Source organism: Bubalus kerabau, chromosome 15, assembly GCF_029407905.1.
Source record: "Bubalus kerabau isolate K-KA32 ecotype Philippines breed swamp buffalo chromosome 15, PCC_UOA_SB_1v2, whole genome shotgun sequence".
Classification (NCBI taxonomy): Eukaryota; Metazoa; Chordata; class Mammalia; order Artiodactyla; family Bovidae; genus Bubalus; species Bubalus kerabau.
The window spans coordinates 15,260,264-15,374,084 of record NC_073638.1 but is presented as its reverse complement, the minus strand read 5'-3'; the positions used below and the strand labels follow the sequence as shown (position 1 = coordinate 15,374,084).

Below are 113,821 nucleotides of genomic sequence, written 5' to 3'. Positions count from 1 at the left end.
ATCTGAAAATCTTCTAACTCTCCCCTGCCTTTTCAATGCTGTGTGTCTATTTCACATGGTTAAGTCATGGATACATCCCAGTAAATGAATCCACACATAAATGAACAAGACAATTTCAAGTGGGCATACATTCTGTGCAGCAATGAAAGTCTAGTTCGAGTGGTAAGGAAATAATACTTCCTAGAGCAGGAGACATTTCCCAGTCCCAAATGACAAGAAGGGAGATCCAGAGCTGATTTCCACTTGGAAGAAACAGCGGTGTAACAGACTTACCATAGAGCTTGGTATTGTTTTTGCAGGATAGAAAATTATCAGACACTCCTTTGTATCTGGGGCAGACAAAGGGGGAGGCAGGATCTGGGGTATGTAGGACCTTGTAGCTCATGTCAAGTATTTGAGTTTGTTTAAATTGAAATGAGAAGTCATTGGAAGTTTAAAACAGCACTTGACATGATACCATTTCTCCATTTAAATAATCACCTTCGTTGTTCTGTGGACCATGTTAGGGACAGGAAAATGTAGTTGTGGGTGTATGAATGCTCAGTCATGTCCAACTCTTTGCCACTCTGTGGGTTGGAGTCTTCCAGGATTTTCTGTCCATGGGATTTTCCAAGCAAGAATACTGGAGCAGGTCTCCTGCATTGGCAAGTGGATGCTTTACCACTGAGACACCTGGGAAGTCCAGAATGTAGTTAGAACATCTAAATAGTACAGGTGATAGTTGATGTTTACTCAGTTAGGCCCTAATTATGAAAATGTGCAGAAGTGGTCAGAATCATTCCTGGAAATTTAAAATGATAGTTTGGATGCAGAAGGAAACATTTCAGAGATACAAACCACAGCTCTCTTCCCTCCCACTCTGCCCCAGAGAATTTCAGTAAGACTTTGGAATTTGAAGCACCATGTAAAACTAAAGGCTGGAGTCCTGGAAAAGTAAGGCTTGTTTGAAACTCTGAGGAGTAGCAAAAGCCCATAGGGCTTCCTCAGTAGCTCAGCGGTAAAGAATAAGCCTGCAATGCAGGAGACGCGGGTTTGATTCCCAGAGGAGGGCATGGTGACCCACTCCAATATTCTTGCCTGGAAAATCCCATGGACAGAGAAGCCTGGTGGGCTATAGTCCATGGGGTTGCAAAGAGTTGGGCATGACTGAAGTGACTGAGCACACATGCACAAAAGCCCATGTTTCATTCTTATCAACATGCAGCTAGGCAACTTTGTGGTCGCGTGTTCTGTGGAAAATTGAAGTTGAGAGAGTGAATTCATGGACCCGGGCACAGTGGAGGATGGTAGTAAGATGCTTGGCTGACAAGATGATTAAGGCTTGTTTTGAGATGGTGGAACCACAGGATGGATGAAGACTGGGATTACTTGGAAGACAGCAGTCCTAGAAAGCAGCAGGACCAGAGTAGATCTTTATGAGTAGGGAGTAAACTTTCATGTGATAAGTAACTGCAATATTGAGGGATTTTGGTCCTTTAATGTAGGAAAGTTTTGGCTACAGTACTGCAGAGTAATAAGGGACTCTGAAAAGTCTCTATGAGCCTGGTTCATATTGCTATTTTAAACTTTAGAAGCTGAAATTCTCCTTGCTATATTTCAGGAATATTATGATCTCTTCCCCTGTAGATGCATATCCTGGAAAACCTAAGCTAACAAAATTGGGAGTTTTGAAGGAAAAGAAACAAAAGTGATTTTCAGAAAATATTGCTCCCATTGTACTCCTTATGTTTTTCACTCACTTTCATACTTAAAAGAAAATTTTCCCTGCCCAATGAAGACAAGAAATATAAAAAATACAGTTTAGTTTTACCAATATACTGGTTCCTAAATTGGTCTTCCTGACCTAAGTAGACATTTCTCCAAAGACATACAAATGGCCAACAGGCACAAGAAAAGATGCTCAACATTTCTATTTATTAGAGAAATGCAAATCAAAACTACAACGAGATCACTTCACACCTGTCAGAATGGACATCATCAAAATATCTACAAATAATAAATGCTGGAGAGAGTGTAACCCTCTTACATGTTTGGTGGGCATGTAAAGTGCTTCAGCCACTATGGAGAACAGTATGGAAGTTCCTTAAAAAAACAAGAATAGAACTACCACATGATCCAGCAATCCCACTCTTAAACATACATCCAGAAAAGAGAAAAACTAATTGGAAAAGATGCATGTACCGCAGTGTTTATAGTAGCACTATTTATAATAGCCAAGATAGGGCTTCCCTCATGGCTCAGCTGGTAAAGAATCTGCCTGCAATGCAGGAGACCTGGGTTCGATCCCTAGGCTGGGAAGATCCCCTGGAGGAGGGCATGGCAACCCACTCCAGTATTCTGGCCTGGAAAATTTCCATGGACAGAGGAACCTTTCAGGCTGCAGTCCATGGGGTTGCAAAGAATCTGACACAACTGAGTGACTAAGCACAGAAGACAGGGAAACAATCAAGTTCCCATCAACAGATGAAAGGTTAAAGAAGTGGTGTATGTATAGACATATATATACACATAATGGAATATTACTCAGCCAAGAAAGAATGAAGTACTGTCACTTGCAATAACATGGATGGACCTAGAGAATATCATATTAAGTGAACACACAAAGAAAGGCAAATATATCACATATGTAATATAAAAAACAATACAAGTGAATCTATATACAAAACAGAAACAGACTCAGGGAAAACGAACTTGTGGCTGGTAGAGTGGAAAAGGAGCAGGAGAGGGATGGATTAGGGGTACAGGGTCAAAGATATACACAACTGTACATAAAATAGATAAGCAACAAGGATTTACTGCATGGTACCTGGAACTGTTGGAGAAGGCGATGGCACCCCACTCCAGCACTCTTGCCTGGAAAATCCCATGGACGGAGGAGCCTGGTGGGCTTCAGTCCATGGGGTCGTAGGAGTCGGACACGACTGAGCGACTTCACTTTCACTTTCCACTTTCATGCATTGGAGAAGGAAATGGCCACCCACTCCAGTGTTCTTGCCTGGAGAATCCCAGGGACAGGGGAACCTGGTGGGCTGCTGTCTATGGGGTCGCACAGAGTCGGACACGACTGAATCGACTTAGCAGCAGCAGCAGCAGCACCTGGAACTGTACTGCAGAATCCACCTGCAATGCAGGACACTCAGAGCTGTGGGTTCGATCCCTGGATTGGGAAGATGCCCTGGAGAAGGGCATGGCAACCCCCTCCAGTATTCTTGCCTGGAGAATCCTATGGACAGAGGAGCCTGACAGGCTACAGTCCATAGGGTCACAAAAAGTTGGGCATGACTGATGCAACTGAGCATTCACACACAGGGAACTATATTCAATATCTTGAAATAACATGAAGAAAACCTGAAAAAAACACGTATAACATTCACTTTGCTGTACATGTGAGTCTAACACAACACTGCACATCAGCTATTACATTTAAATTTAAAAAATTAATCTTGAAAGGATCAGGAGCTGGGAGTGGTAATGAATGGGACTCATCAAGTGATTCTATTCAAAATTCTGTTTTACTTCATGTGGATGGACACACTCAATTTGGACACTCTCAATCTGGACTGCTCTTCTCAGGACAAGATGCCCATAGCCAGCTGTTTCTCCATGTCCAAGAGGTTTTTGCTAAACTTAATCTTGGAAAAACAAGACCACTGACAATGAAAATTATATACAAGCAAGAATAGAACCACCTTTGTTCTCATTGCCATGATCTCTTTTAGGCTCCTCTCCACTCCTGGAGAAGGCAATGGCATTCCACTCCAGTACTCTTGCCTGGAAAATCCCATGGACGGAGGAGCCTGGTAGGCTGCAGTCCATGGGGTCGTGAAGAGTCAGACACAACTGAGCGACTTCCCTTTCACTTTTCACTTTCATGCATTGGAGAAGGAAATGGCAACCTGCTCCAGTGCTCTTGCCTGGAGAATCCCAGGGACGGGGGAGCCTGGTGGGCTGGTGTCTATGGGGTCGCATGGAGTCGGACACGACTGGAGTGACTCAGCAGCAGCAGCAGCCACTTCTGAGAAATAACAACCACGAGTTCAGTGTATATTCATCAAATGTTTAACAGACATCTAGGACATCAAAAGCAGTATGTTTCACATGGTTTTGTCAATGTATCCTCACCATCACCTCTTTAAACCGTCAGTGTTGCAGGGACTTCTCCGGTTGTTCAGTGGTTAAGAATCTGCCTTGTAATGCAGGGAACATGGGATCAGTCCCTGGTCTGGAAGGATCCCACATGCCACAAGGCAACTAAGCCCATGCGCCACACTGCTGAAACCTGCCCGATGAGAAGCCTGCACGGGGCAGTGAAGAGTAAAAACTAGAGAAAGCCCATGTGGCAGTGAAGACCCCGTGCAGCCAAAAATACTAAACAAATATTTTTAAAAGTCAATATTACAGTTACAAGGCCCAAATTATTATATATAGATCCTAGTCAGTTCAATAGAGTCAACTAGATTGGTTTAATTTTTTAAATTTTATTCACGGTGCTGCAGATAGACAGGATGATAATTTCTAAAGCTTTGTGAATTCAGACAATGCTTTTTACACAACAGCTTTGTACCTAGGATTACTGGTTTGCATTCATGCTCATTTTGAACTTTCTAGGAAAAGCCAGATTACCCTCCAGTTTCCATCACTGTTGACAGTACAGGAGGGTCCTGGTTTCTCCATCTCTTGACCCACATTCTACACTGTCAGACCTAATCTAAATGGGCAACAGATAGCATTTCATTGCTTTCCCCTGACTACTAGTGATACTGCACACCTCGTGTTGATTGGCCATTTGGATTTCCTCTGTTGTGAATGACCTAAGGCTCTGTCCAATTTTTTCTTGGATTGACTATATTTTGTTGTTGCTATGTAAGACATATGTGATATTTAGGATACTAATTCATTGTCAGTTTCATGTATGATGAAAAACTTCTAGAATGTAATTTCTTTTAATTTTTTTACATCGTTTTGTCAGGGTTCTTCAGATTAGTAAAACTGATATGAGATGCATACAGCTCTTATTAGAGGAATGTGTTTACCCAGTACGAGACATCCCCTGATCTGTCAGATGGATCATCTGCAACAGGCCGTACCAGGAATATGACCTGGGTCTGGGTTCAAAAGCTTGGGGACCAGGAGTGCCCATGTCAAGTGTCCCACAGCAGGCAAATGGATGTGTCTGCTCAGCAGAGAGAGCAAACTTGCCTTTCTTCTGCTCTGTTCTATTCAGGCTCTCTGTGGTTTACATGGTCCCATCTGTTGATGAAGGCAATCTTTACTCAGTCTACTGCTGCAAATGCTAAGCTCATCCTGGGACAGCCAGGTGGACACAGCAGAAGTGATGCTTTACCAGTAATCTGGGCATCTGGGTTGACGTCCTTTAGGATTGACTGGTTTGATCTCTTTGCTGTCCAAAGAGATTCTCAGGAGTCTTCTCCAGCACCATAATTTGAAAGCATCAATTCTTTGGGGCTCAGCCTTGTTTATGGTCCAACTCTGACATCTGTACATGACTACTGGAAAAGTCATAGCTTTGATTATATGGACCTTTGTTCGCAAAGTAATATCTCTGCTTTTTAGTACACTGGCTCTAGCCCCTACCCTGGCACTTCCCTGGTAGCTCAGACAGTAAAGAATCTGCCTGCAATGCGGAAGACCCAGGTTTGATTCCTGGGTAAGGAAGATCCATCCCCTGAAGAAGGGAATGGCTACCCACTCCAGTATTCTTGCCTGGAGAATTCCACAGAGGAGCCTGACAGGCTACAGTCTATGGGGTCACAAAGAGATGGACAAGACTGAGTGACTAACACTTTCACTTTTTTCTTCTAGATTTGTCAAAGCTTTTCTTCCAAGGAGCAAGTATCTTTTAATTTCATGGCTGCAGTCACCATCTGCAGTGATTTTGAAGCCCAAGAAAATTAAATCTGTCACTGCTTCCATTTTTCCCTCATCTATTTGCCATGAAGTGATGGGACAGGATGCCAAGATCTTAGTTTTTAGAATGTTGAGTTTCAAGTCAGCTTTTTCCCTTTCCCTTTTCATCCTCATCAAGGGGCCCTTTTATTCCTCTTTGCTTTCTTGCATTAGAGTAGTATTATCTACACATCTGAGGTTGTTGATATATCTCCCAGCAATCTGGATTCCAGCTTGTGATGAGTCATCAGGTAAGACTAACTATAAGGTACTCTTCAATTGCTGCTAGACAAATTGCTAATTTCTTTTTGGCTATTTCTTAGGATATTTGCTTGGTTTGACTTTTAACCAAGTTTCTTTGTTCCTGGCAAGATTGGTTTAAAAATCAAAAAGGGACAGAAAAAAGTGTTGACCAATCAGAACCCTAATCACATAATTACTGTTGATTGCTGCTGATCAAATTATACTGTTTCCCAGGTATAAAGCTAGAGCCATCAGGACATGGGCCTGCATTTGGAGTCCGGTTCCCAGGAGAACAGTGTCTCTCTGGGTCCTTGTATAGCTGCAGTTGGAATCAGGATTTTGTTGATAGAAGGTAGGTCCCTTTACTTGTGTTATTTGTGCTTCTGAGGGAAGGAGTTATTTTCTTACCACAAGTTTTAAAAAGCAACTTTTGTTATGCACATACACACACATAGACGGAAAGAGAAAATTATACACTGGGATATTGTTTCCTTGAGTTTTATTTTTAAACAATTTTCCAACTTGTGGAGTTTATTTTCTTCTTATATTTTCCTAGTAAATTGCAAAGATTTTCAGGAAAAAAAAACACCTGATTTGTTGATCCAATGGGAATAAGAGGGTTTCTAGAACTGGGAAAGGGGTGAGTCAATTGGAAGAGACTTGAAAAACATGTGGCTTCCCTGGTTCAGATGGTAAAGAATCCTCCTGCACTGAAGGAGACCTGGGTTCGATCCTTGTGTCAGGAAGATCCCCTGGAGAAGGGAATGGCAACCCACTCCAGTATCCTTGCCTGGAGAATTCCTTGGACAGAGGAGCCTGGAAGGCTACTGTCTATGGTTTTGCAAAGAGTCAGACACAACTGAATTGACTAACACTTTCTGAAAAACATGTGTGATCAGATTAGAGATTGGATATAAGGGTATTAGAATTAGGGTGGTGCTGATTGAATTGAAATTGGAGTGAGGCATATAGAACTCAGCATGTTTCATTTAAAGGTTGAATCCTTCAAGGAAAACATTTTCTGCGTTGTAGTGTAACATCATTTGGAATTAAGATTTTAGACTAGACGAAAGCAAGAACTTTTTTGACTATCTTTTTTTCCTTTGAGGAATAAAGATGGAAAAGATGACATTTTATATCAGAAGGCAACTTTTTTCCCGGATAAAATTCGCATCTATTTATGCATTTAAAGTACAAGTATTAAATGCATGTAATTTTTAGATTTCTTCATTAGAATTATGCATTTCTATTATTAAAGGGATTGAAATCTTTTTACTGTTTCACTTTATAATTGATTATTAACTGGTGTATATGATCTATAGATTTTGAATGCTAATCAGTATCTAGAAACTTGGTTGAACTTTTTATTTCTAATAATTTGTCTAACAAAGCGAATTACTGATTAGATTTTAATTAGAATGTTTCAAATGTCTACCCATTAAGGATAATGCTAGTTAAGAATGTATAAACTTGTGTTCTGTACCTTTTTTGCCTGCTTTTGTTTACATAGGCACTCTTTCTATTCATGGTAGATTTTTGCTGCATCCCCTAATTTACCATAATAAGATTTGCGATTTGCTTGTACTTTTCTATTTATTCTTCACCTTCATGGTTTTACACTTTTAATGGTCTATGAATTGCTTTTTGGTTTCAGTCATCTATTTCTATTGGGTGTATGTTTTCTTTTGCAAATGTTTCAGCTTATATCTTTGTTTTCCTTTCCCTAATTTCTTTCAGGTTAAACCATCCCATTTCTTGAATTGAATGTTTAACTCATTTATTTTCAGACTTGCTTAATTTCCTTTTAGTTCAGTTAAATATTTCTCTTTTTCTGTCTTATGATTTGCCCTAATTTATTATTTTTAATTTTCAGCTTTATTACTCTATAATTGACATATAAAATTGTAAAATATCGAGATTTGATTGTGGTGATTTGATATACATTATGAAAGGATTACCCCCGGCATCTAGTTAACACAATTACCTCATATATTTCATTTTTGTTTTTTGGCTGTACCACACAGCCTGTGGGATCTCAGTACTCTGACCCAGGTGTGGATCTCATCAGTGTCCTCGGGAAGAGGGACCCAGGGAAGCGACTGTCCTGGCCCGGGTTAGGAGGAGCCTCTCATCAAACACGGCGCACACATCTCTGGAGCTCGAAGCTCAGTTTCTGTTTGCTGACGCCCCTTCGATGGACAGCCCTGCCCTGCTGAGCCCTCGGCTCCAGCATCCTGCTAAAGCTTCCGGATGCTGCTGTGCTCCTGATCTTCAACCCTTGGGTCCCCCTTTGGATCCTGGAAATCCAATGCACCCCGGCCCGTGCCTGCGATCGCTGGAGGGTATTGCAGCCGGTGACCTTTACGGCGCCCCCTTGATTCCTCCCAACGTCAGTGAGACTCTGACCGCGTTCCCCAGAGACGCTGCTAGGACCTGCAGGGCCCCCATAAACTTGGGTGAGGTGGTAAGGTTGGACCACTCTTATGCCTCTAAGAGTCTGGCACCAGCTGCAGAGACCAGAGTCTCCAGCATCTTTGACTATGATCCCCTGGGGCTAAAGCTAGAGGCACTTGCATCTCTTGAGTCCTGTGACGAGCTCTCCACCAATGGATGGTCTTCAATCTGTGAGCCCATGACTACTGAAGAATTTGCCAAATGTGACTCTCGGGGATTTTTTTTTAACTCTGTGTCTGTCTGCTTAGTCGCTCAGTCCTGTCCATCTCTTTGTGACCTCATGGACTGTAGCCCACCAGGCTCCTCTGTCCATGGAATTCTCCAGGAAAGGATACTGGAGTGGGTTGCTATTCCTTTCTCCAATGGATGTTCCTGACCCAGGAATTGAACCCAGGTCTCCTCCATTACAGACAGATTCTTTACTGTCTGAACCACCAGGGAAGCCCTTTGTAACTGTATTGATATTTGTTAAAGCTGTTATCCCAATGTATATCCACAAAACAAAGAAAGGTAAAATCCTTAAAATATATTTTTAAATCCAGCATTATCTCCTAAAGGAAAGTGACCTTTCAACAACTAGTCCACTCTTTTGCCTAGTATAACTTCTTTATTTACACTCCTTTCTGCCTACATTTTTTATTTTGTACAGCTTCTTGGTGCTTTCTGCTAGACTGAATGCTGCCAAGTTTGAATTGTATTTTGCATAAGTAAACTCTTCAATTTTTTAATATGCCTCAGTTTATCTTTCAACAATCTAAAGCAGAGTAATCCAGAAAAGTTAAAAGTAAATGAATCAACAAAATTATACTAAGAAAAATACAAACAGAAAGCAGAAGTCATGAATCTTAGTGTCAGAGAAAATAGAATTGACTCTCAAAGGTATATGAAAGGGCTCTAAAGGCTACATCTCACCATAAATGTATAACAGTCATGAATGCCCAGGCAACTTTGATAAAGTTTAAATTATAGAAAATCAAACAAGTTGGAAGAAACATTAAAAATAGGAGAATTTAAATTACTTAATGTGATATTTTGATTTATACTATGAAATATATGTTTGGTCCTCATTTCAATTTCTGATTGATAGCTCCTAAAACCCTTGGAATTTCCGAAGTAAATAAAGTTACATTTTATGATTTTGTTACCTTACTGTGGTAGCTATTAAACTGCCCCTAAGTCACTTAAGCATGGTTCCCCTAGCTGTTTGCTAAGGGAACCAACCCTACAATTAGAGGATTGGAATTTTTCAGCCCCACCCTAGACTTTCAAGGAGGAGGAGGGGCTGGAAATTGAGCCAATCACCAATGGCCAATCATTTAATCAATCATGCATATGTAATAAAACCTCCATAACCCCCCACCCCTTCCAAAAAAGGACAAAGTTTGGGGAGCTGCTGGGTCAGTAAACCTTTAGAGAATTGGGGACAGTATTGCACCTAGAGAGGGCCTGGAACCCCGTTTCACCTTATGTTGTGCAAGAGAGGAAAAAATGGACAGACTTAGGTGGCTTAGAAGGTAAAGCATCTGCCTGTTATGCAGGTTCGATCCCTGGGTCGGGAAGATCCCCTGGAGAAGGAAATGACAACCCACTCCAGTATTCTTGCCTGGAAAATCCCATAGACAGAGGAACCTGGCAGGCTACAATCCATGGGGCCTCAAAGAGTCGGACACAACTGAGCGACTTCACTTTAAGGATGTAGAAAACTTCAACAGCATTAACCATAAGGTAGAATTTATGTATCCGATAATAGAGGACTCCTTTTTGTCAATGCAAAAGGGTCAATCACAAAAATTGACAATAAATACATTTAGATGAATCAGATCAGATCAGTCACTCAGTCGTGTCCGACTCTTTGCGACCCCATGAATTGCAGCACGCCAGGCCTCCCTGTCCATCACCAACTCCCGCAGTTCACCCAGACTCACGTCCATCAAGTCAGTGATGCCATCCAGCCATCTCATCCTCTGTTGTCCCCTTCTCATCTTGCCCCCAATCCTTCCCAGCATCAGAGTCTTTTCCAATGAGTCAACTCTTCATATGAGGTGGACAAAGTACTGGAGTTTCAGCTTTAGCATCATTCCTTCCAAAGAAGTCCCAGGGCTGATCTCCTTCAGAATGGACTGGTTGGATCTCCTTGCAGTCCAAGGGACTCTCAAGAGTCTACTCCAACATCACAGTTCAAAAGCATCAATTCTTCCTCGCTCAGCTTTCTTCACAGTCCAATTCTCATATCCATACATGACCACTGGAAAAACCATAGCCTTGACTAGACAGACCTTTGTTGGCAAAGTAATATCTCTGCTTTTGAATATGCCATCTAGGTTGGTCATAACTTTCCTTCCAAGGAGTAAGCGTCTTTTAATTTCATGGCTGCAGTCACCATCTGCAGTGATTTTGGAGCCCAGAAAAGTCTGACACTGTTTCCACTGTTTCCCCATCTATTTGCCATGAAGTGATGGGACCAGATGCCATGATCTTCGTTTTCTGAATGTTGAGCTTTAAGCCAATTTTTTCACTCTCCACTTTCACTTTCATCAAGAGGCTTTTTAGTTCCTCTTCACTTTCTGCCATAAGGGTGGTGTCATCTGCATATCTGAGGTTATTGATATTTCTCCTGGTCCTTAGGTGAATAGAAAACACTAATAAATTCTGAAGTAAGAAAGAAGGTCAAACTCTAATTATCATGCAATAAAACTAGAAATTAACTGTAAAAATCAAGAAATACAGAAGTCTTTCCTGGAAACTAAAAAATTCTCAACTAAAAGAACTGTAGGTTAGAGGGATATAAACCACAATAGTTAATCCCCTGGAGACAAGCACATAGAATAAATATTTGTTAAATGTATAAGTGGGCTTCCCTGGTAGCTCAGCCAGTAAAGAATCTGCCTGCAATGTGGGAGACATGGGTTCAATCTCTGGGTTGGGAAGATTCCTTGCAGGAGGGCATGGCAATCCACTCCAGTATTCTTGCCTGAAGAATCCCCATGGACAGAGGAGCCTGGCAGGCTACAGTCCAGGGGGTTGCAGAGTCACATGGCTGGGCAACTAAGCACAGCTCATAGCAACTAGATAAACTCTGGAACCAGACTGCCTGATTTTGAATCCCAGCTTCCCTCTTACCAGTTTGTTTGACTGACCTTCCTAAATTATTTAACTTCATGCTGAATCAGTTTCCTCACTTGTGAAATGAGATAATAATAGTACTTACCTGATATGATTCTATGAATCAGTATTTGCAAGTTCTACGATGGATGCCTGGGACATAATAAGCATGACTGGAGTGTTTTTAGATATAAAAATGAATGAAATACATAAGAATATATGAGATTCAATGGAAATAGTAATGGGGAAAATTTACAGGCTTAATTTTTTTAATCAATAAAATTAAAAGAATGCAATTCAATTGACTTTGCTCCTGTCTCAAAGTTAGGGAAAAACAGAAAGAAAGTAGCTGGAAGGAATAAATAAATATATATATGCAGAAATAAATGAATTAGAAAAATTGTAATATAATATAACTAAGTCAACAAAAAGCTCAACTGGATACTTTTTAAGGAAAAATTAATTAAAACAGATTTCAGAAGAGGTAGAAAACCTAAGATATAGATTTCCAAGTAAGACATGCAGAAAGATGTTAAAAGGTATGCCTCTTCAAAAATCACTAGCATTAGGTAGTTTCATGGGGGAAGTGTGTGAACCCTTTAACCCACGGATCTTTTCAAATCAATTTAGGCATTCAAAAAGAAAAAAAAAATTCAAAGTTTTAGAGTAAGCATAATATTGATAGAAAAACCTGACAAATTATGTAATGAAAATAATAAACAAAAGTTATTTGTGAATATCGATGTTAAAGTTTTAAATTAAAACTAGCTGTACTGTGCTTAATTGCTTCAGTCATTTCCAACTCTTTGTGGCCCCATGGACCATAGCCCGCCAGGCTCCTCTGTCCATGGGGATTCTCCAGGCAAGAATAATGGAGTGGGTCTCCATGCCGTCCTCCAGGGAATCTTCCTGACCCAGGGATCGAACCAGCCTCTCCTGCCTTGCAGGCAGATTCTTTACCACTGAGCCACCACCAAAGCTCTAAAATTAGATGAAAGTGAAAGTCACTCAGTAGTGTCTGACTCTTTGTGACCCCATAGACTGTAGCCCATCAGGCTCCTCTGTCTGTGGAATTCTCCAGGCCAGAATACTAGGGTGGGTAGCCTTTCCCTTCTCCAAAGGATCTTCCCAACCCAGCGATTGAATTCAGGTCTCCTGCATTGCAGTCGGATTCTTTACCATCTGAGCCACCAGGTTTTAAATTAAAATTTAGCTCAGCTGTGTCCAGCTCTTCGCAACCCAATGGACATTAGCCCAAGTTCCTTTGTTCATGGGATTTTTCAGGTAAGAACACTGGAGTGGGTTGCCATTTCCTCCTCCAGGGGATCTTCCTGACCCCATGTTGAACCCACGTCTCCTGTGAGGCCTGCATTGGCAGGCTCATTCTTTACCACTTCAACACCCGAGCAGCCCCTATTTAGAGAATAACAATGATAAAATGTTTATTGCAGGGAAACAATGACGGTTTAAAATAAGGAAACCTGGTAATATGACTAATAGATCCAAGAGGGAAAGTTATATGATTGCTTTCATAAATTCAAATGGACATACGACAGAATTCAACACTCAGTTCTGTTTAAGACATGGCCCAACTGAATATTTCCTTAAACTGAAAACATTTCCTCTATTTATCTAGTTAAATATTTTATCCCCAAAGCCAGCATTTTGGTTAAGCGGGAAATAATTGAGATGTTTCTGCCGGTAATTAGAATTAGAGGTATTAACCAATGCAAAATAGTAGAGTTATAAGTGATGGAAAGGAAGAAACAATATTTCCTTTTACTAAAATTGGTATGAAAACCTTGGTTCCTGGAAAACTCAAGAAAGCTGCTATTTACACCTATCTTTTTTCCTCCTACTCTTGACCCTAGCAGGGCTCATTGCTGCCTAGATTTTACTTCTTGGGACTTTTTACCAATGGTGAAGGGCACTTCTGCATGGAAGAAGCAGACATTAATCTTCCTAAATCAAGAGGGTGGAGGGATTGAATCAGAACTCAGAACTTTTTTGTCCATCTAAAATGAGTAAAAATAAAAGGAAAGAAGGGCCAGGCATTCAGAAAGTCTCATCTGGGTAAATTGTTGGGCACTGCTGTGTGCAAAAGGGTAGTCAGAGTTAGTTCATGAGGAGGGTTCCTAAAATCAAGATTTCAGAAAAGGTCAGAGGACAAGGGTGACTTAGTTGGGGTGAGGAGGATAATCATTTAAGGAAGGAGAGGAGGTAAAGAAACAGAGGTCACCTTGCTGAACAATGTAAGAAAAGGTCTAGAGAGACCTTTCACATTTTTCTTGCTTATGTCAACGGTCACCCATACATAGTCACTACTTCAAACTTTCTACCTTTCCTGGAACTTCCGTTTTATCACTTCTTTCTCTTTTGGCAGGTGATAATGACTCCTACTGACCGGGCAAGAGTCCCTCAGTGTCCCACACCTCTCTGATCTTGTGTGGCACACTATGGATATTATATTATTACTCCACTGGGCACAGACAATATGCCGGGCACCACACCAAGCCTCAAGATCAGCACAACACACAAACTCACTCTATGAAGCAGAGACTACTAATATTCTCTTTAAAGACATGAAGATATAGAATATAGAAAAATTGAATAAAATATTTAAGGTCTCCATGTAGTAAATGTTGGGCTGAATATTCAAATCCAGATTATTGATTAAGGCTAATTCTGCATTTGAATTATCGTCCCTAGGGAAACAAACCTCTTTTCAGGAAGGTCTAAGTCTTGATTGATTTTTATACTCCCCATTGAGCCTGCTATGTTACCTTAAGCATAGTGGTCACTCGATTCATATTTATTTGAATAAACAATTAAGTTAAATCATCTAGCTAACATTTCTTATCTTTTTCTCTCCTTACTAAACATTTCTCTGAGTCTTCACCTTTCAATCTTTCTGTGGCTTTCAATTTTAGGATTAATTCTATTTTGAATTTTAGTGAGAAGTTATGGAATTGGATTAGGATATGTCTGATTGAATTAAAATATTTTGGCCTATCAGACCATTCTCTTTTACTTTGAGGATAGCTCCAATGTGGCTCAGTGGTAAAGAACTTGCCTGCCAAGCCGGAGACTCAGGTTTGATCCCTGAGTTGAGAAGATCCCTTGGAGAAGGAAATGGCAACCCACTCCAGTAGTCTTGCCTGGGGAATCCCATGCACAGAGGAGCCTGGCAGGCTACAGTCCACAGGGTCACCAAGAGTCAGACACGACTTAGTTACTGAGCATAAACGAAACACCACCAAGAAAGCATTTTACGGGACTGGGAGAAAACATTTTATGGAGCTGGGAGTATCTCATTTGAAATTAGGATTTGAGCTTCGTGGAAGATTTGCTGCCTAATTATATTCTTATTTTCTTGCTAAATGTGTGAAATTGATAGGGAGAAGCTTTTCTGTTAAAAGTTTAAAGCATTTGTTTTTCAGTTGTGGGAATATCTTTTATGATTTCTACATCAGAAGCTGTGATAAATGGAATTCTTATTTCTCCTAGATTGAAAAAAAAGTATATATGTATAAATATACATGAAAACCCAAAATACATATTATTTACACATGAATATACATAAATATGTATGTAATATACAGTTGTCTCATGAGTGAAAGCTAGTTTTGCTATGTTGTCAAGTTAAATGTTTTAAAAACAGATTTGTATCAGGCAAAAATATTTTCTTCTTATGGGAAACTGAAGGAGTGGACCAGAGCTAGAGTTGAATGGTTTTGGAAGATATTGAAGAATTGTAAAGGAATGGTACTGAGAGAATCCAATTGTTGGTGGGACACAGATCCAGACCATCAGTCTATGCTTCTTCATTTTGAGGTTGAGTCCAAAGGGGAAAGCATATTTCTGGCTCTTGAAAAATGTTCATGTGAAGTTAGGATTTCACATTTATTGAACAATTGCCTGTTTAGTCCTCAGAAAGTGAAGAAGAACTAAACAAGAAACTCTTGTGTCTTAGTTAAATAAAAAGTATGTAAAAGAAATTAAGGCAAGAGCTATTTACTTTTGAGATGGAGTTGTTGTTGTTGGGCTTCCCTGGTGTTTCAGACTGTAAAGAATCTGCCTGCAATGCAGAAGACCCAGCAGACATGGGCTCAATCCCTGGGTCGGGAAGATCCCCTGGAAAAGGAAATGGCAACCAACTCCAGTATTCTTGCCTGGAGAATTCCAGGGACAGAGAAGCCTGGCGGGCTACAGTCCATGAGGTCACAAAGAGTTGGACACGACTAACACTTTCATTGTTGTTGTTATTCAGTCACTAAGTCATATCCGACTCTTTGCAACCCTCTGGAGTTTGCTTAAACTCATGTCTATTGAGTCCATGGTGCCATTAAAAATTTTTTTTAAATCTTTACTTTTTATTTTGGTGATTAAATTTTTAAAAGTTTTATCAAGCAATCTTTTCATGTTCCAGTTTCAAAGAAATATTTTCAATCAAAATATTTTCATTTAGTGAAATGATAACAAACTGAGGTTTGCTAGCAGTGGAAAGTGTTCCGCTCAATATGTCAGCAAATTTGGAAAACTCACCAGTGGCCACAGGACTGGAAAAGGTCAGTTTTCATTTCAATCCCAAAGAAAGGCAATGCCAGAGAATGCTCAAACTACCACAAAATTGCACTCATCTCACACACTAGTAAAGTAATGCTCAAAATTCTCCAAGCCAGACTTCAATGGTATGTGAATCATGAACTTCCAGATGTTCAAGCTGGCAGAGGAACCAGAGATCAAATTGTCAATATCCGTTGGATCATGGAAAAAGCACGAGAATTCCAAAATTCTGCTTGATCAACTATGCCAAAGCCTTTCACTGTGTGGACCACAGCAAACTCTGGAAAATTCTTCAAGAGATGGGCATACCAGACCACGTTAGCTGCCTCTTGAGAAATCTGTATGCAGGTCAAGAAGCAATAGTTAGAACTGGACATGGAACAACAGACTGGTTCCAAATAGGGAAAGGAGTATGTCAAGGCTGTATATATTGTTACCCTGCTTATTTAACTTATATGCAGAGTACATCATGAGAAATGCTGGGCTGGATGAAGCACAAGCTGGAATCAAAATTTCTGGGAGAAATATCAACAACCTCAGATATGCAGATGACACCATCCTCATGGCAGAAAGTGAAGAAGAACTAAAGAGCCTCTTGATGAAAGTGAAAGAGGAGAGTGAAAAAGTTGGCTTAAAACTCAACATTCAGAAAACAAAGATCATGGCATCTGGTCCCATCACTTCATGGCAAATAGATGGGGAAACAGTGGAAACAGTGTCAGACTTTATTTTTGGGGGCTCCAAAATCACTGCTGATGGTGACTGAGCCCATGAAATGAAAAGATGTTTGCTCTTTGGAAGAAAAGTTATGACCAACCTAGACAGCATATTCAAAAGCAGAGACATTACTTTGCCAACAAAGGTCCATCTAGTCAAAGCTATGGTTTTTCCAGTGGTCATGTGTGGATGTGAGAGTTGGACTATAAAGAAAGCTGAGCGCAGAAGAATTGATGCTTTTGAACTGTGCTGTTGGAGAAGACTCTTGGGAGTTCCTTGGACTACAAGGAGATACAACCAGTCCATCCTAAAGGAAATCACTTCTGAAGGACTGATGCTGCAGCTGAAACTCCAATATTTGGCTACCTGATGCAAACAGCTGACTCATTTGAAAAGACCCTGATGCTGGGAAAGATTGAAGGCAGGAGAAGAAGGGGATGACAGAGGATGAGATGGGGGGATGGCATCAATGCCATCAAACTCAATGGACATGAGTTTGAGTAAACTCCAGGTGTTGGTGATGGACAGGGAGGCCTGGTGTGCTGCAGTCCATGGGGTCTCAAAGAGTTGGACATAAGTGAGCGACTGAACTGACTAAACTGAAAAGAACAGTTTTGAGTCTGTGATTGCTCTGCTGACAATGGAATTATATCAGAGCTGACTAAATGAAATTATTCCCTCAGTCATATCCATAATATAAAATCTTCACTAATTTTTTTTTTAATTGAAATCCTGTTTCCTTTGTGAGAGAAACTGCTGACTCTAGTATTCAGTTCCTGAATGAACTGGAAAGTTGGGAGATATTTTTATAATTTTAGTTCCTTGGAGTTCAGGTGAGAACTGTTGGTGGTGAGTGACATATGGGGAGGTTTTGCTGTTATTGTAGGGTTTCCCTGGTGGCTCAGCGATAAAGAATCTGCCTGCCAATACAGAAGACAAGGGTTCCATCTCTGGGTTGGGAAGATGCGCTAGAGAAGGAAATGGCAATCCACTCCAGTATTCTCGCCTGGGAAATCCCATGGACGCAGGAACCTGCTGGGCTATAGTCCTTGGAGTCCCCAAAGAGATAGACACGACTTAGCAACTAAGCAAAACAACAACTTGTAGTACTTAATGCTTATGTTTTCTATGATGATTCACAAGGATCTCTAGCAACTTCAGCTATATGCAGAATCAGTTCAGTTCAGTCGCTCAATTGTGTCCGACTCTTTGCAACCCCATGGACTGCAGCACACCAGGCCTCCCTGTCCATCACCAACTCCCAGAGTTTATTCAAACTCACATCCATCAAGTCGGTGATGCCATCCAACCATCTCATCCTCTGTTGTCCCCTTCTCCTCCCACCTTCAATCTTTCCCAGCATCAGGGTCTTTTCAAATGAGTCAGAATATATGCAGAATAGAATTTAGGATTTGGGAGTTTATAAATTCCCAGAGGATGAGATGGGGGGCTAGCATCACTGACTTGATGGACATGAATTTGAATAAACTCCAGGAGTTGGTGATGGACAGGGAGGCCTGGTGTGCTGCAGTCCATGGGGTCGCAAAGAATCAGACACAACTGAACGACTGAACTGAACTGAAAACGCCTGGCCAGGATGGAGGGGGGTTAGGGGGTGTGGTGGGGGGAAGAGTGCCTTCTGTTTTCCAGCAGCAATAAGGGATAAAGACTTTATTTTCTTGGAGCAGCAAGGAAGTAGGGAGATGGGAGAGTTTGTCTTCCTTTCCAGCCAGACCTGGCGGTACAAGCATAAGATGAACGTGTCCATGAAGAGGTGAGAGAGGTGGATGGGGTGTCAGGGACGCAGTGTAGAGAGCAAGGAGACCTGGGGAGGCCTGCCTTGTCACCAGGCTGTGTGGTCACCTCCCCTAGCTCCATACCAGAGCTGCTGAAGCTTTTCTTCCTTCCTCACCAAGGCAGAGAGGGTGACTCCCGGGAGAGCCTGACTCTGTACTTTAGGGATTTTTGTCCTTGGTGTGGGAAATTCCAGAAAAGCTGTTACTCTGGAGAGTAATAATGGTTCTCTATTTATTATTCCTTCCCTATCTCCTCCCCCGCAGCCTCTTCTTTTCTTTTAATGGTGAAGTCAATAAACGCGATGCTGTTGGTGTTGTATGTTCCCTGTATCTTCAGACTCAGTCCGTCGACGACTTGCTCTGTATGCATATGTGCAAAGTTGATTCTGAAACATAACTTATTTAGTAAAGCAAACCTTTCTGTAGTCACTGCTTTGACCTTTCCAGCAGTTCCTTAGAGGGGAGAGCTGGACTCTAGCCAGCAGAAGGGCATTCAGACGGGCACTTTGCCGCTTTGTAGTTGTGGGACCTTCAGCAAGAAATCAGTGATTTTCTCTGAGGCCAAATTACAGTGCAAGAGTTTGCGGAGATACTGGGGCATGTGAATGTGGTGGGCGTGGAGGCTTGTGTATCCTCACGCACTCTCCCGACCTCAAGCAAGCCCGAGGCCAAGGACATATGCTCATATTCTTTCTCTGATGCTCAGTTCTACTGTTGTTTTCCTCACCATCCACACAGGCTGACCTATTGCTTTTCTTTTCATTAATAGACTTCATTTTTCAGAGTCGTTCACAGCAAAATTAGTGGAAACTACAGAGAATTTCCATGTGCTCCTCCCCAGACTCCTCTACCTGCATCCACATTTGTTACAACCGAGAAAGCTGTGCTGACACCTGATTATCACCCAGAGTCGTAGGTTAATTTATGGTTCAACTCTTGGTGTTGTCTATTCTGTGGCTTTGACAATTGTACAATGACATGTTTAGTATCATAGACTTAGAGTACCATACAGAATAGTTTTAGACTTAGAGTATCATACAGAATAGTTTCATTACCTAAAAATCCTCTGTGTTCTGTCTGTTCATCTCGCCCTCCTCTCAAGCCCCTGACAATCTCTGATCTTTTTTTACATCACCATAGTTTGGTTTTTTCCAGAATGTCATTAGCTGGACTCCTACAATTTGTGGCCTTTTCTGAATGACTTCTTTCAGTTAGTCATACGCCTTTAAGTTTCCTCCATGTCTTTGTGGTTTTCTTTTTATTGCTGAATAATATTCCACTGCACAATGTACCACAGTTTACTCTCCTAGTTGCTTCCAAGCTTTTTTTTTTGTCCAGTTATGAATAAAACTGCCACAAACATTTGTGAACAGGTTTTGGTGTGAATATAAGTTTCAACTCATCTGAGTAAATACCAAAGAGGATAATTGCTGGATTGTATGGTAAGACTATCGGAGAAGGCAATGGCACCCCACTCCAGTACTCTTGCCTGGAAAATCCCATGGATGGAGGAGCCGGGAAGGCTGGAGTCCATGGGGTCGCTGAGGGTCGGACACGACTGAGCGACTTCACTTTCACTTTTCACTTTCATGCATTGGAGAAGGAAATGGCAACCCACTCCAGTGTTCTTGCCTGGAGAATCCCAGGGACGGGGGAGCCTGGTGGGCTGCAGTCTATGGGGTTGCACAGAGTCAGACACGACTGAAGCAACTTAGCAGCAGCAGCAGCATGGTAAGACTATATTTAGTTTTGTGAAAGTGAAAGTCACCCAGCTGTGTCTGACTCTTTGCAATCCCATGGACTATACAGTCCATGGAATTCTCCAGGCCAGAATACTGGAGTGGGTAGCCTTTCCCTTCTCCACGGGATCTTCCCAACCCAGGGATCAAACCCAGGTCTCCCGCATTGCAAGTGGATTCTTAACCAGCTGAGCCACAATTACAAATGATTGTTACCGGTAGAAAACTGTTTGTTTTTTTTTTTTCTTTCATGGTCTACCACATATTTGGACAAAAGGTCACACATTCACATTTGCAATTTCCACTCCTTGTCATGTTTGTCTTTGTTGTGGTCCCAAGGCAAGGTCAAGGTTTCACAGTCAGTCAACAGCCAGAGGAGCCAGCCTTTTCTCAGACTCCTACACTGATTTGTTGGGTAGTCTTTCAACAAATCAGGTCTTTTTGCTGGCTCTCCACTTCTCAGTTTAGGCAAAAAGAGCCCTTAACCACACTGCACCTGTGCTAAAGTTTGCATGTAACAGGTTCAGACCAGGGCAAACATAATTTGTGGTAAATAAATATTAGCTAGTATCATTGTTACTTAGAAGCTGAAACTTGTAAGACAGACATTAGAACCTGTACTTAAATGTAACTTACAGAGGCTGGTGTCAGTTCTTGGGACTCTAAGATTTATAAAAAGCTTCAGTCATGGATTTGTCTGACTATCTGGCTATGCTGAATTGTTCATAGAGACTGTTATACCAATACAGTTTCTGTGTGTGTAAGGAATCCTTTCCAGATATTTAGAAATAACTTCACCTTGATATTTATGTCATGAGACTGTGGCCATATGTGGGTTTTGAAGTTGCCATTCACCCCAGGGTTTGTGTTACCTATTGCCACTTTAAATAGGAAACTGCAAACCGTTGCTAGGAATTGGCTTCAGAGATAAGTGGAAAGGATACTGATCTGAACTGAACAGACTTTGGTGAGGACAGCCCTTTCCCATCACTCTCTGCTCACCAGCCTCTCAAAGTGAAATGTCTCACAAGCTCCTTGTCACCGACCTGCAGGGACTACAGGGTGATAGAGAGACCCTTCTCACTGGTCCTCAGTGAGTGGTGGGTGTTATGGGGAGGACAGAGGATGGCAGAACTGAGCTCTGCTAGGCATGGGGAGCATTTTGGAGGTGCCACGCTACTAAAAAGGAGTATTTGTGTGGCTTGGTTTCTGGATTTGGTCCCTGGCATTCAGCATCCTTGAGCCCTAATTGTCAGGCCCCTCTGCCTATTAGAGGGCTTCCCTGGCAGCTCAGCTGGTAAAGAATCCACGTGCAATGCAGGAGAGCCTGGTTTGATTCCTGGGTCAGGAAGATCTTCTGGAGAAGGGATAGGCTACCCACTCCAGTATTCTTGGGCTTCCCTGTTGGTTCAGCTGGTAAAGAATCTGCCTGCAATGCGGGAGACCTGGGTTTGATTCCTGGGTTGGGAAGATCCCCTGGAGAAGGGAAAGGTTACTCACTCCAGTATTCTGGCCCGGAGAATTCTGTGGACTGTATAGTCCATGAGGTTGCAAAGAGTTGGACATGACTGAGCAACTTTCACTTTCATTTTCTGCTTATTAGGGAGAGCTAAAAAAGGCTACATCCAGGCTTGTAGACCTCAGGGAGCGTCTTTTCTCTGTCCAATCTCTCAGTGCCTCTTCTCAAAGGATTTATGTGGAGTCTTTGTATTTCAAGGCCTGTTCACTCATTCATTCATTCAGCATGTGCTTTACTGAGCACTAACCGTGTACCAGGCACTATTCTTGGAGTTTGAAGACACACTGTGAAAAAGGCAACATTCCAGTTCTCCCGGAGCTTCTATTCTCATTATACAGAGAGACATAGCAAGTCAAGTAGTCATAAGAACTATGAGAAAAAAATAAAGCAGAGTTCAAGAGTGACAGGGCAGCTGTCCTGGGGACAGTGGGCTCTTGAAGGTGTGGTTTTAGAGTGTGGCCTGTGGACACGGGAGTGGGGGCATCATTCCAGTCCGAGAGGTGACACGTGCAAACACCCTCGGCAGGGGCACCCTCAGCACCCCCAGGTTAGCAAAGAGGCTGTGGGAGAGGCAGTGGGAGAGGCAGTGGGAGCTGAGACAGGGGTCTGGTTGGTGGGGAAACCAAAGGTCTTAACTCAGTTCATGAAAACTCCTGCCACTGAGTGAGTGGGGCCATTGGTGTTTTAGGTGAGCTGGGGCGGGAGGAGCTTGGGGCCCAGAGCCTTTGAAAGCACTCACCATTTACACCCACCATTTACACGCATCTCTGAACACTGCTCTGTTTTTCCTCCCAGATGTGAATCCCGGAAGCAGGAGGTCTGGATGTCCTGGTTTCCTGCTCTATCAGCTGGCGTGGCACGTGTTGACTCACATAGAACAGGATGGGCCTCGAACAGACCCAGCAGGTCTCTAAGATTCACTAAGTTGACAGCAGCCATTTGGGCTGTTTAGGAGAGACTCCAAGGCAAAGGCATGTGGTCAGTATTTTAGAACTGTGCTGAGGCCCATACATGGATAATATGAAGGTTAGGGCTATGAAAGAAGCTCCTCAGAAGACCTCAGAAGAAATTCTCTGGAAAAACAGCTGTCAGGTGAGAGATCAGGGGTGAGAGTTGAACAGGCAGTAGTAGATTCAGAGTTTGTGGATATGCATGGGAAATCCTGGTTTCAGGAAAGGATCATTTTTAGGAAAGCGCTAGGATTGAGAATGGAGAAGGCAATGGCACCCCACTCCAGTATTCTTGCCTGGAAAATCCCATGGACGGAGGAGCCCGGTGAGCTGTAGTCCATGGGGTCGTGAAGAGTTGGACATGACTTCCCTTTCACTTTTCACTTTCATGCATTGGAGAAGGAAATGGCAACCCCACTCCAGCGTTCTTGCCTGGAGAATCCCAGGGACGGCGGAGCCCAGTGGTCTGCCATCTATGGGGTTGCACAGAGTCAGACGCAACTGAAGAGACTTAGCAGCAGGATTGAACATGTGCAAAGAAAGAGCTCAGAGTCCACTCCCTGTGGATGTCAAGGGTTTACTGCTTAAGTGTCTTTTTCCTGAGAAACTCCTTAGTAACCAGGTGTCCTAATTTCACCTCTCTTGTGATTTATCACCTTGACTACACTTATCACCATGACCTTATGGGACCCTGAGTACTTTGTTGACTTGTGGTTAGCTCAGGGATTGAACCAGATTAGTACACTTGGTAATTATCTCTCTTGGCTTTCTCTGTATAGTGAGGACTCAATGAATATTGTTGATTGAGTGAATGACTTGGAACCACTAATAGAAACAAATAAAAGAATTTTCATCATAAGAAACAGCTAAAATAAATGAATAGTTCCTGTTATAGCATTATTGCCTATATGTTAATTATCTTTTAAAATAAGACATCCAGTTCTAAGCTGTGGGTTGACATAACTTACAGACCCAAAGAATAACCTCTATTTCTCATATTCCATACAAGACCTTCATTCATTGACTCAACATATGTTGTTAAGCTCCCTCACTGTGCCAGGCTAGTACTATGTACTAAAGAAACATAATACAAAGTTTATGATCCGCTTGGAGACAGACTAGCAATTAGGCAGCTTCACCATGCCACAGTTTCTTCCCAGCAACCATAATCATAGCCAGGTTCTTCCCCAAACTGCACGTTTTAGAAGCTCTGAAGAAATGTATCTTTTATTGGAAACAGTCAGCCTCAAGTTCAGGGCCAAAGCCCAGAGAGGCTCTCAGAACTGTTTCAGTCTGTTCTCGGGCTCATGGCAGGTCTTTAGATCACTTTTCTCAATCACATCTGACAAATGGACACAGGTCACCTTTTTGGAAGTATGATGGCTGCTCAGGCATTCCTTTCCTGCCAAGTCTGCAGGAGGTTGGGGCTGGCTTTGAATGTCCTTACTTCCTCCTTCACTCTAGGAAATGCGTGTAGCTTTTGTCAAATTCCTCCCTTCCTCCACCCATGGCATTGACGTTCATTGGCTCCTTTAGGGAGTTGGGTCATTTAAATTCCATTTCCCGTGTTCTATTCTATCTTCCCACTATCTCTCCCCCTTGCTGTGCTATGCTGTGCTTAGTCACTCAGTTGTAACCCTGTAGACTGTAGCCTGCCAGGCTCCTATGTCCATGGATTCTCCAGGCAAGAATACTGGAGTGGGTTGCCATTTTCTTATCCGACGGACTGAATATGTCCTCCTAAAATTCATATGTTGACATCATAATCTCCAATTATGGATTTGCAGGTGGGGCCTTTGGGAAGTAATTAGATCACGAGGGTGGAGCCTTCATGAATGAGATTAATGCCCTTCAAAAAAAAGAGATGATCACTCTCTTCACCACATGAGAATGCGGCAAGAAGGTGGCTGTTTATAAACCAGGAAAAGAGCCCTAACCAAGGACTTGATAGTGCTGACACCCTAGTCTTGAACTTCCTGCTGCCACAGCTATGAAAAAAAGTACTGTTTAAGCCCCCCGGTTTGTAGTATTTTGTGATAGCAGCCCAAATGCACAAAGACACTGCCCTAACAGCTTGTCTATAGTTCACATTGGTTATTCTAGGAGTAAGGAGGAAACAAGGAGGCTAGAGAAAGGAAACATGATTACCATGCCATGAGAGTCTACAACATGCCAGCAATCCTGACTTCAGTTTACATACATCGTTCGTTCACTTTCCTTCCAACGACTCAGTCTGCGGAGTCAGCCAGATGGAGATTGGAAATCCAGCAATGCCTTTTGCTAGGGTGACTGGCAAGTGACTCAGCACACAGAGGCCCCAGCTCCAGGGACAGCCAGCAGGGGCCAGCACACGCCCTCAGTCACACACTAGGCTTGCGCTCATAAACCACGTGACCTCGTGAGCCGCTTCTGGGCATGATAACAGTACTCACAACAGCAGCGTGGTTGTGGAAGCTCAGCTCCATATAAATAAGAAACTCGGAGTAGTAACCAGTGTGAAGCAAAAATAAGCTCTTATTTCACTTGAATATTGGTTGAATATGTTTTTAAAAGTGTGATTTTAGCACAGTGGTGAGAAGCACGTAACAAAATCTAGCTATTATTGATACTATTATTACTTCACATTACTTTAATTACATTATTCATTATAGTATAATGACTTATAGGTATAGGCTTATACCTATAGCTATAGGTATAGGTATAAGCTTATATCTAAGTCTATAGGTATACCTATAGACTTATAGGTATAAGTATACTATAATGACTTATAGTCCTTATAGTATAGGACTTAGAGGTAACAGACCTGGGGTTGTCCCTGCTGAAGTACTTGAAAGGAGAATGATGAATGAAAAGCCTATACTGCCACTTCTTCTTCTTTTAAAGTATTGGTTTATTTATTTGGCTGCACCGGATCCTAGTTGCAGCATGCGGGATCTTTGATCTTAGTTGCAACATGTGAGATCTAGTTTCTTAACCAGGGATTGAACCTGGATCCTCTGCACTGGGAGTGCAGTCTTAGCCATTGGGTCACCAGGGAGGTCCCTTTAAAAAAAAAACTTTTTATTTATATTAGAGTACAGGTGCTTTACAGCACTGTGTTAGTTTCAGGGGTACAGCAAAGCGATTCAGTTATGTGTGTGTATGTGTGTGTGTGTGTGTGTGTGTATATATATATATATATATATATATATATATATATATACAGGTATCTATTCTTTTTTCAAATTCCTTTCCCATTTAGGTTGTTACATAATATTGAGCAGAGTTCTCTGTGATATAAAGTAGGTCTTTGATGGCTATGTATTTTTGATTTTTCTTTTTGCTTTTAAAAAATTTATGTTAGTTATTCATTTTAAATACAGCAGTATGTATGTGTTAATCCCAAACCCTCTCCCCCTCCTGCCCCCTTGGTAACCATAAGTTCATTCTCTAAATCTGTGAGTCTATTTCTGTTTTGTAAATAAGTTCATTTATATCATGTCTTTTTTGATTCCACATATAAGGCTGTAATAAGATGTTTCTTTTTTTCTTTCTGACTTACTTTACTCAGTATGATAATCTCTAGGTCCATCCATGTTGCTGCAAATGGCATTATTTCATTCTTTTTGACTGCTGAGTAATATTCCATTGTGTATATGTACCACATCTTTATCCATTCCTCTGTTGATGGATATTTAGGTTGCTTCCATGTCTTGGCTATTGTAAATGGCACTGCAATGGACATTGGAGTGCATGTGTCATTTTGGACCATGTTTTTTTTCTGGAAATATGCCCAGGAGTGGGACTGCAGGATCATATGGTAACTCTATTTTTGTTTTTTTCAGGAACCTCCATACTGTTCTCCACAGTGGTGGTACCAATTTACATCCCTACCAACAGTGTAGGAGGGTTCCTTTTTCCCTACACCCTCTCCAGCATTTACTGTTTGTGGACTTTTTGATGATAGCTATTCTGACTGGTGTAAGATGATATCTTGTTATAGTTTTGATTTGCCTTTCTCTAGTAATTAATGATGTTGAACATCTTTTCAAGTGCCTCTTGGGAAAGGCTGTAGCTTCTTGGGACTCAAAGAGTGACCAGGATGCTCAGCACAGACATCTCTTTGGACATTGGTGAAGTGCAAGAACTCAGACTTCAGCACAGAACTGCAACTCAGAATCTTCATTTTTAACTAGATCCAGGTGAGACGGGGGCACACACAGTGTGGAGGAGCACTGCTCCCTGGTCCTCCACCCCCGGCATCACATCTGGAACATATGGATGCCTAGATCCTCCTCCCCTCTCCCACCACCCCCAAAATTCCAGTTCCCTTGGCTGAAGCACAAATGTTAAAACTGATGAGCAGTCATGATTGACACCCACCCATCTAGCTTTTGGTCCATGGGGAGTTAGGCTGCAAGGGTGGATGGGACTGTAGTTTCTTCAGCAAGTGCCTGTGAGAGTTCAGCTTTCCTTTCTTTCTTGTCAAGCCCAGTGGAAGGACGGAGGGACACGGGGGACACATTCTTCTCCCCCGCCTCCGCCATTCCCAGTCTTCATTCCAGCTAAGGCCACGTGACAAAGCTCTGAGCAGGCTTCTTGGCCCGTTTTTCTGTTTTTCTGGTTGTGGGTCACAGCCTGTCTGGCAGGGCTGGTTGGCAGTCTCTCCCTCTCTCAGCCCTGTGTGCCTGGGGCTTGCCTTTTTGGTGGTGGGAATTTGCATTTCCTTGAAACAGGGTTCATCTCCTTCCTTGGGCCACTCCTGCCTAGCACCCAGAGGATGCTGATCTTTCCTCTGAGCCCTTGATGCCTGGTGGAAAAGTCGCATTCCCACCAGACTCAGGCTGGTTACCTAACTGACTCTTGCTGTCAGGAGGGTGGCTCATGCCCCACAGTAAGGCCAAGAACTCCGGGGGGCCAGTCTACTATTGTTTTGCGGAAATGAGGGGCACGGGGTTGTCATTTTTGGAATTTTCCAGAGGAGCTAAAAACTTGCAATTTTATGAAAAAAATTTACATTTTGATTTGAAAGTGCTCATGGTCACATAAAACATTTCCAGAGCTCAGAGTTGCCTCCTGTTCCAAGCAGTTCATTTGGGTCATGAAGATTCCACGAGCCCTGGTGACTAATCCAAATGATCTTGCTGTGCCTTTGAAGCTGGTAGAAAAGGGGAGGTGCTTGGGAGTCACCTAGGCCATGTGGCCAAAGGTTTTTAATTTGATGACTTATTAGTTTGGTGGCCCCTCTGCTGAAGCCTGGCTTCCCAAGTGGCTCTGTGGGTAAAGAATCCACCTGCATTGCAGAAGATGTGGGTTGGATCCCTGGGTGGGAAAGCTCTTCTGGAGGAGGGCATGGCAACCCACTCCAGTACTCTTGCCCGGAGAATCGCACGGACAGAGGCACCTTGGCGGGCTACAGTCCATGGAGTCGCAAAGTGTCAGACGCGACTGAACGACTGGGCACGCACGCTGCTGAAGTCACACCTTCCATAGGCCCGAGCGTGGCGGTCTGACACTTAGCCTCTGAGACCTCCATGTGTCCTCGAGGGGCACAAGGGACCTCTCTGCCTGACCTGGGGCCAGATATGGGAGGAGTTGCGCAGGGTCGCTGTATTCCCCTCGGACAGCAGAACAGAAGGAAAGGTTTACGCCCTCCGATCTTTCTCTCGCTGCCCCGCCCTTCCCGAGTGAGAGCCAGCCCCAGTGTGTGACAGGGCCCCTTGTTTGATGCTGCTGTTCCTCTGCCAGTGACCGTTTCTCCCTCAATATTCTCTTTATACAAGATGATGTGACTTGTGTTGGCTGCTAATATTAGATCTGCAACAGACGCCCTCATTGTTGGGCCCTGGGTCCGTGTGGAGCACATTAATAAGGCAAAGACAAAGCCTCAAATGCTCAGTGACTTTAAGAGCAGGATTTGGTACCAGGGATGAGGGGACAGGTCTGTGAGAGTCCCAGGAATTAGGACCACAGTCCAGATACCATGAGAACTGCAGGCAGAGCTGTTTCCCGGGAAACGGGTAGGGAGCATAAAGCACCCAGAGGTGGTATGTTCATGTGGAGACAGACAGTAAGGTGGTTGAAATGACATGTCATCTAGTCACCATTGATGGACAGAATGAAGAGCCAGGGGAAGCAAACATTAATAGCAACTCCAGGGAGACAGTAGATAATTCATTTGAACATGGCCAATGTTTTTCTTCTTGCTTCTTTCCATTGTTCTCAATAACACTTTCTTTTCTCCTCCCTCATCTTTTTATTGAAAGATAATTTGTGTTGTGGGTTTTTCTTTTTAATTTATTTTATTGAAGTATAGTTGGCTTACAATGTTGTGGTAATTTCTGTTGTACAGCAAAGGGATCCAGTTATATACACGTTTCTTTTCGTGTTCTTTTCTATCATGGTTTATCCCAGGATGTTGAATATAGTTCCCTGTGCTATACAGTAGGACCTTGTTGTTGATCCATTCTATATATAAAGTTGCTGCTGCTGCTGCTAAGTCTCTTCAGTCATGTCCGACTCTGTGCGACCCCATAGACGGCAGCCCACCAGGCTCCCCCGTCCCTGGGATCCTCCAGGCAAGAACACTGGAGTGGGTTGCCATTTCCTTCTCCAATGCGTGAAAGTGAAAAGTGAAAGTGAAGTCGCTTGGTCGTGTCTGACCCTCAGCAACCCCATGGACTGTAGCCCACCAGGCTCCTCCGTCCATGGGATTTTCCAGGCAAGAGTATTGGTGTGGGGTGCCATTGCCTTCTCCGATATATAAAGTTAGCATCTGCTAATCCAAAACTCCCAATCCATCTCTCCCTTATCTTGTGTTGTATTTTTTTTAATATTTGCTAAATGTGCTTTTTTCCCCCCAAGATTTTTAGTTAGTTGCCTGAACCCTTAGGGAATCACTGTTGCACAGTGAGGTAGAGATTGCGTGTGACTCTCTTGCCTGCCACATGGACTCACACACTCGCAGGCATTGTCCTAATGAGCCTTTTCTGCCCACAGTGATCCCAGTGCTAATGCTGGGGAAGGCTTCCTGAAACATGGTCAAAGCCAGTTGATCGAGCGTTTTTTGATCTCAGCAGAGTTGTGCTAGAAAGCTCTGTGCTCTAAGGGTGCTATCTTGATTTGGAAAATTGTATTATCAAGTTGAATCCTGCAGTTAAACTGTTTATAATCTGAGTTTAATCTTTCTGTAAAGAAAACCAGTGCCCTAAAAATAACTTGTCTTGTAAATTTCAGATTTTTGTAATTGCATTTTTTCCCCCCTAAATGAAGGACTGGCTACCTACCTATAGTGAAATAATATGGAAGAAATGAACTAGTGTTTGTTGTGTTTTGCTGTAGGTTAAGTGCTTCCCATTGTTTAGTTCCTTTCAATCTCAAGTCAAATATATGAGGTAGGTATCATTATTCCCATTTTACAGATGAGGGATTTAAGGCTCAAAGAGCTCAAGCAGCTTATAAATGGCCGAGCTTAGATTTAAATCAGTCTCCTCATACCCAAACTTCTGCTTTCTCCATTTATCTGCACTTCTGGAGTTCTTTTGCAATTGCTAGATGCTGTTACATTCAAACTAAGACAGACACATATAGACAGAGATAGGACTGAATATTTTTCTTAATATTTTCTGCAGTGAAAAAAATAAACAGCAATTATTTTAGATATATAAGTAGTTACAATGGAATAGATATTTAGACACATAGATTTCTGAAATAAATGCTTAAAGTTCCATGTTAAAAATCGAGATGCCCTGGTAGAAAGCTGAGATTGTGAGCTCCAGGACAGCTGAGACCATGTTTTATACACTCTGTGTTCAGTCATTCAGTTGTGGTGACTCTTAGTGACCTCATGGACTGTGGCCCACCAGGCTCCTCTCCATGAACTTTTCCAGGCAAGAATACTCGAGTGGGTTGTTATTTCCTACTCCAAGGGATCTTCCCAAGCCAGGGATCGAGCCGTCATCTCCTGCACTGGCAGGCGAATTCTTTACCCCTAGTGTCACCTGGGAAGCCCCTTACATGTCGAGTCCCCAGCAATTAGCACTGAGCCTTGCCTATAGTGGGGAGAAAGGCACTCGGTGTTTGTTGAATGAATAAGTAAGTGTTTCCTCTATCACATCAGTATTTGGAAAAAAAGAGACCGTCTACTTAATTTAAATGGACCTCCTTTACACACTGAGCAGACTGTTGCCTTCAGCCATACTGCCATAGACTGAATGTCTGTGTCCCTCCAAAGTTCATGCATTGAAACTTAAGTGATGGTATCTGGACAAGGTGGAACCTTTGGGAGGTGATTAGGTCATAAGAATGGAGTCCTCATGAAACGGATTAGTGCCCTTATCAAAAGACCACATGAGCTTTCTTGTTCCTCCTGCCATGTGGGTAAACAGCAAAAATACAACCATGTGAACCAGGAAGTTGGTTCTCACCAGACTCTGCTGAACCCTGATCTTGGACTTCCTAGCCTCTAGAATAGTGAAAAATAAACGTTTGTTTCTAAACCACAATTATATTTTGTTTATCATCCTGAGAAGACTATGACAAATACTAAATGATATTACAGGGTAGGCAAGAAAGCCAAGCCAAGCAGTTTATCCATATCTGAAAAAGGTGGATTTTGGTCATCTTCCTTCATCAGAACCTCCTTTTCCTGTTTGTATTATGAGGAAGTTCATGGTTCACGTACTGCTGAAGCCTGGCTTGGACAATTTTGAGCATTACTTTGCTAGCATGTGAGGTTAAGTACAATTGTGTGGTAATTTGAGCATTCTTTGGCATTGCCTTTCTTTGGGAAGAAAATAGACCTTTTCCAGTCCTGTGGCCACTGCTGAGTTTTCCAAATTTGCTGACATATTGAGTGCAGGACTTTCACAGCATCATCTTTTAGGATTTGAAATAGCTCAATTGGAAAAGATTGAAGGTGAGAGGAGAAGGGGATGGCAGAGGATGAGATGGCTGGATGGCATCACTGACTCAATGGACATGAGTTTGAGTAAACTCCGGGAGTTGGTGATAGACAGGGAGGCCTGGCGTGCTGCAGTCCACGGGGTCCCAAAGAGTTGAACACAACTGAGCTACTGAACTGACTGATTATGAGGAAGAATGACTCTGTGCCTTGGTGATCTATGAACAACTAATGAAAATGAAATACTCTTGCGAGTTTTTCTAAAATGTACACAGAATAAATCTACAGTGGTTTCCAAATTTCAACTGAATTTAACACCATTTGCTTTAAAGAAGAATTTCAGTTTTTCTCTAGTAAGATAGTTTCTCTGTTTAAAATTTTAAATACACAAAAATAAAATAATTTTATTTACCTCTAACACAAAGGCAATTATTGAGCTTTTCTCAGTCTTTTATGAGCCTTTGCATATGTTCACACAATATGATCATACCATGCATAATATTTTTATTCTACTTTTCTAATTGTTCTTTATATTATAAATATATTAGTAGAACTTAATCTTTCATTTTTCCTGGAAATTAAAAAAGCCTTTCATAATATAAAGGCAATATACATATTTGTTCTAGTTAAATAAAACAGTACAAGTGAAAAATTCTCCATTTTTCCTGGAAATTAAAAAAGCTTTTCATAATACAAAGGCAATATATGTATTTGTTCCAGTTAAATAAGACAGTACAGGTAAAAATACACGGATTATTCAAAATGACGAAAATTTAAAATGTGGAAGTTTAAACCAGAATGTTCTGCTTTCTCCCATTTACACTTGAATACATTTTAAAAAGGAATATGTACTCAGCAAGAAACGAAAATCCAGGGAAGCTCCTTTTGATCCCCTGTCTAAATATATAAAATTCACTCATGTCTGTGTGTCTGTCATCTGAATAAACTCCTTTTGTAGTCCATACATCGAACTGAATTAAGGTTCTGTAAGCAATTTAGGGGACTTCCCTGGTGGCTCAGTGATGAAGGATCTGCCTGCCAATGCAGGAGACGTGGGTTCAATCCCTGGGTTGGGAAATCCCCTGGCAACCCATTACAGTGGCCATTCTTACCTGGGGAATTTCGGGGACAGAGAAACCTGTCAGGTTATAGCCCATGGGGTCACCAAAGAGTCAGACATGGCTTAGTGACTAAACAACAAAAGCAACTTAGGAGACTGGTTGCTTATAGAACCAGTCTCCAGGGTTCATTAGAGCATTACTGGAAATTGGATGATATTTAAAAAAAATGTATAGTGAATCTTCTCTTTGATATAGTGTAGTCTGTGATTGGAAAGCAAGACTCCTGGGGAAGTGTAGCCCAATAGTCACTGTCCTCCTAAGAAGGGTGGCTGGTTAACCTAGGGTGTTAGATTTGCTCCCTGGTGTATGCAGACTCGGGATGATAACTGGATTTCTGAGCTTCATCATCAGAGATCCTATTTCTCTGCTATGTCCAGGGCAGCACTCTCTCTAATAAAGGAGTAGGAGAAGAATATCCATCTAAAGAGGCATCAAATTTTTAGCCTGCCCAAGGTACCCACATCTCAGTGGGTCTCAGTAATATCACCTTTCTGATCTTGGGTAAGATAAAGGGAAGGGTACCAGATGCCTCTTCCAACTCCAAGTCTGGTATTAAGAGCAGCTTCTGTCTTTTCTTGGAAATGGGTCAGTCATGTTACTATTTGCCATTGCTATTTAGACATTTGTTTAAAAATGAGCTTAATGTTGGCATTGATGAGGTCAGAAGAGCTATATATGTATTTTATCTCTATATCATCTAGTAAATATTAATTTAGTACTGTCTATGTGTATGTATTGAAGAAGGAAATGGCAACCCACTCCATTGTTCTTACCTGGAGAATCCCAGGGATGGGGAGCCTGATGGGCTGCCATCCATGGGGTCGCACAGAGTCGGACACGACTGAAGCGACTTAGCAGCAGCAGCAGCAGCACGTGTATGTATATTCCTAGGTTGTTTGTATCCTTCATGTTCATCACATTTAACATGCCACTGACTATAAGATGCACCATTATTTTTCACACGACTGCAGTAATGATACTATGCCACACTATCAACAGTAAATTGCACCTCAATTTCAGAGATGTTAAAATGTGAAAAATGCATGTCTTAGGATCAATGAAATATAGTATATAAACACTTTTCATACTTAAACAACTCTAGGAGGTAGGTTCTATCATTATCTTCATTTTGTAAATGAGGAAACTGAAGCATAGAGAGTTTCCACAATTTGTTCAAGATCACTCTGCCTTGGCCGGCAGACAGTCCAACTCCAGGGTCGAAGTTCATAACCATTACACTTTTCTCCCTGCAGATATAAAAAGTTAAAAAAGAAGAGGAGGTTTCAGAAATGTTATTTTAAATATTTCTCTGCATGAGGTGCTCAAAGTTATTTCTGTCTGGAGTTGTCCCCTAACAATCTATTAGTTCAATTCAGTCTCTCAATTGTGTCTGACTCTTTGTGACCCCATGGACTGCAGCACGCCATGCCTCCTTGTCCATCACCAACTCCTGGAGCTTACTCAAACTCACCTCCATAGAGTTGGTGATGCCATCCAACCATCTCATCCTCTGTCGTCCCCTTCTCCTCCCACCTTCAATCTTTCCCAGCATCAGGGTCTTTTCAATTGAGTAAGTTCTTCACATCAGGTGGCCAAACTATTGGACTTTCAGCTTCAGTATCGGTCCTTCCAATGAATATTCAGGACTGATTTCCTTTAGGATGGGTTGGTTGGATCTCCTTGCTGTCCAAGGGACTCTCAAGAGTCTTCTCCAACATCACAGTTCAAAAGCATCAATACTTCAGCGCTCAGCTTTCTTTATAGTCCAACTCTTATATCCATACATGACTACTGGAAAAATCATAGCTTTGACTAGATGGACCATTTTTGGTAAAGTAATGTCTCTGCTTTTTAATATGCTGTCTAGGTTGGTCATAACTTTTCTTCTAAGGAGCATGCATCTTTTAATTTCATGGCTGCAATCACCATCTGCAGTGATTTGAGAGCCCCCAAAAATAAAGTCTCCCACTGTTTCCACTGTTTCCCCATCTATTTGCCATGAAGTGATGGGACCAGATGCCATGATCATAGTTTTCTGAATGTTGAGTTTTAAGCCAACTTTTTCACTCTCCTCTTTCACTTTCATCAAGAAGCTCTTTAGTTCTTTCAATTCAGTTCAGTTCAGTTCAGTCACTCAGTCGTGTCCGACTTATTGCGACCCCATGAATTGCAGCATGCCAGGCCTCCCTGTCCATCACCAACTCCCGGAGTTTACTCAAACTCATGTTCATCGAGTCGGTGATGCCATCCAGCCATCTCATCCTCTATTGTCCCCTTCTCCTCCTGCCCCCAATCCCTCCCAGCATCAGAGTCTTTTCCAATGAGTCAACTCTTCACATAAGGTGGCCAAAGTATTGGAGTTTCATCTTTAGCATCAGTCCTTCTAATGAACACTTAGGATTGATACCCTTTAGGTTGGACTGGTTGGATCTCCTTGCAGTCCAAGGGACTCTCAAGAGTCTTATCCAACACCACAGTTCAAAAGCAGCAGTTCTTTAGCACTGAGCTTTCTTCATAGTCCAACTCTCACATCCATACATGACCACTGGAAAAACCATAGCCTTGACTAGACAGACCTGTGTTGGCAAAGTAATGTCTCTGCTTTTTAATATACTATCTAGGTTGGTCATAACTTTCCTTCCAAGGAGTAAGCGTCTTTTAATTTCATGGCTGCAGTCACCATCTGCAGTGATTTTGGAGCCCAGAAAAATAAAGTCTGACACTGTTTCCACTGTTTCCCCATCTATTTCTCATGAAGTGATGGGACCAGATGCCATGATCTTCGTTTCTGAATGTTGAGCTTTAAGCCAACTTTTTCACTCTCCTCTTTCACTTTCATCAAGAGGCTTTTTAGTTCCTCTTCACTTTCTGCCATAAGGGTGGTGTCATCTGCATATCTGAGCTTATTAATATTTCTCCCTGCAATCTTGACTCCAGCTGGTGCTTCTTCCAGCCCAGCATTTCGCATGATGTACTCTGCATATAAGTTAAATAAGCAGGGTGACAGTATATAGCTTTGATATACTCCTTTCCCAATTTGGAACCAATCTGTTGTTCCATGTCCAGATCTAACTGTTGCTTCTTCACCTGCATACAGATTTCTCAAGAGGCAGGTCAGGTGGTCTGGTATTTCCGTCTCTTTAAGAATTTTCCACAGTTTATAGTGATCCACACAGTCCAAGGCTTTGGCATAGTCAATAAAGCAAAAGTAGGTATTTTTCTGAAACTGTCTTGCTTTTTCAATGATCCAGCAGATGTTGGCAATTTGATCTCTGGTTCCTCTGCCTTTCCTAAATCCAGCTTGAACATCTGGAAGTTCATGGTTCACATACTGTTGAAACCTCGCTTGGAGACTTTTGAGCATTACTTTGCTGGCATGTGAGATGCGTGCAATTGTGTGGTAGTTTGAGCATTCTTTGGCATTGCCTTTCTTTGGGATTGGAATTAAAACTGACCTTTTTTCAGTCTTGTGGCCACTGCTGAGTTTTCCAAATTTGCTGGCATATTGAGTGCAGCACTTTCACAGCACAATCTTTTAGGATTTGAAGTAGCTCAACTGGAATTCCATCCCCTCCACAAGCTTTGTTTGTAGTGAAGCTTCCTAAGGCCCACTTGACTTCGCACTCCAAGATATCTGGCTCTAGGTGAGTGATCACACTATCTTGATTATCTGGGTCATGAAGATCTTTTTTGTATAGTTCTACTGTGTATTTTTTCCACCTCTTCTTAATATCTTCCATACCATCTCTGCTATAGGTCCATAAATGGTCCATACCATTTCTGTCCTTTATTGTGCTCATCTTTGCATGAAATGTTCCCTTGGTATCTCTAATTTTCTATTCCAGTATCCAAAAGATGGCTAAGCAATCTGGAAGTGTTCAGAGTTCTATGGACCATGTGTCTTTTTTTTACTGCAGGCTCATAGGGTGAGAGCATGCGTGTGGACACATGGCTTCTTCCTTAAGGTTGTCTAGTGTTATTTCTAAACCTCATCCAAGGTTTAACTTTGCTAGAAAGACGACTCTCTGCCCACAGTTTCAGGAGAGCATGACTCAGCCTCTGACTGGCTTGGGTGTTAACCACTTTTGACTCTGAGTCCTTCTGACTCTCAACTTGAGGGTTGAGCGGGGAATGCTTTCTTAGGTTTAGTGATGATTAGGAAAATAACTCATGCATTCTCACCCAAATAGGAGCTACACCTCAGCCTCCTCACTTCTCTTTGCAATCCAAATGGGATTAATTTTCTTATTACTTGTCAATTTCATACATGTGTTGGACAATCAGCAGAGACGAGAGTTGAAGAAGTAGCTTCAGGGAACCAGAAATTTAGTTATTATTCTAATTTATGAGCCATGGCTTCAACACATCTCCTCAAGTAAGATTTTATACCATTGCTACTGTCTTTACGGAGGTGCTTCTCCCAGATTAGCTTCAGTGACCCTTCTCTGCCCTCATAGGCCATAGCTCCCTTAAAGAGCACCTCTCACACTGCATTGTAATTGCTTGTCTGTCTGTCTGTCTTCCCTACCTACTTTGAGTTCTGTGGTGCAAAGATCTGTGTCAGTCTTGCCCTGGACTAGAGCTGACCCAGCGTGAAGTCTACATTACAGAATTCATTAGTGGCATGACAGGTCCCCAGCACGGCCTTCCCTGTCTAAAGCAGAGCATCACTTACCTTCTGCCTTCTGCTCTGGTTACCCATGGAGCCCTGTGTGATGCTGGTGTGAGAGCAGGGACCAAGGTTAAGTTTGTTCCTCCATGAATTCTCATCATCTAGCCAGTTCTCAAAGCAGATTTTTAAAAAATTAATTATTTTACTTGGAGGATAATTACTTTACAGTATTGTGATGGCTTTTGCCATACATCAGTAAGAACTGGCCATAGGTAGACATGTGTCCCCTCCTCCTGAGCCCTCCTCCCAGCTCCTTCCCCACCCTACCCCTCCAGGCTGTCACAGAGCACCAGCTTTGCGTGCCCCGCCTCATAGATCATGCTCACACTATTCATCTATTTTACATAAGGCAGTATATACGTTTCAGTGCTATTCTCTCAAATCATCCGACCCTCTCCTTCTCCCACTGAGTCCAGAAGCCTGTGTCTTCTTTACATCTGTGTTTCCTTTGCTGCCTTGCACTTAGGATAGTCAGCACCATCTTTCTAGATTCCATTTGTATGTGTTAATATACGGTGTTTGTCTTCTCTTTCTGACTTACTTCATTCCATATAAGTTTCTAATAGGTTCATCCACCTCATTAGAACTGACTCAAATGTGTTCCTTTTTACAGCTGAGTAATATTCCATTGTGTGTATGTACCACAACTTCCTTATCCATTCATCTTAATGGCAGATATTTTAAAAACAGTTTGAAAATGAATGAATGAATTAGAGCCACGAGACTTCAAATGGAATTTCATGGAGCAATTTTTCCTCTTTCATTTACTCACATATTGTATTGACTACCTACTGTATAGCAGGCACTGTATTTATGGCTGAGTGCGGAGGTAGCAATTAGATACAGGGGGAAAAACTAGGTTTAAGAGGCACAATCAGGGAATTTCCTGGTGGTCCAGTGGTTAGGATTCTGAGCTTCCACTGCAGGGTTCAGTCCCTGGTTGGGAACTAAGATTCTGTAAGCTGTGTGATGTGGCCATAAAAGAAAAGGCACAATCAGAAAAGGCCTGTAACTGGGCATAGTGCAGGAGGAGGGCAAGGGGTGAGGACACGCGTGTTAGAAAGATGGATGACTTGAGGAACTAATGTTTAGCTGGGTTGTGTTAAAAAAAAAAAGCTGAATGAAAGAGATGAAGGGATGGGAATACAAGGTGAGAATTCCAGGCCAAGGGAAGTAGTTTATGATGCAAAGTCTTAGGGAGAAGAGAGAGGAACTCTGCTGTAGGAACTGCAAGAAGCTGAATTGTACTGCTCAGAGCACAGAGGGCCAGGTGGCACCTGTCAGAGGTGAGACCCAAGGGGGGCAGATCTCAGTGGTCTCAGTTGTCAGGTAGGGAGTCAGGCTTTACCCCAAGGCAGATGGAGAGTGATTGATGGGCTGTGAGAGTGGGATAACATCATCAGGTTTATTTTTAGGAAGCCACTCCAGCTGCAGAATGAATTGGGGGAGGTTAAGAGATTGAAGATTGGGTATGAGAGGTGAGGTGGTAGGGGCTGCAAAGTTGGAGAAGGGTCTAGTGTGGCTTATGTTTTCAGACAACCTGGAACAGAATCAACCAAACCACTGAAGTCCAAGTAGAATGTCGTTTTATTCCACATCAACCATTACTCTTCCTCTTTGGGCTTTCCTGGAGGATATTGACAGGGCTTCCCTGGTGACTCACATGGTAAAGAACCTGCTTGTAATGCAGGAGACCCAGGTTCGATTCCTGGGTTGGGAAGATCCCCTGGAGAAGGGCATGGCAACCCACTCCAGTACTCTTGCCTGGAGAATTCCATGGACAAAAGAGCCTGAAGGGCTACAGTCCATGGAGTTGTAAAAAGTCGGACATAACTGAGCAACTAACATGCATTGACAGATGCTGGGCTGGCACGGGTGTGAGTGCTGAGGTCTAAGACGGTCTGCTGTGAAACCTCACCCCAGTGAGAAGAGTCAGTGGCAAAGAAAAGGGACCTCCAGTGGAGAGAATGAATTATCACTCATAAAGATGCTGTGAAAGACAGTCTTCCCTTGGAATGTGCTGTCAGCAAAAACTTTGATTAGACCAAGGTACTCCCACAATGTAGTATGTTCCAGAATCTTGGCATGTGGACATTTGTAATTTGCAAAAGTAAATTCAATATCATAGTATACTTTATCTTTGGAAAGCAGGCAAACAAAAAGAAGCTCTCTTGTTTATACTATAAAATTAAAAGATACTAAAGTAGACAGAATTACCCCAGCTGTGGGATATGCAAATATTCTGTGTATATGTGTGTTGGTTCCTGACCAGGGCCTGGAGGAAAACTAGAATCTGCTGTAGGGTGTGGAGGAGTAGTGGCAGAGATAGTTATGCTTGGGGGGGTAGGGGGAAGGATCAAGAAAGTTTGAGAAACAGTGAATTAAGGTCATATAAATGCCTTAGTCATAAAACTGAGAATTTATTTTTATATTCTGCATTTATTCAAATACAACAAAATCACATATTACATCTATTATTCCAGACTCTCTGGTAGCCAGTGAGACCCAGAGACTAAGAAGGGACAAGCCTGTCCCCAGGAGTACCTGACTAGTAGAGAAGACAGACTCGGGAATGATTAATACCCTAACATCCGGGGTCCCCAACCTCTGGGATCTAATCCCTGATGATCAGAGTTGGAGCTGATGTAATGATAATAGAACCCGCCTGCCAATGCAGGAGATGTAAGAGATGCGGGTTTGATCCCTGGGTCAGGAAGATCCCATGGAGAGGGCATGGCAACTCACTCCAGTATTCTTGCCTGGAGAATCCCATGAACAGAGGGGCCTAATGGACTACGGTCCATAGGGTCACAAAGAGTCGCACGTGGCTGAAGTGACTTCGGAGGCATGCATGCATGCACAATAAAAGTAATGCCCTTGAATCATCCTGAAACTAATGTCCCAACCCCATGGAAAAATTGTCTTCCACAAAACCGGTCCCTGGTGCCAAATGTTGGGGACAGCTGGTCTAATGTGATAAGTAGCATAGTGAGCAGGTACAGAGGACACAGAGAGGAGAGGGACTGATTTCTAGTTGTTTAATTGTGTTTAGAGTTGACAACACGAATCGCCATTGGGGAACATGTATAATCCTATATACTAATATAAATATTAAAAAATCCCACGAAGCCTATTATCCTCACAGCCTCCCATGGAGGGCATGGTAGAGGTGTACAAGGGCGAGACGACCTGGCTGAGGGACAAGCCCCATTTGACCAGCGTCATCAACTCCGTATCAAAGGGGATTTCGAGTCTAGCCATTTCTGTGACATCACATTATAGGCGTTTGCCTTTTTTTTTTTTTTTTTTAAAGTAAGAAACAAGTTTAGGTTTCATTTCAGGGACCAAACCTAGTTAACATTTTGAGATATTGAAGCCCATAAGGAATTTGTTAAGAACAACAGCTTAAGAAGCTTCAAAATATGTTCTCCTGACAATCTGTCTCCTATTTTACAGGCTCACTTCACCAATGTGCCGAGGAAATGCCAGGCTTAGGAAGCAAACAGGCCTGGATCAAACCTGTCTCCACACTCACTGAGTCATAGGCAAGCATTAGAACACTCTGGTCCAGTTCCCCATGTGTCACACTTAGGAACTAAGATTAAACAGTAAGATGTGACTGAAGGCGCCCTAGTAGGCATTCTGACTCTGTCTCTAGAAGTACCCCAGTCCCAGCTACCATCCCTCATCTGTGTGCTTAGTCACTCAGTCATGTCTGACTCTTTGCTACCCCATGGACTGCAGCACGCCAGCCTCTGCTGTCCATGGGGATTCTTCAGCCAAGGATACTGGAGCGGGTTACCATGCCCTCCTCCAGGAGATCTTCCTGACCCAGAGATCGAACCCAGGTCTCCTGCACTGGAAGCACATTCTTTACCATCTGAGCCACCAGGGAAGTCCCAGCTTTTTTTTCTCAATATGAGTCCTGTCGGAAAACAGTTGACAGCCTCCAGCCTATGACACTCTGAATGCTATGTCCCCTGCCTCGTTTAACCCTATTTCTCATAATCTAGTTCACTGTTCTCTACCCACACCTGCCCTCCTTAAACCCCTCCAACATATCTCTTCTGCTGGGAGACTCCCTTAGCACATGGTACTTTCATCTTTGCCTAGCTCCTAACATCTCTTTGCCAACAAAGGTCCAGCTAGTCAAGGCTATGGTTTTTCCAGTGGTCATGTATGGATGTGAGAGTTGGACTGTGAAGAAGGCTGAGCGCCGAAGAATTGATGCTTTTGAACTGTGGAGAAGACTCTTGAGAGTCCCTTGGACTGCAAGGAGATCCAACCAGTCCATTCGGAAGGAGATCAGCCCTGGGATTTCTTTGGAAGGAATAATGCTAAAGCTGAAACTCCAGTACTTTGGCCACCTCATGCGAAGAGTTGACTCATTGGAAGACTCTGATGCTGGGAGGGATTTGGGGGCAGGAGGAGAAGGGGATGACAGAGGATGAGATGGCTGGATGGCATCACTGACTCGATGGACATGAGTCTCAGTGAACTCCGGGAGTTGGTGATGGACAGGGAGGCCTGGCGTGCTGCAATTCATGGGGTCGCAAAGAGTCAGACACGACTGAGCGACTGAACTGAACTGAACATCCTCTTGATCTCACTTCAGACAACACTCTTCAGGCAAACACACCCTCACTCCCAGAGGGGCAGTTTCTCACAGCTCCACGCTCTGTGTTTCATTATTCCTTTAATAGACTGCTTCTTTGATTAACGACAAGCTTTCCCACTAGGTTTCGTCATCCGGACCGCAGGGATCCTATTCTTGTTTACCATTGTACGCTGTCACCGAACCCAGCTTGGCACATAGACACTCAAAAGAGAATAATGAACCAACCGACCTACCAACCGGTGAAATCAGCCGGTCTTGTTCCTTTCTTGGTTTTGGTTTTGATTCCAAGTAAACCACAGAGCTGAAGTGTCTACCTAGGTTAGGAATTTCCTACAACAGGATTTCTTAACTTGGGTGTCCCCGCTTCTGACCTGCTAAAACTTCATCTCTGAGTTATGTCCATGCGCGGGCCGATGGGAAGACTTCCACTGGGAAGGCGGGAGACTGATTTGTATCGGATTTCACCGGGGGGCTCTCTGCCCATTCGCCCCAAAGAGCCACAGTTACTGTGGGTATCTCATGCCGCCTCTTGGCATCCTTGAGGATCCCTGGGGCGCGCTGTCTCCGGAGGCTTCTAGGCTCGCGCCCCGGGGACGGTCCCCGCTTCCCCGGATGAAGCCGACCTGGTTCAGCCCTTTCCGCCGGGGCAGCGCGCGTCCCGGAGCCTGTGAACTCGGACGGCAGAGTCCAGGCGGTGCCAGGTGCGGGGCCGCCCCGGGGGGACGGGGCTGGCATCCCCGCACCCGCGCGCCCAGCCCGAGGCGGGCGGGAGCCGGCGTCTTAGGAGAGGCGGGCACGAGGGGGGCGCGGCCTCGGGACGCGGGCCCGCCCCCGCCGCCGGGGCCGCCCACCCCGGCCGGCCGAGCTCGCCCCACCCGCGCCGCGCCCGGCTTCCGACTTCCCGGCTGCGAAGCTGTGCGGCCTCGCGCTCCGCCCGCCCGGCCCGCAGACGCGCCATGGGCCCCGAGCGCTGCCTGGCTCTGGGCGGCCTCCTCGCCCTGGCCGGGCTGCTGGAGGGCCGGCTGGTGCGCCAGGAGGAGGCCGGCTTCGGCGAATGCGACCGCTTCTTCTACGCAGGGACCCCGCCTGCGGGACCGGCGGCCGCTGCCCACGTGAGGATCTGTCAGCGTTCCGAGGGCGCCGAGCGCTTCGCCACCCTGTACAGCACCCAGCACCGCATCCCGGTGTACTCGGCGTTCCGCGCCGCGCGCCCAGCGCCCCTGGGCGCGGAGCCGCGCGGGCTGGTGGAGCCGCAGGTAAGCCAGGCGCTTCTCGAGCCGGGTCGCCGGACTGGCCTCGCAGGGTGCTTGGCAGCTCCCGCGAGCTGTCGGGGGCGTGGGGGGAACGGCGGCCCCGGGCTTCGATGCCGGGATCTGGAGACCCGGGTTTCCGACCTTCCCCGCCGGGCCCCCGGAATTACAGCCTGCTTAGTCCCCTGTCAACTCCGCGGGCCAGAATTCGGCCATCTGCGAGTCTGAGATGAAGCTACAAGGGTCCGAGGTTCCCAGTAGGCAGTGGTTCTACAGCGTAGACATCTGCAGTGTCTCATTCATTTCCTGAACTGTGAGGAGCGTGAGACGGTGACCCAGGAGATCAGTCGGATCTGCAGGACGCGGGGGCTGGGAGCTCACAAGTTGTTGCCAGGATTCTGCGGGATGGGTGGGTAGATGAAGGCTCAGAGAGGCCGCCAAACTGGCGGAAAGATGGGGTCCGTCTTCCTTCTAGGGAAAAGCTTTTCTTCTGCAGAAGCCACATGAGCCGGAAAAGCCTTCCGTTCTGCACAAGACATTGAGTATATCCCATCTGAAGTTGTGTTGGCTTGTGCCATGCACTCAGTCCTGTCCAACTCTGCGACCCCATGGACGGTAGCCCGCCAGGTTCCTCTGTCCATGAAATTTTCCCAGGCAAGAATACTGGAGTGGGCTGTCATTTCCTTCGTCAGGGGATCTTCCCGACCCAGGGATGGAACCCGCGTCACCTGTGCCGCCTGCAATGCAGGCAGATTCTTCACCCTCTGAGCTTAGGACAGTGAAATAAAGATACAGATGTTTTAGAAATGGGATGGGATAGTTACAAGTAGTAGGCAACCATTGACTGCGTCCAGCTAATGGGAGGGACAAACCAGTTTTTCCTGACTCTTTATTTATAGCTACTGATATATTATCAGACCGCTTGGAAAATCAGGTGGTCTCTCAGGGGGTTTGGGTTCTGTCTGATGAGAGTGACCCAACATTCCGAGAGGTCCCCAGAGGTCCTGCTGAACCTGCCTTAACACATTCTGCCCTAGTCAGCTCAGCCAGCCTCTGTCTAGAAGTCCGGGTCAGGCTCTCCTGCCCAGCAACCAAGGGCACTTCATCCATGGGGGGAGGGGGTAGCTGAACACGCAGCCCACCCTTTTTTTTTTTCTTTTAAAGAACTGGCTGACCTTGATCTTTTTCTTTTTTCCAATGTTTTCATTGAAGTACAGTTGATTTACATCAGCCTACCCCTTCTTGATGGCCACAGCTGCCCAGGACCACACCATGAGCAGGGGACTGACTTTCTGTTGTTTTATTCAGAGCCCTGGGTTGTAATTTCTATCATCTCACTCAGCTATTTCTAGCTCGAAGACCTTGACCAGATCTCAGGCCGTCTGCACCTCTGTCCTCTTTACCTTCTCCACATCCAGCTGATGAACTCAGGCTTGTGAAAAAGCCTTGGTAAATTAGATACTCTAAGGCATACACTGGGGCTTCCCTGATGGCTCAGATGGTAAAGAATCTGCCTGCAAGGCAGGAGACCCGGGTTCGATCCCTGGGTCGGGAAGATCCCCTGGAGAAGGGAATAGCTACCCATTGCAGTATTCTTGCCTGGAGAATTCCATGCACAGAGGAGCCTGGCAGGCTCCAGTCCATGGGTCACAAAGAGTCAGACACGATTGAGTGACTAACACTTTCACTCTTCAAGGCATACCTTAGTCCAAAGTTAGTTTGCCCCCATCTTCACCCATAGAGCTCTCTGAGGATCCCCCAACTCCCCATTATGCTTCTGATGGCAGGCCTGTGAAGAAAATAGATGACCTGGTCCTGTCTCCCTAAGGATCTCGTGGATGGCTCGGGGAGCCAGAACATACATGCGGGGAAGGTACCAGGATGCATGCTGAACAAATTTCAGTTAAACCCAGAACTCTCACATTTAGTAGTCACCCACTGTGTGCCAAGGGAACAGAGGGAGACTCCAAGATTCAAAGGCTTCCTGGGTGGGAGAGGTGGCTTTGCTTCTTATTAGAGCCTCAGTTTAAGCCTCAGTTCTCCCACTGGCTCACTGTAAACTTGGGCAGGTTGACTTAGAGGTAATAACAGGGTGATTCTGAGAATTAAATGAGTTACTCTATACAAGGTTCTCTGAGGAGTGCCTGATACATCAGCCCTAGCTGTTATTATAACATAAGCCAAACACCCTCTGTTTAAAAAGGTAAGCAAAGTCCTATTAGATTTAATCTGTCTTGGAGGTGAGAGGAGAGAGCCTTTGGGTCAGGGTGAGATTTGCGCTGTGCCCAGAAGGACGTTCAGAATGGAGACAGGGATGAGGACATTCCCAGCAGAGGAAATATGCTTAGTGGGAAGTTTGTGGCTGATTTAGGGATTCGTGTGGAGGGAGTGGTCGGAGCAGCTGAACCAGTACCGGGGGCAGATGACGGTCAACTTGTGCTCAGACTGAAGGGGAGTGGTGGAAGGGAGGGGTTGGGAATGGAGTGATCAAGGAAGTTTGAGGGGTGGGGGGCATTTAGGCACTTATTGAAGGAGCCCGAAGGAACATGACTCATTCAGGAGAGAAGAGATGGACAGGATTTTCAGGGAGGCAGTGGAGACTCTGGGCCCTGGGTAGTGAGGAATAGGTCTGGGGGATAAAATAGGATGGGGAAGGAGGAAGGAGCTGGTGGGGTGGGAGGTTTTTGTTGTTTAGTCATGAAGTCGTGTCCAACTCTTAGCAGCCCCATGAACTGGAGCCCATTAGGCTCCTCTGTCTTTGGGATTTCGCAGGCAAGAATATTGGAGTGGGTTGCCATTCCCTTCTCTAGGGGAATCTGCCTGACTCAGGGATGGAACTCACATCTCCTGCATTGGCAGGCAGATTCTTTACCTGCAGAGCCATCGGGGAAGCCCAGGGATGGGGAGGGGGCAGCTTGAGAAGTAGGAGGTGCAGCAGTTCAGAAAAGCCCAGGAGGCCAGGGTCCCCTCCTGGAGAGGTGGGAGTGGTCTGGTGGCTGACCCAGCCAAAAGGATGCTTTCATCTGCAAGGCGGGCTTGTGCTGCCCGTCCCTTCCCAACGGTGTCTGGCCAAGTCAGCCAGCAGCCAGTGGGTATTAAGTGGAAGGCAAGGAAGGCGAGAGGGGGGAGAAGCTGCCAGATCACAAGGCTGGCGGGCCCTGGAGCTCACTGCAGCAAACCTGCCTCCCCGAGGCCTGCCTCCCCACCAGCGTGCCTGCTGCAGAAAGATGCTCAGGGTTCAACGCAGACTTTGGCAGCTTCCAAGCGCTCTGTAACGCTGAGTCACCTAGTGCCCATGTCACTTTTTTGTGAGGTCAGCATTACCAAGAGGCCCAGGAGACAGAAGAGGAAGAGGCAGGGACCAAAGGAACTGGGTGTTTGCCTTCGGTGGTGAGTCAAGAGGGCTGTTCTGACCCTGGGGCTCCCGGAGTTCAAGGTAGCAGTTCTCAAAGCTGTCCTGCAGTCTCCCTTTGGGAAAAGAAAAGAAAACCTCCTAAATCCAAGGTGATGGAAATTCAGTCACCTGTGTACTTAGAACCTTTAGGGTGTTGGCTGCCCATTGCCTCCAGGCAAAGTTCATGCTGCAGAATGCAGGTTACAAGGCCTGCATTCCCCAGGTTCCTGTCTGCAGCTCCAGCCTGTCTCCCACCCATCCCCACTCCTGTAGACTGTTCTAGCATTATCCAGCTGCCTGGAGAGCCTCCCCTACACCATTCTGTTGGTCACGGTTGTTCCTTTGCTCACGCTCAGTCCTTTCACCCTGAACATCCGTCCTACACTGCCCCCGTCTCGCCCTTCACTGCTTCCCCTACTCCATCCTTTAACACTGTCCAGTGTCACCTCCTCCAGAAAGAACAGCCCACCTGAGTGAGGGCCACCTCCTGAGTTAGACCACCCCACAGCATTCCCTATAATTTCTCTATTTTTGTATTTACCACATTGTTTTATAAAGGGCTTCCTAGGTAGCTCGGGCTTCCTTTGTGGCTCAGCTGGTAAAGAATCACCTGCAATGCAGGAGACCTGGGCGTGATCTCTGGGTTGGGAAGATCCCCTGGAGAAGGGTAAGGCTACCCACTCCAGTATTCTGGCCTGGAGAATTCCAGGGACTTTATAGTCCTTGGGGTCTCAAAGAGTAGGACATGACTGAGGGACTTTCACTTTCCCTGGTGGCTCGGTGGGAAAGAATTCACCTGCTAATGTAGGAGACACAGGTTCGATCCTTGGGTTGAGAAGATCCCCTGGAGAAGGAAATGGCAACCCACTCAGTATTCTTGCCTAGAGAATCCCATGGACAGAGGAGCCCTACAGTCCTTAGGGTTGCAAAGAGTTGGACATGGCTGAGCATGCATGTGTGCACACACACGCACATACACATTGCTTTATAACTACCTGCTCATGAGTTTGTCTCTCCAGTGTGAGCTTTTGAGAGCTGAGGGCCGCGTTTTACTCATACTTGCATTTCTAATGCCTAGGACATTAGAAAGCACTCAGTAAGTTCTGGATAAAATCATGTGATGTTCGGGGGTTCAGTCAAGCAGCAGGAGGTGAGATATTCTGCTGAGCTTTCTTGGTGGAGAGCTGCCTGCTTTAGAAGCTTGCCTCCCAGCTGGCCAGCCGCCACTGTTCCAAGCATATTCCATACGCAGAGCTGGAACCTTCCTCTAAATCCACCCCACCAGTTCTAGCTCTGGTGTTTGGAACTACCTCAAATGATTTAGCTCTCTTTAGCATCATGTAACTGGAGAAGGAAATGGCAACCCACTCCAGTATTCTTGCCTGGGATAAGAGGAGCCTGACGGACTACAGTCGACGGGGTCCCAGTGACTGGGACAAGATTTAGCGACTAAACCACCACGAGCACTGGTGTCATATAACAGGGCCCCACATTTGAGGGGCCTTCTGAGGGACATAATGAGAACTTCAAAGGGAAGCAGAGACGACATAGGGGTGTTGCGGGTATTATGTGGAATATGGTCACCTTTAAATTGAGAATGGAGAGAAGGCAAGAAAGAGATGGGATAGCGTGTGTGCCTATTAGCAGGATGGAAATGATCTGAAGGGTTTGCAGTCAGAACTAAGGACTGGGTTCTGGTTTAGTACAGGGAGCCTCGACCTTTTAGCCGCTCAACTTATTTCCATTTAATGGAAGAATTTTTGGATAACGTACTAGTGATGTCTTTGCAAAGGATCTTGTCAATTTACACTAGAAGCCAACGTATAAGATCCTGTCATTTTCTTTTTTAAACATTTTTTTTTGGACATGCGACATGTGGGATCTTAGTTCCCTGACCAGGGATCGAACCCATGAACCACTGGACCACCAGGGAAGTCCCCAAGCCCTTGTCATTTTACAAAAGTGACTGTTGGAAGGAATTGGCTTTATAGTCTGCCTAAACTTATTTAGTCTTACAAAAATACTGTGAGGTAGATCTTATTCTCTTCATTGTAGATATGAAGCAACTGGCTCAGAGGGGTTAATTAATTGTTGTGCCCAAGGTCACATAGCTTAGATTCGAACTCATGACTAGTTGCTCCTAGTCCGGAGCTCTTTTGTTTTACTGTGGAGATTTTTGACCTCCCGTGGTTTCCACTGCTTTAGTGGTCATAGGACTTTAATTCTCATCTTTCATGAAAAGTGGAAGTATGGTTGCTCGGTTGTGTCCAACTCTTGCAAGTCTGTGGACTGTAGCCCGCCAGGCCCCTCTGTCTGTGGGATTGTCCAGGCAAGAATACTGGAGTGGGTAGCCATCCCTTCTCCAGGGGATCTTCCTGGCCCAGGGATCGAACCTGGGTCTCCTGCATTGCAGGCAGGTTCTTTATTGTCTTGAGCCGCCAGTACATCTTTCACACGGGAATCTTAATTTCTACCCCATTTCTCTTTCCCCACTGTCACAGAACAAGTGGGAGCACATATCTGGCCATGTGAATGTTGTTTAGGTGTCAGTGACTCCAGAGTAAAGCAGATATTTTGGTCAGTGGCAAAAGTATTTTCCTAAAGGGCCCAGTGAAGTCATGTTTCAGATCTTAGTAAATGTACGTGAACAGTCGTCACAGCTAGAACCTCAGTTAGGTCTTTAATCTTTCATTTCCATCAGTACCTTTTTGCTGGTATCTTCTGAAGCTGTTAGATGCACTGTTTCATTCATTCTAACACCAGCCCTCTTTTTATTGTGTCAGAGAACAGATACAAAGAAGATATCATGCGCTGACATCTCTGGGTAAGGGGCTCAGCAAACGGGACATTGCTGATTCTTTCTTCCTCCTTATGAAATCTGACTTCGGATCCTTGCTCTGCCATTTACAAGCTGTGTAATCAAATTCTTCCAGTCCTATTTTTCTGATCTGTCCATTAAAGATAATAACAATGTTGACTTCATAAAGTAGTTGTGACAAACAAGATAACACATATAAGCGTGTAGCATGGAACCTGTAACATGTTGAGGTCTTAATAGTAATGTGTACACTATTAACGTCTTCCTCTAATAGGTGTTAGACAGACACGCACACGCACACGAATGGAATGCTGGAGTAACTCCTGCAACCCTGCATGTCTGTCCTGAAACATCCATCTGCGTATCTTCTCAAATGCTTGGTGTGTGTCCCACAGTCACATAATAGGCTCTCAGAAGGTATCTGGTGAGAGACAGTGAATGGAAGATAGATGGATGGGTGGATGGATATAGGTGATTGGAAAAACCTAAACAAAACAGAGGCCAGAGATACCTCCACCCTCCCTGTCCTGAGCAACCAGAAGATGTATTGTCATAAAGAAAACAGTGAGCAATTGCATTCCAAGCTCCTGTGCCGAGCCCGAGAAGTGCCAGGCAGCGCCTGACTCACAGGGCTGGTTCCACAGTCAGTTGCTCACAATTTCTTCTTAGCAGGTAGTAAAAACAGGAGTCACACATTCTCCCCTTTGCTGCCTTTTTCTCCTTTTCTGGCTTTTTCTTCATCTTTGAATTTAGTGTCTCCATCGGATTCGTGGTCGCTCTCAGGAGCAAGTTAGGGTTGCCCTGAACTGGCAGAACACTTGAGTGACTCTTTGTCCTGGAATTGTCCAGTGTGATGGATATGTACACCATTCTTTCAGTCCAGACTTAAATTTGGGAAGTTTAGGGAAAGGAACTATCATTTATTAATCCCTTACTGTGTGCAAGGATCTTCACAAATTAGCTCATTCATAGAACAACTCTAGGTCTTATGATCCATGGTTTGTGGTTTAGGAAACTGATGTTCAGAAGCATTAAATAGCTTATCCAAGGTTAAATTTGCCAGCTGCTTATGCTGCCTCACTCCAAAGCTCTTAGCTCTCTTTTTGCTATGTCATGCTGCTTTCTAATGACAATGTCAGTATTTTCTCTCCGGATTCTCAATGGACTGATGTGTTATTTTCATTTTACTGAATTAATCCACTTCTTTGGATGTTGTCTGGCTGGGCTTCTAACACACTGTTCTGGAAATCTCAGTTACAATTCATGGTGATTAAATGGAGTTTGCCTTGAGGAATAAAGATTTTGCTTGTTGGGTTTCAAATTCCTCTTCCTTTCAAACTGACAGCTCTACAAGTGGAAATATGAGAAGATAAATACTCCCACTTGCCAGTAGTATTCATTGCCAGGGATCTGGTCTTGCTCCCAGGATTCCTGTTTGGTCAACAGTGTCTTTTCCTTCAAGTTGCATATCATAACTTCTGAGTGGTCCTGTAGCCTGTTGGTTCCATAGAACCTGACACATATGAAGCAATAATTCATTGCCTACTGACGTAACTATTTGGCCATTGAAAGGAAGGAGACATAAGAAAGAAACCAACTCTTCGAGTGAACCCAAAATAGAAGCACCATTTAGTATTCCAGTCATGCTTTTATTGACCCAGTGCCTGACAGACGTGTAGCTCATTCAAAGGAGGTCAAATGAGGGCATTTTATATTTTTAATCAAAATTGAAAAACGAGTACTTCTTCTTTTTCAGAGTAAATAGATGACTGAACTAGGGCTTGAAGACATAAATTAAATTACATGTTCCAGTTGACTTGCACCTTCATTTTAGGGGTGATTGAATTGACCAGGAGGCATGATGGAACAGGAACCATGTGAGGAAATGGCCACTATTTATGCATCTGAAAGACTTGGCATCCACCACAGTCTCAGAACACACAGGAAGCACAGAGAAAGGAAAAGTCGGCTTATGAACCATAGAAAGATCTTTTCTCATTATTGAATATTTCTGTTGTATCTGAAACCATGGAACCGTGATGACCTTGGACGCCTCCTTCACAGCCAGGTGGGACCAGTTGGATGGTTGATGGCCTTGCTTCTGGGCCTCTCTAGACAGACTTCACCCCTTTAAGCCCTACCATCTGTACCCTGAGGTTCAAGCTGCTACATCTTCATCCAGGTCTCTGTAAAACAGCTTCCCAACTGGCTGACCCATCCCGCCTGGGTCTCCTTTAGCCTTCCTTCATCTGAAAGTCAGTCTTTCAAAACATTCATCCTGTCTCCATCGACCTCACTGGAAACCTTTCAAGGTTTCCCCATTTCTCTTCAGATACAGTCCTTATCGGGGTCTCCAGAGTCCTGTGTGGTCGGCCTCCCAGTCCCCTCCCAGCCTTATCTGCTGTCACACGTTGCCAGGCCTTAACCTCTGTCCACTTTGGCTTCTTCTTGTTTTGTTTTTGTTGTTGTTTTTAATTTCTGTCTTCTCTTGCATCATAGGGTCTTTGTACCTACTGGACATTTTTGTCTTCCATGACGTTCCCAACTACGTCATCTGCCAATGAGATGCTAGTCACTCAGTCGTGTCCAATTCTTTGTGACCCCATGGACTGTAGCCCGCCAGGCTCCTCTATCCATGGGATTCTCCAGGCAAGAATACTAGAGTGAGTTGCCATTTCCTTCTCCAGGGGAATCTTCCCAACCCAGGGATCGAACCCAGATCTGCATTGCAGGCAGGTTCTTTACCATCTGAGCCACCAGGGAAGCCATCAGCTGTCAATAATACTCTAAAGGTACCAAACACACCTTTCTTTGCTAGCATGGCACAAATGTACATTTATTTGTATGACTGGGTGCCCCTGACTAGCCTCTGAGTTCCATGCGTGTAGGATATGGGCCTGTTGCACTCACCATCCTAACACAAGAGGCTGGTAACCTTTTCTGTAAAGGGCCACAGAGTAAATAGTTTAGACTTTGGGGCCATTTGGTCTCTATTGCAACTATTCAACTCGGCTTTTCTAGCACAAAGCAGCCACAGACAATGCATAAATGAGTAAGCGTGGCTATGTTCCAAGAAAATTTTATTTATGAAACAGGTGGTGGGCTGGATTTGGTGCACAGGCTGCGGCTGGCCAACTCCTGGTCTAGCACGATGCCAGCCCTGAGTGTGTGCTTATTAGTCAATGTTGTTGAATATTGAGCACTCAGCAGGTATGGATTGAACGTTGGCAGTGAAATCTGAAAACTGTGCAGTCTTCTTCCTCTTAGCGCATGGCAACCCTAGACTGAGACCTACAGTCAATTTCCAGGAACTTTTTTAAAGTGGTGTTGTGGTGGTTCTTTATATTTAGGCCTTTTTAGGACTGAGCAACTTCACTTTCACTTTTCACTTTCATGCATTGGAGAAAGAAATGGCAACCCACTCCAGTGTTCTTGCCTGGAGAATCCCAGGGATGGGGGAGCCATCTATGGGGGCTGCCCTCTATGGGGTCACACAGAGTTGGACACAACTGAAGCGACTTAGCAGCAGCAGCAGCAGGATGATAAAAGTAATCATGTGCTTATGGTTAAAAAAAATTTCTGAGCATTTTGGAAGTATATAAAGAAAAAGATCCTGCTTCTAACAGATAGCCAGTCTTCACAGTTTGTGTGTATGGGTGTGTGTATGAATGTGTGTGTGTAACATTCCAGAAATTTCCATCACATACAGAGAGACCTGTGCACTCTCACATCCTTTCTTCTGGTCAAGCATTAGCATCCTTTTGGATTCTGGGGAGCCACGTCTAACTAGTTTCTCAAACAATCAGCACCCGCATGGAGTGGGAGAGGAAAGGGACTTTTGATGAGCAGATTTGCACAGAAGCATAAACAGTTGGTCTCATGAAGCATTTGCACGTAATAAATATTTAGAAGGCCTGGGGACTCAAAATGCAAAGTCTATTTCATCACCTTCTTCTTTCACAACTTTAAAGTCATGTATAACTGACAGGTGGCCTGAAATAATACCTTCTTCACCCTGCTGAGTAGAGGAAGTATTATCCTCTACATTAAGAAGAGAGTGGGCCTGGGGCAACCCTGGGCTGCCTGAAGTAACAAGCTCTAAGTGACAGAGCTGAAGGGATCTCGTTTCCAACCTGGTGTTCCGTCACCGCTGCCTAACAGTCTCACCTTTAGAGGAGCTTGAAGAAAAGCACGTTCACAAAAGCCTGGAAAGAAAAATCTCAGTCGTGCCTGACTTTATGACCCCATGGACTGTAGCCCACCAGGCTCCTCTATCCATGGAATTTTCCAGGCAAGAGTACTGGAGTGAGTTGCCATTTCCTTCTCCAGGGGATCTTCCCAACCCAGGGATTGAACCTGGGTCTCTCACACTGTGGGCAGATGCTTTACTGTCTGAGCCATCAGGGAATCCCACAAAAGCCTGGAGGAGAGGTCAAAGAAAGGGAAATGATTTTGCCTGGGGGCAGACTTACTAGCCTCAGAGGTTGTTGGTGACACAACATGGAGAAGCAGATGCTGTCTTTTGTGCTAAAGACAAGAGGCCTTAAGCTTCAACAGGTTGAGGAGGATTGAGTAAGTGTTAGTGTTAGTTGCCCAGTGGTGCCTGACTCTTTGCGACCCCGTGGACTGCAGCCCACCAGGCTCTTCTGTCCATGAGATTTTCCAGGCAATGGTATTTTCCAGGAGTGAGTTGACATTTCCTTCTCCATGAGGAGGATTGAGGTCAGATGCAAATAAATCATTTCTTGATATAAGACCTAGAGCCAGACATCCTGGAATGTGAAGTGAAGTGGGCCTTAGGAAGCATCTCTATGAACAAAGCTAGTGGAGGTGATGGAATTCCAATTGAGCTATTTCAAATCCTAAAAGATGATGCTGTGAAGGTGCTGCACTCAATATGCCAGTAAATTTGGAAAACACAGCAGTGGCCACAGGACTGGAAAAGGTCAATTTTCATTCCAATCCCAAGGAAAGGCAATGCCAAAGAGTGCTCAAACTACTGCACAATTGCACTCATCTCACATGCTTGCAAAGTTATGCTCAAAATTGTCCAAGCCAGGCTTCAGCAGTACATGAACTTCCAGATGTTCAAGCTGGTTTTAGAAAAGGCAGAGGAACCAGAGATCAAATTGCCAACATCCGTTGGATCATCAAAAAAGCAAGAATTCCAGAAAAACATCTATTTCTGCTTTATTGACTATGCCAAAACCTTTGACTGTGTGGATCAGAACAAACTGGAAAATTCTTAAAGAGATGGGAATACCAGCCCACCTAACTTGCCTCCTGAGAAATCTGAATGCAGGTCAAGAAGCAACAGTTAGAACTGGACATGGAACAACAGACTGGTTCCAAATCAGGAAAGGAGTATGTCAAGGCTGTGTATTGTCACCCTGCTTATTTAACTTATATGCAGAGTACATCATGAGAAACGCTGGACTGGAGGAAACACAAGCTGGAATCAAGATTTCTGGGAGAAATAGCAATAACCTCAAATATGCAGATAACATCACCTTCATGGCAGAAAGTGAAGAAGAACTAAAGAGCCTCTTGACGAAAGTGAAAGAGGAGAGTGAAAATGTTGGCTTAAAACTCAACATTTAGAAAACGAAGATCATGGCATCTGGTCCCATCACTTCATGGCAAATAGATGGGAAACAGTGGAAACAGTGAGAGACTTTATTTTTGGGGGCTCCCAAATCACTGCAGATGGTGACTGCAGCCATGAAATTAAAAGACACTTGCTCCTTGGAAAAAAAGCTATGACCAACCTAGACATTAAAAAGCAGAGACCTTTCCTTGCCAACAAAGGCCCGTCTAGTCAAGGCTATGGTTTTTCCAGTGGTCATGTATGCATGTGAGAGTTGGACCATAAAGAAAGCTGAGCACTGAAGAATTGATGCTTTTGAACTGTGGTGTTGGAGAAGACTCCTGAGAGTCCCTTGGACTGCAAGGAGGTCCAACCAGTCCATCCTAAAGGAAATCAGTCCTGAATATTCATTGGAAGGACTGATGCTGAAGCTGAAAGTCCAATACTTTGGCCACCTGATGTGAAGAACTGACTCATTTGAAAAGACCCTGATCCTGGAAAGATTGAGGGCAGGAGGAGAAGGGGCAACAGAGGATGAGATGGTTGGATGGCATCACCAACTCAATGGACGTGAGTTTGAGTGAGTTGGTGATAGACAGGGAGGCCTGCCATACTGCAGTCCATGGGATGGCAAAGAGTCGGACACGACTGAGTGATTGAACTGAACTGATGTGAGAGCAAAGGGCCCAAGGGCTATCAGGTCCCCCTCCCTCATGAACTTGAAGATAAAGATAGCACTTTGCCTGTTAGCTTTGGAGCAGGGCCATCTCATAGTTTCAGTCTTGTGTGGAGACTGGCTGTGAGCCTTCCCCAGTTTTCAGATGAAAGTGACACATTATTGAGTTGACAGTGGGACCTTACAGGCTGCAGTTCTGCACCCGGGGAGCTCATTGACCCGGCTTATCACTGCTCTTGCTTTTTTGCTCTCAATATTGGATGGCCTTCTGCCCCTCCATTCCTGTCCCAGGCCAATCAGAGCCTGGGAGTTTCCTCTCACTCATTTACATAATAAATGTGGCCACAGCCAATCACGGATGAAAGATTATCTTCAGTTTGCTTTCTGTGAATGATTTGGGGTGTATATGGACAATGGGGGAGACCTGGGTCAGAAAGATCCCCTGGAGAAGGAAATGACAACCCACTGCAGTACTCTTGCCTAGAAAATCCCATGGACGGAGGAACCTGGTAGGCCACAGTCCACGAGGTCACAAAGAATCAGACCCCACTGAGTGACTTCACTTTCACTTTCTTTCCGTGGCAGAAACAAGCTCACCCTGTTTATCTGTACCTTCATCTCTTCATTCCTGGGCAGCAGGGGGAGAATGTTAACATCCTGAAGGAAGAGTCCCCAGACATCAGGCTGCTGATTGATTCCTCTAGTAGTGTCTTTATTATTGTTGGCGTCACAACCATTTATTGAGTTTTGGGGTCTAAGCCCAGAAATAGGAGTCCATGACACAGGCCTGGGACGAGACGTAGTCCCTGCCCTCAGATGTCTTTTTACCTAGTGAAGAAAGTGGATCAGAGACAAGAAATGCCCCACTGGAAGGGGCAAGGACTGGGCATATGGAGTCATTCAGAAGATGGGTTTTGTAGTGAGATGATTTGGGCTGAGCCCCAGCTCTGTCCCAGCATCACCAACTCAATGGACATGAATTTTGGCAAAGTCCAGGAGATGGGGGGCGGACAGGGAGGACTGGCATGTTGCTGTCCAGGGGGTGGCAAAGAGTCGGACACAGCTGAGCAACACAGCTTAACAACAACTGACTCTGTTAGTTACTGACCGGGTGGCTGAATCTCACAGAGCCCGGGTCCCCATCTGTGGCCCAGAGCTCATAAATCACCCCTACACTATGGATGAGGGCCTCCCTGGTAACTCAGTCAGTCAAGATCTGCCTGCAGTGCAGGAGACCCGGGTTTGATCCCTGGGTGGGGAAGATCCCCTGGAGAAAGAAATGGCTACCCACTCCAGTATTCTTGCCTGGGGAATCCCATGGACAACGGAGCCTGGCCGGTTATGAGGTCACAGAGTCGGACACGACTGAGCGACTAAGACTCCCACCCTGTGGATGAGTTAGGAAGGTTCAGGATGACTCTGCATTGTGTCTGCATACTCAATACACATATGTTAAGCATGTGGGATGAATAAGAAAGCTTTGCTTCCCAGATCATGCCTTCCTTGGAGACAACCAGGATGGGGGTTCCCATGTCCTTAGGTCTGACCCTGAGGTCAGACATTTCAGTAATATGTCTCCATTCTCCTGCTGAAATGCCCTTTCTCCCTCTGCCCTGCTTCATTGCCACCTTGCCCGTGACTGGTCTCAGCTTTTCCTCTGGGTTCAGCTTCTCCCGCTCTGTCCTCTGTGCTCCTCTGCCCACTGATGCTCTCCTCTGCTGAAGAATGTAGTAGGAGTGCCTTCTCTCAGTCCCGCAGGTGCCCCTCTTATCCATTCCCAGACTTCTGCAACCAAGGCATGTCTCTTCCTTTGTGCCCAAGACTTAATCCAGGTATCTAGACAGTTCCTGGTCTGCAAGGTCCCTGCCTTGATTCTCTTGGGTTCTCGTAAGAGTAGGACTCCCGAGGTTTCAGGCTTGTTGGTGCATGAGTCATAAACTTACCCAAGCTTATTCAAAGGAAGGGCAGAACTGTCGTCAGAAATCACTGGTAAGTTCACAGGCACAGGAACAGAGGTACACACAGGCCTCAAAGGATCCAGAACCGGGAAGCTTCTGGAAAGTCAGTGGTCCCCCACAGAGCCTTCAGGATCTCTCTCCCACCCTCCTCTGTCTTTTCTCTCTCGACCAGCTCTTCCATTTTCCTGTGGGTCAGCCTGGCCTTCCTGAAGGCCATCCAGCAACCTCCCCACCCTGACAATGTTGGGCTCAGAGCTTCTTGGATCGAGAATCCAATAAAGCCATCTGGTAGGCTGCTGGTCAGATTGGCTATTGTTTCGTTATGCCTGGTAAGGAGGTGGGTAGGAGAGGTCATGTGAGGAGAAATAAGTGCTAGGTTAAGTTAGACGTAAGAGTTGAGTGTGGTGCATTGGCTGACACGGTTGGCAGAGCTAGTGGTTGAGTGTAGAGTGGGCAGCCAGATTAGACTACTCAAGGGACCCTCATTGTTCAACACAGCCTAGCCTGTGTACCAACCACATGTGTGATTCATCCTCCAGAAGACCTTGAGGTGGGTGTGATCCCCCAGGACTGCGTGAATTGGGGTCTTGGGAAAGATCTTACTGAGGCTGTATCAGCCAGGGTCTGGGAAGGAAACAGATGGAACTTTCAAAGTAGTTTAAGAATTGAGTGAAGAAACTGCAGAGAATTAAGGGAGTCAACAGGGTGGCTGGTGGCTCCCTGGTGGCTCAGATGGTAAAGAATCTGCCTGCAATTCAGGAGACCTGGGTTCAATCCCTGAGTCAGGAAGATCCCCTGGAGAAGGCAATGGCTACACACTCCAGTATTTTTGCCTGGGAAATCCCCTGGACAGATGAGCCTGGAAAGCTACAGTCTGTGGATCACAGAGTAAGACACGACTGAGCAACTAAGCATGCATGCATGCACACAAGGAAGTCGTTAAGATATGATCAAGTACCCAGGGCCTGGTTATTGCAGGAAGCTTTCACCATCCCAGGCCTATGGGGCCTGCAGGGAGCCTGGTAAGAGCTGTGACTGCAGAGAAACTCAGCTAGAGTCAGAACTGCAACAGCCAGGTGGGGAGGTTGTTGTTCAGTCACTCAGTCGTGTCCAGCTCCTTGCATCCCCATGGACTGCAGCAAGCCAGGCTTCCCTGTCCTTCACTGTCTCCTGGAGTTTGGAGGAAGCAAGGGAGTAAATCGTGTCTTCTCTCCTCCCATTGGCTGCTCCAGTCAGAAGCCAGAGGGCAGGAGAGCTCAGATGATGTGGTCCCTAGAAATCGGGTCCCTGGGACACAGAGCAGGGGATGGAAGAGAGTGGAGAATGGATCTGGGAGTCCAAAGAAGAGCACCCCACACGGGAGCTGTGAGGTTAGAGGAAGGCCTGGGCCCCCAGGTAGGACACAGGTAGCAGAGAGGAGTGGTGAAGGCACCCCGGCCAGTGCTGACATGGGCCGCAGCACAGAGGTAAGCAGGGTAGCATTTCCATCCTAACCATGTAACTGACTCAGCTAGGGGACCAGAGTGTACTTTTCTGGTTGATGTATGAGAAGATTTGGCAGGAGGCATTGGAGGGGGTGGGTGGTCATGACTGTGCCAGTCTGTCATTTAACCTGCAAGTTCAGGATGCTCTTGAAGATGTTAGAAAGAGTAGTAAGACATGATCCAAAAAGTACAAACAGCAAAAAGGGGCTTCTTACTTCACACGTGAGTAAGGCAGGAAATCCATGTGTGTCCAGTTTTGTGATCAGAACGTTAGCTGTTCTGATGAGTGGAGGATCCTGTAGTACTTTATTCTCTTTCTCGGCTTTACCATCCCAGCTCTTGCAATTTGAGGATGACACCTCTCACAGAGTATTAATAGGGTGTGAAAAAATCAAGCCCAGCTGGGCCACCACCGGAGCTGACCTCATCAGCAGTTTGTGCCTCAAGAGTTGTCCATAGACCCCTGTCCCGGCATCAGCCTTACTGGGGGTGGTGGTTAAAAATGCAATCTTGAAACCACCAGAGGCCTTCTGAAAGCATCTCCAGTGTGGAGCACAGGATTCTGCATTTTTAACAAGATTAAGTTGCTTCTAATACAGGCTGAATTTTGAGAAGTATTGATTTAAGGGAACATCACTGATTTCCTATAGAAGCTGCGTAGAGGGGGGCTTATTTCCACTGAAGACCAAACATGAATCTAAGAGTGATCTAGCGCAGGGGTTCTCGATTTAGAATCACCTGCTGCTGCTGCTGGAGAACTTAAAAAAAAAATCCTGAACCGATCTCCAAGCACTCAAGCTTTTTGAAGCTTCCAGGTGGCGCTAGTGGTAAAGAATCTGCTTGCCAATACCGGAGATGCGGTTCGATCTCGGGGTCAGGAAGATCCTCTGGAGACAGAGGTGGAAATGGCCCACTCCAGCCTTCTTGCCTGGGAAGTCCCATGGGCAGAGGAGCCTGGTGGGCTACAGTCCTTGGGGTTGAAAGGACTCGAACACAACTGAGTATACACATAGGTGATTCTAAGAACCTCTGATCTTGTCTGCACATGGAAAAAATTAGAAATGGGGATGTCTCAATTTAACTGACTTTTCTGAATTCTGTAGCACATAGTCAAGTGCTAAAAATAATTGCTCTGGAAAAGAAAGCAACAGTGGAGTGGAAAACTGGCTTCAGCGAGTAAGGAGGAATAGGACCAGGGGTGTTGGAAATCTGAGAAGGTACCACAGGTCTAGAGAGGCCTTAAAGGCGCCGGGGGCTGTCTCAGGCTCCCCGGGAGGCGGTGGGAGACGTCCCACAGGAGTTTTCCTCAAGGCCTCCCTTGCCTGCACCCAATGCCAATTTAGGATTGGGGTTTTTTTGTTTTTTTTTTGTTTTTGTTTTTTTTTTCTTTTTCTTCCACTTTCTCTTTTTTCTTCCGCTTTCTCTTTCCTTTAAAAAAATTTTTTTTTAATTTTTAATTGATTGATGATTACAGTATTGGTTTGATCTCTGTCACACATCAACATGAATTCACCACCAGTATACCTAGGTCCCCTCCCTCTTGAATCTCTCTTCCGACTTCCACCCTCTGCCGCCCCTCTAGATTATTACAGAGCCCCCCATTTGAGTTCCCTGAGTCATACAGCAAATTCGGGATTGGATTATTTTTTTCACCCCGCCCCTTTCATTTGCATTATTCAGATTTTGAAGACAAAGGAAGGTCTCACATGCAAGGGCGCCATCCTTTCCTCCCCTCTCCTGTCCCACCGTCTTCTGACCTAGGAGGGGAGAACTCCTAGGTTGCGCGTGTCTTTGGATTTGCACGGCTGCCCCAGTGCAGATGCGTGCCAGGCGCCTACGGTGTGCCAGTGCCGGGGCAGCTCCTCCCGAAGGCAGGGGGGAGTGTGGGCAGCCTGGAGGAAGGGTGACTCAGGGCAGGAAGGCTGTTCAGGAAAATAAAAATCCTGCATTTCTCATCCCCTAAAAAAAAAAAGGAAAAAGCATCCTTCTGATTCTTCTAAAGCTGTTTCTACGCCCAAGAGCAGAAAGAAGATTTTTGATGCCAAGCAGGGAGGATTTCTTTCTTTTTTTTCCTGCAGTGGGTGGGTCAGAGCTGTTTATGCCTTTCCTGAGAGCTGAAAGGCCTTGCGGTTTATTCCTTCTCAAAAGTCCTTCCTCGCCTCTTGTGGCCCCACTGGCCTCCACTTCTTTTTTGAAACATGGCTTTTCTGAACCCCCAGCTGGGTGTTTTACATGGTGAGTCCTCAGATCTAGTTCATTCTGACGCTGGGAGTGTGCGGGGGGGCGGTCTGCAGCTTCAGCTCTGATAAGGTTATCTGATGTTCCGATGGTCAGCTGCAGTCTCAGTTTCTTGCGAGGGGGGCCCTCCCGCCCACCTGCTGATGGGCCGTGGGGTGACCGCGTTTCTTTAATAACCCTGTTTCCCGCTGTTCAACTCATACATGGACCTAACTCTGGTTGAAAAACAAAACAACCCCCAGAGGAAACATCCTGTCCCCGGGGCCACAGTTCGATAGGAGTTGGCGAGGTTGCTTGAGACCATAGGGTCTGGTGTGAATCATTATCAGCCCGTGCTTATGGAGACTGAGACTGAGCGGGGGAAGGAGACACCAGCCTTCCTAGGGCGAATCAGTGCGGAGCTCTAACACCCGTTTGATCATCCTTTTCCACGACTAGCTTTCCCAGGGAGAAATCCTGGAGCAGAGATAGAGGCCCCTCTGTTCTCCCTGGAGCCCCTCTTTCCTTGTCTGCAAGGACATTGTATGCGCATCTGTGGCTCACACGGGACATCATTCTTTCATCGTGTTGAAATTGTCTCCCCAGTATCCTGGGCTGACCCTTCCCCACTTTGTCCTTGGGGTTGGCCTGCCCAGCACCGGGTTCCCTCGTGTCCCGCACACCTCAGCCCTGTCTGTACTCTGGCCAGCTCCCGTCAGCCGTGGGCCCACCTGCCCCCTCCCCGTGCCAGCTGCCCCATCTCGGAGCCCACCCTGCTCCTCTGCTCCTGCTCTGTGTGCTCCCAGTGGCGGTGCCCTGAGGCTTGCCTGGACTTCACAGCCCAGGAGTCCTCCAGGACAGGAGCCCTGCTCAGGGACCCCCTGCCCCTCTAGCCCATGGATTTCTCATCATCCCCTGAGATGCTCCCCAATGCTACATGTCTGGAGACCTAGGCTGTCCCACCTTCCCAGTGCCCCTTCTTCTTGGGGGTTTGTGGGGGGCTGATGGTGCATCTTTGCTCACCCCTGTGGGCCCTACTTCTCCTGCTGAGACCATGTTCCTCCCCTGCCTTTATGTAAAGTAAAGTCACTCAGTCGTGCCCGACTCTTTGTGACCCCGTGGACTGTGGCCCACCAGGCTCCTCTGTCCATGGGGTTCTCCAGGCAAGAATACTGGAGTGGGTTGCCATTTCCTTCTCCAGGGGGTCTTCCCGACCCAGGGATCGAACCCAGGTTTCCTGCATTGCAGGCAGATACTTTATCCTCTGAGCCACTAGGGAAGACTGCTCAAATGCAGGTCTGTCTGCAGCCTCTTCTTGCCCAAACCCAGCCACGTCCACCACCTGTCTTCCTTCCTGAGCCCGCTGGGGAAATTGCCCTCTGAATCCTCATGAATGACTCTCTCATCATCACAGCCCTCGGCCCTTGTCTCCATCCTTCCTTTTCCTTTCTGTGCAGGTGTCGTGCACTGCTGATCCTCCTCTAGCCAAAGCTCTGTCCTCCCTTGACTTCAACATGATACTGGATGATTGTTTCTCCCGCGGCTCCATCAGTTTCCAGTTGCCCCTCCTGCCCACCCTTCCCCCCCTCCTCTAGTGCCTCCTTCCTCACTGCCCTCACCTAGAGGCTGGGCTGCTGCTGTGGTGGGGCTAGGACCTTTTGAATCTGAGAATGCCGGGCACGGCCTTGGCCGTGCCACTGACAAATTGAGTGGCCTCGTACCTGCCCCTTACCCAAGTTTTAGTTTTTCTGTGTGTAAAGTGGACATGATGATACTAGTTACCTGGTGGGGTTTTGTGGAGAGTCAATGGGTTGATGACTCGTTTGAAAAGACCCTGATGCTGGGAGGGATTGAGGGCAGGAGGAGAAGGGGACGACAGAGGATGAGATGGTTGGATGGCATCACCGACTCAGTGGACATAGGTTTGGGTGGACTCTGGGAGTTGGTGATGGACAGGGAGGCCTGGCTTGCTGCGGTTCATGGGGTCGCAAAGAGTCAGACACGGCTGAGTGACTGAGCTGAACTGAATGCGTTGCTGCACTGCAGTGTTTTCTAAATAATAGTCATTTGCACCCCTGCTTTGCCAGAGTCCAGCTTGTACTGCTATTTTCTTGAGATTTGGTCTTTACATTGACTTTAAGTCAAGTCATTGGAAAACAAATTTAGTCTTATCCTAAATAATCATATCCTTGAAATTGTGTGTAGGAATTATTGGTTATATCTTCCCAGGAGAAATTAAACATGAATGCATAGCTATTAAAATAGAAGCATCCATTGGTTCACTTCTCGCTGTCCACAAGAAACCACGGAGTTATAGGCACTGTCCTGCGAATCTTACATGAGTCATGCCCCAGTGCCCCGACCCCAGGATGCGTGTGCACCAGGATGAGCTTTTATCTCTCTGTGGCCAAACTTGCTTTCATGCCCAAGCTCCAGTCATGTATCTCCAGCTGCTATAAAATGTTTCTGCCTGTCAGCTTGGTCCCTTTTAGAGGTCAGCCTGTTCACTTTCCCTCCATTGCCCTTTGTTTTCAGGTGACCTGGGCTCCAGAGTTGACATCATCTTTCACCTTCTGGGGACCCTTCTGGGTCCACCTCCACGTCCTGGGGCACCTTCTTTCCAAAGTTACGCACATGTCCTTTCCTTTCCATTCCCTCAGCTACCTCACGGTCTTTCCTGCCCAGTGTGGGTAGGTGTACATTTCCCTGGAATTACACGTTCCTAAGGAAGCAACAGTTAGAACTGGACATGGAACAACAGACTGGTTCCAAATAGGAAAAGGAGTACCTCAAGGCTGTATATTGTCACCCTGCTTATTTAACTTCTATGCAGAGTACATCATGAGAAACGCTGGGCTGGAAGAAGCACAAGCTGGAATCAAGACTGCTGGGAGAAATATTAATAACCTCAGATATGCAGGTGACACCACCCTTATGGCAGAAAGAGAAGAGGAACTAAAAAGCCTCTTGATGAAAGTGAAAGAGGAGAGTGAAAAAGTTGGCTTAAAGCTCAATATTCAGAAAACGAAGATCATGGCATCTGGTCCCATCACTTCATGGCAAATAGATGGGGAAACAGTGGAAACAGTGTCAGACTTTATTTTTTGGTTCTCCCAAATCACTGCAGATGGTGATTGCAGCCATGAAATTAAAAGAGGCTTACTCCTTGGAAGGAAAGTTATGACCAACCTAGATAGCATATTCAAAAGCAGAGACATTACTTTGCCAACAAAGGTCCAGCTAGTCAAAGCTATGGTTTTTCCAATGGTCATGTATGGATGTGAGAGTTGGACTATAAAGAAAGCTGAGCACAGAAGAATTGATGCATTTGAACTGTGGTGTTGGAGAAGACTTTTGAGAGTCCCTTGGATTGCAAGGAGATCCAACCGGTCCATCTTAAAGGAGATCCGTCCTGGGTGTTCTTTGGAAGGACTGATGCTGAAACTGAAACTCCAATACTTTGGCCACCTCATGCGAAGAGTTCACTCATTGGAAAAGACCCTGATGCTAGGAGAAATTGGGGGCAGGAGGAGAAGGGGCCTACAGAGGATGAGATGGCTTGATGGCATCACCAACTCGATGGACATGAGTTTGAGTGGACTCTGGGAGTTGGTGATGGACAGGGAGGCCTGGTGTGCTGCGATTCATGGGGTTGCAAAGAATCAGACATGACTGAGCGACTGAACTGACTGAATGATGCTCTGGCCTTAGGGAATGTACAGATCAAGTCCAGACTCAAAAACTCAGCATTGAAAGGACCCAGAGAGCAGAGTGGAGCTGGAGAGCTTTATGGTCGCTGAAGTCAGACCATGTGGGTTTGCAAACTCGGCCTCCCTCATCGACAGTGTGATATCCACCTGCTACTCAGTGATTGAGCCTACATTACACTTTCTACAGAGGAGGTAGTAGGGATCCTGTTAGGATTAAAGAAGGTATGTCCTGTAACACACTTACATGGTGCCCACTACCTAGAGAGCACTCAGTGAGCTTTAGTTGTGATTATTCTATGACGAGTTATCTGTGTATCAGATCATTTATAATCTGGTCCCCTGGTATCCCTCCCAGTTAAAGCTTTTCCTTTCTCAGAGTCCCATTTTCACAGACTCCCCATCTCTCAAGCCTTTGTGCAGATGTCTCCTTAAGCCATACTGACCTTTCTGTTTCTCTATCAAAACCTTGCATATCCTTCTAACCCTGCCTCAACTTTTGTTTTCTCCAAAAGCTAAAGATATCTTATCTTCTCTGACTGTTTATGGTGTCCTTCCTTCCTCTGGAATCTGATTGCTCTTTTTCTTTATAACATTTATTTGGCAGTTAACTTTATCTGGTTTTTCCTTGGTTTCCTACTTAGTTTTGTATGTGTCTGTGTCTTGCTTCCCTAAGTAGATGGTGAGTTTCTTGATGCCATTTGGAGGTGTGTGAGGCAGGGATTCAGAGCAGCAGCTGTGACATCACCACTCACCACCTATGTGACCTTGAGTATGCTACTTAATGTTCATGTGCCTCAGTTTCTCCACTTGTCAAAAAATGATAATAATAGTACCTAGTTTTTGTGGGTTTAGATGAGTGAGTACTTGGTGCAGCTACTTACTGATTTAGTACTGTGAAATTCTTAGAATAGTGCCTGCCGTGTATTACTCACTGAGTGTTGCTGATTGTTATTGTTACCATTCCTCCTGCTTTCTCCTACAGTAGCACTCACACATAAATAGCCTCAATCCATATTGTTGAATGGGCGCCTATTTCCCCTCCAGTTCTCCTTCTCAATTTTCTCCTCATCTATTTTTCTTCCATGCATACTAGCAGGAAAATTGAAAGGCTCCTTTTATTTAATTCCAAAGGAGGGGGAAAACAATCCCATGGGTTTAAGTAGCTTTGGCTGTCTGCTAAAGTAAACAGACCAACTCATTGAGAGAAACAGGTTTTTTTCTTGGCATTAAATTTGAAAAGGAATTTATTATAAAGTTGTTTATGGGGCAGGATGCTGGTGGATGCGGAGTGCTCATTCGTCTAAAACTTGTTGCGATTAGGGAAAAAAAAATTCCATTAAACACAGGCACTGTATCAAATAACACTGGCAGCCCAGGAGGACTAGGTCAATAGGGAGGTAGATTACACAGAGAGCTTGTACCTGTCCCTTCATCCAGGGAGTCTGTTGGGAAACCAAAGAGAAAGATAAGTGGTGCTTGCAAAAGGGCAAGGGCAGCCCCAAAACTGTAATCTGAAATTACTTCCTACATCATAGGTGTATTTTTGTCTTTAGGGAGCAGTGTTGTTGGTAATTTAGTGTAATTGCAGTGACCAGCTCATTAGACTGTGTCTGCAGAGAGCCTGGAAAGAAACAAAAAACACCTGCCCTTTATGTGACAGTGTCTCAAAGAATGCATTCGACTTTTACATCAAATATTCTTATTGTTTTCAGTACAGTTTTCCATACATGAGTCAGAGATTTTAGTTACACACACACTTGGCTGTTCCTTCAGAAAGTGAGAACCTACTAAGACATGGTGGTTGTTTCATAGAGTTTAGTAAGCATGATGATGGGGGAAGCTGTTATAACTGATTTTATTTAGACTTTCAGATGAGTCTTTAACAAATGACATTAGAACCACAGTCATCTTGAGATCAAAACAAAGTTTTGTCATAAGTTAAAAAAGCGGCTTTAAGACAGGAAGTAGAAATCGTGATGGACGTTTCTCCCAGTGGAGATCAGTTAGCAGACTGTTCTAAGACCCTGGGATTTAATATGTTTTATGATGAGATGGTAGAGTGATTTCATAATGGAATATCCATTTTTAATGACTCCAAATTGCAAACACAAAATCAATGAAAATGAATTTGAATAAGACAGAAATACCTATATGAAGAGATGAGAGAATTATAGCTAATAGATAAAGCAAAGGAATTAGTAAAAAATAAACAAAAACCAAACAGGTTGTTTGTAAGCTGGCTGGTGTGTTTTGGCAAAGGGCTGGGAGTCCTTCTGTCTTATTCTTAGTGAGAGAGTTCAGCCTGTAAAGTTCTTGACACATCAGAGAAAGGTCTTGGAACGTACTGTTCTACTTACACCACACAGGAGGTGGCCTAAATATAAAAGAAGGAGATTTAAGCAAAGTAAGTAAATTTGGGGATGATAAATCTATAGTGAGTTATAAAAGTAAACAAGGCATGCTTTAGCAGAAACTTTATAACCTTAGACAAAGTTCCTGGGCAGGTGTGCAGTTCCTCTCCTCCCACTGCAATCACATAGAAATGTTGAATTTTAAAAGTATCTATATATTTAAATTAAATTCATATTTCAGCAAAAAAGTAAGAAGAAATTTTCAGGTGCCAGAAATATATAAGAAATCAATAGCCAAAGCTGTGTGTGGGAGGACACGTAGATGCTAGGGGCTAGGGCTCTATACTGCCTGTGGACAGACGTCAAGGTTACATAACCTATTCATGATGTGGGTCTGGAGCTGAGCTCTCCAGGTAAAGCTGGGGGCTGGCAGACTGTTGCAGCTTTGGTGAACCAGGCAGGAAAGCTACTTGCAAGTTGTTATAGGAAGTAGCTGCCTACACCATGTCATTAGTGGAAACAGTCAACCTCCAGAAGTAAGCCTGAAGCTGTCATTTTTCCTTGTATGGGTCCAGATGTGCACTGCTTACTCCATGTGGAAACCCTAACCTATGAAAAAACTCAGAAGCTAGTCCAGAATCATTGAACTCTTTAGAGCTCCAGCAGAGGCAACTGCAAATGCAGTCCTATTAGATTTGGTTTTGTTTCCATTTTTGTCTTTTTTTTTTTTTTTCAGCAGACCATCATGGACCTTTTATGAAGACAAGCTCATGAGCAAACATTGCAGAGCACTTAAGTATATACACCACCCTAAAGTCAAGCAATAGGAGCAACAAAATAAACTGAAAAGCCAAATAAAATAGATCTTAAAGGGAATTTAAGAATATCTAAGAAAGATAGGAAAAAAAAAAAGAATTTCTCAAGAGAAAAAACCCAACAACAGAATTTTCAATAGAACCAAATAGAAATGCTAGGAAAGAAAGAAGAGTCATTGAAATGAGAAACAAAAAGAAAAAAGAAAAATACCTCAACAAAATAGGTATTAAACTAAACATAGCTAAGGAGAGACTCAGTGCCTTGGAAGATAGATCTAGGGACTCACCTGGAATGCTATATAGAGAGTTAATAAGATATAAATGGCTCAGATGGTTAAGAATCTGCCTGCAATGCAAGAGACCCAGCTTCAGTCCCTGGGTTGAAAAGATCCTCTGGAGAAGGGAACGGCTACCCACTCCGGTCTTTTTGCCTGGAGGCGTCCATAGATAGAGGAGCCTGGAGGGCTACAGTACATGGGGTCTCAGAGTCAGACCTGACGGAACAAATAATGCACAACACTATGAAAAAGAACGTAAGTCACAAAAAAGGATAGAAAGAGAGGCTTTGATGTGATTGGATCCTCAGAGGAGAGAATAGAGAGTTCATTGAAGAGCAGTGTATGGTCTCATAAAACATTCTTTGGCATTTTGGTCAGAGATTTAAGACTGTGTTCCCTGGTGGCTCAGACAGTAAAGTGTCACCCTGCAATGCAGGAGACCTGGGCTCGATCCCTGGGTCAGGAAGATCGCCTGGAGAAGGAAATAGCAACCCACTCCAGTATTCTGGCCTGGAGAATCCCGTGGACAGAGGAGCCTGGCAGGCTACAGTCCATGGGGTCGCAAAGAGACGGACACGACTGAGCAACTTCCCTCATAAGACTGTTAGATAAGCCTTGAGAAATCTATTATTTATTTTCTGTTTTAATTCTGACTGGCAGCATCCACACTGATTTATGTACAGTATATACATCACTGTATTGAACTGTGACCAGGCAAGACAGTCCTAGAATGCCTGACAGTTTTTCTCCATGACGTTTCACTGTGCTTACTGTTCTCTGTTACAGCTGCTGGTGAGGAGAAAGAGAACAAGTAGCCAAGTAAGGTGCTAATAGAACCAACGTCTCTGGGAGACCAGCCAGCTGCCCACTTTCTAAGGGTAGTAGTATGCTTCCCTCATAGCTCATTTGGTAAAGAGTCTGACTGCAATGCAAGAGATGTGGGTTTGATCCCTGGGTCAGGAAGATCCCCTGGAGAAGGAAATGGCAACCCACTCCAGTATTCTGGCCTGGAGAATCCCGTGGACAGAGGAGCCTGGCGGGCTATGGTGTATGGAGTCACAAGAGTCAGGACATGACTGAGCGACTGAGTGCAAGCGTGCAAGCTGGAAACTACTCTGATCGGCTGCTCCTGCCTGAGCTGCCACCTTCCTTGGCTTGTGAAGCTGGCGGCTGAGCTTTTATGTGCTCTGGGCAAAGGCAGAAAGCAAGCCTGAGGGCCAATCTGCACGTGTTCCCATTCACCTTCCCCTTTCCACTCTCCCTTCTTTCTGGGGACTGCAACCCCAGGGCGCTCAGACACCGGCTTCTCTCCCTGTACATTTAAGGAATTTCATTTATTCCATGTCATAGAGAGAAAAGGAGACAGTGATTTCTTTTTCTGTTTGGTTTTCCACTCTCTGGCATATAAAACTGGTACAGCAGTGTCCGTTAATATGGGGAAAGCATGGCTTAGTCATTAAGAATGTGTGCTTTAGGAATAAAATGACTGACCTCAGTTCAAATTCTGTCCTGCTAATTATTGGATGACTTTGGAAAAATTCACCTTTCTGTGTTTTAGTTTTCCCACCTGTAAAATCAGGTAGAAAAAAAACACCTTCTGTAACATTATATTGAAATCATTTAATTGGTAGTTAAGAAAAATTAGTCCCTGACCTCCTGCTGTATTGCTATATAGGTACCGGGTGCAGACATTCTATCTTCATTTCCAGCACTATATTCTACCCTGTCATCAAACCATAGGGCCAATTTGGGGTTCATAACAATACAGTGACCATGGATGTGGGGTTCTGAAGAAGGCCAGGAAAAGGGAAAGGAAGACGTGCTCTCTCCTGCCTGTGCGTCCGGACCACATCGTTTAGTTTCTGCTTTGCCTGCAGAGGCTCAGAGCAGGGAGGTGCACAGCGCCCACTGCAGAATTAGGTCCCAACCTCTGCAGTCACCTCGGTTCATCCTGGCCCGTTCCCATGTACCTGCGAGCTGCGGGCAGAACAGACTCCATTATGGCAGATATCTGGAGCCCATTGAACTCAAGTGGCCTGAGAGGATGTGGAAGCACCCAGCTTAGTCTCCTCTGACCTTAGCCACGGGAGACCACGCTCTGAAGTTTGGGAGTAAATCAACCCACAATCCTGGTTTCTGTCCAAGAGCAGGATGTTGTAGGCTGTCTCTTACACACATGCACACACACACCCCCAATCTCGCTCTCTTCTTTTATCCCCCCTCTCTTTTATCCCTCCCCTTTTCTTTACCTGCCTGCCCTTTTTGGTTCCTTCCCCTTCTTTATCTAAGACTCTCTTCTCTGTTTGTGTTCCAACCTGCCTTCTGTCCTTGAAGGCATTATTTCATCCCTGGGTGGCTCTTGGACAGAAGATGAACCAGTGTGTTGCCCTATGCTCTGTCACCGGCTACCATTAAAAAAAAAACCCCAGCTCCAGGCTTCCTCTAGATGGGATAAAGAAGCTACACCAGGCTAAATGCAGACACAGTACCCTAGTAAGAGGGAGAATAAACAGGCACCCTAAAATTCCTTCCACCCAAGACTCTACAATCTTGGCTCTGCCATACCTTGATCTCATGATTCAGGAATGAGGCAGATATTTCCATGGGTTGTATCTTCTGGCTATAGGAAAGCAAGGGCAGCTTTACAAAATGGATGAGCTTCTGTCCTCTAGGGGTGTGGTGGAAGTGGGGACCATCCAGGATCATTTCTTTTTTTTTTTTTTTTTTAATCAAATATCATTTATTGCATTCTAATCTTGGTTAAATTGTTTATATTGTTAGTTTAATCTGGTTTGAATTTTTAAACTTTAATCCTTGTTTTTTTTTAAATTTTATTTTATTTTTAAACTTTACATAATTGTATTAGTTTTGCCAAATATCAAAATGAATCCGCCACAGGTATACATGTGTTCCCCATCCTGAACCCTCCTCCCTCCCCATTCCATCCCTCTGGGTCGTCCCAGTGCACCAGCCCCAAGCATCCAGTATCATGCATCGAACCTGGACTGGCAACTCATTTCATACATGATATTTTACATGTTTCAATGCCATTCTCCCAAATCTTCCCACTCTCTCCCTCTCTCACAGAGTCTCTCCACTATTGATTCCACCTCATCTCATTTGGGTCACCTCTAACTCCCTTCTCCCTCTTCTCTCTTCCATGTAACGCTGTGAACCTCTCCGAGTGACCCTCACAGTAGAGAAACTTTTCATCTTTAACGTAGATGTTTTATCAGTGGTGCTGTATAGAAGGAGAAGTTTTGAAACTACTGTAAAAATAAGACCGATAACTGGAAGTAGGAGGCTTAAGTCCAAACCCTGACTCCAGGGAACTCCTGACTCCAAGGAACATTAATTGACAGGAGCTCATCAAACGCCTCCATACTGACACTGAAACCAAGCACCACACAAGGGCCAACAAGTTCCAGGGCAAGACATACCAAGCAAATTCTCCAGCAACAAAGGAACACAGCCCTGAGCTTCAAGATACAGGCTGCCCAAAGTCACCCCAAAACCATAGACATCTCATAACACATTACTGGACATTTCATTACACTCCAGAGAGAAGAAATATAGCTCCATCCACCAGAACATCGACACAAGCTTCCCTAACCAGGAAACCGTGACAAGCCACCTGTACAAACCCACACACAGTGAGGAAACGCCACAATAAAGAGAACTCCACAAACTGCCAGAATACAGAAAGGACACCCCAAACTCAGCAATTTAAACAAGATGAAGAGACAGAGAAATAGCCAGCAGATAAAGGAACAGGATAAATGCCCACCAACCCAAACAAAAGAGGAAGAGATAGGGAATCTACCTGATAAAGAATTCCGAATAATGATAGTGAAATTGATCCAAAATCTTGAAATTAAAATGGAATCGCAGATAAATAGCCTGGAGGCAAGGATTGAGAAGATGCAAGAAAGGTTTAACAAGGACTTAGAAGAAATAAAAAAGAGTCAATATATAATGAATAATGCAATAAGTGAAATTAAAAACACTCTGGAGGCAACAAATAGTAGAAGAACAGAGGCAGAAGATAGGATTAGTGAATTAGAAGATAGAATGGTAGAAATAAATGAATCAGAGAGGATAAAAGAAAAACGAATTAGAAGAAATGAGGACAATCTCAGAGACCTCCAGGACAATATTAAACGCTACAACATTCGAATCATAGGGGTCCCAGAAGAAGAAGACAAAAAGAAAGACCATGAGAAAATACTTGAGGAGATAATAGTTGAAAACTTCCCTAAAATGGGGAAGGAAATAATCACCCAAGTCCAAGAAACCCAGAGAGTCCCAAACAGGATAAACCCAAGGCGAAACACCCCAAGACACATATTAATCAAATTAACAAAGATCAAACACAAAGAACAAATATTAAAAGCAGCAAGAGGATATTTCTAATTCGAAGTCTGGGGGTGGGGACAGAACGACCTTGAAGGGTGAAGCTATGGAATACTCCATTAGCTTTCATGACTATTCCTGCTTTCACACCACCTTGCTCGTCTGTTGCCCTCACTAAAGCTACACATGTGTGCATGAGCATGCCTACATTTGCTGTTGCAGAGCTGGAGAAATGTAGAGTGGGTTGCCTTCCCCACGTGAGGTACAGCAATCCACATGGCCTTGGCCCTCTTGGGTTTAGCAAGTGGCACCAACTCTAGGGAATCAATTAGTCAGAATTTACTTCTTTTAATTCATTTCTTTTTTTCCTTTTGCAAGTAACATATATATCATTTGCAGGTTGATGTAGGTAAGAGGTATACCAAGAGAAACAAGAAAACAAGGGAAAAAGTCTATCACTTGTATCCTTGGGAGTTGATCAGCCATAATGGACATTTTCATGTGTTTCAGACTTTTTTCTTGCTCATTTTTAGGCTTAAATTAATTTAAGCCTATTTAATTTAATTTTATAATCCATTTAATTTAATAATCTGCCATTTAATTTTATAATCTGCCTTTTCCTTTCAAAATTATAGCACATATTTCCCTATCATAACAAGTGCTTTTTAATGGCTTTGAGATATTTCCTTGCTGGATATAACACTATTTAACTGTTCCTAGTTTTTGAAAATGTAGGTTGGTTCAGCTTCCTGCTATTATAAATACTGCAGTGATCAGTTAATACTGATCTCAGATTAACAAGAGTGCCTTGAGAGTCTCAAGTAGTAACGAATCCACCTGCCAATGCAGGACACATGGGTTCGATTCCTGGGTTGGGAAGTTTCCCTGGAAAAGGAAATGGAAACTTATTCCAATATTCTTGCCTGGAAAATCCCATCGACAGAGGAGCTGGGCAGGCTACAGTCCATAGGTCACAAAAAGTTGGACATGACTTAGTGACTAAAAAACAACAACAAGGTGAGATTCTAGTATGTATCAGTCCTTGACTGGGTCCTATGTACAGGGTCCATGGTGTCAAGAAATTTATAGTCTAATTTGGGAGCTAAAAACAGAGGTTTGGGTCAGTCCTGAGCTCTTTCCTTTCATCTTTTCAGATTGGCAAAGTGAAGTATATATTATACTACTGAATTTAAAATGAATAAGAGCAGAACTAAGAGGGATGTGTGTGTATGTGTATATATATAATTATTGATATTTAGCACATAGCTCGATAAGCCTAGACAGAAACTACATTGTTAATAATAGCAAATATTATGAGGAGATGAAGTTCAAAGAGCAGCTGGTCAAATTTTATCTTGGCCTGGGAAGAATCTAATGTAACTGACAATAATCTATACATGTCCCTCTATTTGATTTAAATTCTCTAGAGTTGATTGCTCTTTGTATATCCCAAAATATGCAAAATTCACTTAAGACTGCGTTCTTTAAATTGCAGCTCACATTGGTGGCTGATTATCTGAATTCCAGTTCTGATTTTTACAGGCCTGCTGAGATTTACTTTTCCCCTTGCTTTCGTTTTTACAGTCAGTTTGAATCTCATGGAAAAACATTCCCGGAAAAGGGTATGACGTTTATAAAACCACAGCAGATTGAAAACCGGTGTTCTGATGGTGTATTTGTGTGAGTGTGTGATAGGTCATTACTGTAGGTCAAGAGTGGAATAGACACAAAGAGTGGAAGAGGATATAGTCGACTTGAAAGATGCTTTCAGACACTAGGGTTGTGGTGTATTAGGATGAAGTGTGTGTGTACTTCCAGACCAAAGTGTTGGAAGTGTCTGTATAGTAGGGACTTCACTAGAGTCTGGGCAGAATGGTCTGAGGATCCCCAGTCTGCTGTCAACAGGGACGTATCTCAACCTCGCTCTCTCTTTTCAGATTGATGACCCCAACAGCAGCCTGGAGGAGGTGACGGATGAGGCTGAGGCCATCAGGTCTGTGAACAAGCTAGGAAGCAACCAAGCCTTGAATGAAGATTTCCTGGGTTCTGATTACCGGACCGGGCAGCTCTACCCGTTCTCCCTCAGCAGTGATCCCCACTCGGCCACCTTCACTCTCACAAATGCGGCTCCGATGACCCCATCCTTCCAGGAAAGGTGGTACATGAATCTCAACAGCCTGATGGAGCGAGCTCTGACCCCGCAGTGTGGCAGCGGGGACGAGCTCTACATCATCACAGGCGCTGTGCCCTCGGACCTCAGGGTCAGAGACAGAGTGAGCATCCCGGAGTTTGTCTGGCTGGCGGCCTGCTGCGCGGTCCCTGGGGGAGGCTGGGCCATGGGCTTTGTCAAGCACACCCGCAACCGGGAGGTCATCGAGGATGTGATGCTGAGGGACCTGGAGAAGCTGCTTCCGTTCCACCTTCAGCTGTTCCAGAACAACTGTGGGGAAAGTGACCAAGACACAGAGAAGATGAAAAAAATCCTGGAGGTGGTTAACCAAGTCCAGGACGAGGAGCGGAGGCTGGACTCTGAGGGGGGCTCCGAGATGCTCTCCAGCGCAAGGGGAACCAGGTCTGCCCTGCCACCTCCGGAGACATCTGGGGAAGGGAGTAGCCTTCTGGGAGGACTCCTGGGCTTTGTCGCTACCCCGTTCATTAAGCTTTGCCAGTTAATTTATTACCTTGCCTTCGGGATCCTGAAGTACACTGTGTATTTCCTCTGGTATGTTACGAAGCAGGTGATTAACGGTCTAGAAAGTTGCCTTTATCGCCTGGGGTCAGCCACCATCACCTACTTCTTGACCATCGGGGAGGAGCTGGGCAGCATTCCCTGGAAGGTCCTCAAAGTCACGGTCAGGATCACCAGGGCCGTGCTCCGGATCCTTTGTTGCCTGCTGAAGGTGGTCTGCCGCATTGTGGGTGTCCCTGTCCGGGTGCTTGTGGACGTGGCCACGTTCCCCGTGTACACCATAGGCGCAGTTCCGATCGTCTGCAGGGACATTGCCATGGGCCTTGGTGGCATCCTCTCTCTGCTCTTTGACACAGCTTTTGGCACCATGGGTGGTCTATTTCAGGTCATCTTTACTGTCTGCAAGCGGGTTGGCTATAAGATTACTTTTGACAATCCTGGGGAGTTATAGAAAAAAAAATAATGAGAGCCCAGTCCCAGTGAATTTGATTTTTTTTTAATAGAGAAAGCTGGAATATTTTGTCTATACTATGGGTTTCTGTTCACTGTCAATTATATTTTGGCCTTTGGTGGGGGTGTCTGCCTGTTCCAACCTAACCCAAGGACATGTTCAGGGTGGGATTATGTGTAGGTTGCCTGCTGGGATGTGGGTGAACTTCCAAGCCGTCCCCTTCAGTGATTCACTCTGATACAGGAGACCTTGTGAGAGATGGTGGTGTTCATTTGTGATCAGTAAAAATTACAGAAGAAGGAGAATCTGGAAGAGGACCACTTTAAACCAAACTGTCTGAGAAAAGTAGAAAGGAATTTATTCCTGCTATTACTCTCGGAGACTCAAGACAAAACTGATATAAGTATTCCTGGCCAATTTGTTATCATTTTGCTTCTCTTTCTCCCCAGCTCAGCTGACTTGGTGAGGTGCAGACACTTCCTTGTTGAAATAGCTCTCTTAGGATATAGAATCTGTTACATCCCTTAGCTTTCCATGACTCCCGAGAATCTGTAAGGTGGTTTTGTTTCTCCAACGTTGAATTTTGCTGCATTTTTCCTTTGAGTTAATGGTAAGCATTATATGCAAATATGGCATAACAAATTCTGAATGCAAAGACTAAGATTGTTTGCCCCTTGAATGCTACCCAGGTATTAAAAAGGGAGTGCAAAGATCGGACCTCTGCTCTGAATAGGTGCCATAGGTCTGAGGATATCCTTAGCCAAGCTTGGATTAACTTGACATATATTAAATCTCTGGCTGAGAAAATGGAGCTCAAAGACCTACATGTTAAGCTAATACGAAAATTCATATCCTGAAAAATACTAGATCAGTCTTTCTTAAACTTCCAGCAAGTACCCAATAGAGTAAAATGCTCTGATTCTGTCCTTAAATGGTGGTTTTAGTATAAAAGTATAAAAAAATAGTCAGAAAATTATAACTCTTCTGGCCTTCTTGGCAAAAAAAAAATCATAGACACATATATCTAAGTTTATATGTATATAATCTTGATTCCGAATCATTATCTCAGGAAATTATTTTTATAGTGTGTTTGATGCTAGAAAACATAACTGTCCAATTAAAGCAAGTTATTTATGAGAGCTAATCTCCAATGTTTTGATCAAGCACTTGTCATTTTAATTCTTGCACTGAAAAACGATAACAGGAGGAAGCCAAAGCTCTCAAACTTTGCTCTGCCTTCCAGAGCTGAGAGGGAATCACCTGGATTTTTCTGAGTGTTCTAGAGAGTTCCTGTGAGGTAGAATAGGACCCAGTGTAAACTACTGATTTGGGGGTGCAGGCCACTGTGCATCTGAAAGTTCAGTGCAGAGATCTGGGTCCAGAAAGGAAATGAGGGGAGAAGGATGGGCGAACCGTCAGCATCAAGTTGATGCCCAAGAAATGTGAGTGTGATGAGAGTTACTTTTTTGCAGAAAAATAATGGAATTGGACCCGAAGTAGCAGGGCAGCCAGCAAGCTGCCATCCTGATCAGTTTGTTACATGAGGTAGGTAGTGGGACACCAGGCCGTGAACCTGTCATAGGAAGTAATATACTAGATTATCTAAGACTCTTAAGCAGTATTTTACCAACACTTCTGTTGGTGACCGTAAAAATCTGTAGTCAGGCTTTCCTTCATTTCAGTAGTGTGAGGAGCCATGGAGGAGAAGATTTTGCCTTGGTACTGATGGGTCAGGTAGAATCCTGCCAGATGAAAGAAAGGGAATTTCAGAGGGGACCAGAGAGATGGTCTGACCAGAGACAAGCTCGGCCTGACCAAAGCCGCCTCTGATGAGGAAGCTGATGCCTGATGCTAACTGATGGTAGACCAGGAGCCAAGGTCTTCGGCTTGGGTCCTATCCAAGGTGACATCCCACACCTTGGATGTCAGATCTGTGTCTCCCTCGTCTAGGGCGGGGTTTTCTCCATCATCCATCGGATAAACTGGACTCTGATGAATTAAATGGGTTTGGCCCATGTGATGAAGCAACTAGCTGTCCATGCGCACCAGTAGGGTTGCTGCCTCCTGTGGAATTAATGTCCCCTCAGAGTACCTATCTGCATACCGAAAGGCCCACGGGGGCCATCCATGGCAGCTGGAGCCCCTTGGCACCATGCAAGGAGCAGGGCATCTGAACTTTTCTAGAGAACCATTCGAAAATGTCTTCCTTTTCAGTTCCAGTTGTTTTGCGTCTTATTTATTTATTATGGTGTGGCCTTTTTTGAAATCTGGAAAGGGATAATAAAGGGAAAACTAATCCCCAAGGTTGGGTGGCTGAGAGCCTCCACTCCGGACTGTGGGTCTTTGTGCCTGTGGCTCGCCAGCCCCAGCAGGTGGCCAGACCGCTGGCCCCCCAGTGAGCCACTTTGGCCTTTGGGGTGGGATTTTGAATTGACGAGCCCCATTTCTGGTTGGAAGATTTTTCTGTGGCTCTGCTATGTTCTCAGGCCCTTGGAGAGGTCAGCCAGCTCTTCATCATTGCCGAGCTGACTTTCTAGTCTGGATCAGCCACGCCTTCGGACACTCCTCTGTTCCATTGTGCCTTTTGAGTGTTCGCTTCTCACTCAGCATCAGCACTTGCCCCTAAATGCAGATGAAGGGATCTGGAGAAGGAGCTAGAGTGAAACACTGGTCATTCATCCATCCAATGTCCATTTGAACATCTAAGTTGCATAGATCAACAATACGTGCATCCCATCCTTGAGGAGTTCAGATATCTAGTGGGGAGGACGTGGTGAGCTGATCCATGTACCACATTGTGGTAAGCCTGCAATGGTACTAGCATCCCTGGAGCACAGCAGGAAAACCCACAAAACATGGACGTTGGGGAAGCCTTTATAAAGGGCGTGATGAGTCAATTTGACATTTTCAAGCTATGTACAATGCTGTGCACCTTGCAATGCTCAATAAAATAATTGTTGACAACTCATCAGCTGTTCTGGAAAATATATAAAGGGGGAGAATCTTGGAAGGAGGTCGGGGGTTATCTTTGATTTTTATTTTATTTTTTTCCATTTTCTTCTTGATCGACATTAACTCAAGCCATTTCCACTCCCATCTGGATTTTTTTTTTTAATTTTTTAATCATACATAAGAAAACAGAGAGGTTAGATCAGTGAAACAGGCCCTGGACCTTCTTTTCCATGTTATTTCTCTGAAAAGCTATTTGGGACATGAAATATTTGAAGCACCCAGGAACCTACTGCTTCACTGATTCTGAATCACATAGGAAGTTATAGGAACACTCTAAATTTTTATTTTAGGAACACCCCCCCCCCCACCCCCACCCCCGCCACAGTGTGAGATATGACACGCAGTCTCTGGAGGGAGGTGGTCTTCTGTGGCCTTTGGTAGGGCACTCAACCCTGGGATAGCTCTTGCCTTCCCACTGTGGGCTGGGTCTTATGTGTGATTTGATGTCTTGTTCAGCATTTCACCTAAACTTGTCACCCACTGAGGTTTCAAAATGTTACACTAGGAGCTACATAGTGTGGACTCCTTGGTCTTCATAAATGGGCTCTCAGAATTCTCACTATTTCTCTCTCAGTATTTTCTCCCAGATCATGGCTTGATTTCTAATAAATACATTTCAAACCTATTTTTTTTTTTTTTTTTTTGGAGTATAGCTCATTAACAGTGTTGTGATAGGGGGCTTGCCTGCTGGCTCAGTGGTAAAAAAATCCGCCTGCCAATGCAGGAGATATGAATTTGATCCCTGATCTGGGAAGATCCCACATGCCAGGGAGCGACTAAGCCTGTGCACCACAACTCCTGAGCCTGCGCGCTCGAGCCCAGGAGCCACAACTCCTGAGCCTGCGCGCTCGAGCCCAGGAGCCACAACTGCTGAGCCTGCGCGCTAGAGCCCAGGAGCCACAACTGCTGAGCCTGCGCGCTAGAGCCCAGGAGCCACAACTCCTGAGCCTGCGCGCTCGAGCCCAGGAGCCACAACTCCTGAGCCTGCGCGCTCGAGCCCAGGAGCCACAACTCCTGAGCCTGCGCGCTAGAGCCCAGGAGCCACAACTGCTGAGCCTGCGCGCTAGAGCCCAGGAGCCACAACTGCTGAGCCTGCGCGCTAGAGCCCAGGAGCCACAACTACTGAGCCCACGTGCTGCAGCTACAGGCTCGCCCTAGAGCCTGTGCTCTGCACCAGGAGAAGCCACCATGATGAGAAGCCCACACACCACAACTAGAGAGGAGCCCCTGCTGCTGGAACTAGAGAAAAGCCCTCACAGCAACGAAGACCCAGCACAGCCAAAAACAATTAAGTAAATAAATTATACATATATAACAATGTTGTGATAATTTCAGGTGGACAGAAAAGGGACTCAGCCATACATGTACACGTATCCATTCTCCCTTAAACTCCCCTCCCATCCAGGTTGTCACGTACCACTGAACAGAGTTCCCTGTGCTATGCAGTAGGTCCTCACTGGTAATCCATTTTAAATAAAATATTATTTTTAAGCTTAAATTTCAACATGGAAAACACTGAGACCACTTGTCTTTGTTGATTGTGTGCCATTCAGTTGGTGTTCATAAGGAGATGCTCTCAGCAGAGGATCAAGGTCACTCCTGCAGGGCATGTTGCCTAATGTAAGAGCCCAGACCCTGGAGTCAGAATGACTTAGGTTCCAGTCCAGGCTTCACTTCTTAACAAGCTTGCGATACTGGGGAAGTTCCCACCCAAAGCCTCAGCTTCCTCGTCTATACAATGGGGCTAATTATCACTACCCACCTCAGAGAATTGTTATGAGAATTCAATGAGTTAATGAAGATGAAGCGTTATTCCCATGCCTGTCACGTGGGAGCACCCAGTAAATGTTAATTGTTGTTGTAGAGCTATTGTTGGTCATAATATCCGTGCATCTTGAGTGAAATGACGAAGTTGCCTTAGACGTCAGGACGTTTCTGGATCAGAGCTGGAAAGGCGAGGGTTAAAGTACAGTCTGGGAGTTGAGGTCGGGAATGAAAATGAAGGAATCCAGAGCCTCATTGGTGGTGTCAGTGTATCTGAAGAGACAGGCAAGGGCTGGAGCTAGAGTCTAGAAAGGGGGATTCTGAGAACAAGAGCTCTACTTGTTTTCAGCACCTATTCAGAAAGCTATCCCCAGGTTGCTCAGTGGTAAAGAATCTGCCTGCCAATGCAGGAGACACAAGAGATGTGGGTTCCATCCCTGGGTTGGGAAGATCCCTTGGAGGAGGGCATGGCAACCCACTCCAGCATTCTTGCCTGGAAAATCCCGTGGACAGAGGAGCCTGGCGGGCTGCAGTCCCTGGGGTCGCAGAGAGTCAGACACAACAGTGCATGCGCTCAGGAAGGGATGCATGAGCATCTCTGGTCTCTGGAGTAGAGAAATATTTCCCCTCCAGACCCTGCCTTGCTAAGTCCGTAGTTTTATAACAGATTCAGTTTCTCAGGAACCCCAGTACTTCAAAGAGAGTTAACCAGAGAATACGTACACATTAAGGCTGAAAAGGATGACTTTCCCTGTAAATAGTCAACCTTCTTTATAGTCAGCCTCTTGTGAGTTAAAGCATTATGAATTTGTCCCCAAAGATTAATTGATCCTGGAGCATTGATTAGGTAGGATCGCTGGATCCCCTTAGTTAATCCTTAGATCTCACCCTAGAATGACCAGCCCTTCCCCCCACCAACTCTACACGAACCAGGAACAACCTCCAAGAGGTCCTGCCTGTCAGCTGCAGTGCCATTCTTGGGTGATCGAGTCCCATCCAAAGCAGATGCTGACAACACATTTGGACTTTGGAGGCTTGAGTAGGATATAAAACCACCTGCTATCACTGAAGATTGCATACCTTGTAAAAATAAGAGATTATTTTTATAAAGAAGAATCCATACTAATCAGGTGAACCAAGAGATAATTTTGATGAATAACTAAGAAATTGTAAGAGGTCTACGTATCCTCTGTGTCCTAACTTGACCCTCTTAATGGATCACTCTGATTCAAACATTAAAATTAGTCATGCTGGTGGATACCCAGAGCTCGTGGGCTTAGCTCTTGAATGACCCTTTTCATTGGCAAGTCCCACACCCTCCTTCTTGACCACTTTGTCCAGCATCTGTTCATCCCTCTGCCTCCCACTGTAACTGAAGCACTGATTAGGTACCTTCCAGGTTTCTAAGATTTGACCCTTCAGGACAAGTTCTGCCTCTTTTAATCTTGATCTAGTTATATCCCCAGAGAGATCACTTTTCCAGCCAGAGCCCCTTCCTCTGGACAGTTGCTCAGGCAGCTCCAGCTGGAGGGGACCAGCCTCGTGGGCACTTACACACGACCCGAAGGCTCCTGGGCAGTGGGACACGCTGGCCCAGAGTTATATGTGTCTAACTGGCCTGACACACTTCTCCAGAGAAGACCTGTAAAACCTGAGCCAAAGGACTGCTGTACATTTGTTTACTGTGAAAGCAAGAGGAGAATGTGTGATGTACAGTGGAAATGTGTACAGAATAAAGCATAGCTTTGATAAATAAAAAGTATAGAAAATATAATTCATGCTTAATTCACTCAGTTGTGTCTGACTCTTTGGCAACCCCATAGACTACACGGTCCATGGAATTCTCCAGGCCAGAATACTGGTAGCCTTTCACTTCTCCAGGGGATCATCCCAACCCAGGGATTGAAGCCAGGTCTCCCACACTGCAGGCAGATTCTTTACCAGCTGAGCCACCAGAGAAGCCCTGGTGCTTAATAAAAAGGGTTATTGAGAATAAAGAAAATAATTTGTTGTGGGGGTATAATTTGTAGGCAAGGTGATACCTAGAGGTATTTCAAACCAGTTCTCATTAAGATTCTCACATATGTCTATAAGTTCTTCCTAAATACAAGTATAGCTTGGACACTCCTTGCCCATCTGAACAAGTTTATTGGCTTTCTTTTCATCTGAAGGTGGGAAACACCCACATAGAACCCTAGAGTTTACAGAGTGCTTTCATCTGCAGGGATTCATCTGATCTTCCTAAACACTGCATACACCAGAATACTGACAGGTATTTCCACAGTCATCTAGCCTTTGACAGCAGGAGTCTGGGGAATATTTCTTTATCTTCCAGATAAGGAATGGCATACTTGCTAAGGTGGACCGATTAGCAGTTTAAAAAAGTGCAGTTTTTGTTTGTTTGTTTTTTTAACTTTGTGGGTGCAAAGAGAAGTTCCATCCAGGACTATACGGATCAGTGCTAATCTGATTTGGAACATCACTATTTAGAACCATCCTGAGGACTCTGTGTTATAGGAAAGGCCTTGTCCTTACAAGAGCCTCCAGGATTTCAATCATCTTTGAAAGAGCAAAAAGGAGTTCAAGATCAAATTTTCCTGAACTCTACACTGCAGTGCTTCTTCCGAGAGTTACGGTATAGGGCTTGAGGGTTTTGTTTTCTGTTTGTAAAGCTGCACTCTGGATTCTGTATACCCGGGTTCGATTTTTAGTCCCCCCACGACACTTTAGGGGAAGTCTCCAAACCTCTGTGAACTTTAATTCCTTATCTGTGAAAGGTGGAGAATAAAAATATCAACCTCAAAAAGTTTATGTAAGAATCAAATGAGGGGAATTCTCTGGTGGCCCAGTGCTTAGGACTTGGCAATTTCACTGTCCAGGCCTGGGTTAAATCCCTGGAAACTAAGATAACCACAAGTTGCATAGCAAGCCCCCTACCCCTACCCCCCCACCTCAAAAAAAAAAAAAAAGATCAAATGAGATAATATGCTTTGTAAACTATTAAGTATTATAGAAATATAAAGATGTATTATTATAGAACTCTCCAGAGTTGGTTCTTTTTATCTTAAAAATAAGTACATAGTTCTTTTTTGTAAGAAGGTGAATAAACATTCATGAAAAATAAAGCAGTTATCCAGGAAGTGTAAATGGCTTAGCCAAAGCTTGAGTTTGACAATAAGTGTTGAACACCATGCCCTGAAAAGGCTCTTATCTCCAGGGCCTCAGAATTCTGCCTCTTGTCTGTCCTTAAGTCCTGTGTTCGTTCGTTCTTTTTTTTTTTTTTTTCAAGATACAGACGTCCTTTTTATTTTTTAATTACTTCTTGTTGGAATATAGTTGCTTTACAATGTTGTGTTACTCTACTGTACAGCAAAGTGAATCAACTATATGTTTACAGATATCCCCTCTTTTGCAGATTTTCTTCCCATTAGGTCACCACACAGCACCGAGCAGAGTTCCCTGTGCTCCACAGTAGGTTCTTACTGGTTGTCTATTTTATACATAGCGTTGTATGCATGTCAATTCCAATTAAGTCCCATATCTTTTTTTTTTAATGTGGACCATTTTTAAAGTCTAACATTACTTCTGTTTTTTGGCCACAAATCATGTGGGCTCTTTGCTTCCCCACCAGGGATTGAACTCACACCCCTTGCATTGAAAGTCAAAGTCTTAGCCACTGGACCACCAGGGAAGTCCCAAGTCCTGTGTTCTTAAACTCAATGAATCCCATCTTCAGTACAGGACTCTGAACTCACCTCAAGCCAGTTCGCTTTCCTCCTGGTATGAATCAGCAGAGTCCCTAATGTATTAGGCATTAAAAAGAAAATGCCATATGAGTCATAAGCAATAAGAGCTGAACAAGAAACGGGTGCCAGAGAGTGAAAAGTCCCAGAGGAGCCTCTGAGAAATGATAGGAGCGCCCAGACCTCCCCTGGCAGCCTGCCAACGGGAGGCCAGTCTGGGTCTGCCCCTGAGTCACTGTCCCGGAGAACACCCGCCAGCCACTCCTGGGTTTATGATTCCGGAGGTTGTCTCCAGTCTCTGATTCCCCAACCTATTTGTGGACGAGGCATATCCAGGTGTATCCTGTTCATGACATCCAGAAGGAAACTTCCAGGGAGGTGAAAGTTCCAGGAGTGAGGAATCAGCATGCTGGTCAAAGGAGAGGATGCTTGTGGTCCCCAGGAGACCTGAATTTGCTTCCTCTGAGTCACTGCGCCTTTTCTGGATGCTATCACAGGACAGTCTTTAGGATCTTGTTAAATCGTGGGTAATACATCTTTGCTCTTCAACAAGCACTTTCACATCAGTGCCTCACAGAGATTAAGTTCCAGCCATTTCTCTCTACTCTTTGAGCCTTCCCCCAAAGTCAGAGAAATCTCCTGGGATGTTATGGGACCGACAGCAGACCGGCATTAACATTGATATCATTGTTATCACCTCCACCATTGCTATTCTTGTCATCAGTTCTTCCCAGACTTACAAAATTGATGAGCAGGGTAACCATTAGGTGGCAACCAACCTGAGAGCACTTAAGTAATTAGCCTCCAATTAAAATAAATTAATTAATTAAAAAAAAAGAAAACACTCATTGTTCCCAAATAACACCTCCATCCCCCCAGCAGCCTGCAGTATTGCCAGAAATCTCACCCCTTGACTCTCTTCCCTTCAGCTGTCTGCTTTCATGAAAATACAAACAGCCCAAGGAGATTTAGCCCATTGTGTTACTATTAGCAACTTAGAATAGATGATCCTGTGAAATCCTTCCTACCAGCTGGATGGAGTCCCACACACAGGACTTGTTCTGCCAGGTGAGAGGTGTGGTGGGAACTCTGCTGGAGGATCAGGAGGTTGCTTAGACCAGTTTCCCACGGGGCTGGAGCCTGGCCCAGGCAAGCCCTGCGTTCCCAGGTCTGGGGACAGAGTGTGCTGCCCCTCTGAGGTCTGGGAAATAATACAACAAACCGCTCTCTACTTGTCACATGGATGATCAGCCAATAGTAGATCTAAGTAGAAATGTACACCTGAAAGAAGCAACAAGGCTCGTCACCTGCAGTGTGCTGGTTAATGTTGAACAACCAGCTTGCTGGGGGCGGAGACCACCTTGATGTGGAATATTTGCCAATTTCTCCAGTATAAGCATGCCCACGATGCCTGATTTCCAGCTGCCTGTGTAATGCCACCATGAAAAGCACAGTTGGGAACAATAAAATCTGCTCTCCTTAGCTGGCCACATGGCTTCCCTGGTGGCTCACACGGTAAAGAATCTGACTGCCAATGCGGGAGACCTGGGTTCAATCCCTGGGTAGGGAAGATCCCCTGGAGAAGGGGATGGCTACCCACTCCAGTATTCTGGCCTGGAGAATCCCATAGACAGAGGAGCCTAGTGGGGCTACAGCCCATGGGGTCACAAGAAGCTGGACATGACTGAGTGACCAGCATGCACTCACTCAAGCTGGCCACACACACCACAACTCCAGAATCTAATTGAGGGTCTTACAACATATATAGGAAAAGTGTTTTCCAGCACAAAAAGGAGGTGTTCAGCCATCGTATACCAGGAAAAGAAAAATCACCGAGACAGACACTGACCACAACCAGAGGAGTACTCACCAGAAGAGAGGAAGGCCTTGCAACTTGAACTTTGAATATTTCCAAATCCAAAGGCTCCATCACCTGCCCTGAATGAATGCATCATTATTTTCGGCTCGATGCTGTTAAACATCAACCTACTAACACTTCTGTTTTTATCCCATTGCAACCAAAGAAACTTTGTGATAGAGTTTCTGATGTTGTTTTGCCTTTAAGGTGAATGTACACTGAACATAGATTTCAACCTCCTTTGACAATGCTTTATCTTAGCAAATTTTAACAAGTAAGTAAGTAAGTGTTAATCACTCAGTCATGTCTGACTCTTTGTGACTCCACGGACTGTAGCCCCCCAGGCTCCTCTGTCCATGTTATTCTCCAGGCAAGAATACTGGAGTGGGTAGCCTATCCTTTCTCAGGGGATCTTCTTGCCCCAGGGACTGAACCCAGGTCTCCTACATTGCAGGCAGATTCTTTACTGTTTAAGCCACCAGAGAAACCCAGATTTTAACAAAGTGGCTTTCAATATGTTTTGGTTTCCCTTGTAGCTTAAGAACATACTGTATTAAGATGCTGATGGAAGTGTTCCAGTCTACAAATCAGTTCTATTTTTCAGTTAACCTTAATAATCATAGTGTTGTTCCCCTCAATCTCTCATGTGTTCTAGTATAAATCCCTTTCTAGAAAGCTATCACTTCCAGAAGCTCATCAGAGCCTGCATGCTGCTGCTGCTGCTAAGTCGCTTCAGTCATGTCCGACTCTGTGCGACCCCATAGACGGCAGCCCACCAGGCTACCCATCCCTGGGATTCTCCGGGCAAGAACACTGGAGTGGGTTGCCATTTCCTTCTCCAATGCATGAAAGTGAAAAGTGAAAGTGAAGTCTCTCAGTCATGTCCGACTCCTAGCAACCCCATGGACTGCAGCCCACCAGGCCCCTCCATCCATGGGATTTTCCAGGCAAGAGTACTGGAGTGGGGTGGCATTGCCTTCTCCACAGAGCCTGCATATGTACTTATAAATACAAGAAAATACCTCAGGGTGTACTGTCCAAACCAACAGAGAATTCTACACAGCCCTGGTTAGCTTCCCCTAAACACCTTGGTCACCTTTCCATCTCCTCGTTCAAGACTTACTTCTTCATTCTCTGACCTCTCTCCATGAATCACATATCATGAGGGTGCCCTGAAAATCAGCGAAAACTCATCTGCTGCCATTGTACTTCAAGATGGCAAAATGCATTTGTCAGGATTTCTTTGGTTGCATGCAACAGAAACCCCTTTGAAGCTAGCCCTGTCCCAAATTTACTGGATCATGTAACAGAAGCTTGGAGAGGGTCTTTGGATGTCAGGGACTCACGTGATGGCAGAACTCTATGACATCATGTTGTCCTATGTTGTCGCCTAGAGTAGATAGTCTTTCCTCATACAGCATGGTCACAGGCAGCTCGGGATATTCATCCTTATGGCCTCAGGTCTAGAGAGGAAGGGAAGCTTTTTAGCTCTGGCTAGGAAAATTCCCAGGGAATTAATTTTTTTCTACTTTTTTGCCCAGTTGAGTACAGTCTATCTTGGGTCAATCTCTGCGGCCAGGAAGATATGATAAGATGATTGACCCAGTCTGGGTCATGGAGCCGTGTGATGGTGGTGGTGTCATAAAAAACATGAAGGAGGTGGTGCAAGATAGACACACACAATAGACCCTCATGGACTGACTCACAGCTTGATTTAAAACATAGTGATACCCCTTCAATATATGAGGTGCATTGTGATTTATAAAGCCCTTTCACATTTATCAGTGGACATATGAACAACACCTATTTTGGAATCTGACTTCTCTTAGAAAAATAGAAGCTCTGGTAACTCTGGGCCAGCATTTTTCTAAGGCCATAATCATCTAGAACTGAGTAGACAGTTTATCATGGGCCCCATCCTTTCTTGATCATCCCTCTGAACCACCTGACTCATTTAAGTTAACTTGCTTTATCTCTTTTAGCCACCTAGGTTTGCTAATCCCTAACATTAGCTCTCCTTGGAAGGAAAGCTATGACCAACCTAGATAGCATATTCAAAAGCAGAGACATTACTTTGCCGACAAAGGTCCATCTAGTCAAAGCTATGGTTTTTCCAGTGGTCATGTATGGATGTGAGAGTTGGACTGTGAAGAAAGCTGAGCGCCAAAGAATTGATGCTTTTGAACTGTGGTGTTGGAGAAGACTCTTGAGAGTCCCTTGGACTGCAAGGAGATCCAACCAGTCCATTCTAAAGGAGATCAGTCCTGGGTGTTCATTGGTAGGACTGATGCTAAAGCTGAAACTCCAATACTTTGGCCACCTCATGCGAAGAGTTGACTCATTGGAAAAGACTCTGATGCTGGGAGGGATTGGGGGCAGGAGAAGGGGACGACAGATGATGAGATGGCTGGATGGCATCACTGACTCGATGGACGTGAGTTTGAGTGAACTCCGGGAGTTGGTGATGGACAGGGAGGCCTGGCGTGCTGTGATTCATGGGGTCACAAAGAGTAGGACACAAGTGAGTGACTGAACTGAACTGAACTGAACATTAGCTCATTTCATTTCTGTCTATTCCTGTGAGTACTAATTATCCAAATTGTACAGATTTTAAAGCAATATTCAGAGATTCAACTGACTTAACTAAGATGACACAGTTAGAAGGTGCGACTCGGAACCTAGATCTTAGAGTTTAAGACTATTCAAGGTCACCTTACGAGGTTGTACAGACTGTGCCCTGCACATCATGTCTGTGTGAATGGAGTCCTCTAGAGTTTTATAGTTAGCACTACATGTGGAACCCTAAGACTATTTTCCCTTCCCTTTCACCAGTTATAAAACTGCTACAAATTTGGTTAAAAGAAGTCAATTGTCAATTCCTTCAAATGTTTATTATAGAACAAATACTCAGATGACTAAGAGAAATGATGAGTGATCAGGTTGGAACAAAGACCAGCAAGTGTTAAGACAAAATAGATATCTTATCTACTTTATGGTAATGATGCCCTTAGGTCTGCAATGAAGAACTTGCTCCCAAATGGTCATAATTGTGCTAAGGATGATTTTGCTGTCTTTCCATTTCCCTTGCTTTACAAATAATCCAATCTCTCCCTAGATTTCAGTTTCCACATGATTAACATGAGAAGTTTGCCTTCAATTTTCCAGTAAGATGGTAGTGCTTAATCCTAACTAAGCACTGAAATCACCAGAGAGATTTTATTTTCAACAGATGCTTAGGTCCAGTCCCCAAAGATATGAACAGAAGCTTGACCAAAAAAGATATGCATATGTCAAAAAAAAGAAGAAGAAGGCACATGAAAAGATGCTCAATATCATCAATCATTATGGAAATTCAAATTAAAATCACAGTGAAAGGTACTACACACACCCCCCTGCAAGAAGCATGAGGATGTGGAACAATTGCAACTCTTTATTTTCTGTTGATGGAGATGTAGAATGTGCAAGCACTTGCAAAACTATTTGGCAGCATCTTAAAATGTTAAATATACACTGCTGTCTGATTCAGTCATTCCTCTCCTAGGTATTTATCCAAGAGAAAAGAAAACACACATCCATACAAAGACTTGTGCATGCATGTTCAGAGCAGCTTTGTTGGTAATGATCCCAAACTGGAAACAACTCAAATGTCAGTGACAGATGAATAAAAAAATTTCAGTATATCCATGCAATGGAACGGAATACCACTCAGCAGTGAAAGGGAATTGGCACACAACCACATGGGCAAATCTCAAAATAATTCTGAGTGAATGAAGTCAGACAAAAGAAAACAGTATGTGATTCAATTTTTATAAAAGTCTAGAAAATGGAAACTAATTTATAGCAGATCAATATTTGCCTGGGTGATGGGATGGGGAAGGGAGAGAAGGATTACAAAGGGCACGAGGAAACTTTAGGAGGTGATGTCTGTGTTCATTATCTTGATTATGGTGATGAATCAGGATGTACATTTATGCTGACAAATTTTTTTAAAATATGACTTGTTGTTCAGTTGCTAAGTTGTGTCTGACTATTTGCAACCCCATGGACTTCAGTACACAGGCTTCCCTGCCCTTCACTATCTCCTGTTTATTGGGTATCAGTTATATAATGTATACAATATGATGTATATCAATGCAACTATAAAAATACTGATGCCTGGATCTCATGTGTAAGATTCTGATTGAATAGGTCCAGGCATCAGTATTTATAAAACCTTCATATAGAATTCAGTTGCACATCCAGGGTTGGCTCTATGATTTTAGGTCATTACAGTTGCCCTGGGCCAGGTTCTTCAGGAGAGCCTTTCCCTACTTCGTGGACTAGAGCAGAAAGGAATGGTCCCACAGCAGCTGTTTCTCATGCAAAAGGAAGCAAGGTGCTCAAATCCATTGTCTCAGTGCCCAGGGGTCAGGTCTGGCTGCTTTAAAGCTGGAGCTGCCTTGACCTTTCAGAGAACGGAAACACTTCACCCCTGATGTTTATCCATCTCCTCCAGCCAGGCTGATGTCTTCTTGGGACTTCCTTTCCTTTCAAAGTTGCCTTGGGTAAGAATGTTGATGATACTTAAAGCAGACAAAGATGTCAGGTGGGACAGTTTGTGTGTGTAGCAACAGTGTGATTTGCCCCAGCGAAGGTGCCTCCTAGTAACACCCATCATCAGTACAATCTCAGGCAGGCTGAGAGGCTGATACCAGATGCTTAGGCTTCAGAATGAAGGCAGCCAAGTATGAATCGCAGGAAGAGGAGGAGAAATCCTCCCCATCCTGGTGCTCCCAGTGATGGCAGGAAATCTTGGCCAGTGGCATATGCCAGGGAACATGGCAGTCCGGAACTCAAACGAGGCAGATGGTCTTTTTACCAAGACACTTTCTACTCATCCCAGAGACACAGCGAGAAAGATATTGCTTCAAGTCCCAGTGTACCTATTATTAGTCTGGGAAAGTCATTGAACCTCTGTTTACCTCACAGTAAACTGTGAAATGTGAAACTGTGAAAAACACTGTAAAATGGAGCTACAAGGCCATTTTCGTTCATTTTCACAGAGTTGTTGTGGGGGGTCACACAGGGAAGCAGATGTGATCATGTCTTATAAACACAAAGGGGTTGTTATTTACCATGATTATCTCAGAGTTTCACAGAACGGAGACACAGAGGGGGAGACTCAGTTGACAGGAGACTGCATAACCCTGAGGAAGGACATGACTGCACAGTCTCCAGAAGCTGGATTTGCTGTGTGCATGATGTGGGTGGTACCATAATCGTAATATAACATTAGCAGCTACAATTCATTGAACACTTTTGCTCTAGACATTCTGCTGAAGTGCACATCTATTTTTTTACAAAGGAATTTTACAAAGGAAGGCATCAGGGATTAGGAAGGTTGACGCCTTGTCCAAGGTCACACAGCCACGAATGAACTTGGGTCTTGACGTGCCGCAACCCAGAGCCTATAGTTATAACCACCTAAGCTTTCTCCTCTAAGGAGGTCTCTCTCCACTCAATGTTTTAGTATATATTTCGGGTGTTCTCTGCAGGTGTTCTCTCTCAATCCCCAAGCAGGCAGGGCTCTGTCAGGAACCTTTGTTCTAGAATTTTCTCTGCTATCTGGAGATGAGACTGGTGTTTGTAACTGGGTTTTCAATACAAATATTGTCCCTTAGCATCTGAAAATAAGCCTAATGAAATAAGCTTAGGGTTTTCAGATGGGTTACAAAGCGTAGGATGATCTGCCTTTAGAGTTTCTGATTAATATTCATTTGCTGAATACTTCATGTCCTCTAGGCTGCTTAGTAGGCTCAGATGATATTGTGTATTTATACACCTTACAGTACAAGTTGGATGGGGGTGGGGGGAGAGTGATACATATAACATGGCAGACCAACAGCAAACACCCTTAGTATATACATATTAGAAAAATACCTAAGAAGAACATTGTTGCAATTTTCTGTTACATAAAGTCACAGTTTATCTTTTTTAAGGACTAAGTTCATGGAAAGGAAGATTAGGAATGCAATTTTCCCAAATGACATCTTTTATTGATACGTAATTTTACTGTCAAATTTTTTTTAAATGGGAAAAGGATCTCAAAGTAACATAAGTTCCTATTTTGAAAAGTGAAATGATTTTTTAATGCAAAATCATTACCAAACAACTTATTTTTAAGAAGGGGATGATTTATAAATGTCTTTAACCACTCTGACTAGAGGTGAGGTTATAGAATGGGGTTCTACCCATTTCAGCTTCCTGGTGTGAAACCCCCATCTTTGTGGACAGGTGCTTAACTCCTACCTTTTTCTCTGAGCAGTTCCAGCCCCTATATTTGAGTTGTTTGATTTCCAAAGACCATAAAGAGTCCTCTGCAGGAAAACCAAGATTGAGTATCTCTGATCATAAGTATTGTGGGGACCCTAAATGTATTAGAACTGGGTTCCATTAAAAGAGAGACTGCCCAGGTTGTCTTGGGGCAAGAGATTTGCCAGACATGTGCCCAGGACTGGGCTCATAGCCTTGCCAATTTGCAGCAAAATGGTACAGATGGAAAATTCAGAGAAACTGGAGAAAAATCCAGTCTCCCTTTGAGAAGGACTAAGGACTTTGGCTCAACGGCAGCCTGTGTTGCCTCCTAAGCCCCTTTGGTTCCCTTCAGCCTGGAGGCATGTTTAACCTGCCCAGAAACTGTCCTCTGAGTCTTCTAGTGTTGTGGTCTGCAGGGATTAAACTGAGTCAGATGAGGGACTTCCCTGGTGGTCCAATTATTCAGAATCCACCTTCCAATGCAGGGAATGTGGGTTCCATCCCTTGTCAGGAAACCAAGATGCCACACGCCAAGGGGCAACTCAGCCCACGCACACCACAGCTAGGGAGCTCTCGTGCCATAACTAAGACACCACACAGGCAAAAAATAAAAAAAAATAAAAAAAAGGATTGCTTTCTTAAAAAAAAAAAATTGAATCAGATGAGGAATTCATCCTCAAAGAACTCACAGCCGGGTTGATTGATCAGTTCAAGAGCCCTTGCCTCTTAGCCTGTTTACTTATGTGTTACCAGAACAACGTGACCCTGGAAATTTATTCATTTACTACCGGCTAGTATTGCATCCTAGAGTGAGAAAATGGGTGAAAAGTGCTCAACCCATTGCTGGGCACATAGAAAGTGTTTCCCAAACAGCCTCTGTTATGCCAGAGGAGTTGTGAGCAATTGTGTCCTCCTTCCTAACTCCACGGTAGGCAGTGGGTGCCTGGTGTGAAGTATAGCTTTGGAGTCCTGTTGCAAGTGGTCACCCACCACAGACCTTGAGCCATGATCTTCCTGGGAGAGGCATTTCAGGCTACTCCATGCAGGGCTCCAACTTCCAGATGTTGGATTGAACAAAGAAGATAAAGAAGGTGATCCAACCATCAACATACATCTCTCTCCAGTGCACTTACCTAAGGACTAAATTTCAGAATCACTTATTTTGAGAAATTCAGTATTCTGTAGAAGTTTCTCCAAATGCTAACATTATGTAAGGACACACCATTGCTTTCTTTGGAAGGCAGAGTTAAAAACAACTTTCAGGGGTTGGTTTAGGCAGAGTCAGTGAAAAGAGCAAAGAAGAAATCAACTTTCAATAATGAGAAACTGTGTCTATCCCCAGGAGGGAGCTAGTGTTTTAATGAAAATGCAAACTGATCAGTGAAGAAACCCTCACAGCCTATCTGGATTTAATTATTGAACAATGTAAACAGATTTTATCCCTGAAAACTATTTTACTCCTAACCCTCATCACACAAATATTCTTTTTCTTGAATGAGTATCTCAATCAACTGGACAATGACAAATACCTAGTCAGGCTTAGCTGGATGTAAGTAAATACTGTAATCATGGCTAAGCTTCTTTTTAAATTGAAGTTTAGTTGATTTACAATGCTGTGTTAATTTCTGCTGTACAACAAAGTGATGAACTTATATATTTATATATGCACATGTATACAGACACACACATTCTTTCCTTACATTCTTTTCCATTATGGCTTATCATAGGATACTGAATATAGTTCCCTGTGCCATCTGGGAGGCTTTCCTGGTGGCTCGGAAGGTGAAGAATCTGCTTGCGGTACAGGAGACCCAGGTTTGATCTCTTGGTCAGAAAGATCCCTTGGAGATGGGACTGCCACCCACTCCAGTATTATTACCTGGAGAATTCCATGACAGAGGAGCCTGGTGGGCTACAGTCCATGGGGTCGCTAAGAGTCTGACATGACTGAGGGACTAGCTCACTCACTGTGCTACATAGTAAGACCTTGTTTATCCATTCTACATGTAATAGCTTACATCTGCTAATTCCAAATTCCCAGTCCATCTGTTCCCCTGAGCCCTGCCTCCCTGGCAACCACAAACCTGTTCTCTATGTCTGTGAGCCTGTTTCTCTTTTGTAAATAGATTCATTTCGATCAAGGCTATGCTTGATCTTAGCATCCCAGGGAATGAACCTGGGTCTCTTTACCAGGCTGATTCTTTACTGTCTGAGCCAACAGGGAAGCCCAAGCAAGAAGGTCTGACTTTTCACAGGCCTTCTTGCCGTGACTCCATGGATCCATCTCTCTAGCAGGGGTGCCTCAGTTTCCCAGTTCCTTCCAATTCTAGGAGGCCTTAGAAAAAGTATCTCAAACCCATCTCCCTCAAAGGGGGTCCACCAGGGCCCTCCAGACACATCTCTGTCTGAGAGGGCTCTTGACTCCTCAGAAACAGTGCGAACTGGGAGAATGTATCAACATTCCCCAGATGCCTCTCTTCCCAGGAGAGCTAATGGTGACTTCTCAGGTCCATCTCTCTCTCCAGAAGGATCCATCCTACTATCCAGACACGTCTCAATCCAGGAAGGTTCGTGACTCCTCAGACACTTCCTTGCAAGTCAAGGGTATGTACCATGATTCCCCAGTTTTGACTTTTCATGTCCATCACTTCCTGCCCCAAACCAAAGGTGGTGAGACACTAGAAAGAGCCTCTAGCAAGTCCTTTCCACACTGGAAGAGCCAAGGACTCTCTCATCAGTCACTTTCAAAGGACAGTAAATACAAATACAATAGCACTTCCCAGGTGGCACTAAGGGGTAAAGAACCCAGCTGCCAATGCGGGAGACCCAAGAGACATGGGTTTGATCCCTGGGTCAGGAAAATCCCTTGGAGGAGGGCATGGCAACCCACTCCAGTACTCTTGCCTGGAGAATCCCATGGACAGAGGAGCCTGCCAGGCTATAGTCCATAGGGTTGCAAAGAGTCCGGCACAGCTAAAACCACTTAGCACAGCACATAGCACCCTGGTTGCTCAGTGGTAAAGAATACATCCGCAACGCAGGAGACACGGGAGACATGGGTTCAGTCCCTGGGTCACGAAGATCCCCTGGAGGAGGAAATGGCAACCTGCTCCAGTATTCTTGCTTGGAAAATCCCACAGAGAGAGGAGCCTGGCAGGCTACAGTCCATAGGGTCACAAGGAGTTGGATACAACTGAGCAACTGAGCATGAGTTCCATGGGGGAAAAGAGTAAGCAAAACCCTAATCTGCTTCCCACCATAATGAAAGCAGGATGGCCTCTGACCCAGACCCCTCTCCAACGTGGAATAGACCTTAACTATGGAGCTTTGATTCTGACTCCAAGAGGAAACAGAAGACCAGCTCTTTTGATTCCAGTTGGACCTCCTTCACTCCAAATGGGTCCACCTCCTGGGCACAGGTTTTCTGCAGCCCAGATAGACTTGGTATTAACTGACACACAAGGAGACATAGAAAAGGAAGAAGCAAGATGAATAAAGCATGGAGTTTGAAGCTGAATTCTAAAATACCAGAGTCTAAGGTAAGCCCAGACAGATGAGGAACTTGAAACTGGATTGTTTATATTAAAAAAGGGAAGCAGAGAAGATGGGGCATTTTCCACGTGGGGAAAGGGGCCAATCAGAATGAAAGAATGCAGAGGGAAAAATGATGGAGATGCAGAAGCCACTGGAATGTTCTTTTTTTATTTTTTATTATTATTTTATTTTTTAACTTTACAATATTGTATTGGTTTTGCCATATATCAACATGAATCTGCCACAGGTAAACACGTGTTCCCTATCCTGAACCCTCAGGGGAAAAGAGGGGGATCCATGGCCAAATTCATTGAGAAGAGTAAGACCAAGGAGAACAGGAATAGGGACGGAAAGCTTGGTAGCAGTGGCCTGACACCTCTTCCCAAAAGATTTGAGATCTAGCCTGGGTACCATAGAATGGAGTTGACAGATCCAACGCATTTGAACTGAAGCATTTTGCAAGCTTGTAAGCAAGAAGGTCAGGAAGATCCCTTGGAGAAAGAAATGGCAACCCATTCCAGGATTCTTGCCTGGAAAACCCCATGGACAGAAGGAGCCTGGAAGGCTACTATCCATGGAGTTGCAAAGAGTTGGACATGACTTAGCAACTGAACAACAATAGCATTAAGCAAGAAGGTAGTGGAAGAATTTGGTGGTAAGGGGAGCGTTTAGCTCAGTTGCTCAGTTGTGTCCGACTCTTTGTGACCCCATAGACTGCAGCATGCCCGGCCTCCCTGGAGCTTACTTAAACTCATGTCCATTGAGTCAGTGATGCCATCCAACCATCTCATCCTCTGTTCTCCCCTTCTCCTCCTGCCTTCAATCTTTCCCAGCATCAGGGTCTTTTCAAATGAGTCAGCTCTTCGCATCAGGTGGCCAAAGTATTGGAGTTTCAGCTTCACCATCAGTCCTTCCAATGAGTATTCAGGACTGATTTCCTTTAGGATGGACTGGTTGAATCTCCTTACAGTCTAAGGGACTCTCAAGAGTCTTCTCCAACACCACAGTTCAAAAGCATCAATTTTTCCGTGCTCAGCTTTCTTTATAGTCCAACTCTCACATCCATACATGACTACTGGAAAAACCATAGCCTTGACTAGATGGACTTTTGTTGGCAAGGTAAGGTCTCTGCTTTTTAATATGCTGTCTAGGTTGATCATAGCTTTTCTTCCAAGGAACAAGCATCTTTTAATTTCATGGCTGCAGTCGCCATCTGCAGTGGTTTTGAAGCCCCCCAAAATAAATTCTCTCACTATTTCCATTATTTCCCCATCTATTTGCCATGAGGTGATGGGACTGGATGCCATGATCTTAGTTTTCTGAATGTTGAGTTTTAAGCCAACTTTTTCACCCTCCTCTTTTACTTTCATCAAGAGGCTCTTTAGTTCTTCACTTTCTGCCATAAGGGTGGTGTGTGTTGAGGATATGTAACTCTTGTGGCAGAAGGTATGGTCATAGGGACGTAGACACCCAGCTGCTACATCTGCCTCAGCTAACAATCAGGGATCCCTGGAACCAGCAGCAACTCCTTGGGCATCTAGTTCTTCTACAGACTGGAGCTCTAACTAGGGGCACCCTCAGCTTTTCAGATATAGAGGAAACACTGATTTTTCAATAGGACATCTAGAATTTGTTATGGTTAGGGTTTTTCTCTCTTTTACTTTTCTTAATTAAACAAATGCACATTTATAAGAGAAAATAATCACAAAGGCCTCAACGTGTGCTTCTGGCATCAGTGAGGAGCTAGACTCAAAACCAGAATTTGGAGCTGTCCTCCTCCTTAGAGAGCAACGAGCAGCACAGAGAATGTATCTGGAAGTTCGCTATCAAGAGCATTGATATTAAGCAAGTTCCACATTTTATGAACAATTAACTTGGGCTCATATGAATGCAAACTCGATTGGGCCCTTTATAACAAAAAGGTGAGTTACCTAATATATCAGGAAAAAGCAAACCAAATTGGTATAGAGATTAGCCAAGAGATCTGCAGCTCAGCTAGTGCTGAACAAGGTCAAGGTGATGAAGAAGTTCATGAAAATCAGCACTTTGGGCTATAAAATAACCACACAGAGAAGTTTAATGGTGTTGCAGTCTCCTCTTCCAGATTGACTATCTAGAGCTTGCCAAGGGCACCATACTCGGTCGTTGCTTCATTTTGCTAAGGAACAGAGGATTGAACACCCAGAAGGGTACCAAAAGTACCCACTGATAAGGTCTCACAAGACCATCACCTTCAAGGTGTTGAGCAGAGAGAGGCGGACTAGGCAAGTTTTGGACACTCTGAAACCATTTTCCTTCTATTCCCCCTTTAAGAGGGAGGAGCCACCATTGGACCTCCTGGCATGAAGTGGCCCTGCCTCTGCTGATAAACAGGTTTCCCCCTTGGCCATCACTGCACCCATGCTCCCCGCCACCACTGGACTACTCTGTTACTGCTGCAGCTCCCTGGATCTAATCTTGGCATCAGGAATTCACCGCCAACTTCTGGGATCTCTTCCCAGGTCCTGGGTGCATCCTTCATCTGCTAGTGTTCACACCCAGGTCCCCAAATCCATCCACCAATTCCTGCAATGCACTCCCAGGCCCTAGAGGTCCATCAGCTTTTGGGGTTTATCCTGGGCTTCTGTGGGTCACCCCAGCCTCTTAGAGGGCATCCCACTGACCTCAGACTACAAAATAATTATCAGCTCTCCAACCAGCAGGTCCTCACTGCTCTCTGAAGGAGGAAACATTCCTATCCTTCTTCCTAATGAGAAGTTTTGCCCTCCCCTCACCCCAAACTTTCATTCTCTTCTGATTTCCTGTGTTTTCCTCCATAGGAAAGTTTTGGTGATTTTTGTGGCAGAGATTGCATTATCAACAGAGCTGAGGATACAGATTCTAACACCCCCATAACTCCAACCAGGATATGAATACATTGTAGCAAGAAAAATAGAATAAGTTGCTAAGTAAAAGAGGCCTGTGGTATGTTTTATGTAAAACAGAATTACAGCCATGCAGAGACATAATACAAACAAAGAAGTACAGATGGCTAACAAACACATGAAAAGATGCTCAACATCACTCATTATCAGAGAAATGCAAATTAAAACCACAATGAGGTACCATCTCACGCCAGTCAGAATGGCTGCCATCCAAAAGTCTACGAGCTCCAAGCATCTTTTCTGACCACAATGCAGTAAGATTAGATCTCAATTACAGGAGAAAAACTATTTAAAAATCCAACATATGGAGGCTGAACAACACGCTGCTGAATAACCAACAAATCACAGAAGAAATCAAAAAAGAAATCAAAATTTGCATAGAAATGAATGAAAATGAAAACACAACAACCCAAAACCTGTGGGACACGGTAAAAGCAGTCCTAAGGGGAAAGTTCATAGCAATACAGGCACACCTCAAGAAACAAGAAAAAAGTCAAATAAATAACCTAACTCTACATCTAAAGCGATTAGAAAAGGAAGAAATGAAGAACCCCAGGGTTAGTAGAAGGAAAGAAATCTTAAAAATTAGAGCAGAAATAAATGCAAAAGAAACAAAAGAGATCATAGCAAAAATCAACAAAACCAAAAGCTGGTTCTTTGAAAGGATAAATAAAATTGACAAACCATTAGCCAGACTCATCAAGAAACAAAGGGAGAAAAATCAAATCAATAAAATTAGAAATGAAAATGGAGAGATCACGACAGACAACACAGAAATACAAAGGATCATAAGAGAGTACTATCAACAATTATATGCCAATAAAATGGACAACGAGGAAGAAATGGACAAATTCTTAGAAAAGTACAACTTTCCAAAACTGGACCAGGAAGAAATAGAAAATCTTAACAGACCCATCACAAGCACGGAAATTGAAACTGTAATCAAAAATCTTCCAGCAAACAAAAGCCCAGGTCCAGACGGCTTCACAGCTGAATTCTACCAAAAATTTAGAGAAGAGCTAACACCTATCCTGCTCAAACTCTTCCAGAAAATTTCGGAGGATGGTAAACTTCCAAACTCATTCTATGAGGCCACCATCACCCTAATACCAAAACCTGACAAAGATCCCACAAAAAAAGAAAACTACAGGCCAATATCACTGATGAACATAGATGCAAAAATGCTTAACAAAATTCTAGCAATCAGAATCCAACAACACATTAAAAAGATCATACACCATGACCAAGTGGGCTTTATCCCAGGGATGCAAGGATTCTTCAATATCCACAAATCAATGTAATACACCACATTAACAAATTGAAAAATAAAAACCATATGATTATCTCAATAGATGCAGAGAAAGCCTTTGACAAAATTCAACATCCATTTATGATAAAAACTCTCCAGAAAGTAGGAATAGAAGGAACATACCTCAACATAATAAAAGCTATATGTGACAAACCCACAGCAAACATTATCCTCAATGGTGAAAAATTGAAAGTATTTCCTCTAAAGTCAGGAACAAGACAAGGGTGCCCACTTTCACCATTACTATTCAACATAGTTTTGGAAGTTTTGGCCACAGCAATCAGAACAGAAAAAGAAATAAAAGGAATCCAAATTGGAAAAGAAGAAGTAAAGCTCTCACTGTTTGCAGATGACATGATCCTCTACATAGAAAACCCTAAAGACTCCACCAGAAAATTACTAGAACTAATCAATGACTATAGTAAAGTTGCAGGATATAAAATCAACACCCAGAAACCCCTTGCATTCCTATACAATAATAATGAGAAAACAGAAAGAGAAATTAAGGAAACAATTCCATTCACCATTGCAACGGAAAGAATAAAATACTTAGGAATATATGTACCTAAAGAAACTAAAGACCTATATATAGAAAACTATAAAACACTGGTGAAAGAAATCAAAGAGGACACTAATAGATGGGGAAATATACCATGTTCATGGATTGGAAGAATCAATATAGTGAAAATGAGTATACTACCCAAAGCAATCTATAGATTCAATGCAATCCCTATCAAGCTACCAACAGCATTCTTCACAGAGCTCGAACAAATAATTTCACAATTTGTATGGAAATACAAAAAACCTCGAATAGCCAAAGCAATCTTGAGAAAGAAGAATGGAACTGGAGGAATCAACCTACCTGACTTCAGGCTCTACTACAAAGCCACAGTTATCAAGACAGTATGGTACTGGCACAAAGACAGAAATATAGATCAATGGAACAAAATAGAAAGCCCAGAGATAAATCCACGCACATATGGACACCTTATCTTTGACAAAGGAGGCAAGAATATACAATGGATTAAAGACAATCTCTTTAACAAGTGGTGCTGGGAACTCTGGTCAACCACTTGTAAAAGAATGAAACTAGAACACTTTCTAACACCATACACAAAAATAAACTCAAAATGGATTAAAGATCTCAACGTAAGACCAGAAGCTATAAAACTCCTAGAGGAGAACATAGGCAAAACACTCTCTGACATACATCACAGCAGGATCCTCTATGACCCACCTCCCAGAATATTGGAAATAAAAGCAAAAATAAACAAATGGGACCTAATTAACCTTAAAAGCTTCTGCACATCAAAGGAAACTATTAGCAAGGTGAAAAGACAGCCTTCACAATGGGAGAAGATAATAGCAAATGAAGCAACTGACAAACAACTAATCTCGAGAATATACAAGCAACTCCTACAGCTCAATTCCAGAAAAATCAATGACCCAATCAAAAAATGGGCCAAAGAACTAAATAGACATTTCTCCAAAGAAGACATACAGATGGCTAACAAACCCATGAAAAGATGCTCAACATCACTCATTATCAGAGAAATGCAAATCAAAACCACTATGAGGTACCATTCCACACCAGTCAGAATGGCTGCGATCCAAAAGTCTACAAGTAATAAATGCTGGAGAGGGTGTGGAGAAAAGGGAACCCTCTTACACTGTTGGTGGGAATGCAAACTAGTACAGCCACTATGGAGAACAGTGTGGAGATTCCTTAAAAAAACTGGAAATAGACCTGCCTTATGATCCAGCAATCCCACTGCTGGGCATACACACTGAGGAAACCAGAAGGGAAAGAGACACGTGTACCCCAATGTTCATCGCAGCACTGTTTATAATAGCCAGGACATGGAAGCAACCTAGATGTCCATCAGCAGGTGAATGGATAAGAAAGCTCTGGTGCATATACACAATGGAATACTACTCAGCTATTAAAAAGAACACTTTTGAATCAGTTCTAATGAGGTGGATGAAACTCGAGCCTTACTTTACAGAGTGAAGTCAGAAATAAAAACACCAATACAGTATATTAACACATATATATGGAATTTAGAAAGATGGTAACGATGACCCTATATGTGAAATAGCAAAAGAGACACAGAGGTAAAGAACAGACTTTTGGACTCTGTGGGAGAAGGCAAGGGTGGGATGATTTGAGAGAATTGCATTGAAACATGTTTATTACCATATGTGAAACAGATCGCCAGTCCAGGTTCAATGCATGAGACAGGGTGCTTGGGGCTGGTGCACTGGGATGACCCAGAGGGATGGGATGGGGAGGGAGGTGGGACAGGGGTTCAGGATAGGAACACATGTACACCTGTGGTGGATTCATGTCAATGTATGGCAAAAACCTCTACAATATTGTAAAGTAATTAGCTTCCAATTGAAATAAATAGGTTAAGTTTAAAAATATGTTAAAAAACAAGTAATAACATTTTCAACTAAGGAGGGAGCTAGTGAACAGGAGAAGGAGTATGACTTAGGATGAACGGAAACAATAAAGCAGTGAAACAAACTGCTTCACTGGTCTGCTGGTGTATTCATGCCCAGGGTATGGGTTCCCCATAACTGGGAGGTGTGGGCAGGGCTCTCAGCAGGTGAGTGAGGCTGGGAAGAGAAGGCCCAGTCAGGCGGCTGTGTGCTCAGCCCTGGTTAATATAGTGCTCTCTTCCTGTTTCTCAAGAGACAACAACATTCTCCACTGTGTGTGACACAGAACTTGTATTTTTTTATCATTCAAAACAAATTCTAAGCCACATATTTGTGTAAAGTTCCTGGCTGGTAAAGCATTGTCTAAAGATAATTTTAAGAAGCCATAAAACAGGGCTATGTGTGGGAAACAATGACAGCTCATAAGTTGCAGCAGCTATTAACTACCTGGTTGGAATAAACTCAAAGTGAACTTTTTTGGAGTTTTCAAAACCTGGTTTCACCTGACTGTTAAAGCCCCAGCCTATTAAAAATGTAGACGCACTTGTGAAGCCTGAGAAAGCAGCTTATACTGGTAATTCTCCCTGATGTTCTTGCTTGAAATGAGCTTGAATTAAAGGAATTTTTGGCATGTTTCTGAACCCACACATAACAGGATACATTTTGGTTTGTTTTGGCTTTGTTTTCTTTTCTCCCCTTCCTTCTCCTCCCCTTCCCCCCTCCTCTTTCTTCTTTCCTGGTTGCTCTAGGAGCTGGGGCCCCAGCGAGGAACAAGACCCAGGCGCTGCCCTCAAGGAGCCCACACTGGTGTTCAAGTGCCAGGCAAGCCCTTCCTTCCTTGATGAGAGTCAGCGTGCGCACAGGTGAGTAAGTGGGTGTGTAAATAGTCGACCTCAGGATATGAGGCAAGAAGGCAAAGAGTCTGAGAACTGCCGTTCAAGCTACAGACTGAGACACAGAAAATACAGCAGCCAGAACCAGCACTCAGGGAGGTGCGATCAACGTGGGGGACGCATCCCGCGCCTCTGCGGGTGGTACCCTGTGCAGGAACTGCCCACGTGTTTGCTTCTGGCCCTGCGCTGAGTGTTCCGTATCTCTGTCCGACTTCCCAGCATTATCATCTACTGCCCTTCCTGGCCAGGACCAGGCGTTAATAAATGTTGGGTTAAGCAAACATTCAAGAAGGAATGTCCCACTCAGTGGGAGGTGGAGCTAGAAGATTCCGTCCTACTCCAAGATTCTCTGCTTATAGAGAGGGCCTGGCATGTGGCAGGTGCCCACTAAATATTGAGTCGCATGATGCCTGCCTAGGATTGAGTTCATTTGCACTGTGTTTTATCTCTCCATGTAAATCAGCTTACCTTTTCTGTAAGTGTAGGAATCCTTTAACAAGCACTGTGCTAATCAATTTGCATGCATTACATCATTTACTTTTCACAACAACCCTAGGAGACAGGGCTTTGTTGCCATATAACAAGCTGCCCCATAATTTAAACAACAGTTTATTATTATCCATCATGGTTTGTGGGTTGACTGGGCTCAGTGGGGCCATTCTATTCGGGGGTGAGGGGGTCACAGTCAGATGTTGACTGGGACCACATTCATTTGAAGGTCCAGTGGGGCTGGATGTCCAAGATGGCTCATTAACTTGGGTGGCAGAGATGCTGGCTGTTGCTGGGATATGGTGAGCAGATGCCCATGTCATGACCTCTCCAAGGGCTTGGGCTCCTCACAGTATGCTGGCTGCCTTCCTCCAGGGCACATTATAGGGGACCCAGATGTAATGCCTTACTCTCATATGCTCTAGCCTTGGAAGTCCTAGAAATTGGTTATTTTCACTTTCTCATGGTCCAGCAAGTCACTGAGCCCAGCCTGGAGGCAAGGGGATGAGAAGTAGACTTCATCTTTTGATGGCAAGATCATTTCAGAAGAGCAGTGGGGATGGTCAACACTGTTGTGGGAATTTAAGAAAGATACATCTGCCCTTTGGTGTTATTGTTCAGTCACTCAGTTGTGTCCAACTCTTTGTGACCCCATGGACTGCAGCACACCAGGCTTCCTTGTCCATCACCAATTCCTGGAGTTTGCTCAAATTCAAGTCCACTGAGTCAGTGATGCCATCCAACCATCTCATCCTCTGTCATCCCCTTCTCCTTCTGCCTTCCATCTTTCCCAGCATCAGGATCTTTTCTAATGAGTCAGCGTTTCCCATCAGGTGGCCAAAGTGTTGGAGCTTCAGCTTCAGCATCAGTCCTTCTAATGAATATTCAGGATTGATTTCCTTCAGAATTGATTGGTTTGATCTTCTTGCAGTCCAAGGGAGGGACTCTCAAGAGTCTTCTCCAACATCACAGTTCAAAAGGATCAATGCTTTGGTGTTCACCCTTTTTCATGGTCCAACTCTCACATCCATTGGAAAAATGGACTACTGGAAAAAGCATAGCTTTGACTATACAGACTTTTGTTGGCAAAGTTAATGTCTTTGCAGTTTAATATGTTGTCTATGTTTTGCCATAGCTTTTCCTCCAAGGAGCAAGTGTCTTTTAATTTCACATCTGCAGTCACCATCTGCAGTGATTTTGGAGCCCAAGAAAATAGTCTTTCACTATATTCATTGTTTCCCCATCTATTTTCCATGAAGTGATGGGACTGGATGCCATGATCTTCATTTTTTGAATGTTGACTTTGTAGCCAGCTTTTTCACTCTCTTCTTTCACTTTCATCAAGAGGCTCTTTAGTTCTTCTTTGCCTTCTGCCATAAAGGTGGTGTCATCCGCATATCTGAGCTTATTGATATTTCTCCCAGCAATCTTGATTCCAGCTTGTGCTTCACCCAGCCTGGCATTTCTCATGATGTACTCTGCATAGAAGTTAAATAAGCAGGATGACAATATACAGCCTTGATGTACTCCTTTCCCAATTTGGAACCGGTCTGTTTTTCCATGTCCCATTCTAACTGTTGCTTCTTGACCTGCATACAGATTACTCAGGAAGCAGGTCAGGTGGTCTGGTATTCCCATCTCTCAGAATTTTCCAGTTTGTTGTGATCCACACAGTCAAAGGCTTTAGTGTAGTCAATGAAGCAGATGTTTTCCTGGAATTTTCTTGCTTTTTCAATGATCCAACAGATGTTGGCAATTTGATCTCTGGTTCCTCTGCCTTTTATAAATCCAGCTGGAACATCTTGAAGTTCTCAGTTCACATATTGTTGAAGCCTCGCTTGGAGAATTTTGAACATTACTTTGCTAGCATGTGAGATGAGTGCAATTGTGCAGTAGTTTGAATATTCTTTAGCATTGCCTTTCTTTGGGATTGAAATGAAAACTGACCTTTTCCAGTCCTGTGGCCACTGCTGAGTTTTCCAAACTTGCTGGCATATTGAGTGCAGCACTTTAACAGCATCATCTTTTAGGATTTGAAATAGCTCATCTGGAATTCCATCCCCTCCACTAGCTTTGTTTATAGTGATGCTTCCCTAAGGCCCACTTTACTTCACATTCCAGGATGTCTGGCTCTAGATGAGTGATCACACCAGTGAGGTTATCTGGGTAATGAAGATCTTTTTTGTATAGTTCTTCTGTGTATTCTTTCTACCTCTTCTTAATATCTTCTGCTTCTATTAGGTTCATACCATTTCTGTCCTTTATTGTTCCCATCTTTGCATGAAATGTTCCCTTGGTATCTCTAATTTTCTTGAAGAGATCTCTAGTCTTTGCCATCTATTCTGTTCCTCTGTATCTTTGCATTGATCGCTGAGGAAGGCTTTTTTTTCTCTCCTTGCTATTCTTTGGAACGCTGCATTCAGATGGGTATATCTTTCCTTTTCTCCTTTGCCTTTAGCTTCTCTTCTTTTCTCAGCTCTTTGTAAGGCCTCCTCAGACAGCTATTTTGCCTTTTTGCATTTCTTTTTCTTGGGGATGGTTTTGATCACCGCCTCCAGTACAATGTCACAAACTTCTGTCCATAATTCTTCAGGCACTCTGTCTAGCAGATCTAATACCTTGAATCTATTTGTCACTTCAATTGTATAATTGTAAGGGATTTGATTTAGGTCATACCTGAATGGCCATGGGACTTCCCTGATAGCTCAGTTGGTAAAGAATCCACCTGAAATTCAGGAGACCCCAGTTTGATTCCTGGGTCAGGAAGATTCACTGGAGAAGGGATAGGCTACCCAATCCAGTATTCTTGGGCTTCCCTTGTGGCTCAGCTGGTAAAGAATGTGCTTGCAAGGTGGGATACCTGGGTTTGATACCTGGGTTGGGAAGATCCCCTGGAGAATGGAAAGGCTACCCACTCTAGTATTCTGGCCTGGAGAATTCCTGCCCTGAAAATAGGTTCATCTGTATCATTTTTCTAGATTCTACATATATGCATTAATATACAATATTTGCTTTCCTCTTTTCTACTTACTTTACTCTGAATGACAGACTCTACGTTCATACATATCTCTACAAATGACCTAACCCAACTCTATTTTGTTACTTTTTATGCCTGAGTAATATTCCATTGTATATATGTACCACATCTTCTTTATCCTTTCATCTGTCCATGGACCTTTAGGTTGCTTCCATGTCCTGGCTATTGTAAACAGTGCTGCTATGAACTTTAGCGTACATGAGTCCTTTTGAATTATGGTTTTCTCAGGCTATATTTGGAGAAGGCAATGGCACCCCACTCCAGTACTCTTGCTTGGCAAATTTCATGGATGGAGGAGCCTGGTAGGCTGCGGTCCATGGGGTTGCTAAGAGTTGGACACGACTGAGGAACTTCACTTTCACGTTTCACTTTCCTGCATTGGAGAAGGAACTGGCAACCCACTCCAGTGTTCTTGCCTGGAGAATCCCAGGGATGGAGGAGCCTAGTGGGCTGCTGTCTATGGGGTTGCACAGAGTCGGACACGACTGAAGCGACTTAGCAGCAGCAGCAGCAGCAGCAGGCTATATTGGAGAAGGAAATGGCAACCCACTCCAGCAGTCTTGCCTGGATAATTCCATGGACAGGGAAAGCTGGTGGGCTGCAGTCCATGGGATCACATAGAGTCGGACAGGACTGAGCAACTGACACACACAGGGTATATGCCCAGGAGTGGGCTCCACAGTCCCTCTGACTTCTTTACCATGATGCTTTACCTAAGACAGTGATCTAAAACTTCAATAACAAAAGAGTCACCCCTCTCAAATATGCAGTATTATTTTCAAAAATATAAAAATATAAATTCTAGTAAAAATTTATAAACTAGAAATACAGTCAATTAGAAACATTGTTCTAGTGGGCTTTGGGATGTTATGTTTGAGAAATACTGTTGAAAGAAGGACTAACATTTGTGAGTGGCTTCAGTGATCCAGGTTCTTACACACTCTATATAAACTCAGTTAATTCTCACAATAATCTTTTTCTCTCAGATGAAAAATGAAATTTTGGGAGGTTAAATAACGTGCCTAAAGTCACACGGCCACTCAGTGACAGAGGCAGGGTTTAAACACAGATGTGTCCCAGTCCCCTTTCTATGTGCTTTGCATGTGGCTCCACAGTACAGCAGCCAGCAATCAGGCTCCGAGATGAGATGAGTGAGAAGGAAGTTAACTCAGGGGTGCTCAGGGATCACACCCGTGAGGGAAGGTAAAGACACAGGACCAGGCAAGGGAGAAGCGGGCTGTGATGCGGTCAGAGAAGAGAATTGCAGCAGGCCCTTCAGAGTCGTCCCAGTTAGAGGGAAGGGGTCGGGGCCTTTATTACCCCCCAACCCCATGGCAGGCATCGCGGCAAATGGCTGCAGAATAAGCAAACGCATCAGTGGTCAAGCCAGACGGAACTGTCAAGGGAGGCGCCTGGCAGAGGCAAGGGCCCAGGGCCCACAGGGGTAAGGGCAGCCTGCTACATTTTTAATGTTGTTGAGTTTAGGCCCCACATTGAATCAACTTACAGTATTGAATTTATTCACCGGAGGATGCCAAGTGGTGATACACACCCACTGAGGAGTTCCTAAAAGTAAATAATTCAGGAGATGTTCACTCAGAGAGACCAGTGCTGGGAGATGGTTGGCTGATAAGAGATTAACAGCCAGTCACAAAGACAGGCATCGTCAAAGGCCGCCGCTTACAAGGCTGGGATGGAAGAAAGGAAGTGCATCTTTCCTGTCCTCTGTCTGATCCAGCCTCGCCTTCGATCTCCATGGGAAAGGGGAAGAGGAGAGTGAGGAGGTCAGAGGTCAAGGGGGAAGAGGAGAAATGAGACAACTTGAGGGAAATAGGACTGGTTTATCAAATATATGTTATCTCATTTAATCCTTATTGTTGCTATTTAGTCGCTAAATTGCGTCTGGCTCTTTTGCAACCCAATGACCTATGGCCTGCCAGCTCCTCTGTCCGTGGGATTTCCCAGGCAAGAATACTGGAGTGGGTTGCTATTTCCTTCTCCAGGGCATCTTCCTGACCCAAGGATCAAACCCAGGGAACTGCATTGGCAGGTAGCTTCTTTACCACCGAGCCACCAGGGAAGCCCTTAATCCTTATTACAACCATGAGAGCTACTGTTTTTTTTAAAACATTGTTAGTGGAGTATAGTTGCTTTACAAACTCTGGGAGGTAGCGGAGGACAGAGGAGACAGGGTGCTAATGTCCACGGGGTCACAAAGAGTCAGACACGACTTAGCAACTGAACAGCAAACTGCTGCTTTACGGTATTTCCGCTGAACAGCAAAGCGACTCAGTTACACATATACACATATTCACTCTTTGTAAGGTGACTTTCCCATAGAGGCCATTACAGAACGTGGCCTGTGCTATGCAGTAGGTCTTTATTAGTTCTCTACTTTATATTAACATGTAATAGTGTGAGTACCTGTCAATCATAATTTCCCAATTTATCCCTCTCCTCACTTCCCCCCTTGGTAACCACAAGTTTGTTTTCTACATTTGTGACTCTATTTCTGTTTTGTAAGTAAATTCACTTGTATCATTTTTTTTAGATTCCACATATAAAGTGATATCATATGGCATTTGTTTTTCTCTGTCTTACTTCACTTAATATGATAATCTCTAGGTCTGTCCATGTCACTGTAAATGGCATCATTTCATTCTTTTTTATGGCTGAGTAATTTTCCATTGTATATATGTACCATATCTTCTCTATCCATTCCTTTGTAGATGGACATTTAGGTTACTTCCATGTCCTGGCTATTGTAAATAATGCTGCAATGAATATTGGGGTGCATGTACCTTTTTGAATTATTATTTTCTCTGGATGTATGCTCAAGAGTGGGATTGCTGGATCATGTGTGTGTGTGTGTGTGTGTGTTAGTCGCTCAGTCATGTCTGACTCTTTGCGACCCCATGAACTGTAGCCCACCAGGCTCCTCTGTCCATGGGATTCTCCAGGCAAGAAGAGTGGAGTGGCTTGCCATTTCCTTCTCCTGCTGGATCATATGGTAGTTCTATTCTTAGTTTTTAAAGGAACCTCCATACTGTTCTCCACAGTAGCTGCACAATTTTACGTCCCCACCAACAGTGTAGGAAGGTTCCCTTTTCTCCATACCCTCTCTGGCATTTAATAATTATAGACTTTTTGAAGATGGTCATTCCAACTTGTGTAAGGTGATGCTTCATTGTACTTTTGATTTGCATTTATCTGATAATAAGTAACATTTGGCATCTTTTCATGTGTTTTTGGCCATCTGTCTTCTTTAGAGAAATGTCTACTTAGATCTGCCCAGTTTGGGTTGCGCTGTTTGTTTCATTGACATAGAGCTGCATGAGCTGTTTGTATATTTTCGAGATTAATCGTTTCTTAGTCACTTTGTTTGCAAATATTTTCTCCCATTCTATGGGTTGTCTTCATTTTGTTTACGATTTCCTTTGCTGTCCAGAAACTTTTAAGTTTAATTAGGTCCTATTTATTTATTTTTGTTTTTATCTTCATTAGTCTAAGGAGGTGGATCAAAAATGATGTTGCTGTGATTTACTTCAGAGTGTTCTGCCTATGTTTTCTTCTAAGAGTTTTGTAGTGTCTGGCCTTATATTTAGATCTTTGAACTACTCATTACAAACTTTTCAAAGGAGGAAATTGAGATTCGAAAGGACTAATTGAGATCTCATACATGTGGGAAGAAACGGAGAGAGGAGAAAGGAGTGAAGGGAGGAGGCAAGGGAAGAGACTAGAGTTGGGCATGTTGATCAGAAAAGGGGGACAATTTTCAAAATGTTGCCAAAACATACTCATGCTGCCAAAACACCACGCTTCTTGCCTGTGCACCCAACTGGGAAGCCAAGAGGGAAGTAAGTCCTTGAAGCCCAGACTTCATTCTGCTTTCTTTCTCTGCAAGTAAGCCGATCCTGCTCATGGTGCCCTGAGACCTCTGATGGCCTGTCTTTCCAGAGATTCTAAACATGTCATCACAGAAATCAGTTTTGGCTTCAGTTCTAATAGAATTTTCAACAATGAAATTTATCCATTTTCTGTAGGATAGGAACTTTCAAAAGATTTCATTTCATGTTTATTTCATTTACCCTGCACAATAATGCATGTGTGCTCAGTCGTGTCCGACTCTTTGTGACCCCGTGGACTGACTGTATCCCACCAGCCAGGCTCCTCCGTCCATGGGGTTTTCCAGGCTAGAGTACTGGAGTGGGTTGCCGTTTCCTCCTCTAGGGGATCTTCCCGATTCAGGAATCAAACCTGCATCTCTTGCATCTCCTGCATCGGCAGGCAGATTCTTCACCACTGCACCATCTGGGAAGCCCAATAACCCTGCCAAAATAAAGAATTATTTCTATTTTTGTAGAAGATGAATCTGAAACTCTGAGAGGTTGAGCAACTGATCCAAGATCACACAGCTTGTGTCAGAACCGGAATTCTAAGCCAGGTTTTTGCCTACACGCTCTTTTCACTTACTCATCCTGCTTCAAAGTTACTGAGGTCTATGAATCTCACATGTATCACTCTGGTCTTACTTCTGGTTGATCCACACATTCAGGGTCCATCAGGGGGGTGCACATTTTGCATGAATCCGTTACCCAATATTGGGCATTTTATTCTTATTTGGCAGATTTAGTTTTTCTTTTTTGGGTGGGAGGGGGTGACTGTTGATGCCCAGATAGCATACTGCTGCTGCTAAGTCACTTCAGTCGTGTCTGACTCTGTGTGACCCCATAGACGGCAGCCCAACAGGCTCCCCCGTCCCTGGGATTCTCCAGACAAGAACACTGGAGTGGGTTGCCCTTTCCTTCTCCAATGCATGAAAGTGAAAAGTGAAAGTGAAGTTGCTCAGTCGTGTCTGACCCTCAGCGACCCCATGGCCTGCAGCCTTCCAGGCTCCTCCGTCCATGGGATTTTCCAGGCAAGAGTCCTGGAGTGGGGTGCTTCCCTCAAATAAATTAAACTTCCCATCCGTACTGAATCATTTGGCAAGAAGTGGTCCATAGCCAGTGCAAATATAAGAAGAGTGCAGGAAAGGGTGGTGGTGGGGGACCTGGGAGAAGAAGTTTTAAATGTGTGGAGCTATGAAAGCTTGAAAGCTTCCCAGGTGGCACAAGTGGTAAAGAATCTGCCTATTATTTCAGGAGGCTCAAGAGACTCTGGTTTGATCCCAGGGTGGGGAAGATCCCTTGGAGGAGGAAATGGCAACCCACTCCAGTACTTTTGCCTGGCGAATCCCATGGACAGTGGAGCTTGACAGGCTACAGTCCATAGGGTCGCAGAGAGTCAGACATGACTGACCCAACTTAGCATGAGTGAAAACATCTCATCTTCACCTCCCACTAAAAACCAGCACTCCCACATCACTGTTTGCCCAAGGAACCATTTTTTTTCTACTTTGAGTCTGTAGTTCCTTAGCAGCCCCACAGCCAGCATCCCTGCCCTGTGCCTTTGGCAGTCATCCTGGGCCTGGGAACGACTCTATCCTGTGTGGACACCTGTGGGTGCCTCCCAGAGTTCCTGAAAGGACGATGGATGGTTAACCACGGCCCACAGCTCCTGGGGGACTCTGCCCTTCTGCAAGCCGGCCGGGAGGAACCGGGGGCTCCTGGGTCCCGGCAGTGCACTGAGGGATGGGAGTAAGCATTGGGAGAGGGTGGACAAGTCAGAGCTGGAGGGGAAGGACCATTCTGGAAGCACACCTAATAAAAAGGAAGTGTCCTCTCAGAACCCAAGGAGAAGACAGAGGGCCCCCAAACAGTCACACTGTGACCAGTGCTGCCAGGCAATCAAGGAGGTGGGCGAAGGAGTGGGTGGAGGGATGTTATTTCTGGGGCAGATGGAAGAACTCTGACAAGCAAATGCCAGGGTCAGTGTCAAAATGGCATTCATCTTCAGCCCTTGGTGGTGGGGGAAAAAAAAATGTATATATAGTTTCTCTGAAACAGCACTGAGTTTGAGATCCCCTGTGGTTCAGTAGTAAAGAATCTGCCTGCCAAGCAGGAGATGCAGGAGACGCGGGCCTGATCTGTGGATTGGGAAGATCCCCGGAGAAGGGAATGGTTACCCACTTCGCTGTTCTTAAGCCCAAAGGGTTAGGAAAGATGCTTGGCTTTCTTCCCAGGTCCAGACCTCGAGGAGGAGCCAGGCTTGAGAAGGTTTTTTGGAATTCTCTAAGGGGAGGGCCCTGGGTGTGGAGGGCAGTT

At 44.4% G+C, this 113,821-nt stretch overlaps 1 protein-coding gene and 2 long non-coding RNA genes across 4 annotated transcripts; all 3 read left to right on the top strand.

The window, feature by feature from the left end:
• The first annotated feature begins 6,139 nt into the window (after positions 1-6,139).
• LOC129628328 (uncharacterized) lies at positions 6,140-9,332 on the top strand. 2 transcript variants are annotated; one of them, XR_008702777.1, is made up of 3 exons: positions 6,140-6,158; positions 6,385-6,502; positions 8,175-9,332. It is a non-coding gene; the product is annotated as an uncharacterized LOC129628328 (long non-coding RNA). The 2 variants fall into 2 exon arrangements; XR_008702776.1 differs by lacking the exon at positions 6,140-6,158 and having other exon boundaries at positions 6,267-6,502.
• Positions 9,333-20,383: 11,051 nt separating this feature from the next.
• Positions 20,384-42,531, top strand: LOC129628325 (uncharacterized). Its single transcript, XR_008702775.1, has 4 exons — positions 20,384-20,516; positions 22,839-23,135; positions 27,026-27,174; positions 42,407-42,531. It is a non-coding gene; the product is annotated as an uncharacterized LOC129628325 (long non-coding RNA).
• A 350-nt stretch (positions 42,532-42,881) lies between these two features.
• On the top strand, positions 42,882-79,283 carry ENDOD1 (endonuclease domain containing 1). Its single transcript, XM_055547742.1, has 2 exons — positions 42,882-43,541; positions 75,114-79,283. Exons 1-2 carry the CDS (start codon positions 43,242-43,244, stop codon positions 76,314-76,316), a joined length of 1,503 nt encoding a protein of 500 aa, XP_055403717.1. The 5' UTR covers positions 42,882-43,241; the 3' UTR covers positions 76,317-79,283.
• Positions 79,284-113,821: the final 34,538 nt, after the last annotated feature.

Bases quoted from the DNA above. Each gene is read 5' to 3' on its own strand.
- ENDOD1 (XM_055547742.1), top strand. From the start codon at position 43,242: ATGGGCCCCGAGCGCTGCCTGGCTCTGGGCGGCCTCCTCGCCCTGGCC. The intron at 43,542-75,113 runs GTAAGCCAGGCG...CTCTCTTTTCAG, and splicing joins GCGGGCTGGTGGAGCCGCAG to ATTGATGACCCCAACAGCAG.